Here is a 144,179-nt window from a genome sequence, read left to right on the forward strand (position 1 = left end):
CGCCGTGGCTCTGAATACAAATGCCTCCACCTGAGCTAATTGACCGCTAGCCCTCGCTTGAAGGGCAGCATGAATCTGACTGGCCTTTAGGATGTAATTACCCGGCATTGTGTCATAAAACAAGCTCCTAATTGCCTCTTTTATTAATGATTCACTCCGAGAGACGACAAGCGGCTCGGCCCCCGAAAACAAGGGCAGACCTGACCTTCTTTTCTGATTAAATTCAGAGCCGCGAGTCCACCTTAACAGCCTCCGCTCTCCCGAACACAAACACGCTCAGAGACAGGCGCGTTTCTGCCGTCTTTATTATGTCAAGGCTAAATCAGGTGGTGAAATCAAAAAGAGAACAAGGTTTGCATCAAACCTACACATTTTTCGTGTGTGTGTGTGTGTGTGTGTGTGTGTGTGATTACAGTTATATCTTTATATATATCGTATAGCTATATAAAGTATATCAGAATGTTTAATTCAGTTTTAATGAGAGTGTTTTTTTACAAATGGCATCACAAAGTAGTCATTCTGAGTGTGTTCTGAGCCACAAGGGGGCACCATGGAGTGAGAGAAAAAATCCTTGAGAGGAACCAAAGCTGCGTTTTAATTCTGAATTTTGCTTGCTCTCGCCCACTTTCACTGACCATTCAGAAGTGCGTAGCCCCTACACCTCACAAGACCAGCTTATAAGCAAAGAGCAGCTCATAAAAAGAGAGCACCTTATAAAAAGAGAGCACCTTATAAACAGAGAGCAGTTTATAAACAAAGAGCACCTTATAAACAGAGAGCAGCTTATAAACAAAGAGCAGCTTATAGAGAGAGCAGCTTATAAACAAAGAGCAGTTTATAAACAGAGAGCAGCTTATAAAAAAGAGCAGCTTATAAACAGAGAGCAGCTTATAAACAGAGCAGCTTATTAACAAAGAGCAGCTTATTAACAAAGAGCAGCTTATAAACAAAGAGCAGCTTATAAACAGAGAGCAGCTTATAAACAGAGAGCAGCTTATAGAAAGAGCAGCTTATAAACAAAGAGCAGTTTATAAACAGAGAGCAGCTTATAAAAAAAGAGCAGCTTATAGAGAGAGCAGCTTATAAACAGTGTTTTAATAAAGAGCAGTGTATAAAGAAAGATCATTAAATAAAGAACAGTATATTCACAAAGAGCATTAAATAAAGAGCAGTGTATAAACAAAGAGCAGTAAATAAAGAGCGGTGTATAAATAAAGAGCAGTACATAAACAAAGAGCAATAAATAAAGAGCAGTATATAAACAAAGAGCAGTAAATAAAGAGCGGTGTATAAATAAAGAGCAGTACATAAACAAAGAGCAATAAATAAAGAGCAGTATATAAACAAAGAGCAGTAAATAAAGAGCGGTGTATAAATAAAGAGCAGTACATAAACAAAGAGCAATAAATAAAGAGCAGTATATAAACAAAGAGCAGTAAATAAAGAGCAGTGTATAAACAAAGAGCAGTAAATAAAGAGTGGTGTATAAATAAAGAGCAGTACATAAACAAAGAGCAATAAATAAAGAGCAGTATATAAACAAAGAGCAGTAAATAACGAGCGGTGTATAAACAAAGAGCAGTAAATAAAGTGTAACCGGTGCAGTGTGCTCTACCTGCTGAACAGTGGTGCATCTTAAAGTAACAGTCAGCTACATTGTCTCAGGACTTTTCTCACTGGTCACCTGTTACCTGTTTGTGGGCGGAGTCTGGTTCTCTCTCTGCTATTGGTCCAGTTGGTAATAACGTCCTGTTTTTCCTCCAGTCGGAGCTGGTCACCCTGCTGCGTCTCCATACGGTCCTGTCCCCCATCACAGCGGCTTCCTGCCCCCCTCGCATTTGGCAGGTATGCGTAAGTAAAAATTTCCATTTGTTTTTATTTCTCTTTGTGCAGACTCCCGCCACAGGGGACACTCTGGGACTGGCTGTGTACTGCAGTGTTTAGAAGCGTCAGTCTGTACACGTCCAGCAAACAAACAAACAAAACCATTACAGCCTGATTACATAGTCACTCCAAATAAATGAATCAATGAATGAATGAGACAGTCACAGCCTACACAGCACAGGCCCACAGTCTGATTACACAGCGAACACCAGACGAACCAACCAACGAATAAATGAGCAACAATTGCACGCTGAACACTTAAAGAAACACTACGTCATATTTTTACCTTAAAATCACAGCTTCAAAATCACTGTGATGATCCACTGAGCTGTAACAGGGAGAATACAGCCTCTGTCGTTGCTACTCCAGGCTCAGCACCGCAGAAACTACACTATGTAATTTGTGGAGGCGGGTAGGAAACCACCCCTCGCGCTCCCTCTCCATTGATTTCATTAGAGTGCTGTAAAAATAAATTACACTGGAGTCTTAGTGTTCCTTTATGTATGTGTTCCTGTGTGTTCTGACGTTCTCGTGTTCTTGCTTTATGTCGTTTTCCACGGTTGGAGTTCTGTTTCAGTTCTGAAGAACAGTTAAAGTACCCCAATGTGGTTCTCGCGCCGACCTTCTGTTAATGAAAGTCCTATCATTCACAGCAGTATCATGACCCTGTTCCGGCGAGGAGACTTCTCACGAATGTTTTCCTAGAGAACTCAGGTCCATTCTGTGTCAGTCCATCATAGGTTAATTATCTAGAACACAGCAAATGAACAAACCATCACAGACTGACAGCGTCACACGTGCCAAAGGACCAGACAAAGGAATGGATGAACGAGTGAAACTGTCCTAGTCGAACTTCAGGAAACAAACGAACGAGACCGTCATAGTGCGACTAAACCACAGAACAAACAAACACCATTAAAGTCCAACTACACAGCACACGTCCATCAAATTAACGAGCGAATACAGGAGCGGTGGATGTTTGAAACTGTGGGGGTTACAGCAGGGGGCGCTAGACCTCATTGATGTGGACTCAGCATAGCGCTGTGCGCCGCGACATAGAGCTCTACCCTTTGGACCGTTCTCAATCTGTGGTCGGGCTGAATCCGCAGATGTGGAACAGCTGGATTTCAGGGGCTGGCTGATTAGGGAAAATGTAAAATAAAAGTCTCCTTTATTGTACACACACTGTCAACTCTGTAGTTCTTTGGTTGCTCTGCATACTTTAGTGCCCCCCCCCCCCCACTTCCCCTCTGTGGGTGGTGGATCATTCTCTGTGCTGCAGTGACACTGACGTGGTGGTGGTGTGTTAGTGTGTGTTGTGCTGGTGTAGAGTGGATCAGACACAGCAGTGCTGCTGGAGTTTTTAAACCCTTCAGCTTATAAAATGAACGGTGAGTGTAGTGAAGTCAGAGTCCTGTGTTTTCTGAACTGCGGCTCATTTTCCTTTGAAGGTTGTTTCAGGAGAGAGAAGGAAGCAGGATCTGACTCGAGCGGTGGGTTCTGATTATTTCCCAGGGACCGAGAGCCTCTGAGAAAGTCAGAACATATGAAAAGAATAAATATAAATATATATCTCTTTCTGAAAAGCCTGACTCCGGGGAAATACTGGGCTTTTTGCTGTTATTTTCCGAGACCCTGGAGGTCTCTGGAGCGCTGTGAATGCCCCTGACCCGCTGAATAGGGCCCTTTATTTTTACCTTGAATTCCCCGTCGTGTTTTATCTCTCTCTCCAGCTTCCGGTGCTCCTTTTCACCCGGCAGTTTTTCAGCCATTTTTCACTTTTTCAGAAAATGATTAAAGGCCATTGTGACCCCCCCCCCACCACCACCACCACCACCACACACACACACACACACACACACACACACACACACACACACACCCACCCCACCCCCCAACAGCGAGCTTTTGTTTGGCTCCAGCACCTGGAGCTGATTTCACACACCACTCGATCCAATCTGAGTTTATAAACAGCTGACGCTCTGGGGAAATAAAAAGGAATTGATGAAAAACTCCTCAAGGATTCGGCCCAAATAAATGATAGAAAATAAATAAACACACACCTGAGGAATTCAAAAAAGCTTCAGAAAGATTAGAAAAGATGCTGTGTGTTTCTACTTCATAAAGAAAGCAGTAGCTTTATTTAAAAATAATAATAATAATTCATTATATTTTAAAGTAATTATTAGTAAAAACAATTGAATAATTAAACTCAGCCGAAATGAACAGTGAAGGAAAAGTTTTAGCTCTTGGCCTAGCAGTCCTGATTAGCCAAAGCTAACGAGCTAGAGTTAGCCCTTGGCTAAAAGCTAATACCCATGCGTGAGTTCATTCATTCCAATCATCATTTGATTAGCCTGGTAACAGTACTGCAGCTAGTACCTGCTAATGCTAATGCTAACCCTGACGGGATGTTATTAAAGGCCACAACTCCTTATATCACCATCCAGCCACACCCACCACTCCTTATGTGGACATCCAGCCACACCCACCACTCCTTATGTGGACATCCAGCCACACCCACCACTCCTTATGTGGACATCCAGCCACACCCACCACTCCTTATATGGACATCTAGCCACACCCACCACTCCGTATGTCGACATCCAGCCACACCCACCACTCCTTATGTGGACATCCAGCCACACCCACAACTCCTTATATGGACATGATGCTTAATTTAATTGATCTGTATTCAAGGTAACTCTGATGTTAAAGAACAGAGAGATTGAGAATTATTTTTCTGATTTAACTCTGAGTTTAAAGCTGAGAGCGAAGCTGAGAGAGTGAGGGAGAGAGAGAGTGAAGGCTAGAAATAGAGTAAGAGAGAGAGAGAAGGATAGAAATAGTGTAAAATAGAGAAGGATAGAAATAGAGTGAAAGAGAGAGAGAAAAGCAGACTTCTCTAATCCCTGTTTGGCATTTTGCAGATGCTTTTACTCGCCCCGGTTCCTTCGGTGGTCTCAGCAACCTTTCGGCCAGTGCCTTCGGAGGATTAGCCAACCCCTCGCTCGGTAAGGCCTGAGAAAGAGAGAGAGAGAGAGAGAAGGAATTAGCAAGAGAGAGAGAGAGATAGAGAGGGGGAGAAAGAGAGAGGGAAAGACAATGCCAACTCTCAGCTGAGGGTGAAAGGCCTGGTTTAATTTTACACTCACAGTTAAACTCCCTAATACTGTTTAATACATCCATTACAGACCTCCCTCCCTCTGCATCCTTCCCTCTGTATCCCTCTCTCTCTCTCTCTACTCCTCCCTCTCTACATCCCTCTCTCTCTACTCCTCCCTCTCTATATCCCTCTCTCTACTCCTTCCTCTCTATATCCCTCTCTCTACTCCTCCCTCTTCATCCCTCTCTCTCTACTCCTCCCTCTCTACATCCCTCTCTCTACTCCTCCCTCTCTACATCCTTCTCTCTCTACTCCTCCCTCTCTTCATCTCTCTCTCTCTACTCCTCCCTCTCTACATCCTTCTCTCTCTACTCCTCCCTCTCTTCATCTCTCTCTCTCTACTCCTCCCTCTCTACATCCCTCTCTCTCTACTCCTCCCTCTCTACATCTCTCTCTCTACTCCTCCCTCTCTACATCCCTCTCTCTCTACTCCTCCCTCTCTACATCCCTCTCTCTACTCCTCCCTCTCTACATCCTTCTTTCTCTACTCCTCCCTCTCTTCATCTCTCTCTCTCTACTCCTCCCTCTCTACATCCCTCTCTCTCTACTCCTCCCTCTCTACATCTCTCTCTCTACTCCTCCCTCTCTACATCCCTCTCTCTCTACTCCTCCCTCCCTCTGCATTCCTCCCTCTCTGTCCCTCTCTCTCTCTCTCTCTCTCTCTCTCTCTCTCTCTCTCTCTGTTGTTTTTCTCTGGTGAAGGTGATTGCAGTGAAATAGAGACTTTACAGAGACACAGTGCTCCCTGTAGTGAGCAAGTGAGAGAGACAGAGAAAAACAGAGAGAGAAAAAGTGAGAAACTGAGGAGAGAATTGTCCATATTTCCCAGAATCTTATTCATGAATTCTCTAAATGTGGCCCAAGTCTCGGAGACGAGCCCCAACCCACAGCAACTGACACAGGGCTGTCGCCATGAGCCTCTCCTCCTCTGTCCTCAGCCCTTTACCCATCAGTGCACCTCCGCCAGGTGACCCTCACTGACAGGTGTCCAGGGCCGGAAATAAGCGAGGACAGTCCTGGGCCACAGCCACGCTTCAGTCCCTGGGACTCAGGGTTTTGGGGCACATTCAGCAACACACTCTCAGAAATAAAGTTCATTAATGTCACTGAAGCTACAAACAGTGTAGTGTATCTTTAAAGGTACATCAGTGGTGTTAGAGTCTAGGGACTCTGTAATCTTTCATTATACAACTGTGGAGAATAAAAGAACACAATAAAAGTCCTGGAGATGAAACGGGGCGAATGACATCAACACAACTTTAAAATCCACAGTTAATAAAGACTAAGGTACAGTTCTGTTCCTAATTAAAGGTGCAGTATACATTTCCTTAAGGGCACTACCACAGTGAGGTTTCTTTCTGAGAGTGTCATTGAACCCCCTCCATCCTGCCTCCGGAAGCTTGGGCAACACTGTGATGTTTTACAGGAAAAAATATCACGCCTAAATTTTATGCCAGTTTTCGAGAAACTAAATCCAATGCCACACCCACGTCTGCCCTTGTTGTGATGTCACTGGAACCTTTAAAGCAGCGATTCTCAGCTGGTGGGGACACGTTCTGGGCGGGTCATGGACGGCTTGTAAAAAATGAATACATTTTTTAAAAAATAATAAAAATTAGGAATAATTCATGCTGATTTTGTACACGTTATTTATCGTGAAAATGGTAACCACCATTCGTTTGCCAGTTACCCTTCTCTTTAAAGTTGTGATGATGTTCAGAGGCAAGACGGTGAAACATAAATATAACCCGGAGTATTTAAATGTGAGTTTTTGTTTGTTAAACACAAACACGGACAGAAACCCCAGTGTGTATCTAATGCAGAGAAGTCAAACATCTAATTTTGTGGCCTTATTTATTCTGTGCAGTTTTGATATTTAACTTTATTTCGTAAATTTTATAGAAGCAGTCGTCATGTTCCTCCTCAGTTTCTTTAAAATATGTGCCCTTGAATTGGCTGTGCACGCAAACGTATGTTTAAATGTGTCTTTGAAGGCTATTTTCCAAAAGTAAATTTGCTTGGTTTGTGTTCTATAAAAGTGAGTCGCGACGTAAAGACCATGAGACAATGTGAGTCCCGGGCTGAGACCAGTTGAGAAACTACTGCTCTAAAGTGTTTTCACCAGCTATGCTTCTAACTGTGGAAGCTAACACTGACGGAGTGGAGCTGAATAAAACTGAAGACTCTAAACAAACTTGGTCAAAACGGATTAAACAATGTGACAATTTGAGAGAGAAAAACATTGTACAGTTTTTTGTCTATGTGTTTGTGAGCGCTCAGACTGTAGCTCTCTGTGATTTATCTCGTGGTTCTCACACAAACCTCTTCCTTGGCCACTTTTTCAGGGCTGCGTCAACAAATCAACTTGTATAAAAAATCTGATCTGACAATTTAGGAATGCAAACCCAACGAGGTGTTTAGCACTGCTCCATTACAAAAATCATTTGTTTACGAGTTATACATTTTACAGTTTAGACCTTTGTAATTTCTCTCCCAAATTCCTACTTTTTTAAATATTTTTTGTGATTTTTGTCACAAATCCGATTCTATAAAAACTGGCTTATTTAGAAATCTAAACCTGACCAGTAAAGGTGAGAAAATCATAGCTGGATGGCCACCAGAGGGCGCACTACTCCAGCTACTGTAGCGCTAACCCTAGCTGTATTCAGTGTGGAGGGAGGGGCCGGCAGTACTCAGTGCTCCGGGTGGATTTTAAGCTGAAACAGGTGAAGATGTCGTGTCCTGTGTTTGTTTTTATTCCAGGTGCTAACAGTGTGTTTGGACCTAAAGAGGGTCCAGCTCTTCCTGGGTTCAGCCCCCATCACGACGCCTGGAACCGGCTCCACCGGACCCCACCGTCCTTCCCCACACCCCCAGCATGGCCCAAACCCAGCGAGCCCGAGAGGAGCAGCTCAGCCAACAGCCACGAGAGGGAGAGGGAGAAGGAGAGAGAGAGGGAGAGAGAGAAGCGAGACTCCTCCCTGAGCAAAGACGAGAAAGACAAAGACAGGTCAGTGCAGCTCAGAGAGACTGAGGATCCAATCCCAGCGGTGGACAGTGACGGTGTAAATGTAACTTGTTACTGTACTTTAATAGTTTATTGTGTATCTGTACTTTACTGGAGGACTTTTATTTTGGGGACTCACTCCATTTCAAAGTCAAATATTTCACTCTTTACTCCATAAGCAAAGAGAGCGTAATGCACCAATCAGGTTCCAGCGCTGTGTTAGAGACGCTGGGCCCAGACAGAGCTCCTCTCCAGGTCAGTGTCAGTGCAGCAGCATCCAGCACCAGCAGGAGAGCGAGTGACACAAGGACGGAGGAGAATCTGAACCTGGCCTCGTCACACATCTTCTCTGTCCCTCTTTTGGAGTTTGTTTACGGACAAAGGCCTGAAATGATTACGTTTTATTTTTAAAATTAAACTGTAACCAAGTTGCTGATGAATGTTAAACTAAAACAGCTGGTTTGCAAACTGTCATTCCACAGCATCTGGGTTCTTCCTGATGGACACAGTCTGCCTCAGTGTTTTATTAATGAGGCTCATCGAAGCCAAATTACTGTTCTTTGAAATCTTTTTATTATTATTCTCTTTGCGGTTTTGTCAATGATACTACTCCTAGGGATTTCATGCTACGGTCATGAAACTTCACACAATCATAGATCCTACACCAACTTGGGCTGTTTGTGCTTTTTCGAATGATTCGACTTACGGATTTTGGAATACGAGCTTCCAAACTGGGAATTTTTCCCATAGGAATGCATTGGCCAAAATTTCAACCTGCTCCAACTCTGTCAATTTTGAAGCTACGGCCACGGGATTTCAGACGGTTGGACCCGGGCACACCGAGACTCAGCATGTCATTTTTCAGACCTCTCGCCCACATCCGTCCCGTTTTATCCCTCCTTCAACATCACTCCATTTACTTGAATCCATCACTCCATTTACTTGTCATCACACTCTAGCTCCTCTGCCCGGAAAGTTTTTTTCACTTTTCAGCCGAACATTTCCCCTTAACTTCTTTATACTTTCACCTAGAGACTTCATTTAAATTTTAAATGGTAGAGATATTACCCCTTTCTAGCTACTGCAAACTTGGGATCGTTTGACGTTACAGTTTTTGAGTTACGAAACATTTAATTTTTGTTCAGCGCTAGGGAGGTTTTGGCTCCCATAGAGTTCAATGTATTTCAGAGTGACTCAGCAAGCAGTTTTTCAATAATTTGTTCTGTGATTAACTCGTCATAACACGATCAATTATTGCTCAAACTGCTAAATTTTTACAACAAATCGATCTCCAGAGTGTCCTTGTCGCTACGGTACATTTGGCTAAAACATTTTCAGGAAAATTTTCCGAACTACACAAGTTTGTTTGGAGGGTGGACCCCTGTAGAAATTCATTGAATTCTGGATTCAGCTGTGTGTGTGTGTGTGTGTGTGTGAGAGAGAGAGAGAGAGAGTGAGGGGGAGGGGTGTGAGGGACACATATATACAGACAGTCTCTAAGATTTTAAAGGTCATCTTTAAGGTGGAAATCCAAATAACGTTATTTTTAATGTGGACATCTTAATAAAATTGTGGGTTTCTTAAGGTGGAATTTTTTAAAAGGTGTCAGTCAAAATGCAATGGTGGTCTTTTTAAGGTTTTAAGGGTTATTTGATGTGGTCATTTTTTTAAGGTGGAAGTCTAATTTAAATGACCATTTTTTAATGTGGAATTTTTTATATGTGGTGTTTAAATTGTATTGGCAGTGTTTTATGGTTTTAAGGTTTATTTGAAGTGGTCATTTATTTGAGATAAAATTCTAAATCAAATGGGTGGTCAAATTTTAAGGTGGAATTTTTAGTAAAGTGTCAATCAAAGCAGTCTTTTTAAGCTGGTGGTATTTTAAAGGTAGTATTGGATAGATCTATAAATTTAACGTTAGCTATTAAGCAGCATATAAGCTAATGTTGCAATGATGCTAGCAACACATGACAAGCCAAGTTCACGAACTTTCACCCTCTAGTTCTTTATGATACTTTTAATAGAGATCAGTGTCAGAATCCTTAATGACACTGTAGTGAAATGTTGCTGAAATGAAGAGTAGCTCTGAAGTGTTTTTATCTGAAATGAGTCGATTAATCCAGAGTCTCATTACAGAAATGATAACAGGACATTAGAGCCGTAATAAATCATGATACTTTTATTGTCGATACTTCAGTCAATAGGAAGGAAAATGCTTTTGCATTTTACTCGAATGAAAATCTAAACAGGAACTTTTTACTGGAATCATATTTTCCTTTCTGTACTTTAACTCAGTACGTGATGTTTATACTTCGTCCACCACTGCTCCATAGAGTGGGTCCTCTGAATGGAAGTGACCATTTTTTTAAATATAGTACAGAATCTCTGACTCATCCTGGCCACAAGGTATCAGATTAGTGAAAAATCATTGGAGAAAATGCTTCTTGAAAATGTGAATATTAACATTTTCTCTTTTGCAGGGATTCTGTGGATCGCAATCGCCATAGCAACCACTCGTCTCCCGCCTCCGCTCCTATCAGCTACCAGATAAGCAACCTGATTCGCTCCAGCAGCCTTGGCTCCGCCCCTCGAGGCGACTCTGAGAAAGACGGAGCGTTAATGGCAGACGTTAAAGTGAAAGAAAGCCGATCTCCTGGGAAAGACTCCATGGAGCGCAGCGCTTCCTCAGCGGATTCCTGCAAGCCGTTCCGGCGCACCCCCTCGCCGTATTCCAAGAACATCTTGAACGAAACGGGTGTCAAGATGGGCGTTCTGATGAAGGAGGGCGACAGAGAAAGGGAGAGGGAGAGGAAGGAGAGTTTGTCATTGGTCAAGAACGACATGAAAATTAAGGAGGAGCGCAAAGAGGACCAAGATGTGGTGGTGGTGGGGTCGGAACCTGGGCATCAAGCCCCTCAGGCTCCACCCCTTTTACATACTCACACTCACACTCATCCTCATGCTCTGAATCTCCCTCACCTTCATCACCATCCTCATCCTCATTTAAATACAGCACCACCAAATACGTCCCACCCAGCGATATCCTTATCCCAGCCTTCGATAGCGCCACCTCCCTCTCCTCAGAGGAACGACCTTCCGAATGCAGCCTCTCTGCACGGTGTTCCCATGCCTCATTCCCTACCATTCCCCATGAGTGCCATGCACCAGATGGGCAGCTTAAATGTTCTGGATCGGGCACGGATGGCACCATTCATGAACGTGAACCCGCTGGCGGCCGGTCGGGAACGCCTACCTCATCCGTTTACCTCTTGGGACCCTCTTAGGGAAGCCTACAGGAACCTAGACTTTCAAAGGAGAATGGACTTTCCTGGGCATCGTTTTCCTAGCGTTTATGACCCGGAGCGGGCTTATAGAGACAGGGAATCTCACGATTACTCCCACCAGGATCATCTTCTTGAAATCCGGAGAGAGCAGGAACGTCTAAGGCAGCAGGCGGAGGAGAGGGAGCGCCTTCACTTGAGGGAGGAACTGGACCGAGCCAGGATCCACCAGCTCCACCAGTCTCCCATCGAAGGAAACCTGCCTCATATCCCGCCGTTCATCTCCCACATTGGAGGAATTCCGTATCCACGGCTGAGCCCCTCCGCGGCACTAGCCAGGACCCCACCCACGGCAGCATTAAGTGCCCCCCCACCCCTAGTCCCTGCAGGTCCTAGCATCCCCAGGACCTCCTCCCCGAGACGGACTACACCCCTCAGCGCCCAGGAACCCAGAGAGTACTCGCCTTCTCGGAACCCCAAAGAGGTGGAAGCACGGTAACGCCACAAGAGCAGGTCTAAAGACTGGAGACTGTTGACTCTGCCCCCTCGGTCCGACGTGTACAAGCCGTTTTGTGAAAGCTTTGGTGCCCCCTGGGGAAACTGTGTGGCCTGGTTACTAAGTGAGAATGAGTTAACGCATGCTCTGTGGAGAGATCACATGCACAAACAGTGAAGTGTAAACATAAACTTGAAATGGGGGAAATGGGTTTTTTTGAGGAAAACAACTGGTGCGCACCAGATACTCTGTATGGTGAGAGTCAGAGACACGAGATAATATTTGGTTCACGTTAAAGTATTCCGTACACCACAGATACACATGGTCCCTGCTCTACTGGACTCGACCCGCCTTTTCTGCTCCTCCACCCGGTGAATCAGGTCCTGGTTCTGGAAGCGGGTTCTTGTTTAGTGGCTGTTCTCTCGTGGTTCAGAGCGTGTAAACCTTGCAGAGCGCTGATTGTCCAGAGAGAGTCATCACTCTACGCCACGCAACGCAGACGACCAGCACCAACTCTCCATCTGTAAAATCTCCAGCTGCAGCAGAGATCACGTTTGTTTTTATCCGACAGCAGCTCGTAAAATTACGCCGTGGTCTTTTGAAGAGGTTCAAACGCTCCTTGGATCGGTGGCCGACGAATGAATCCTGCGAGAGCTGGACGCTGCAACAAGGAAGGAACAAACTCTACTGATCTGTCTGAACTGATGACGGAGCTGTGTTCAGTCCCAAACAACACCACAACAACAACAATCCAGTAGAGTAGGGACTAAGCAGTGGAAAAGCACCACGTTGGATTTGGTGTTGACTGCATAGCGTTCAGAATTCACTTGATGATATTTAGAGTTCACTGCCTGGGTTCTGGTGCTCACCAGCTGTTTTCCTACAAAAGCTCTCCTCCCTGCAGCAGGTAAATGGGGGAATTCTGTTAGAAGCAGATGTGTTTATTTATTTTTCTTTAGAAATTAAACAGGCGCCAAAGTCTTAGCACGTCTGTCCCAGCGCAAGCCCTTCCCCTCGAGACAGCAGTAAACCACACACACAACTGTAAAATTTGTACAAAAAATAATTCTAATGATTTGTAAAAGCACATTGGTGGAGCTTTTGTTTTGTAATGGAGCGAGGAAGCTAACGTCAGCTTCGAAACGGAGTGCGAATCGCTCGCCAAATGCGTGAATAAATTTGATATTGATATTAATATTAATATATTAATCAGTGCATTTTCCTTTTCTGTGTGAAAAGTGAGATTCTGAGTGAGTTTGTACTTTTCCGACTGCCTTTTCGTGTACAGACATTATTTTTATGAATTTATGTTGAATTTGACATCATGCCAGAGCCACTCGCCCTCCTTTTCCTCCGTATTTATCCCAGTTTTCCGCTCAGACACGTCACTGACCCTGGCGGACTCGACTAGATCAATGTTGCTGTAACTGAAGGTACCCGGAGACAGTGCTGACAAAGTGTACGATGTTACATTACCGAGTTTTCTCTTATTTTGCTTGTTTTTTGGGGTTTTGGCCTTTGAGATATGCAGATGAAGATGTATTCCGATATTCCGGTTTGCGTTCTGTAAAATCCACTGTAAATATCTTGTTGATATTCCTTGGAAACAAAAATGACATTGTAAATTTATTAGACTTTTTAAATGTTTCTAGAAAAAAGCGCCAGAGCAAAACCATGGAAACCCATCTGTCCAATCAGAGGACACGTTTTTACAAAACAAAGGGGTGGGGGGGGCGTGGCCATCATCTGCCATCTATGCAAAGTGGACATAAGGAACAGGTTCTGATTGGACGGTTGCGGATGTTCTCTCCGACAAAGAGCCGATGAAACAAACTCTAAAAGAGAAGGGAGCGCCCCCCGAGGGCCGGCGCGAGTGGACGCTGGTGGACTGTCTCTGTCGACATTGTGGTGTTGTGCAGTTGTTTTCTTAGACTCTTGTATACAAACAAACTAGTAGAGTTTAGGCGTGAAAAAAAAATGAAATGAACATTCATGGTTTAAAAATGTACGGAATAAAGGTTGGACATTATATCTGCACCTCGCCTCACTCTGTCATTCTGTGTGTGAGTGAGTGACAGGGTGAGTGTGTGAGTGACTAGGTGAGTGTGTGAGTGACTGGGTGAGTGTGTGAGTGACTGGGTGAGTGTGTGAGTGACTGGGTGGGTGTGTGAGTGACAGGGTGTGTGAGTGAGTGCCAGGGTGAGTGTGTGAGTGACTGGGTGAGTGTGTGAGTGACTGGGTGGGTGTGTGAGTGACATGGTGGGTGAGTGAGTGCCAGGGTGAGTGTGTGAGTGACTGGGTGAGTGTGTGAGTGACTGGGTGGGTGTGTGAGTGACTGGGTGAGTGTGTGAGTGACTGGGTGAGTGTGTGAGTGACTGGGTGGCTGTGTGAGTGACAGGGTGGCTGTGTGAGTGACAGGGTGGCTGTGTGAGTGACTGGGAGCGTGTGTGAGTGACTGGGAGAGTGTGTGAGTGACTGGGTGAGAGTGTGAGTGACTGGGTGGGTGTGTGAGTGACTGGGTGGGTGTGTGAGTGACTGGGTGAGTGTGTGAGTGACTGTGTGAGTGTGTGAGTGACTGGGTGAGTGTGTGAGTAACTGTGTGAGTGACTGTGTGAGTGTGTGACTGGGTGGGTGTGTGAGTGACTGGGTGAGTGTGTGAGTGGCTGGGTGAGTGTGTGAATAACTGGGTGAGTGTGTGAGTGACTGTGTGTGTGTGTGACGGTGAGTGTGTGAGTGACTGGGTGTCTGTGTGAGTGACTGGGTGAGTGTGTGAGTGACTGGGCGAGTGTGTGTGTGACTGGGCGAGTGTGTGAGTGACTGGGCGAGTGTGTGAATGACGGTGAGTGTGTGAGTGACTGGGTGGGTGTGTGAGTGACTGGGTGAGTGTGTGAGTGACTAGGTGGGTGTGTGAGTGACTGGGTGGGTGTGTGAGTGACAGGGTGGGTGTGTGAGTGACAGGGTGGGTGTGTGAGTGCCAGGGTGAGTGTGTGAGTGACTGGGTGAGTGTGTGAGTGACTGGGTGGGTGTGTGAGTGACAGGGTGGGTGAGTGAGTGCCAGGGTGAGTGTGTGAGTGACTGGGTGAGTGTGTGAGTGACTGGGTGGGTGTGTGAGTGACTGGGTGAGTGTGTGAGTGACTGGGTGAGTGTGTGAGTGACTAGGTGAGTGTGTGAGTGACTGGGTGGCTGTGTGAGTGACAGGGTGGCTGGGTGAGTGACTGGGAGAGTGTGTGAGTGACTGGGAGAGTGTGTGAGTGACTGGGTGAGTGTGAGTGACTGGGTGAGTGTGAGTGACTGGGTGAGAGTGTGAGTGACTGGGTGAGAGTGTGAGTGCCAGGGTGAGTGTGTGAGTGACTGGGTGGGTGTGTGAGTGACAGGGTGGGTGAGTGAGTGCCAGGGTGAGTGTGTGAGTGACTGGGTGAGTGTGTGAGTGACTGGGTGGGTGTGTGAGTGACTGGGTGAGTGTGTGAGTGACTAGGTGAGTGTGTGAGTGACTGGGTGAGTGTGTGAGTGACTGGGAGAGTGTGTGAGTGACTGGGAGAGTGTGTGAGTGACTGGGTGGGTGTGTGAGTGACTGGGTGAGTGTGTGAGTGACTGGGAGAGTGTGTGAGTGACTGGGAGAGTGTGTGAGTGACTGTGTGAGTGTGTGAGTGACTGTGTGAGTGTGTGAGTGACTGGGTGAGTGTGTGAGTAACTGTGTGAGTGACTGTGTGAGTGTGTGACTGGGTGGGTGTGTGAGTGACTGGGTGAGTGTGTGAGTGGCTGGGTGAGTGTGTGAATAACTGGGTGAGTGTGTGAGTGACTGTGTGTGTGTGTGACGGTGAGTGTGTGAGTGACTGGGTGTGTGAGTGACTGGGTGAGTGTGTGAGTGACTAGGTGTGTGAGTGACTGGGCGAGTGTGTGTGTGACTGGGCGAGTGTGTGAGTGACTGGGCGAGTGTGTGAATGACGGTGAGTGTGTGAGTGACTGGGTGGGTGTGTGAGTGACTGGGTGAGTGTGTGAGTGACTAGGTGGGTGTGTGAGTGACTGGGTGGGTGTGTGAGTGACTGGGTGGGTGTGTGTGTGACTGAGTGAGTGACTGGGTGAGTGTGTGAGTGACTGGGTGACTGGGTGTGTGTGTGACTGAGTGAGTGACTGGGTGAGTGTGTGAGTGACTGGGTGAGTGTGTGACTGAGTGAGTGTGACTGAGTGAGTGACTGGGTGAGTGTGTGACTGAGTGAGTGACTGGGTGAGTGTGTGAGTGACTGGGTGAGTGTGTGAGTGACTGGAGGTGTGTGTGACTGAGTGAGTGACTGGGTGAGTTTGTGAGTGACTGGGTGAGTGTGTGACTAAGTGAGTGACTGAGTGAGTGAGTGAGACTGTGTGAAAGTGTCAACTGGGGGTGGGGGATAATGGAGAGTTTAAAATCCAGAACACGGTGTTCCTCATTAAATCTGTAACGGTGTGAGGTGAGGTCTCTGATGGCAGTGATTAGTGATGTGGGGTTCTTAGTGTGTTCTGTGATCGGGGGGTGGGTGCCTGGGGGGGGGTGGTGTAGGTGAGTGTTGATGGTGGAGAGGGAGAGGGGGTGGGGCGGGGAGTCACTAATACACCATCGATTTCAGCTCAAGAGGATTCAGAGCATTTGTGTCGAAGGTAAACGTTATCGACCAGCGCTCTCCTCTCATTACAGGAAACAGAGAGAGGGAGGGAGGGAGAGAGTGTGAGAGAGAGACAGACAGGGGGAGAGAGAGAGAGACTGAGACAGAAAGAGAGAGAGGGAGACAGAGGGATGAAAGAGACTCTCCACTCTTCCGCTCGGATAACGACCCCAGAAGACCTCTCACAGCACGACCAGGAGTTAACCCCTCTGACCCAGTATTGACCCAATCTCTCTCGCCCCTCTCTCTCTCTCTCTCCTCTGCTGCTCTCTTTGTTTCTCTGTTCTTCCCCTCTGTCTGTTTCTCTTTCATTTTTTCCTTTTTCATTTTTTCTACATCTTCCTTTTATTTCTTCCTTAATCCTTCGTTTTAGTTTCTGTTTCTTCTTCTCCCTGTCTGTTTCTCTGCTCTTTCTCTTTTTTGCCCCTCTTCCATCTCTCTCCCTCCTCTCTCTCTCTCTCTCTCTCTCTCTCACTGGCCTCAGCTGTGTGGTGATTAGTTACTGAGAATCAATGATTTATCAGAAAGAGAGAGAGAGAAAAGGAAAACAAGAAGGGAGAGAGAAATAGAGGCAGAAAAATAATGATGTATCAATGGATGGAGGTAGAGAGATGTGAGGAGGAAAGAACAGAGAAGGAGCAAAATGGAGAGAGAGTTGAGTAAGAAAGGATTAGGTCCTGAGAGAAACTGGGGGAGATGGGAGCAGAGAGAGAGAGATAGAGATGGAGGAGTTCAGAGAGAGAGAGATGGGAGCAGAGAGAGAGAGAGAAAGAGATGGGAGCAAAGAGAGAGAGACAGAGAGAGATGGGAGCAGAGAGTGAGAGAGAGAAATAGAGATGGAGCAGTTCAGAGAGAGAGAGAGAGAAATGGGAGCAGAGTGAGAGAGAGAGAGATAGAGGTGGAGCAGTTCAGCGAGAGAGAGAGAGACATTGGCTGGCTGTCAGGTTTATTGGGAGAATTAAATGAGAATTGGTTTCAGTTTGACCGGTGTGTAATGGAGAGGTTTTATTCCACACACATCTGCGTCTCCTGCGGCGAATGCTAATCACCTGCTGTCTGTTTATATCCGCAGCCGGAGAGAGACGGAGACACGCACTTAAAGGTGCAATCAGTCGTTCTCACCACTGAGAAATAACCAACAGTATCCATCACAGTAATTCCGTATGATTCCTACACTGTGTTCTACAAGGTGCAGCTCATCTGAGAAGAAGAGGAGAGAGGAGACAGATACAAACCTGCCCCAGGGGAGCTCTGGCTCTCAGAACCGGTTCCGTTCAGGATTCTTAGAACCTTGGCCTCTCCAGGAATATCCACCCAAAGGCCTCTTTTCCACTGCAGGGTTAAAAAGGGGGTCTAACAGAACATCATTGGCGCGGAGAGGTACAGCACAGCCTTAGTAACCAGCCCTGCTGGAACAGGCCTATCATACGTCACCAGCGGGGGGCGCTGTGTGGCTGTGTCTGAATCAGCTCCAGAGCCAGAGATAAAGGGACAGAGTGAGGACAGAGTCATGGTTAATCCACTGTTTACAGCGCGGTCAGATCACAGTGAGATATGATACACATGTGGAAATGATGCAGAGTTCTGTCTGTTACAGTCCCAGTGTTTCACTCTGTGGCTCCAGAGCTGTCTGCTGAGAGAGAGAGAGAGAGAGTGAGAGAGAAAGAGAGAGAGTGAGAGAGAGAGAAAACCTGGAACCAGGAATAAAGAAAGCATATTCCCCTCGTCTCCACAGAGGAACACAGTTCTGTTTCTTAATGAAACGTCTGTGACCTGCTTTGGTCCAAACCCCACGAGCCCCACAGCAGTGTTCTCCCCCTGTGTAAACAGCCCTGTTCAGAACGCCCGCTTTCAGCACCTGTTCCTTTAAATGATAATGAGCCGCTCGCTGTTCACCCCGACCCCGAGCGCACAGCAGTGAGGAGCGAGGAGCAGAAGCTCTGGTTTTTAACCGTTTTCACTCTGTTCTCTTTCTTCTCCGTTTTTACTCAGTGCTCTTATTTCTCCGCGCTCGTTGTGTCTGTTTCGCTGAGTTTAACCTCGTCTTTGCGCTCTCACATAAACACAGGTCCAGCGCTGTGATTGGACAGACTCAGACGAGGGGGCGGGGCCATTCTAAAGTCTCTGCACTTGACGTCAGAAGCGGAGCAGAATCAGAACGGCTCGTTTTATCCTGTGTTTCTGACACAGGCAGCGCACAGAAAACTGACTGGGGTCTTGTTTCACAGTGTGTGGGTTGGTGGGCTCCAGATTCACACTTTAACCCTTTTAACACTTTTGTCCTCATTAAAAAACAAAATAGATTTTTTTTTCTGTGCGTTTTGCATATTGTTTGATAAAATGTTAAAATTAACCAGTCAGGGTCTACTTTTTTTTTAGACCCCACAGTGAAATACAAACTTTGTGATGATGCTTTGTAAAAAAAAATCACAAAACAAAGCACAAACATTAAATGTGAATCACTCACACTTCTCCACACACCCTTTGGACAGAGGTTGCACCTTCTCCGCCTGAGACTGTGCAGTGAAATGGGCTCCACTTTAGAATAAGACAACACTCAAAAAGGTTATAAACACAGAGAGGGAAGGGCAAGTGTGACCTGGTGTTTGCCAAATAGTGAACCCATATCCATCTACAGTTAAACCTCAGATCTTGCCGAATACTGGTGTAAACCAGTATAAACACTATAGTGGTTGGTGTGGTCCAGTGGTAACCATTGTCAAGTGAGGGGCCTGGGTTCGATTCCTGGTCCGGGCAACCAGTCTGTGCTACACCAATAAGATTCCTTGGGCAAGACTCCTAACACTGCGTTGGCCTAGCTGTAATACCAGTAACCTTGTGTGTCGCTCTGGATAAGAACGTCTGCCAAATGTCTTAAATGTTAATGTAGTGATGTATATTCAAATGATGTATAATTTAATGCCCAAATATGCGTATGTTATTAAGTGTGTGCAGTACATGGAATGACCCAATGTTCTTAAATCTGTGCCTATATAGGGGTTTTGTCTCTGTGAGAATGGAATGTTGGGTAAGCTTTCCTGGAGGTGGCAGGACAGGAAGTCCTTTAGAGTTATCTCTCTTTACCAGGACAGTAAATGAAGTATACAAAAGCCGTAGTATTCACCATATGTTGACACTGACCAAGATATAAAAGCTGAACAGTGAGGTTAACATGTCATGAGGCTACACTCCTCAGAAAGCGGTCCATTGGAGTTTGTTAAGATGCTGTTCTTTTCATTTTATTAAATCTGATTATTTTACAACGGAAGAATGTTGTCGGCGTAGAAGCCTCTTTCAGCATCTTCTTCACAATCTTGAAAATAAACAACAGTAATTATCACACCAGTCCACTAGGGGGCTATTGTACTGCTTAAGAAGTGGTGTCAAAACACCACGACGTATGAGACAGACACACAGGTTTAATCCCAAATCCCTCCATCCTCCCTCTGTAGTGCACTACACACGTCCTGAAACGACTGAATCTAGATGTTAACAATGCAGTATATATTTCTAACACACATCATTTCTATTTATTCATCTGTGTGAATCTGAACTCTAGTGCTGTCTGTGTGTGTACAGTGTAGTTCGTGACTGATGTAGTTCACTGTAGAGGGAGCGAGGAGCTGTGTGTGTACAGTGTAGTTTGTGACTGATGTAGTTCACTGTAGAGGGAGAGAGGAGCTGTGTGTGTACAGTGTAGTTTATGACTGATGTAGTTCACTGTAGAGGGAGAGAGGAGCTGTGTGTGTACAGTGTAGTTTGTGACTGATGTAGTTCACTGTAGAGGGAGAGAGGAGCTGTGTGTGTACAGTGTAGTTTATGACTGATGTAGTTCACTGTAGAGGGAGTGAGGAGCTGTGTGTGTACAGTGTAGTTTGTGACTGATGTAGTTCACTGTAGAGGGAGAGAGGAGCTGTGTGTGTACAGTGTAGTTTGTGACTGATGTAGTTCACTGTAGAGGGAGAGAGGAACTGTGTGTGTACAGTGTAGTTTGTGACTGATGTAGTTCACTGTAGAGGGAGAGAGGAGCTGTGTGTGTACAGTGTAGTTTTGACTGATGTAGTTCACTGTAGAGGGAGAGAGGAGCTGTGTGTGTACAGTGTAGTTTTGACTGATGTAGTTCACTGTAGAGGGAGTGAGGAGCTGTGTGTGTACAGTGTAGTTTGTGACTGATGTAGTTCACTGTAGAGGGAGAGAGGAGCTGTGTGTGTACAGTGTAGTTTGTGACTGATGTAGTTCACTGTAGAGGGAGAGAGGAGCTGTGTGTGTACAGTATAGTTTGTGACTGATGTAGTTCACTGTAGAGGGAGCGAGGAGCTGTGTGTGTACAGTGTAGTTTGTGACAGATGTAGTTCACTGTAGAGGGAGCGAGGAGCTGTGTGTGTACAGTGTAGTTTGTGACTGATGTAGTTCACTGTAGAGGGAGCGAGGAGCTGTGTGTGTACAGTGTAGTTTGTGACTGATGTAGTTCACTGTAGAGGGAGAGAGGAGCTGTGTGTGTACAGTGTAGTTTGTGACTGATGTAGTTCACTGTAGAGGGAGAGAGGAGCTGTGTGTGTACAGTGTAGTTTATGACTGATGTAGTTCACTGTAGAGGGAGTGAGGAGCTGTGTGTGTACAGTGTAGTTTATGACTGATGTAGTTCACTGTAGAGGGAGTGAGGAGCTGTGTGTGTACAGTGTAGTTTATGACTGATGTAGTTCACTGTAGAGGGAGAGAGGAGCTGTGTGTACAGTGTAGTTTGTGACTGATGTAGTTCACTGTAGAGGGAGAGAGGAACTGTGTGTGTACAGTGTAGTTTGTGACTGATGTAGTTCACTGTAGAGGGAGAGAGGAGCTGTGTGTGTACAGTGTAGTTTTGACTGATGTAGTTCACTGTAGAGGGAGAGAGGAGCTGTGTGTGTACAGTGTAGTTTTGACTGATGTAGTTCACTGTAGAGGGAGTGAGGAGCTGTGTGTGTACAGTGTAGTTTGTGACTGATGTAGTTCACTGTAGAGGGAGAGAGGAGCTGTGTGTGTACAGTGTAGTTTGTGACTGATGTAGTTCACTGTAGAGGGAGAGAGGAGCTGTGTGTGTACAGTGTAGTTTGTGACTGATGTAGTTCACTGTAGAGGGAGCGAGGAGCTGTGTGTGTACAGTGTAGTTTGTGACAGATGTAGTTCACTGTAGAGGGAGCGAGGAGCTGTGTGTGTACAGTGTAGTTTGTGACTGATGAAGTTCACTGTAGAGGGAGCGAGGAGCTGTGTGTGTACAGTGTAGTTTGTGACTGATGTAGTTCACTGTAGAGGGAGAGAGGAGCTGTGTGTGTACAGTGTAGTTTGTGACTGATGTAGTTCACTGTAGAGGGAGAGAGGAGCTGTGTGTGTACAGTGTAGTTTATGACTGATGTAGTTCACTGTAGAGGGAGTGAGGAGCTGTGTGTGTACAGTGTAGTTTATGACTGATGTAGTTCACTGTAGAGGGAGTGAGGAGCTGTGTGTGTACAGTGTAGTTTGTGACTGATGTAGTTCACTGTAGAGGGAGAGAGGAGCTGTGTGTACAGTGTAGTTTATGACTGATGTAGTTCACTGTAGAGGGAGTGAGGAGCTGTGTGTGTACAGTGTAGTTTGTGACTGATGTAGTTCACTGTAGAGGGAGAGAGGAGCTGTGTGTGTTTCAGACAGAGACAGACACACTGTGGGATGTTTTCCTTCAGTTGTTCTCAGTCTCTCTGGAGTGGGACACACAGGTGGTGGATCTTTATAAACGGAAATGTGCACTCCATCACCATACGGTCGCTGACCAAAGAAAAACATGTATCTCTCAAAGAGTAACTTTACAGAAGGAGAAATCTTTACTCTCACTGGAAGTCAATGTAAAAAGATTGAAATCTCATTCATAATGAGATTTACACACAGTGTGAAGGACAGCTGTTGTGTTCAACACACACACACACACACACACACAGAGAGAGATACAGGGTTTTCACTGGCCAGTTATGATATTCTCATTGTAGGCCTTGGGTGAATCCCAGTTTTCTCGTACTCCTCATATTTGAGTGTCCTCTATGAAACAGAGAGACTCTTCCAGACCCTGATACGTTGTCCGATAAAAAGCAGCACCTCAGCGATATATATATATATATATACATATACATATATATATATATATATATATATATATATATATATATATATATATATATATATATATATATATATATAATTACCCCCTTTTCACTCCCCATGAAATGAGTCTGAATTAAGCAGAAATCTCCTTTTGTCTTTGTACATTTTCTGTTTCCTCTTCAGTTCGTTTTATTTAATGAACTTAGTCTCATCCCTTTCATCATCAGTCACATTTTGTTGTAGTGTGTTGTAGTCCGTCTCTCTAGTATTTAAAGATGACACTCACCATTTAATCTAAAACCCTGTGTATAAATCTCTGAGTGTGTCTCCTCTCCGTGTGCTGCTCTGCAGTCGGTTTGCTCTGGAAACCGCTCTAATGTGTTTACGAAGCCCCAGTGTCTGTAAATGGCGTCCTGTGTGTAGTGTCTTTTTTTATAGATCTACAATTACAGACTGCTGTCCATCTGTGGCTCTGCATACTTTATTAACCCCCTTCCCCCCTGTTCCTCAGCGCTCAGGACCCCCACAGAGCAGGTGTGATGTGGTGGTGGATCATTCTCAGTGCTGCAGTGACACTGACGTGGTGGTGGTGGTGTGTTAGTGTGTGTTGTGCTGGTGTAGAGTGGATTAGACACAGCAGTGCTGCTGGAGTTTTTAAACCCCTCAGTGTCTGGACTGAGAACAGTCCACTGACCGGAAACATCCAGCCGACAGCGTCCTGTGTCACTGATGAAGGACTAGAGGACGACCGACACACACTGTGCAGCGACAGATGAGCTACTGTCTCTGACTTTCCATCTACAAGGTGGACCAACGAGGGAGGAGTGTCTCACAGAGTGGACAGAGAGTGGACACAGGGTTTAAAAACTCCAGCAGCACTGCTGTGTCTGATCCACTCTACACCAGCACAACACACACTAACACACCACCACCACGTCAGTGTCACTGCAGCGCTGAGAGAGAGAGAGAGAATAGACAGTGACAGAAACAAGGTGATTGTAATCTATTGGCTGATCTGTGCAAAGCTCGTCAAGTGGAATAAATGAGCGTGACTTTAAATGCAGTCCATTTAAAAAGCCGTTTAAAATGCCTTTGTGACTCCACATTTCCACCCAATCAGAGCGAGCCCCGGGTTCAGGTCAAGGCTGTGGCGCTGTTTGGGTAAATTCCTGATTAAGCCTTTGATGTGAGATGTTTTTCTTCAAGAAAATGAAAGCACAGAAGGTTTTTGTCTGTCTTTGTTCTTTTGTTCAGCCACAAATTTATCATCCACAGTTTGTCTCGACTCTAACAACAACCCACCCCCGCCCCCCTTCCCCCGCCCCCTCCCCCGCAAAAAACTTCCGCCGATTTTACACAATTCAGCCCCAACCTTCTACATCTGCTGATGTCTATCAGCACCGAGGAGGTCACCCTGAGGCCAAGGTGCTGCTGCAAGAACCCAGCGTTCTCCTGCACTGTAGTTTTAATCAGGGCTCTACTCTCCTGGGAAGGCTTTACACTAGATGTGGTGGAACAATGCTGTGAGGGTTTGATGGTATTCAGGTTAAACATAAACAGAACATGTGCCAGTTTTGAATAATTTGTTCTGTATCCCACATAATCCCAATGAATCTGAGACACACAGGAAAGTAAAATAAAAACGGAGATCTCATTAATGTCTCTGTAGTTTCTCCTAGACAACACTGAGATGGAAGAAGAACAGACAAAGGAGACTTTAGCACGTGTCCTTCTGCTCAAAAAAGTCTTCTGATTAATTAAACCCTACTCTCTCTTACTTTGAGTCTCATGTCTCCTTCTCGTCTCCTTTTTCTCCTATGGAAATTTTTGAGAATCACCATTATGTCTCCTGAGCCATTACAGAGTAACCAAATACATTTTTTCTCTGAGTAGGGCCCAGTGCCTCCAAAGAACACAGTTCCACTGCTCCACAGCATGATGCTGATAGGATTTACACCCGTCTGGTGGACGTTGCTCCAGTGTTCTCGTCTCATTTCATAATTTTCTGTGAAAATTAAGAAGTTATCTTTAATATCTCTGTAGTACCCTCTTAATATCTCAGTAGTACCACATTAATATCTCCATAGTACCAAATTAATATCCAGGTAGTTCCACCTTAATATCTCGGTAGTTCCACCTTAATATCTCTGTAGTTCCACCTTAAAATCTCTGTAGTTCCACTTTAATATCTCTGTAGTACCACATTAATATATCCATAGTTCCACCTTAATATCTCTGTAGTACCACATTAATATCTCTGTAGTACCACATTAATATCGCCATAGTACCACATTAATATCTCTGTAGTTCCACCTTAATATATCTGTATTTCCACCTTAATATCTCTGTAGTACCACATTAATATCTCTGTTGTACCACATTAATATCGCCATAGTACCACATTAATATCTCTGTAGTTCCACATTAATATATCTGTATTTCCACATTAATATCACCATAGTACCACATTAATATCTCTGTAGTTCCGCCTTAATATCTCTGTAGTTCCACCTTAATACATCTGTAGTTCCACATTAATATCTCTGTAGTACCACATTAATATCTCTTTAGTTCCACCTTAATATCTCTGTAGTACCACATTAATATCTCAGTAGTTACACATTAATATCTCTGTAGTTCTGTTGCAAAGTCCCTGTAGAGACACTTTAAAATCTCTGTAATGTCTCCATAATGCCTGCAGTGTCTCTTTAATACAGATCTCCTTAATATTTCATTAGTTCCTCCTTAGTGTATTTGTAATATTTTGTTAACATCTCTGTACTGGCTCCTTAATCTCTTTAGTTTCTCTTTATTATCCCTGTAGTTTCTCATGGCAGACACTGAGGTCAGATGAAGAGACAGCAGAGACTGTAGCTTGTGTCTCCTGCTGCTCAGATGTTCCTCCTTAGAGAAAGAGTACATGAAGGTCCCCTGTGTCTCCTTTTGAGTCTGAGTGGAGGTCTCGGTGGCATCTCATGCTGGGCTCAGTCCCGTTTATCTGCAGCTGAACAGAAGACAGAGCTCCATTGTTTCTCACCATTGCTCACAACCCTCTCAGGTTTGATGCTGGACACAATCGTGCCATGTCTCATTTTATCTGAGGACATGAGGCATGAAGGAGACACTTTTGAGCAGTAAGATTGTCCTGTGTGTGGTAGAGAGGCTGGAGTTTACCCAGGTTTGTCCTAAAAATAGTGGGTGGTGTTAATCTGACCTTTCGGCGCGGCTCACACACTGCGTGACGAGACGAATGAGCCGAGCGTGAGATAAGAGGCTGGAGCGCTGAGAGCGTTTGATAACAGAGCTCGTTGTTGTGATGTCGTAAATAGCTGCGTGTCTGCAGCCTCTGGAGCACCACAGAGCTGATGGAGAAGCTGATAGCCAGATGTTTTTGAACTGAGCAGCAGGTCTCACCGGGCCCAGGTCCAGAACCAGAGCCTAGGAAGACCACCAAGGAGCCAAAGTGGGCCACGGATGTGAGGATCCATCAGATATTGATTAGGATCGGCCATTTGTTCACCCAATATCTGTAATTGACTGATATTGGCCAGACAATGTCACATGGGCACTGTGTACCCTCTTAAATATAAAGGTGCCATGTAACTCAAGCTGTTTAGTTTTGTAGCACTTTAGCTCTGTGTTTACTTTCATGCAGTTAGCGCTCTCCTGAATTTAGAGTCAGTTCCACCTTAAGTAATGTAACTGTAACAGCAAAAATAAGCCAGTGTTACCCCCCTATGGAGCAGGAGTAGAGCAACATCCTCATCTCGGTTGGTGCTTTTCAGCGTTTGGAGTCTCTCCGTTGTCTAAAAATCTCCAGATGGCGTTTCTCTGCCGTGAGCAGAGAGAGAGAAAGCCTAGCACCGGACCCAGACACTTTGTTTTTTTACCCATTTACAGACACTGGGGCTTCGTAAACACATTAGAGCGGTTTCCAGAGCAAACCGACTGCAGAGCAGCACACGGAGAGGACACACACTCAGAGCTTTATACACAGGGTTTTAGATTAAAATCATGAAGGTCACCTTTAATGAATTTAAATGAAATACCCCTGCTCTAGAATGAGCACCAGATATAATCAGATGAGCGCTATGTTGTGGTAAACATTGGATACTTTCATGACAGCACCAGATACTATCGGGGGAGCACTATATATGAAGTGGTGAGCACTAGATAATATAGGAGAACCTGATATTGTCACATCAGCACTATGTTGGGAGCACCAGATAATATCAGATGTGCACTATGTTCTATGTAGGAAGTACCAGATATTATTAGTTGTGCACTAAGTAGTACGTACTATGTAGAGAGCACCTTATATTGTCAGATGTGATCAGAGTCGCACTGTACACTATGTTGTGAGCTCTAGATATTGTCAGGTGAGCACTGAGTACTACGTGGTGAGCACCTGAGAGTCTGTGGTTTCAGTACTTGGGGGTCACGTGAGGAATTGGCTAAATATTTTTCAGTGAATTGCACGTACTTATACGACTGTATATAAAAATGAACATGATTTTACAGTTATTAGTTAAACATGAATTTAAACACTTATGTTCTGTTTCTATTTTGAAATACAGTGATAAAATCTTCCTGTGGAGACTAAGAATAAATAAACATTTAGCACGTAGCATGTAGCATTACCACAGCTCCAAAGACTGGTGTTAGCTAATCCCCAGACACTGGGCACATTAGCCGTGCGACACTTCTGAACACGGACAGATAAGATAAGAGCATTGTTATCATTCCGATAGCTGATAAACACGTTTATCTTTCCCTCTTTAAAAGCTCTCGGCGGCTGCTGAACCGTTCAGCGCCGCTCAGGGCTAAAGCCTTTAAGACGGAGGAGGAATGCAGAGTGTTTGTGTTGAAACGAGTGCTTAAACCCCGGCATCTGTGATCACTTAGCCTCCATTTGTCCCACATCCGACACTGGGGCCTTGTCCCAGTCCTTACCCTAAACCCTGAGCACACTTTAACTGTGTGAGCCAGCGTCATTAAAGGTGAAGTCATTTCTACCACAAAAAAAAAAAAAAGAATGCAGCAAATAATGTCATTAATCTGTTTATTATTTTTACTTTTACAAAGTGCAGCTCACATCACAGGAAAAATCAAACTCGATGGAGTCCCTCACATAGCAACCGTCACATATTAAATAGGTCTTATCATTCTCAAATCAGAGGGTTCTTTAAGGGTTCTTTAGTAAAGGTGAAGGTTATATCTAGAACCACAGGTTCTATATAGAACCAGCTGCATGGTGAAAGCACACATTAGAATAATAGACATTAAACAATAGAACATTAGAATGTGCGGTCTGTGTAGGTTCTGTTTAGCACCAGAAATCATTCCACTGTTGTTACAAAGTCCAGCTGGATGCAACAGAAATAAAGAACCTTTTTCAAAACTGGTGCCACAAAGAACCATAATAACACAGTCTCTGTCAAACTTTAAAGCAGTGATCGCCAACCAGTCGAGCTCCAATGTCCCTTTCACACCTGTGCGGTAATCCAGGAATGTTCCGGAGTTTTCCCCGAGGAGCTGTGTGTATGAACATTAGTCCTGAACGTTACCCGGACTTTATCCTCCTCGTTCCCTGGTAAAGACTCCGGGTGAAGTCAGAGTCAGTGCATGTGAGAAAGGAGCAGGAAGTTAAACCTAAGGCATGTGTTTCATTTCCTGCTGCGAGAGCATGTCTCACGCAGAAAATCTCCCGCTGTGTGCTCCGTGTGTGAACGAACGCTCCGGGACATCTCCAGACCAGACACTCTGGAGTTTCTCTAGAGATTCTCCTGAATTCAATTGTGAAAGAGGAACAAGACTATGCTATCGATCGAGGTATTTCATGACTGCTTCAGTTATGGCATTTAAGTTACCGTAGCTGTGTCATTCTGTGTCAGTGGTTCGCTGACTAGTTAAACCAGAACATAACCCTGAGGTCACACAGGCGTCCGCAAACTCACGTCTCTGACTAATAGTGCTGCCCTGTCTGAGCCGACACAGACGCGCTGACGGTTTCAGTTTCCAGACAGAAGACATTACACAAATATTAAGTGTGAATTACAAATAACCACACAGCGGCGGTCACTCTGTACCCCAGTGTTCTGTCGAAATGTGCGAGCATAGTGTCCTTTTATAAATAGAAGAGTGGGTAGGATTTTGGGACAGGATAGAAGAAGAAAATGCACCCAACAGAAGTACAAGCAGGAGATATGCAGAGTCTAAACCCCATACGAGGGGAAAGAGGAGGTAATTAAAGGTAACTACAGCTGAGGTGATTGCTCTAAGACTGCAAGGGTAGCTCAGCTTCCCCTAAAATGTCAAAAAATAAGTGATCAAATATATACTGTTGTGTGTACATGTCATTGAATAAGTATGCACTACAACGCGCTCAACTTTTGTTCAGAATCAGCTTCTTATCACTGGTAAAGACACGGCTTTCCTCTCAATCATTCCCGCAGCTACACAGTGTTTTAAACAGTGAAGGTGCTGAGCGTCCACAGAGTTCAATAGCGAAGCAGCGAAGTGCAGCGAAACGAGACGAGTGATTGGATAAATGCTGGGCTTTGTCCCGCCCATTGGACGCTCAGCGTCTCTGGGGGTCTATGGGGCAGTGGGTTGGCCTCGGCTGGCCCGGACGCTCAGCTTCTGCATGATGATTGGATGATCTGTCTGAGGCTGAATCCCTTTTTGATTGACAGCGAAATGAGCGAATCAGCGAACCTTTGGTGTAAAGATCCGTGGGAGCATTACATTTTCATTCTGTTCTGAGTTGAACCGGAGAATTTCTTAAACCTCTTAGCGGCATTTTCTTTGTTAAAAACGACTAGCGACAAATCGAGCTCCTATTTCTGGTGGGTTTTTTGTAGCTGCTTGTGTTTGGAGACTGACTTCTATCACTCTTTCTGACTTCTATCGCAGTTTCTGTCCAGCGGGTGCTGCTGAGCCCCTCCACCGTCACAAAGCACTCACAGGCGGATACACTTCACATGGGCCAAGGCCGTTTAAGCAGCCTAGCTCTGCAGGCCATTGAGAGGACACTAGTCAAGTCCCTGGAAAAGACGCCTTGTTGGTACGACAGGGTCACAGATCATTTTCTTAAAAAGGAACGGAGGGTAGAATTTACGTATAAATAAACCGACACATTTTATGATGTAGGCCGAAATTGAGCTTCCCCTCCTTGAAAGACCAGCATCCGCCACTGAACTACAGTGATGATAAACTGTTTATAAATGTGTAATGCTTTAGCACGTCTGATTCACTGTGTACAGTTGTGGAAAACTGAAGGAAATAACAGTGAGCTCTGATTGTGTAATGCACTGGGGGACAACAGATTAATCATGAAAAACACAGGAAAACATTCAGAACGGTGGGTCTGAGCCTGCGCAGAGCTGCTGTGGGACGGGTATCGACAGGTAACTCTTCGTCAGAGCCCCTGTGTAACTCTTACACACAGTGTACAGCCTCAGAGTCCCACCACTGCCCACACTCAGCTGTACATCAATGACATAAATAAACAGTGTAACAGTGTGTTGTTGGAGGCGATGAGGACATACACAGCTTTGTTATTTGTAAGTAGCCTGAGCCTGGTGTTGACGCTGGTAGATCTTTCATTTGTTCTGATTTCAAAAGGTGATCTTCTTCGTAAAAAGTTAGTGACCACTGCTTTAGAGCCGTTTCATCAGGAAATGAACCATATGAGCTTTCAGCTGTTTTTATTGAACTCAGGTCCTAACTAGAGCCATCGCCTTTACTAAGAACTCTTTATTTAAAGAGTGTAGTACACAATCTCAGTCACCTCCAGGCCACTAGGTGTCAATATTTTGTCTTTTTCACAAAGAAAATAAAAGGAAATACTGCCCGCACCTTCAAAGCAACACTAGCTGATATCAAATTCACCGTGATGTTCCACTGAACTGTAATAGGGCTCAGCACTACAGAAACTGTTCTATGTAACTTTAGGAGGAGGGTAAGAAAACCACGCCCCCCACCCACACCTTTGATTTCAGGAATGTATAATGATGCTTTTCCACGGCATGGTACCTACTCGACTCGGCTCGACCCTTTTGCTTCTCCACCGGCCAAATCTGGTCTTAGAACCGGGTTCTTCTCCAGTCCCTGTTCTCTTATGGTTTGAACAGAGCCGAGTAGGGACGAAATGTGAGGCGTAAACCCTACAGAGCTCTGATTGACCAGAGACCTGTCAATCACCAGGAAACTTAGAGCTCCAGCACAAACTCACCGCTTGTAAAATCTCTGAAGTTACAGCAGCATTCACATTAGTTTTTATCCGACTCTCAGCAGCAGCTCGTAACATTCCCCCGAGGGGTTTCTGAAGAGGGGCAGACGCTCCTTGGGTCGGTGGCTGAAGAAAATCTCCAGCGAAAGACAAACGTGTGACAAGGAAAACTAAACATGGAGCCAGGTTCAGTCCAAACAACAACACGCCACACACCGAGTAAACAGCGCCTGACTTTACCTCCGCACTGTTGTGGTTTTCAAAGCCCAGACTCCTGTTAGAGATGGGGGTTTGTGACGTCACCGGCTCTGTTTCACGGAGGAGAAGTGGGAGTGGAAGACAGACCAGGTTTAAGCGAGCAGAGCAGAGCCGAGTCGAGTAGAAGAGTGATTCACAACATACAAGATCTTACCTACTGTTGTTTAAACAGATAATTCCTCAAGGGTTTTTTTTAATAAAAGCATGTTTCTATTTAGAAGCAGCTGCATGGTGAAGGCATGCTTCAGATTCATGGAGAATGTGTTGTATCTGGGTCTGTGGAGCACAGGAAAGGGTTATTCTGTTGGAACAATCCGCACTTTGTGACGATATTAGAACCATTTCTGGTTCTAGACAGAACATTTTTAAAGAACTATAATAACACCGTATCTGTCAGTCTGAAGAACCATTTCAGCATGCAGCAGTCTTTTATTGTACCTATGTGTTATATAATATACCTTTAATTGTAACTAAATATGAAATGATTCGATTCCCGCTCCGGTTGACTGTCTGTGAGGAGTGTGGTGTGTTCTCCCTGTGTCTGTGTGGGTTTCCTCCGGGTGACTGTCTGTGAGGAGTGTGGTGTGTTCTCTCTGTGTCTTTGTGGGTTTCCTCCGGGTGACTGTCTGTGAGGAGTGTGGTGTGTTCTCCCTGTGTCTGCGTGGGTTTCCTCTGGGTGACTGTCTGTGAGGAGTATGGAGTACGGAGGAGTCTAGTTACTGTGCCTTTAACGCTGAAACAGTAAACACGAATGTGTGCCGCAGATGAGGGCCATATGTACTCAGTGTGTCTGACTGATATTAGAGCAGAAAACACACACACATCTGACTACAAACACTTCAAAAGAGCCGATACACACAAGAACAGCTCTGACCCGACACAACTCAGCTTATCAGCTTCTCCTCAATATCATCAGCTCTGTTTTCCCAGCGTCCCCTCGCTCAGCGTCAATAATGTTTGATCTTTCAGAAAAACCATTTCCTGGAAACCAGTCTGATAGTGGATTCCATTATTTAAAGAGAGATAAACGTTATCAGAGATTTTCTGCACTTCACAGGGAAGCAGATTCGCTCTGAACCACGAGAGAACAGCCACTAAACAAGAACCCGCTTCCAGAACCAGGACCAGGACTAGATTTACCTGGTGGAGGAGGAGAACAGACAAGTAGAGGACCCTGCAGTGGAAAAGTTTGTTTATCTGAAGCTGTGTATTGTCTGTAAAGTGTATAAATTGTATAGTGTGTGTATAACGTTGTGTATACATTGTATGTATAATGAAGTATTATTTATATATTGTATACCCCAGCGACTAACGAGGGAAGGGGCCTAGATCATGGCCTCCGTCTTTAAAAGCAGCCATACTGGATCTAGGGCGAGTTTTTCCAATGGGATGGTGGTCATCAAAGAATATCAGAGAAGACCAGAATTGTCTCAGAAATCGATTGCCTCAATCAGAATTGCAATATCTCTTGTAGTTCAAAAGTTACCTGCACAGAAATTTCAAACATTTTTTTGACATGACAATGCTACAGAAAACAGTGTTCCCAGCAGCATTGTCATGTAGCACTTTGCATTTAGGGTCTGGTTGAGTCTGTAACAAGCTTTTGAAAGTAGCACTACTCATAATTTTCTAGAATAAAAGTCTCTGTTCATTTAAAATTGGTTTGAGGAGATTAAAAACTAGTAATAACTTGTAGCAGACACTAACCTGAGCGCTCCGATGGTGGACCAGCAGTGGCCTACAGTTAGTGGGGTACAGATCTTTTAAAGTCAGTGGATGGATATGCTCTCACTGCCTGGGTTAGATTCAGTGCTAGCCTCAACTTTACTATTTCTACATTCATCATTTTAATTTTTGCGGAATTCCGATTTTCCTAATTTGTTTATTGGCTATTTTCTGGATATTATTTTTAATTAATTATATTTTTTAATTAAATTTGTTTTAAACAATTTGTTATTGTTGTACAGTACTGTGTAGAAGTCTTATGCACCTAAGATAATGATATATATTTAAACTAATGCATCTCGGTGAGCGTGGTGCTTTTACAAAGTTATATATAATCGCAGTAAATACAAACAAATAAAAATATAAAACAAATAAGAAACATACGATTATTTTTTTCTATAAAGTAGTAGGTTTAGAGTTTGAAGAACAATGTTTTGTTCAGATTCTCCATGATTTGCATGAATTTGTTAAATCCAGAGCACACATTATTTAAAATCATTATTTATTCACCACTAAATCTAGGTACTGGATGATCACCTCAAATAATACAGACTCCATGAGGAGAGAGATTTGGACAAAGTTAAACCAACACATTCAGACACAGATTATCGCACTGGAATAATGCTATTGGGTTTATGCTAATGTGGGTGTTATTTGTTGTTTGTTTAATTTTTTAGCAAATAAACACTTACTGCTCAGATAAATAGCTTATTAAACCTCATAATCTCTGCTGCCGAAAGCCTTTGTACAGTACTGTATATCTGCTGGGGGGCTGGTGCCACCTCTGGGTGTGTGTTCCTGCCTTGCACCTGCTGGTTCTGGGTGGGCTCTGGGCCCAACGCAGACCTGAACTGGATGGGCAGTTACAGATAATAAATGAATGAATGAATGAATAAATAACAGCTATTGCTCCTAAATATGCTATATAAATGAATTCAATTTAACAGAAATTAGTTATAATATCCTCTTTCTCATATATTAAATCTCTGCTGTAACATCCATACAACAGCATGTGCTACTGCTTGTTATTAAGGGAAACATAATTAGTAATATTAATGTTTAAGTATCTTTAGCTAATTGATGCATCAGTACAAAAGGCAGGGGTTTCTTTTTTTGCCTGATGTTTGGAACATAGCAGCATTATCTGGCATCAGATTCAGACAGCTAAGAAAGAGGGTAGGGATTTACATGTTTTTTTCCTAGATTTAGCGAATGCATTTGGCTCAGTGCCACATAAACTTATGTGGACAGCAGTTAAGGTGCCAGATAAGGTTACTAGGCTGGATAAAGCGTACTTTGAGGATAGTCAGTTTTGCTTTAGTACAGGGGAATTTGTTACATCGTGGCAGCGATTAGATATAGGTATAATGGCTGGATGTATAATTTCACCATTAGCATTTATGATGGCAATAGAAGTAGTAATTCGGGCCCGTAAGAGTTGTCATAGACGTGGAGAGTTTGCATGACGGTACTCCTCCCAATTAGGGCATACAGGGATGACACAATGACCCTGACGACAACTGTGCCTTGCACACAGCAGTTGCTGGGGAAGTTAAATGAAAAGTCTAGAAGTCTGTCGATTGTCAAAGGAAACTTGTGCAAACAATTTTTTTGATGGAAGGAGAAATAATCCCTACAGTACTCGAGAGACCAGTGAGGAGTTCAGATGCATGGTATAGTGCAGCGCTAAAAGATAGTGAGCAAGTTGTGGGAATAAAACTGAACTGATGAAGGCTGTTAATAGCATTGATAATTGTGTTTGCTATGGAAGTTGAAATTGTGGTGTATTCAGTTGCCATTGACAGATTGACATTTCAATCACAAAAGTAGAGGGGATGGAAAGGGTTATGAACAAGGCCATAAGGAAGTGGCTAGGGGTATCGTAATGTTTAAGTAGTGTGGCATAGTATCAGAGAGAGGTACTGGGGTTACCGCTTACAAGTTTAATTGAGTAATTTAAATGTGCAAAGGTGAGTCACAAGATGATTGTGTCAGGATCAAAAGATGCAATGGTTAAAGCAGCAGTGCCAGTCACAAGAGCATGAAAGAAGTGGAATCCGAAAGTGGGCGTGCAGGTAGCCAAGAGTTTATTAGAGCTAAGGGATGTGATTGGCCAAGTACAATGCGGAAGAGCAGGCCTTGGGTCAGGTGATTCGTGGAAAACTTTAAGTAAGGCCACATCACCAGGAAGGCAAATGATGACTAGTTTTATTCGCGAGCAGGAAGAGGAGGCACAGTGTGCAACAGCTGTTGCACAACACAGGCAAAACAAGGCCAGTGGCTTTGATGGGAGAATCAAGACAAGTGGAAGATTTCCTGGCAAGAGCTGTGGGCGATGATGGCAAGTCATATAAAATTTTTGCTGGGACCAACTTATAACAGTTATCAGAAACAGCTGAAAGGTTTAGTCAGTGGTTGTGGATAAGAAGAACACAGACTAGTTGGGGAAATGCACTATAGAGGTGGTGTTGTGGTGGTTGGTGATGTGGCACGTAAAGTTTACATGGAACTGGTGGCACTGAGCATGCATTAACGGTGCCAGTGGGGCTAGGTACAGCCCTAGTCACCAGGGAGGCCAGTGTGGATTTACGGTTGTTGATGGTTAAGGGTATGGAATGACTGTAAAGCTGGCTTGGAGAGGGGTGGGTCTGGGATGCCAGACTTCACTGTTGAGCCTTCTGGAGGTGTCACCGGCTAAATTCAGTCAAACACATTAGATTAGATTAGATTAGATTAGATTAGATTAGATTAGATTAGATTAGATTCAACTTTATTGTCATTGTGCAGAGTAAAAGTACAGGGCCAATGAAATGTAGTTAGCATCTTACCAGAAGTGCAATATATAACATTATTTACATAATTTACATAAAGTGCTGTTGTGATTATTTACATAAAGTGCAGTTATGATATAACATTGTGATTATGGAAGTTGTAACCATATATACATATTGAAATATAAAACATGTAAACAAAGTAACATTGTGTAGATGATGCATTATGTACTGAAGGACGAAGGAGTACAACTTTACAGAAGGTGCAGTGAAATGATTGTGCAATGTTTATTTAAAGTGTCTGAATAGTGTTCATCAGGATAACAGCCTCAGGAAAAAGACTTTTACGAAGCCTGTTAGTGTGGGAACGGAGGCTCCTGTAATGTCTGCCAGATGGTAAAAAGCTGAAAAGTCCATGATTTGGGTGGGTGACGTCCTTGATGATGTTTCTTGCCCTGCCCAGGCAGCGTTTGTGGTAGATGTCCTCGATGGTAAGTAATTCGGTGCCTATAATGCGCTGTGCTGTTTTTACCACCCGTTGGAGAGCTTTGCGGTCTGCAACACAGCAACTGCTGTACCATACAGAGATGCAGTTGGTAAGTAGGCTCTCGATGGTACAGCAGTAAAAGTTCACCAGTATCCTGGGAGACAAGTGAGCTTTCTTCAGGCTCTGAAGAAAATAGAGGCCCTGCTGCGCCTTTTTGATGAAGACGGAGTTGAAGGACCAGGTGAGATCACTGGAAATGTGGAGATCAAAGAACTTGAACCTGAACACCTGATCCACTGCAGTTCCGTTGATGTAGATGGGGGTGTGAGCTTGGTTCCGAGTCCGTCTGAAGTCCATGATGATCTCCTTTGTCTTGAGCGTGTTTAGTGCCAGGTTATTGTTGTGGCACCATAAAGACAGATGTTGTACTTCATCCCAGTAGGCCGTTCAAGAGGAGGTGCCTACCTGATGACCCCTGTGAAGAGCTAGTGATGCAGTGGGTGGTTTGGGTGCTCATGGGCTGAGCTCAGTGAGTAACCGTAGTTGTTAAGTATAGCTGGTTGTTGATTAGATCATAAGTGGCCACAGCAACATTAGTGTTGAGGTGTAGGAACAGTTTTGTGGCTGCAGGTAGGAAGAGAGTGTGGTGGGCCTTATGTGAAGCTCTAATGGATTGGTACAGGAAATTTTATAACCTATCTTGTGTATAATTTTTATTAGATTCCTGTAACCGTGTTTAACCAAAATCAAAAAGTCAAGCTAAAACCAGTTAGCTTCATAAATCAGATTTACATTTCTCTTTTTTGTTTTTCTGTAATATTCACTTACAAAATACAAGAACAGATTTTATTCTACAAATTCCCATGTTTTGCAAACAAATCACCTTATATTCTTATCTCTGGTGCTAGTGCTTCTGAAGAGGCAGCTTCTATTCTCTTTATTAGACATATATTTATTTATCCAGCTACTTTAACTTCTTTACTACTACTTTAATGTAAACCTAACTGGCAGAATTTCACTTTCAGCCCACCCCTCCCTACTCACCAGTGTTTTTAGTGCTATTTTGGTTTTATTTAACCACTAACCGCTAACACCCAGACGGCTAGTCTCAGTGATGTTTCTGATGTGTCTCTAATTAACGGTGCTTTTTTGTCGTCCTGTTTCTGTGGTCGTTTCATTCCCCTCATTATTTTCTTTCCTGGTGAAAAAGGTTTAATTCAAATTGTGTGCAATCTCTGACATAATGAGTCTTTTATTTTGTTGCCACAGAGCGTTTTTCTCATGAAATGTATAAGAATGGCATTTAATTACGAATCTGAGGGAATTACAGACGCTAACACATACAATGAAAGTAATTTTATTTGCTTTAATCTCCCTTCACCCGGACTAATGGCTGCTTTCAGAAAGGGGCAGAAAGGCGGAGAATACTGAAGAGGTATAAAATGGAACTAGGCAGGGTTATCCCCTCTCCCCTCTACTGTTTTCTCTCTCTCTCTCTCTCTTTCTCTCTCTCTCTCTCTCTCTCCCTTTAGTTTTCTGTTCTTCTGTCAGCAAGATAGAGGTATTTGTTTGGGCTGCTCATGTTGGTCCTTTTGGCAAGAAACCAAAAGTGTGGATATAGAAGGTTAAAAAATTGTCTAACCCCAAAGTAGGAAAACAGAAACATACTGTTTCAGTTACGGCCAATTTATACTTCTGTGTTGACTCAAAATTTCCAAACGTTTTGGATGGAAAGCCAGCTAATGCCTGCATAACTCCAGAGTCTTTCTGTAATATTCCCTGCGCTCCAGAGTCTTTCTGTAATATTCTCTGTGCTCCAGAGTCTCTCTGTAATATTCTCTGTGCTCAGAGTCTTTCTGTAATATTCCCTGCGCTCCAGAGTCTCTCTGTAATATACTCTGTGCTCAGAGTCTTTCTGTAATATTCCCTGCGCTCCAGTCTTTCTGTAATATTCTCTGTGCTACAGATTCTCTCTGTAATATTCTCTGCGCTCCAGAGTCTTTTTGTAATATTCTCTGTGCTCCAGAGTCTCTCTGTAATATTCCCTGCTCTCCAGAGTCTCTCTGTAATATTCCCTGCTCTCCAGAGTCTCTCTGTAATATTCCCTGCGCTCCAGAGTCTTTCTGTAATATTCTCTGCGCTCCAGAGTCTCTCTGTAATATTCCCTGCGCTCCAGAGTCTTTCTGTAATATTTTCTGTGCTCCAGAGTCTCTCTGTAATATTCCCTGCTCTCCAGAGTCTCTCTGTAATTTTCCCTGCGCTCCAGAGTCTTTCTGTAATATTCTCTGCGCTCCAGAGTCTCTCTGTAATATTCTCTGCGCTCCAGAGTCTCTCTGTAATATTCTCTGCGCTCCAGAGTCTCTCTGTAATATTCTCTGCTCTCCAGAGTCTCTCTGTAATATTCTCTGCGCTCCAGAGTCTCTCTGTAATATTCTCTGCGCTCCAGGGTCTCTCTGTAATATTCTCTGTGCTCCAGAGTCTCTCTGTAATATACTCTGTGCTCAGAGTCTTTCTATAATATTCCCTGTGCTCCAGTCTTTCTGTAATATTCTCTGTGCTACAGATTCTCTCTGTAATATTCCCTGCGCTCCAGAGTCTTTCTGTAATATTCTCTGGGCTCCAGAGTCTCTCTGTAATATTCCGTGTGATCCAGAGTCTTTCTGTAATATTCTCCGTGCTCAGAGTCTCTCTGTAATATTCTCTGTGCTCCAGAGTCTCTCTGTAATATTCTCTGCGCTCCAGAGTCTCTATGTAATATTCTCTGTGCTCAGAGTCTTTCTGTAATATTCCCTGTGCTCCAGTCTTTCTGTAATATTCTCTGTGCTACAGAGTCTCTCTGTAATATTCCCTGCGTTCCAGAGTTTCTCTGTAATATTCTGTGTGATCCAGAGTCTCTCTGTAATATTCTGTGTGCTCAGAGTCTCTCTGTGATATTCTCTGTGCTCCATAGTCTCTCTGTAATATTCTCTGTGCTCCAGAGTCTCTCTGTGATATTCTCTGTGCTCCAGAGTCTCACTGTGATATTATCTGTGCTCCAGAGTCTCTCTGTGATATTCTCTGTGCTCAGAGTCTCTCTGTGATATTCTCTGTGCTCCAGAGTCTCACTGTGATATTCTCTGTGCTCAGAGTCTCTCTGTGATATTCTCTGTGCTCCAGAGTCTCTCTGTGATATTATCTGTGCTCCAGAGTCTCTCTGTGACATTCTCTGTGCTCCAGAGTCTCTCTGTAATATTCCCTGCTCTCCAGAGTCTCTCTGTAATATTCCCTGCTCTCCAGAGTCTCTCTGTAATATTCCCTGCGCTCCAGAGTCTTTCTGTAATATTCTCTGCGCTCCAGAGTCTCTCTGTAATATTCCCTGCGCTCCAGAGTCTTTCTGTAATATTATCTGCGCTCCAGAGTCTCTCTGTAATATTCCCTGCTCTCCAGAGTCTCTCTGTAATATTCCCTGCGCTCCAGAGTCTTACTGTAATATTCTCTGCGCTCCAGAGTCTCTCTGTAATATTCTCTGCGCTCCAGAGTCTCTCTGTAATATTCTCTGCGCTCCAGAGTCTCTCTGTAATATTCTCTGCGCTCCAGAGTCTCTCTGTAATATTCTCTGCTCTCCAGAGTCTCTCTGTAATATTCTCTGCGCTCCAGAGTCTCTCTGTAATATTCTCTGTGCTCCAGAGTCTCTCTGTAATATTCTCTGTGCTCCAGAGTCTCTCTGTAATATACTCTGTGCACAGAGTCTTTCTGTAATATTCCCTGTGCTCCAGTCTTTCTGTAATATTCTCTGTGCTACAGATTCGCTCTGTAATATTCCCTGCGCTCCAGAGTCTTTCTGTAATATTCTCTGTGCTCCAGAGTCTCTCTGTAATATTCCGTGTGATCCAGAGTCTCTCTTTAATATTCTCTGTGCTCAGAGTCTCTCTGTAATATTCTCTGTGCTCCAGAGTCTCTCTGTAATATTCTCTGTGCTCCAGAGTCTTTCTGTAATATTCTCTGTGCTCAGAGTCTCTCTGTAATATTCCCTGCTCTCCAGAGTCTCTCTGTAATTTTCCCTGCGCTCCAGAGTCTTTCTGTAATATTCTCTGCGCTCCAGAGTCTCTCTGTAATATTCTCTGCGCTCCAGAGTCTCTCTGTAATATTCTCTGCGCTCCAGAGTCTCTCTGTAATATTCTCTGCTCTCCAGAGTCTCTCTGTAATATTCTCTGCGCTCCAGAGTCTCTCTGTAATATTCTCTGCGCTCCAGGGTCTCTCTGTAATATTCTCTGTGCTCCAGAGTCTCTCTGTAATATACTCTGTGCTCAGAGTCTTTCTATAATATTCCCTGTGCTCCAGTCTTTCTGTAATATTCTCTGTGCTACAGATTCTCTCTGTAATATTCCCTGCGCTCCAGAGTCTTTCTGTAATATTCTCTGGGCTCCAGAGTCTCTCTGTAATATTCCGTGTGATCCAGAGTCTTTCTGTAATATTCTCCGTGCTCAGAGTCTCTCTGTAATATTCTCTGTGCTCCAGAGTCTCTCTGTAATATTCTCTGCGCTCCAGAGTCTCTATGTAATATTCTCTGTGCTCAGAGTCTTTCTGTAATATTCCCTGTGCTCCAGTCTTTCTGTAATATTCTCTGTGCTACAGAGTCTCTCTGTAATATTCCCTGCGTTCCAGAGTTTCTCTGTAATATTCTGTGTGATCCAGAGTCTCTCTGTAATATTCTGTGTGCTCAGAGTCTCTCTGTGATATTCTCTGTGCTCCATAGTCTCTCTGTAATATTCTCTGTGCTCCAGAGTCTCTCTGTGATATTCTCTGTGCTCCAGAGTCTCACTGTGATATTATCTGTGCTCCAGAGTCTCTCTGTGATATTCTCTGTGCTCAGAGTCTCTCTGTGATATTCTCTGTGCTCCAGAGTCTCACTGTGATATTCTCTGTGCTCAGAGTCTCTCTGTGATATTCTCTGTGCTCCAGAGTCTCTCTGTGATATTATCTGTGCTCCAGAGTCTCTCTGTGCTCCAGAGTCTCTCTGTAATATTCCCTGCTCTCCAGAGTCTCTCTGTAATATTCCCTGCTCTCCAGAGTCTCTCTGTAATATTCCCTGCGCTCCAGAGTCTTTCTGTAATATTCTCTGCGCTCCAGAGTCTCTCTGTAATATTCCCTGCGCTCCAGAGTCTTTCTGTAATATTATCTGCGCTCCAGAGTCTCTCTGTAATATTCCCTGCTCTCCAGAGTCTCTCTGTAATATTCCCTGCGCTCCAGAGTCTTTCTGTAATATTCTCTGCGCTCCAGAGTCTCTCTGTAATATTCTCTGCGCTCCAGAGTCTCTCTGTAATATTCTCTGCGCTCCAGAGTCTCTCTGTAATATTCTCTGCTCTCCAGAGTCTCTCTGTAATATTCTCTGCGCTCCAGAGTCTCTCTGTAATATTCTCTGCGCTCCAGAGTCTCTCTGTAATATTCTCTGTGCTCCAGAGTCTCTCTGTAATATACTCTGTGCACAGAGTCTTTCTGTAATATTCCCTGTGCTCCAGTCTTTCTGTAATATTCTCTGTGCTACAGATTCGCTCTGTAATATTCCCTGCGCTCCAGAGTCTTTCTGTAATATTCTCTGTGCTCCAGAGTCTCTCTGTAATATTCCGTGTGATCCAGAGTCTCTCTGTAATATTCTCTGTGCTCAGAGTCTCTCTGTAATATTCTCTGTGCTCCAGTGTCTCTCTGTAATATTCTCTGTGCTCCAGAGTCTTTCTGTAATATTCTCTGTGCTCAGAGTCTCTCTGTAATATTCTCCGCGCTCCAGAGTCTCTCTGTAATATACTCTGCACTCAGAGTCTCTCTGTAATATTCTCTGTGCTCAGAGTCTTTCTGTAATATTCTCTGTGCTCCAGAGTCTCTCTGTAATATTCTATGTGCTCCAGAGTCTCTCTGTAATATTCTCTGTGCTCCAGAGTCTCTCTGTAATATTCTCTGTGCTCAGAGTCTCTCTGTAATATTCTCTTTGCTCCAGAGTCTCACTGTAATATTCTCTGTGCTCTAGACATTCTCTGTAATATTCTCTGTGCTCAGAGTCTCTCTGTGATATTCTCTGTGCTCCAGAGTCTCTCTGTGATATTATCTGTGCTCCAGAGTCTCTCTGTGACATTCTCTGTGCTCCAGAGTCTCTCTGTAATATTCCCTGCTCTCCAGAGTCTCTCTGTAATATTCCCTGCTCTCCAGAGTCTCTCTGTAATATTCCCTGCGCTCCAGAGTCTTTCTGTAATATTCTCTGCGCTCCAGAGTCTCTCTGTAATATTCCCTGCGCTCCAGAGTCTTTCTGTAATATTATCTGCGCTCCAGAGTCTCTCTGTAATATTCCCTGCTCTCCAGAGTCTCTCTGTAATATTCCCTGCGCTCCAGAGTCTTACTGTAATATTCTCTGCGCTCCAGAGTCTCTCTGTAATATTCTCTGCGCTCCAGAGTCTCTCTGTAATATTCTCTGCGCTCCAGAGTCTCTCTGTAATATTCTCTGCTCTCCAGAGTCTCTCTGTAATATTCTCTGCGCTCCAGAGTCTCTCTGTAATATTCTCTGTGCTCCAGAGTCTCTCTGTAATATTCTCTGTGCTCCAGAGTCTCTCTGTAATATACTCTGTGCACAGAGTCTTTCTGTAATATTCCCTGTGCTCCAGTCTTTCTGTAATATTCTCTGTGCTACAGATTCGCCCTGTAATATTCCCTGCGCTCCAGAGTCTTTCTGTAATATTCTCTGTGCTCCAGAGTCTCTCTGTAATATTCCGTGTGATCCAGAGTCTCTCTGTAATATTCTCTGTGCTCAGAGTCTCTCTGTAATATTCTCTGTGCTCCAGAGTCTCTCTGTAATATTCTCTGTGCTCCAGAGTCTTTCTGTAATATTCTCTGTGCTCAGAGTCTCTCTGTAATATTCCCTGCTCTCCAGAGTCTCTCTGTAATTTTCCCTGCGCTCCAGAGTCTTTCTGTAATATTCTCTGCGCTCCAGAGTCTCTCTGTAATATTCTCTGCGCTCCAGAGTCTCTCTGTAATATTCTCTGCGCTCCAGAGTCTCTCTGTAATATTCTCTGCTCTCCAGAGTCTCTCTGTAATATTCTCTGCGCTCCAGAGTCTCTCTGTAATATTCTCTGCGCTCCAGGGTCTCTCTGTAATATTCTCTGTGCTCCAGAGTCTCTCTGTAATATACTCTGTGCTCAGAGTCTTTCTGTAATATTCTCTGTGCTCAGAGTCTCTCTGTAATATTCCCTGCTCTCCAGAGTCTCTCTGTAATTTTCCCTGCGCTCCAGAGTCTTTCTGTAATATTCTCTGCGCTCCAGAGTCTCTCTGTAATATTCTCTGCGCTCCAGAGTCTCTCTGTAATATTCTCTGCGCTCCAGAGTCTCTCTGTATAATTCTCTGCTCTCCAGAGTCTCTCTGTAATATTCTCTGCGCTCCAGAGTCTCTCTGTAATATTCTCTGCGCTCCAGGGTCTCTCTGTAATATTCTCTGTGCTCCAGAGTCTCTCTGTAATATACTCTGTGCTCAGAGTCTTTCTATAATATTCCCTGTGCTCCAGTCTTTCTGTAATATTCTCTGTGCTACAGATTCTCTCTGTAATATTCCCTGCGCTCCAGAGTCTTTCTGTAATATTCTCTGGGCTCCAGAGTCTCTCTGTAATATTCCGTGTGATCCAGAGTCTTTCTGTAATATTCTCCGTGCTCAGAGTCTCTCTGTAATATTCTCTGTGCTCCAGAGTCTCTCTGTAATATTCTCTGCGCTCCAGAGTCTCTATGTAATATTCTCTGTGCTCAGAGTCTTTCTGTAATATTCCCTGTGCTCCAGTCTTTCTGTAATATTCTCTGTGCTACAGAGTCTCTCTGTAATATTCCATGCGTTCCAGAGTTTCTCTGTAATATTCTGTGTGATCCAGAGTCTCTCTGTAATATTCTGTGTGCTCAGAGTCTCTCTGTGATATTCTCTGTGCTCCATAGTCTCTCTGTAATATTCTCTGTGCTCCAGAGTCTCTCTGTGATATTCTCTGTGCTCCAGAGTCTCACTGTGATATTATCTGTGCTCCAGAGTCTCTCTGTGATATTCTCTGTGCTCAGAGTCTCTCTGTGATATTCTCTGTGCTCCAGAGTCTCACTGTGATATTCTCTGTGCTCAGAGTCTCTCTGTGATATTCTCTGTGCTCCAGAGTCTCTCTGTGATATTATCTGTGCTCCAGAGTCTCTCTGTGACATTCTCTGTGCTCCAGAGTCTCTCTGTAATATTCCCTGCTCTCCAGAGTCTCTCTGTAATATTCCCTGCTCTCCAGAGTCTCTCTGTAATATTCCCTGCGCTCCAGAGTCTTTCTGTAATATTCTCTGCGCTCCAGAGTCTCTCTGTAATATTCCCTGCGCTCCAGAGTCTTTCTGTAATATTATCTGCGCTCCAGAGTCTCTCTGTAATATTCCCTGCTCTCCAGAGTCTCTCTGTAATATTCCCTGCGCTCCAGAGTCTTACTGTAATATTCTCTGCGCTCCAGAGTCTCTCTGTAATATTCTCTGCGCTCCAGAGTCTCTCTGTAATATTCTCTGCGCTCCAGAGTCTCTCTGTAATATTCTCTGCGCTCCAGAGTCTCTCTGTAATATTCTCTGCTCTCCAGAGTCTCTCTGTAATATTCTCTGCGCTCCAGAGTCTCTCTGTAATATTCTCTGTGCTCCAGAGTCTCACTGTGATATTATCTGTGCTCCAGAGTCTCTCTGTGATATTCTCTGTGCTCAGAGTCTCTCTGTGATATTCTCTGTGCTCCAGAGTCTCACTGTGATATTCTCTGTGCTCAGAGTCTCTCTGTGATATTCTCTGTGCTCCAGAGTCTCTCTGTGATATTATCTGTGCTCCAGAGTCTCTCTGTGACATTCTCTGTGCTCCAGAGTCTCTCTGTAATATTCCCTGCTCTCCAGAGTCTCTCTGTAATATTCCCTGCTCTCCAGAGTCTCTCTGTAATATTCCCTGCGCTCCAGAGTCTTTCTGTAATATTCTCTGCGCTCCAGAGTCTCTCTGTAATATTCCCTGCGCTCCAGAGTCTTTCTGTAATATTATCTGCGCTCCAGAGTCTCTCTGTAATATTCCCTGCTCTCCAGAGTCTCTCTGTAATATTCCCTGCGCTCCAGAGTCTTTCTGTAATATTCTCTGCGCTCCAGAGTCTCTCTGTAATATTCTCTGTGCTCCAGAGTCTCTCTGTAATATTCTCTGCTCTCCAGAGTCTCTCTGTAATATTCTCTGCGCTCCAGAGTCTCTCTGTAATATTCTCTGTGCTCCAGAGTCTCTCTGTAATATTCTCTGTGCTCCAGAGTCTCTCTGTAATATACTCTGTGCACAGAGTCTTTCTGTAATATTCCCTGTGCTCCAGTCTTTCTGTAATATTCTCTGTGCTACAGATTCGCTCTGTAATATTCCCTGTGCTCCAGAGTCTTTCTGTAATATTCTCTGTGCTCCAGAGTCTCTCTGTAATATTCCGTGTGATCCAGAGTCTCTCTGTAATATTCTCTGTGCTCAGAGTCTCTCTGTAATATTCTCTGTGCTCCAGAGTCTCTCTGTAATATTCTCTGTGCTCCAGAGTCTTTCTGTAATATTCTCTGTGCTCAGAGTCTCTCTGTAATATTCTCTGCGCTCCAGAGTCTCTCTGTAATATACTCTGCACTCAGAGTCTCTCTGTAATATTCTCTGTGCTCAGAGTCTTTCTGTAATATTCTCTGTGCTCCAGAGTCTCTCTGTAATATTCTATGTGCTCCAGAGTCTCTCTGTAATATTCTCTGTGCTCCAGAGTCTCTCTGTAATATTCTCTGTGCTCAGAGTCTCTCTGTAATATTCTCTTTGCTCCAGAGTCTCACTGTAATATTCTCTGTGCTCTAGACATTCTCTGTAATATTCTCTGTGCTCAGAGTCTCTCTGTAATATTGTATTCTTTCTGTAATATTGTATTTAATATTTTTACTAATACATTTTTAGCTTTTGTGCAGAGGAGAGGATGTGTTTTGAGCTGTAAATGAAGTCAATGAAATGGTGCAGTGCTGCTCCCTCTCCCTTAGTCTCTGTTCTCTCTCCTTTTCTCTCTCTCTCTCTCTCTCTCTCTCTCTCTCTCTCTCACCCCCACCCCCCTTTCTGTCTGAGGCCTGGGGGATTTGTTCGTCTCTGATCACAGAATCTCTGACAAACGAGTGAAATTTGGCAGAAAACGGTAGAGAGACTTGAACCCAATCAAATGAACCTGGAGTCAAAAGAACGCCCACACAGAGACACACACACACACACACACAGAGAGAGAGAGAGAGAGAGAGAGAGAGAGAGAGAGAGAGAGAAATAGAAAATAGTGCACAGACAATGAGGCGTGCAAATGCTGGAATGTTCTATGAAAATTAAATTTCTGTTTTTCTTTCTTATTTGACAGAAAAATAGACTCTACGTACTCTGTCATTATTATTATTAATTGTAGTAATAGTATCATAATTAAAAAAACAGCTACAACAATTTAACTCCCACTTCATGCTGGAACATAGCTGTGTGAATCTGATGGAGTTCAGCCTCATCATCATTAGTGAGTGTCAGCGGCTGGTGTTGGGGATTAGTTCTGGATCGAACTCACCACTCCAACTCACCCCAGAGGAACTCCATCACTCCAGAGAACACAGTTCCACTGTTCCACACACCAGAGGAACCCCATCACTCCAGAGAACACAGTTCCACTGTTCCACACACCAGAGGAACACCATCGCTCTAGAGAACACAGTTCCACTGTTCCACACACCAGAGGAACCCCATCACTCCAGAGAACACAGTTCCACTGTTCCACACACCAGAGGAACCCCATCACTCTAGAGAACACAGTTCCACTGTTCCACACACCAGAGGAACTCCATCACTCCAGAGAACACAGTTCCACTGTTCCACACACCAGAGGAACTCCATCACTCCAGAGAACACAGTTCCACTGTTCCACACACCAGAGGAACTCCATCACTCCAGAGAACACAGTTCCACTGTTCCACACATCAGAGGAACCCCATCACTCCAGAGAACACAGTTCCACTGTTCCACACACCAGAGGAACTCCATCACTCCAGAGAACACAGTTCCACTGTTCCACACACCAGAGGAACCCCATCACCCCAGAGAACACAGTTCCACTGTTCCACACACCAGAGGAACCCCATCACTCCAGAGAACACAGTTCCACATTAAGCTCATGTGCAGCTGCTCCAGAGCGGTCAATGCTGTTAGAAGTGTGTCTAGATACTTTTGGACTCTTTGGTCTGATCAGATTTTTCCTTCCTGCAAATAGTGTTAATGTGGGTTTATTTGCTGTAAAGAACCAGAGCTACCCCTAGCGGTGAGGATGGGAAAGTGCAGCTCACCTGTATTATATACTTTCTGAGAATTATGAAATATTATCTCACTATGACGTAATACTAAACCTAAACGTTTTATTATGTGTTCTTTGCTAAACACTGGGGTTCTGTAGAGAGCCACAAATCATCGTTCTATGGTTGTGTTTTTCCTGAGTTGGTTAAATATGTTTTTAAATAATTGTTAGGCACCAAGTAGGGGTTCCACTCTTTATTACGAGTGATTTAACACTCTTTTGTACTAGAACCCAATATTAGAACATTTTGGGAAAGCAGAGATTTAGAAACAGGTGTCATACACAGGCCATTAGACTTGTGAAGGACCACCAATGACACAAGAACTATCTGTTCAACTGTGGGATTAGCTCCAATACACACACATACACACACACACACACATACAGATCCCCCCCCCCTCCCCCCCCACACACACACAGACAGAAACACACTAAATAAACATTCATTCAGTCATTGTCTGTAACCTTTACCTAATTCAGAGTGGCAGTGGGTCAGGAGCCTACCCGGAATCACTGCACACAACCTGGAGGGGGCGCCAGTCCTTCACAGGGCGACACACACTCACACATTCACTCACACACACACACACCTATGGACACATTTGAGTCTTCAATCCACCTACCAACGTGCATTTTTGGAGTGTGGGAGGAAACCGGAGCACCCGAAGGAAACCCACACATGCACGGAGAACACACCACACTCCTCACAGACAGTCACCCAGAGGAAACCCACACAGACACAGGGAGAACACACCACACTCCTCACAGACAGTCCCCCGGAGTGGGACCCGAACCCACAACCTCCAGGACCCTGGAGCTGACACAGAGACACTCACTGCTGCTCCAGCGTGCCGCCCCAAATAAACATATAAATTAATCAATAATAAATCATTCATTCATTCATTATCTGTAACCGCTTATCCAATTCAGGGTCGCGGTGGGTCCAGAGCCTACCTGGAATCATCGGGCGCAAGGCGCGAATACACCCTGGAGGAGGCGCCAGTCATTCACAGGGCAACACACACACACACATTCACTCACACACTCACACCTACGGACACTTTTGAATCGCCAATCCACCTGCAACGTGTGTTTTTGGACTGTGGGAGGAAACCGGAGCACTCGGAGGAAACCCACACAGACACAGGGAGAACACACCACACTCCTCTCAGACAGTCACCCGGAGGAAACCCACGCAGACACAGAGAGAACACACCACACTCCTCACAGACAGTCACCTGGAGCGGGAATCGAACCGACCACCTCCAGGCCCTTGGAGCTGTGTGACTGCGACACTACCTGCTGCGCCACCATCCCGCAATAATACATAATAATATATAATATTAATAAAAACTGTGGGCTGAAAGTTGCACACTCTGCACATGACACTAATCTTACCATCTCCCATCTCTCATCATCTTTTCCACTTAATCCATTTCAGAGGCACAGTGGCAACAGAAACACTCTGTCCCCCACACCCTGCACCAGCTCCTCCTTGTGGTTCCCCAGGAGTTCCCAGTCCGGCCGGGAGATATAATCCCTCCAGCGTGTCCGGGGTCTACCACGAGGCCTCCTCCTAGTCGGACATGTCTGGTGTAACTCCAGTCAGAAGCGTCCGGGAGGATCCTTATCAGACAGGAACAGATGTACAGGTACGTTTGGAATAAATCAGACCAGACATAGCATCTCAGGTTCAACATGTCTACATAAACAAAACAAAGTGTCTGGGTCCGGTACGCTAGGCTTTCTCACGGCAGAGAAATGCCATCTGGAGGTTTTTAGACAACGGGGAGACTCCAGGGGGGTAACACTGAATTATTTTTGCTGTATCAGATCACTTAAGGTGGAAATGTCTCCAAACCCAGGAGACAGCTAACTGCATTAGCGACTGTGCTACAAAACTAAACAACTCAAGTCAGAAATGAGTTTCTGTGGGAATTCAAACTAAATTCAAAATTTACAGAAAACCCAGTAAACAAGGAATGTCCCTGGACGTTCAAAATAGGTCTAAATGTAGTCTGTCCGTCAAGGACATATTTTAAACGTCAACGGACGTCCAAAATCCATCTTAATAAGTTAGTTAAGTGGTAACCAATCGATAACATCAATGGACGTCCAAAATACGTCTAATAGTCGTCTTTTCAATGTCTGTGTTTGGACGTCTTTTCAACTTTCATTTTCAACCTTAAGAGAACGTTGATTAGACGGCAGTCATTACTTTATTTCAACGTTGAATCAATGGCTAAATGTTTAATGGGAAGGTACACTTCAGATACGTACAACACACCATTCCACCTTAAATGATGCAGAGCTTCTGAATGTATACAAACCTGAGAGAACAGCTGTTTCCCAAGAATCTTAGACATTGGTTTTAAGCGAGGGAACAAGGGGATGTCTTTTCCTGTGAAGTCTATGATTAAAGACAGGTTTGTCAAAAAGTGGACAGAGTAGACACTGTTTAAAATCTCCAGCAGCACTGCTGTGTCTGATTCACTTTTACCAGCGCAACACACACTAACTGCTCTCTGCGAGGGGATGACTTGCCCATTGGCTTTTCCTTGTAACCCCCTTTCACTACATCCCTTCTGCTGAATTATCTACTATTATAAACTATTATCTTTTATGCTAAATGTAAATGTGAAATATCAGTAATGTAAACAAAGTAAAAATGTAATAACATATTCTAACATATTTATAGAATAAATATCTAATAATCTATGTATGTAGAGCCACAGCGTGTGTGTGTGTGTGTTTGTGCGTGCGTGCGCGTGCGTGCGTGTGTGTGTGAGAGAGAGAGAGAGAGAGAGAGAGAGAGGAAAGGCGGCTCTACCTCTGTTTGGCAGTCAGGTCTGAAGGAATGAACGGAGAGAGCAGATTGGAGAAGCGTTGAACTGAACGGTAAAATAAAATGAGTAATATCAAGTTAATACTTTGTTTTTTATTGTAAATTCACTTTTAAGACTTGTTTTACTCACTTGTCCTCGATATTTTAAATTGTAAATGGTTTATTCTGTTTTAAACATAGTCCTTTAAACGCGAATCTGAAGTTGTCTGTCTGTTCGCCTGCATCTTATTGGAATAGTCCGTTCCACCTTAAATGTGCAGCAGTTACATTCTGAAGCTTGAGGCGCCTGTATGACTCATTCCCAATTTAAGGTGGAATAGAGAGTTCCAAACAGAAGCTGGCGAATAAGGAAACTAACTTAAACATCGTAATTTAAATACAGTTTATATTCACTATATTCTCTTATTTCTTCATGTTGACTTCATATAATCTTCCCAACTCAGCGCAGGCAACCGTATGGTGTATTTATATCTTCTTTATTGCTTTATTTCTCGAAAGAATCTGGTTAGCAAGATGGCTATCAGAGCTACTGCTATTTTTGTTTGGAAAACAAACTTTTTTTTTAACAAATTTGAAACGTTTTTGTTCTAAATTCTCAGAGTTACGGCGCTGACTAATAACAGATATTAAATATTAAGGGCGTGTAAATGTTTGTTTTCTTTAAAATATTTGGATTTATTGCGTGTTAGTTGTGATTACGTCTTATAATTTCCCCTTTATTTGAGCAAGGTATAAACATCATTTTTATAAAAATTTTACTTTAAGAATCAGTAGTTTTCAATATTCCAGCATTCTTGATTTTAAATTATTTGTTTTTATTGTTTTTACAAATATTTAAAAACCATCCACAATGCAGTCTGTGTTTTAAACAGTGCTCTGTTATTGTTTACAAACTTTAGTTTTAATCCATTGTTTTAGTTCAAATAGTGGATTGTGTTTTTTTAATAAATTAATAAATGTACTTAATTATTGTATTATTTTTCCAAGAATAAAGCAAGTTAATGCCGTTCCAGGACAAAGACATCTTTATATTATTTAAATTCACTGCACTCTTTAAAAGTAACATATGGAATGTTTTAAGGAGAAATCATTAAATGAATGAATGTAAAGAGAAAGATGAAAGGCTCTGTGATTGTTTTTCTGATATGCACCAAAAATCTAAATCTACAAGAATTAATGTAAAGAGCTGAAAGTGGGTTGTTTAGTTTGATTTTTCTCTTCTGTTTCACTCTTAGAGCTAGGCTTTAGCATGTAGTTTGAGTAAATGAAGCCGGATAATTCTATTTTTAATGCAACGTAAGCTCAAGGAGAGTTGTGTTAATGTACTTTCAGGACCTGGAAGTGTAGATCATTTAACACAAAGTGTGTAAATGTTTTAAACACAGTGTCAGGACACACGTGAAAGAGCATTAACACCTTCATAGTGTATTAATGACATTAAAAGAAGAGTGAAATACAGTGTTGTTGTGTCAAAATATTAAAAAGTAAATAGTTTTCTGCTGTTTATTCAAGACAGGGATGTTCTGCTCTGTTTAGATGCGCTTCCCCTAAACTCTGAGGAGGAGAAGATGGATTCGGAGAGTAGAGGACGGCCGTGGGGGAAACTGGTTCGGGTTGGAGCTTCGTCTCAGTCTGAACTCACTCTGCTCCTCACCAACAGAGAGTGCACTGTTGGCAGGAGGAAAGGTGGGTTTCATCTTGAGTTTTGTAAAGTTTTAATGCATTACCCGGAGGAGGAAGGGTCAGCTACACACAGTTACACTGATTCACACTTCACTGTCGACAGGAATCTCTCTGGAACGATGAGTGGGTTATGAGTTTTGAACTTTGTCTGCGCTCGCTGACGCAGTTTAACTCTGTTACTTTGCGCTGTGGACGGGAGGAGAGAGGATACACTGATTTACACTGCGTTAGCGTCAGAGAGACAGGGGGATGCCTTCGTGAACTGAATTACACTCTTAAAAACAAAGAACACCTTTGGGTTCCATAAAGAACCGTATTGTTAAAGAGGTGTGTGAGAGTGTAAAGTACCTTCGCTTCATGTAAATTATTAGCAAAAATGGTCCTTTGTGGAACCAAAAGGGCTTCTTTAACAGACAAAAGTGTGAAGGATGGGTCCAGTTTTGCTAAAAGTAAAAGGAGCCGTGTTTAATGCACCTCCAGTGTAAATACAGTGGGTTTGAAGAAGTTACAGTGGAATATTTTAAGGTTTAAAAAGATGTGTTTCAATGCTATTTCAGATCAAGAAAGAGTAGGACGTGCACAGTTTAAATGTGTCATAAACACCACGTGGGTGAAGGTAGAAATAAAGGATGAGTGATTTACGTAAAAGTGAATGTTATCATTTTCTACAAAAAAAAACCTTTAAAAGCCTTAGAGCCATGTTCCTTTGATTTTAACAGAAGGAAAGTTGACATTTTAAAGCAGTTTTGAGAAAAAGAAAGCAGCGTTAAAATATTTTAATGCAATATTTACACAACTATCAATAAAATTAACCCTTTAGGAGTTCAGAAACGCGGGGGGGTCCTATTTTAAAGCATTAAAGAGATAAATGTGGGTTGTATCTGGACGATTTAAAATGCTGCTGAGACAAAGCTGTTTATTTTGTTGTTTCTCGAGGGAGAGTTGGTTTGTTGTTTTAATTACAGTTGTAGCACACAGTTTTATTGTTTAATGAAATATCAAATCTACAGAACAGTGTTAGAATGTAGTAAAGTTGTACAAAATGTAATGTGTTGTATTTTTAGAAGAATGCTAAAGTTTTCCATGAGATTTCAGCATCCTTTTAAAGTTTGGCTCCTTTTTCCCCCTCCCTTTGTCGGGGCGAATTCTCTGGGCGACGTTCTAGTGTCTGGACTTTATTCAGTGAGTTCGTGCCTCACACAATACCCCTCTTTAGTTTGGGAAAACTAAAGGACCCCCCCCCCCCACGAACCCCCAGTAATAACAAAGGGCTCTATTGAAGACGATTGGGAAGAATATTAAGCAGCTTTTTGTGTGGGACGTCTGCGTCTCGTTCCCAAACACTTTCATGTCTCTTTCCCACCTTAAAAACCATGACTTGTAAATCTGTGTGTCTGGATTGGCTGTGATTTCAGACGTCAGGGCTTTATTTGTGTGTTTCTGATGATTATTTTTGATTAATTAATTTCTGCAGAGACTAAAATACCTCGTTTTAAATGGAGACAACAGAGTAGTGTTTTTTTTAAAAAAGAGATTTAATAATAATAATATTCATATGTAAGTTTTGTTGTTTTAAATGTAAGGTTTTTTTGGCTTCTTTAAACAAGACGTACCCCCCTCGTCTCCACAGAGGAACATAGTGGGGTCCAAACCCCACGAGCCCCACAGCAGTGTTCTCCCTCTGTGTAAACAGCCCTGTTCAGAACGCCCGCTTTCAGCCCCTGTTCCTTTAAATGATAATGAGCCACTCTCTGTTCACCCCGACCCCGAGCACACAGCAGTGAGGAGCGAGGAGCAGAAGCTCTGGTTTTTAGCCGTTTTCACTCTGTTCTCTTTCTTCTCCGTTTTTACTCAGTGCTCTTATTTCTCCGCGCTCGTTGTGTCTGTTTTGCTGAGTTTAACCTCGTCTTTGCACTCTCACATAAACACGGGTCCAGCGCTGTGATTGGACAGACTCAGACGAGGGGGCGGGGCCATTCTAAAGTCTCTGCACTTGACGTCAGGTGCGGCTCGTTTTATGCCGTGTTTTCTCACTTGGGCGCACAGAAAACTGACTGCGGGGGTCTTGTTTCACAGTGTGTGGGTTGGTGGGCTCCAGATTCTTACATAAATGTGAACATGAACGAAGGGGGGTATAATATGTAATATGCTTTTTCAAACACTTAATCTCTGGAAAAACACACTTTTCCTCCCACAGTTTGACGCCGTGTGTCTGGCGCCTCTCAGAGTCTCGTAGCTCGGGTCTCGCGGTGTGAGAGAGACAGTGATGGTTGTACACAGTCGTTCAGAAGTAAACGTTTAGTGATTTGTGTGTGTTTCCCAGGGTGTGATCTGTCGTTTCCTGCTAATAAACTGGTCTCAGGAGATCACTGCAAAATCACACAGGATCAGACCTCGGGGCAGGTGTGGCTGGAGGACATGAGGTAAGGCTCTGGAAACCCAGAAAATCCAAATACATTTTATTTATGTAAGTGTTAAACCTAAATTTAAACTTCGTGATGTTTTCCACTTTTGATACGTTTCAGTAACAGCTCCGGTCGTCTGTCCTTGTCGTGACTTGTTCCCACCCCCAAACGCAACTGGTGTTTACTTCCCTCGGCAGCTAGCGTCGCCTCAGAGTCAGCGCTATGGATTTCCCTTTTCCCTGTTTTTATTGCTATTTAAATTATCCTTGCTTCGGGAGAAAAAAGAAATCTCGTGTGTGTGTCCCCATAACGAGACAAATACACGTCACACCTCACTGTTAGTGACTTTCTGACGAGTGAATAACATCTGAACGGCTTTGTGTTCATCTTTACACTAAAACGGGGGAATCTCCGGATCATTAAAGAGCACCAGAGCGAGGCGTTCCTCAGAATAAAGGAGTCTGTGGATTAGTTACAGCACTTTATCACTCAGACTCTTATAGAAATGTAAATCAGTGATAAATACATAGTTCCCAGCGAGGCCCTGTTCCTTTATCGACTGTAGATACGCTGATAAAATGTTATGGTGCTTGGTTTGAGAAATGTTCAAAAACTTAAATGTTGTTGTTTTCTGGTGAAAGAGTTGCTTTAAAGTCGTCTGAACACCGTGCTTCAGTTTTGTAGCTTTGTGTGAACAGAAAAGAACAGACTTTCACTGATCTCTCACACACTGTCAGCAACTGAGAAGATGAACTGCTTTTATAGTTAGTTATAGTTAGTTATTATTGTAAACAAAGACATTGATGTAAGCACCAAAGCTTCTCCAGACCTCCCAGTGAAGAGGGGATGTATATTTGGGCTTTTCCTGTTTTTATAACGCCACACACTCCTCTGTGACAGCGGCTCTGTGGCTAATGGAGCTCCAGCTAAACCAGGCTTCTCCAGGTTCTCTCTGCTCTTGTTTTTATGAAACTGACAGATCCTTACATTTGACCAGGGCTTCTTCAGTTTGTGGCACAGGTTTCAGTTCAGTTCCAGTCCTTTAACAGTATTGTGTTCTGTTTGTTTGTTTGTTTGTTGACTCCAGCACTAATGGTACAGTAATAAACATGTCCAAACTGGTGAAGAAACAGAGCCATCTGCTGCAGAACGGAGACGTCATCTACTTTGTTTACAGGAAGAGTGAACCAGAACAGAGTGAGCCCCGGGTTTATTTTCTTTGTGGTGAATTATTATTATTATTATTTTAAATATGTATCTGACAAAATATAAATCATCAAAGCCTCACACAAACAGAGGCAGTAAAATACAGTTAAAGGATAAAAGCACAGACACATCGGTCCTCACAGTGATTCAGAAGAAGGTCCAAACAGGGTGTGTGTGTGTGTGTGTTAAACAGGGTGTGTGTGTGTGCGCGCTGACGGATTCTAACAGACACCTGTGTGTGTGTGTTATTGTTTTGTAGATATTGCGTACGTGTATCAGGCCATTAGTCCCCGACACAGTGGCTCTCCGGACACTGAGGGTCAGTCCCTTTTGGGTGTCACTTTTTTTTGTTTGGTGATTAGTTGCTAAGATATAATTTAATTGATTACTGATGTAAACGGTATTGATAGCAGTAGTGTGTATTTATTTATTTTAATTTTACATTTGTTACCATTTGTTTCTCTGTAAATCTTTCCTTCTCTCCGTATCTGTGCCTTACTCTCTCTGTGTGTGTGTCTTTGTCTGTCTCTCGAATCGTGTGTGTGTGTGTGTGTTTCTAGACTCTGTGAGAAGGAGCTGTTCTTCTGAAATGGATCGTATTGACACTGAAGTGGATCCGGATCCAGTGGAGCCCGTCACACTTCCGTGTTCTCCTCTGGAAAAACCGCATCGATACGAGGATCAGCCGAGTACCTCCAGCTCCCACCTTTACCCCCCCCTCTACACACACCCCACACACACCAGTAAGAGTTTACCACCTTTAACACACACACACACAACTCTAAAGACAGTTTTAGGCCCAATTTATACCTCTGCTTCGAACCTACACAGGAGCCCTACGCTGTTTATACGTCTGCGTTCGTGTCTGTGTCGCCCTGCAGTTACACCGCCGCACCACTAGAGGAATCTCAAACACATTCCTCTACACTCTGCAGTACATAGTGCAGTAGAATTATGTTTATAAATCTTTAAATTGCACTCTGTAGGGAGGAGGGCACGGTTTGGGACGGAGCGTGTTTTTCCCGCATGGTATCGCTTTTCCTTGATTTAATTTTCCACAGAGACATCCGTATTTCTCCTTTGTTCAACATTTTGATTGGTCCTTGACGTCCACCCCATGTCTGAGGAGGTCTCTGTCTGTGAATGTGCTGCTGTGTGTGTCTCTGTCTGTGTGTCTCTGTGTCACTGTGTGTGTCTCTGTGTGTGGAGGAGGAGAGGAGCTCATGTTCCTGTACCTCTTCAGTTCAACTTCAACAATGTCCCTCCCACTACTGACCAATCACAGCCTGCCGTCTGCGCCACGCGGAGTTACATTTCTGGAGAGGGGCACGTCAGGTGACGGTGTAGGTTGCACGTCGACACGTTGCCTACGATATAGTCCCCCCCCCCCCCTTCCACCACACACACACACACACACACACACACACACACCAGTGGTTTATAGTTTACTGTGTACTTTTACTCCTGAACTGGAGGTGGTGCTGTAGTGTTTCTGGAAGCTGTTCTTGCCAGGAAAGTGGAAATAAGGAACAAAGGAAAGCCCCAGTCTAAACACACACACACCATTTTCACTGTAAATAGAGTAAAAACATCTCTATCAAAACCATTAGTAAATCAAGAGCTGGTAAAATGTGATGAATGTTTATCTGCGCTCATAAAACTAACATGTCTTCAGTAACGATGTCTCTGCGCACAGTGTCAAAGAACTTTGTATCATCTGCTGATTTGTGCCACGGAGAGACAGGTGTTTCGAGGCGTCTAACATAAGTGCCTCTATTAGTGCAGTTTATGACGTCTTCTCAATTTTTTATCTCAAAATATCCATGAAAACTGAAGACGTCCGAGGGACGACCCACTTCCTGCCTCCTGGAACACGTTCTCTGGCCAGTGAGTGAACGAGGAGCGTTTGAGTTCATTTTTCCCATGGTTGTTCTGTGCAGGTTACGGTGATCTGACTCTAATGGAGCCATCGGGGGTTCGTCAGAAAGTTCCAGAGTCCAGCGCTGGAGTCTCCAACCTGACATCCCTCAAACAGACGAGAGAAACGGACGAGGGCGTGGGGCCGGAGAGAAAGAGACAGAAAATAGGTGGGTGGTTGTTCTTCATCAGCTCTGAAGGGTGACTCTTGCTGCTGAGAAAGTGGATGGACAGATAGAGGGACAGACAGATGTTACTGTTTCATGACGTCGCAGCATGTTCTCTCGTGGTTCAGAGCGAGTCGAGTAGGGACTAAACCGTGGCGTGTAAACCTTGCAGAGCGCTGATTGTCCAGAGAGAGTCGTTACTCTACGCCACGCAACGCAGACGACCAGCACCAACTCTCCATCTGTAAAATCTCTAGTTGCAGCAGAGATCACGTTTGCTCGTAAAATGACGCCGTGGTCTTTTGAAGAGGTTCAAACGCTCTTTGGATCGGTGGCTGACGAAAGAATCCAGCGAGAGCTGGACGCTGCAACAAGGAAGGAACAAACTCTACTGATCTGTCTGAACTGATGACGGAGCTGTGTTCAGTCCCAAACAACAACAACACGCCAATACACCATGAGTAAACACCGCTTAACGTTACTACCGCCGTTGTTGTGGTTTCCAAAGACCACTGTTCCCCTTAGAGACGGGGTTAGAGACGACACTGATACATTTGGGGGGGGGGGGAGGGTGGGTGCTGTGGGAGTGGAAAACCAACCAGAGAGTAGAATCTGCATTATGCAGTAGAAATGATGTGTGTGTGTATATGTGTGTGTTAGCTATAATTTTCTGGTTCTAATGTTTTGTTTTTCTCTCAGACACGTTCGGCTCTGTCAGTGACTCTGCTGCTAAACCAGAGAAAGAAAGTGGAGAAGGAGCAAAAACTGATAAAATGGAGGAGTCTCTCACCTGCATCATCTGCCAGGACCTGCTCCATGACTGCGTCAGGTACAGTGAGTGAATGCGTGAGTGTGTGACATTGTCCACAGGTGTGTGTGTGTGTGTCCTGTGATGGAGTAGCGCTGTGGTCCTGCCTTGCACCTAGGTATCCAACCCACGATGACCAATGTGATGAAGCCCATATAGAAGATGGATGGATGGATGGATGGATGGATGGATGAATGAATGAATGAGTAAAGGGAGGAAAGAGGTTAATTTATTACATACGTTTTTACATACGAGGCTGAAGTCCATGATCTTGGTTTAGTGACAGAAATCAGCGATAAATAACAAGGCATGTTCTCAGTCTTCAGCCCTGTATGCACACGTTTTGTGCGGCGTGTTATTCCGGGTGGATGGAGCGGTCCTCTCTGTGTCCCACCTGTCGATGTCCTGTGGAGAGAATCCGTAAAAACCACATCCTCAACAACCTGGTGGAGGCGTACCTGCTGCAGCACCCAGGTAAAGAACCCACAGCTGTCCGCTCCAGTTAAAGGTGCAGTCAGTCATTTTTTAACACCAGAACGTAGCAAACACATTCCAGGAAAGAATTTGTATGAAGTTGCTCTGTGGTCCCTTAATAAACCAGTTTATGCTCCATAGAGCGGGTCCCGTATATGAAGTGGGGGGGCGGGGTTCTCATCTCCAAAAGGGGGCATGGCAATAAAAGTTTAGGAGCCACTGGTGTAGAGGCAGGAGATTCAGCCCCTAGTGGTGTGGAGGTGTAACAGCAGAGTGACACAGACACAAACAAAAAGTATAATCCTCACAACAGTGTAGGCTCTGCGTCAGGTCAACGCTGAAGTGTAAACGGGCTTTAAATGGCGGGGGCAGGGACCCCCTCTGTGGCGCTTAAACATTTTCATTCTCTCTCTCTCTCTCTCTGATAGAGAAGTGCCGTAGTGAGGCGGACGTGAGGAGCATGGACGCTCGTAATAAAATCACTCAGGACATGCTGCAGCCGAAGGTGGAGAGGTCTTTCTCTGATGAAGAAGGGAGCTCTGATTATCTTTTCGAACTCTCAGACAACGACAGTGATACGTCGGACCTGAGGTTAGACACCGTATAAACTGTCTCTCTCACACAGCTGACCACTCACTTTCATCAGAACATAGACGAAGTCCAGTCTCTACAATTTGAGCAAGCAAACACACTCCTGTGAGTGAACAGAAAGCACTCTCATACACACACACTTTCCCTGCTCACGTTCAGATTGGTGCTGTGTGCTCACAAGTCGAAATCAGCAAAACCAACACGAGATCACCCTTGGATGACCTTTATATTCCCTCCCTTTGGGTTAGGTCTGGTGAAAAACCTTGTGTCCTTTATGAGGCAGGGCACATGAAATGTTGCATGAACTGCCCTTTTGGAAACAGGATGTTACCCACTCCTTTTACACAGATTACCCCCCCAAGACTCTTGACTGGAGACAGTTACTTAGAACTTCATTCATTCGTTCATTCATTGTCTGTAACCACTGTCCAGTTCAGGGTCACAGTCACTGGGCACAAGGCAGGATCACACCCTGGACAAGGCTGTAGTCTTTCACAGGACACCACACACACACTCGTCCAGTCACTCGCACATGGACATTGGGAGTAGCCACGTTTTATTGAAAAAGAGATAAACATAAATGTTGATATGTTTTCTGCAGCCAACCGTACATGATGTGTAGGCAGTGCCCAGGATACAGAAGGGATTTTAGCTCCGCCCCCTGGATCTGTAGCTCCACCCAGGAAGAGGGAGCAGTGAAAGCACCAGGAGATGGCCCATCCACCTCCACTGATACCTGCACAGGTAACACACACACACACATGTCCAATCTGAAATGAAGTGTGTTAATCAGGATTTTGTCCGAAACTCTTCTGGGAAAAAAGACTTTAGACCGCGGAACACCGCTGTTGAGAACTGATGGTCTCTCTCTCTCTCTCTCGTCTTTCTATAGTTCCTCAGGAATTTAAATGTCCTCCTCATGGTGGTCATCTGATTTGTTCGTGTTGTTTGCAGCCGATGCCGGACCGCCGCTCAGAACACATCAGCAATTCACCTCAGCACTGTGAGCCCCCTCCCATACACACACACACACACACATATGCTCATACACACTCTGAACACATTCATTCATTGTCTGTAACCCTTATCCAGTTCAGGGTCACGGTGGGTCCAGAGCCTACCTGGAATCACTGGGCGCAAGGCAGGAACACACCCTGGAGGGGGTGCCAGTCCTTCACAGGGCGACACAAACACTCACACATTCACACCTACGGACACTTTTGAGTCTCCAATCCACCTACCAACGTGTACCAGAGAGAGAACAGCCTAGAAACACACACTGAGGTCATTTCCCGTTCTCCACTTCCCCAATTCAGAAAGAGAACCTCCACAGACACGTGTGGTTCTCTGGGCTTTACCCAGAATCCCATGGAGGACGATATAACACTCTGTAAGTGATCAGTGTTATTTTGTTTTGTCTTCCTCTTTCATGTTTTTCCTGTTTTTCCCTCTCTCTCTCAGGTATGGTGTGTCAGAGGCCTTTCTGTCACCTGTACTGGGGCTGCCAGCGAATCGGATGTCAGGGTTGCCTGGCACACTTTAGTGGTGAGTTCTGATTGTTCTGGGTCTTTGTGGCTATAAAAGTTCACAAAGAAGTGGGAGTGGATAATAACACAGAGCAGTGAATATGATCCACTGTGACTTTAACTGTGACAGTCTTTAACTTAAAAAAGGCTATGTGTGACCTCCTAATCTTCATTGTGTTTATCACAAACCTAACCTCAGTCTGAAATCACTGCCTGCTGCATGTTCCTGAAAAATATGGGATGGAGTAGTTTAAGGGCGGAGACAGTTACGGGACGTATATAATAACCTTAACCATGCCAGAGAACAAGCGTTTTCCCCAGTGATGATAAAGGTGTCTGGATGCAGGAAGTCCGTCACTTAACAAACGACGATAGCGCTTCATTCCCAGCGTCCTCTGGGGCACTCCTCGTATCGCTAACTCTGATTGGCTCTGTGATACACCTGACATGCCCGGGCACTAGAAATCCAACCGAGGAAAACAATTAAGAAATGCCTCAAAAGATCAAATCTGCTCATTACAATCACCTCCAGAGAGATTAGTTTTAATGATAATATTAATAACAGTAGTGTGTTTTATTTAGAAGCGGACACTTTACAGTTAGAGGGAAGACATAGCAGCGATAATAAAATAACATTAAAAAGTGATGAATACAGTAAGAAAATAAAGGACAGCTACAGTTTTGATGAAACAGCGCAGTGAGGAAGTTTTAAATGCTTCTTAAAGGTGGAGGGTGATGGACAGAGATGAAGATGCAGTGGGTTAGAGCTCCAGGACTGTGGGCCTGCGGTGTTAAACGCTCTGTCTGCGTAGTTTGACAGGAGGAACACGGAGTGAGTGAGCGTCAGCGGAAAGAGGAGGATGTAAAGGAGTGTGTACCTTTAGGATGGAGTTGAGTCGTCTGTTTATTGTCTCCACAGATCTGAACCTCACCGCTAAATGCATGGACGGAGTCCTCAATAATAACAACTACGAGTCTGAAATCCTGCAGGTAGAAAACTCTAAACTCTCCACATTTTGCTTGATACCTGTTAAGTTTTTGGAATGATTTCATTCAGATTTTTAACGCTTCAATCACCGAGGAATGAGAAACTCTCACCGCTTTTCCTCTGCATTGTACCTTTTACTCTACTGGACTCTACTCTCTGATTGGTTCCTGGTCGGTTTTCCACTCCCACAGCTCCACTCCAAAATGTATCGAGTGTCGTCTCTAACCCCGTCTCTAAGGGGAACAATGGTCTTTGGAAACCACAACAACGGCGGTGGTAACGTTAAGCGGTGTTTACTCATGGTGTATTGGCATGTAGTTGTTGTTGTTGTTGTTGTTTGGGACTGAACACAGCTCCGTCATCAGTTCAGACAGATCAGTAGAGTTTGTTCCTTCCTTGTTGCAGAGTCCAGCTCTCGCTGGATTCTTTCGTCGGCCACCGATCCAAGGAGCGTTTGAACCTCTTTAAAAGACCACGGCGTAATTTTACGAGCTGCCGTCGTGAGTCGGATAAAAACAAACGTGATCTCTGCTGCAGCTGGAGATTTTACAGATGGAGAGTTGGTGCTGGTCGTCTGCGTTGCGTGGCGTAGAGTGACGACTCTCTCTGGACAATCAGCGCTCTGCAAGGTTTACACGCCATGGTTTAGTCCCTACTCGACTCGCTCTGAACCACGAGAGAACAGCCACTAAACAAGAACCGCTTCCAGAACCAGGACCTGATTCACCTGGTGGCGGGTCGAGTCCGGTAGAGTCAGGACCATGCAGAGGAAAAGAACCATAACGTTACCAGCCCCAAGTCTGAGTCTGTCATGGTGTTAAACCCCAGCTTTGGGCTCTGTTCTGTACTTTTTGGGATGATCATCTCAATAATGTTTTCCTGGAGTTGGAGACGTTCTGATGCTTTTCGTGTGAATCATAAACTGTTTTTCCTTTGTGTCAGAATTATTTGAGCTCCAGAGGAAAGACCTGGAGAGACCTGCTGCTGGAAGCACTTCAGGCCACACAGCAGGGGCTCTACCACCTCACAGGTACACAGCACGGCAGGCGCCTCTAAAGACACCTGAGAAATGAACACAGTCATAAATAGTTAAGCTCTCAGTTGTTGGAAATGAGCTGAAATGGAATTAAAGAAGCGTCAGGAATAAAGTTGTTGTTGAAGGTGTTTTGTGTGTTTTCTCAGATTATCGAATCAGTCCCAGCTCCCTGCTCTGTTACTGCTGCGGGCTTCGTTACTTCAAAGAACTGGCGTACAAATACAGAGAAAACATTCCTGCTGCTGAACTACCAGGTAACTCTCACACACACACACACACTCAAATGTGTTTAAAACTAAAAAGAAACAGTTTCTAACAATACATTTAAGATTAGAACTCATTTCTGAGGGGGTTTTCACACCTGTGCTGTTTACTCCACTTAAATCAGAATCTGGATTGTTTTCCCCTTGGTTCAGTTTGTTTGGTCAGGTGTGAACGCAGTAAATCGCTTGGGATCTGGATCAAAACCGTACAAGACCCTCGTAAGTAATGGGTCTCGGTCCGGTCCCAAACAAACTCTGGAGCAGTTGGTTTCTGGTGAGAACGTGATCTGACCTGAATCCGCCCTAACACTCAGGTGTACACAGCGGGTCTGAGCTGAACGCTCCTGTAGCCAGGGGGCGCAGTGTATCAGACGCAGTGGAGCAGGGAAACAGACCTGGGGAGAGTTTATTTCTTAATCAGAGAAACAGAACAGAAACCTGCACTCGTCCCGAACCAAGCACCTTCCTCCTGTGTTTACTGCCCCAATCAGAGGAGAGAACACTTTCCTTGTCCAGTCAGCTCTGACCAATCAGAGGAGAGAACACTTTCCCGCTCCAGTCAGCTCTGACCAATCAGAGTAGAGAACACTTTCCCGCTCCAGTGAGCTCTGACCAATCAGAGGAGAGAGCACTTTCCTGCTCCAGTCAGCTCTGACCAATCAGAGGAGGGGGAATATTGTTCCTTGAATGTTTCTCTCTGTGAAAACAACTCAAACCAAAGGGTAAACGCTCCAAAACGACACATTTCTCACTGATTCAGACCCGAGCAAACGCTCTAGAGTGGAAATGCCTTTCGATGCTGAGTACAGACTGAATGACTTTAAGCTTTCAGTGAGATATTTCTCTGACCTCTCTCTCTGTGTGTGTGTGTGTGTGTGTGTGTTTTAGCTGCTGTAACCTCCAGGCCGGACTGTTATTGGGGACGGAACTGCCGCACTCAGATTAAAGCTCATCATGCCACGTAAGAGTCACTCAGAGTTTTACCACAAAAATACACTTTACAGCAAGGTTGCTTTAATTAACGAAATGTACTGAAGTAATGAACGTTACTAAATGGTTAAATAATGTCTTAACTAATTATTAATTGACACTAGTGAAGATGTTATTAATCATTAATAATTAACAGCACTTACAACAATCGCAAGTGTTATAAAATTGTAAAGTGTTACTAAATATTCTTAAAATTATTGAAGAATGGAAAGAAACAGAATTTGAGTGAAATAAAGGAAAAACAGAGTGAGGGAAGAAGAAAAGAATCACATCAAAGATAGGAACTAAATATAAATCCAGAACAGAACAAACATCAACAGCTTAAAGAATCAAGTGCAAAACTAAAATATTTGGGTTTGAGGCACGAAGGAAAGAAAATGTCAACAAACGATTGGAATAAGAACAAGAAAAAAGATTGTGAAAAAATACAGTTAAATAGAAAATGGAAGACAGTTTAAAGATAAAATGGAGGGACGTTCTTGTGTCTGCGCTGTGTAGATTTTTACTGAAAGACAGAGACACACTGATTTTGGTTTTACTTTAATTTAATGTTTAATATTCAAAGCATGAAAGAAAGGGAAGGAAATACAAAAAGAGAAAAAAACACAGATGATGGAAGGATGGAAAAAGGAAGAAAAAGAGTGGGAGGTGGAACAGAAACGCATTGAAAAACTAAGTTGCCTGTAGTTCATTCTTCTGCCAGGAGAGGGAGCCTTTGCCTTTTGTTTCTTCATTCTCTTTTTTCTCAAGCACCAGGAGATGAATCTAATCTAATGTTTTACAGATAAAATCACTTTAATGTTCCTTTTTTCTCTCTGTTTTTCAGGAAATTCAACCACATTTGTGAACAGACTCGGTTTAAAAACTGAGAGTGGATCCTGTTCGACACGAGCTCCTTATTTTTAATAATGAACAAGTCTTGTTCTTTCCTCTTCTCTTTGACTGATCAGTAAACGCCAGATGTCTTCAGACGCAGAATCAATCACGGGGGGGTGTTGTTGGCTCAGGTCCGAGCAGACGGACAGACGTCAGTGATGTATAGGTTTGTTCTCTGAAGCTGCACTTTCCTCGTTCATTTGCTCGTGAGAAAATCAGACACGACGTGCGATGAAGAACAGACTTCTATAACTGTGAATAACGCAGCCTGTGCTTCGAGGTTAGAGCGCGCTGAAGTTGTTTCCTTCTGTCGTTGAGGTCGTGCCCGTATGAGGAAGTCTGATCGAGGCTGGATTTCTCTGTGAGGAAATGATTGGGAAAATGTGATTAAACCGGACCAGTCACTGCTGAGTTACAGTGGATTAAAAATGTAGCTAAGCGCTAACACACACACACACACACACTCAGTGCCATTCTGGATAGTGTTGTGCTCCAATTCTACGAGCAGCTCTTGGATTTTTGTGGGGCGTGTGTGTGTTTTTATATTTGGGCGCACACACTGTGTGATGTCATTTCAGTGCACACAAGTGTTACCTGTAGCTTTTAGCATTATTGATACTTCCTGCAGAGAGTGGCGTGCCGTGGGGAAATGAACACAGAACCAAAGTGGATCTGCAGTTTGAAGTCTGTTCTTTACAGCAGAAGAAGAATCACTGTCAATAATCCCCTTGCGTCTCTGATTTTGATGGTGGTGTTCACTACTTTAAAGTAAAAAAAAAAAAAATCCTGTGTATAAAGCTCTGAGTGTGTGTCCTCTCCATGTGCTGCTCTGCAGTCGGTTTGCTCTGGAAACCGCTCTAATGTGTTTACGAAGCCCCAGTGTCTGTAAATGGGTAAAAAAAACAAAGTGTCTGGGTCCGGTGCTAAGCTTTCTCTCTCTCTGCTCACGGCAGAGAAACGCCATCTGGAGGTTTTTAGACAACGGAGAGACTCCAAACGCTGAAAAGCACCAACCGAGATGAGGATGTTGCTCTATTACTGCTCCATAGGGGGGTAACACTGACTTATTTTTGCTGTTACAGTTACATTACTTAAGGTGGAACTGACTTAAGAGCGAAAGTGCTACAAAACTAAACAGCTCGAGTCACACATGAGTTTCTGTGGGAATTCAAACACTGAATAAACACTTACAGACAATTTACACTTCAGACACCAAGTTGTAGTCATCGTGCGCCCGTACACACACACACGTGTCTCGCTCGAGGATGAATGTCCTAGGAGTTGAACCCGCGCTCCTCTGGTCTCAAGCCGTCTTCTCGAACCTTAAGACCACGGCTGCTCCCAGGACACGATAACAGGCTTTAAACTTTATTTCTTTCAGAGAGAAATCCAGCTCAGACCCGCACTCCTTTGTACGGGTGGTGTAGGGTCGAGCACGTGCACATTAAACTCTGCTAAACTTTGTGCCTAATAATAATCAGAAAATGTTGTTTATTGCTTAGCATTTGTTTAATCTCAGGCTGGTGCTTCCACACGCAGCGTAAACCTTTCCCTTCGTCCTGTGGCTCGACCCGAGAGGAGGCTCCGCACAGATGTTTATCCTGCGCCAAACACTTTGGACTCACCTGGTCTTTATTCATTATAAAAATGTGACACTTTTCTACACAATCACTGTTTATTTGCTGAATTTAAACTGGAGTGGAGTAATTAAACATGGCACGTACAAATGTCATTGTTTTTATGCTGAGTTTCCTCACTGCGTCAAACAAAGCAAATAAACAACAATTGTGGACTATGACAAGTAGAAAAATTAAGTTTTTTCCCCCTCTCCATATGTTTATTAATCACTTATGAGCACAGTTATAAACCTGTAATAAAGAGGAGGAGGTCAGAGCGGTGACCAGGTGTGTCCCAGAGACGCTGCAGTGTGTGTCTCTCCTGTGCAGAGTAAAGAATATAAATACGACGCTAATAAGCCATGACAATGCACTAAATCTGAACAAACTACTGCACATTTCTGATGCTCAGCTGCTGCTTTCACTTTTTTACACTGCTCTGCTGAAGTTCTTTCTTTTCTCTATCTTTTTCACTTTTAAGAAAAGGGGGGGGCATTGTGCATAAAAACAGTGTAAAAGTGTTTATCATATGAAACAGGACAGAAACAGATAATCAGCTAAAAACAATAAACAGAGGAATATTAGGCACTTCATTATGATACTGTGGGAATATTTAGGTGTTATTTTTACGTTTGTATCTCGCTTCAAATACATTGTTTTGTTTGTTTGTTGTTTTAGAGTAAAAATGATAAAAAGAACAACTCAGTGCTCAGAGAAACCCCCAAAAAATTACGATTTCCAAATAAGGCTTGCATGTAATATTTTTATACGGAACTGGGTCAAAAATGAATAAAACTGTGGTTTACACTTTGGTGGTTACACTTTCTTTATTCTATGATTGGGTTTTGTTACAGTTCCTCGTCACCTTCTGTAGAGCGTTGGACGTTGTGTGGAGCGCGAGTGAGAAATGCAATAAAATTCTGTTAAATATTTCAGTGTCTTTAAAAAAAACACTTTTACAATAATGTGTTAATGTTTTACATAAAAACGTACTACACTTTCAGTTTCCTCACGTGCTGTAACTCTTTAAAATCAGGAATTTATTACATTTTTGACCCAGTAACAAAGTGTAGAAAGTGATTACATTTGTGAAATGTAGTAAACCAAGTCTTTTAATAAATTGGGCAATGTTTACGACACAATATTAATGTGCTGTAATATTTCACTGATCTGATACGGTACGGTAATGTTACTGCGAATTAATTACGTTTTAAAGTTGACTGTCATACGATTTATTAAAATAGTGGTTATTTTTGTGTGGGGACAGACGTGTTGTTGAATTACGAAAAGGAAAAATAAACTACAGAGAAAAACTTGAAATATTATACACCTTTAGTTACTTTTTCCTTTAACTTTTTACAATAAAAATGTAACCTTCTTAAAGTCATTTAAGATGTTGTTAGAACCAATAAACTCCTAGAAACTCTTAAAAATCTGAATTAAAATTGAAAATGTAAAACATTTCAAAATAAAACACATCTGAAAATAAACCACTAAAATCAACAAACGGAGAAATGCCAAATGTGAGTTAACGTTTCTAATGAATGTCTTTTTGTTGAATTTAACATTTTAAAAAAAATGTAAAACGTAGTGAAACATGCGGCTTTTATATTCCATAGAAATTAATGCGAAAGAAGCTTTTTTTTTTTTTTAAACCAATGACAGAAGCATGTAGTTTGACCAGAGGGTGTTTAACTTCAGAGGGTTCAGTTTGCCACACCCTCATTGGGCCCTGAATCCCACTTAGAATTCCTTAGGTTTATTTTTAAAGTCTTTTTAAGTCGTGGCAGTAGTTTAATGGCCTTACGCAGCTCTTCTGAAGATTTAACTGAGTTTGTGTTCTTCACTCTGGGGGACAGCAGGGATTTTCTTCTGTTTATTGTTTGGTTTTTTTTTGCTTAAAATACCTCTATAACCTCGTGAATTCAGAATGTTATTGTTATTATTGTTATTATTGTTATTGTTATTGTAACACAATCGAACCTCTCCAATGTGTGCAAAACAAATACTTTAAGGCATAATTCTTCTGTGAAAAACATGCAATTCTTAAAAAGAACAAATCAATTTAACTCGATTTAGTCAGTATTAGAGACGTCTGAGGCCTTGTGCATTTGAAAACAGAATAAAAATAGTTTATAGCTTTAGTTTGTTGTTTAAAACGTGGAAGAGTTGTAAACAAATCATTTTCATTTGTATTTTACACATCTATAATATCCTTTTACCTTCAGACGGGTTCAGGACGTAAAATACGCAACTTAAACATGACGTAAAACACCAGCTTCCAAAATTAAATACGTAAGGATGAAATACGATTTAAGAAAAAGAGTAAATTCAAGATCAATCAGCTTTTAATAAGTTTTGTTAATATTTAGTGCAATTTCTAATGTCTTTTATTTGCGGAGCTTAACATTTAAAACTCAAATACACACCGAGAAAAAAAACACGGACTTTTTTACTAAAACCTTACTAATAAACATCTATCTACAGGATCCTGTTTAGATTTTTTTATTTTGTTTTAAATAATTGTGTTAATTTTATTCTACAATTTACTTTTGTTGTGAACTCTACCCATTGTTTTATTATTTCTGTTACATCCAGCAAATAAAAGTCTGCTTTAAAAAAATGAACAAATGTGTGTTCACTCATTTTCACTGCAATCAATCAATCAATCAATCAGATGTCATTTATAACACGCTTTTCACAACAAAGTCGTCACAAAGCATCTTTACAGAGATCTGAGTCCCAGCCTCCTCTTGAGTGAGTCAGGGGCAACAGAGGCAAGGAAACCCCCCTCAGACCAAGACTCACACGGGGAACCCATCCTCCTCGAGTCGACACCAGAGACACAACAGAGAACAGGAGAGAAGTGAACTGACGGAGACTGAGTTTGTGAAGACTGAAGTGAAGGTGAAACAGTGATGTAAGAGTCAGAGGAAGGAGGAGGTGGCAGGGACTCTGTCGAAGGGTAAAAGCAGGTGCAGAGTTAATTTGAGATAAAACTGCACCCTTCTGAAGTGTATTATATGATATGAAGCGCAGCACTAGGAAATGTTTACTCTCCTGAGTCACTGCATGAGGACGGAGTATTTGGAGTAAACTTACTTTTCTTTAAGTAAAAGAGCAGGACGCTGTAATTCTCTCTCCTCAGTCCCAGAGCAGGAGATAACGTAAACAAGACGCTAAACCATTACCTTAAATAGATACAGAACAGTGACCTGGGGGTGAAGTTAGAAGGGCACTGGCTGAAAATTCTCAAAAAGCTGTCCACTGGCGCTTGGTTGATGCTGTTAATAAACCTTTTATTTAAACGCAAGAACGGTGTCGGCGTAGAAGTCTTCATCACCTTCACAGCACTGAACTTAAACAACAGTTGCACGGCCAGGCGAGATACTGTAGGTGAGACAAGGCTAAGATCTTGTACAGGACTCGCTGGATCAGGGCATCACCGGGAGGAGCAGGACGTCTCAAGGCACGAGAGACACAGGAGAAAGAAAACCAGACAAGGGGGATAATAAAGACGTAAAGACTGGGAGTGTGTCTGAGCCCCAAACAGTAACCGGACGCTATTCCAGAGCTGAGTAGCTTTGTGAGAAAAGGCTCTTCCTCCTGCAGTGTTTTTCTTAATGTGAGGAACTGAGAGTAGATGAGCATCCTGTGAACGATGTGAAGGTGACGGGAGACGGGGGTGAGTTCAGTAAGAGACTGTGGGTCTCTTAGTTAGACATTCTGTTATTTTACGTAGACAAGCAACATCATTAGGTTTGGCTGATATTGAATCCCATGCTTACGGATTAGTCGACCCAGTGGCAGCATGTAGAGTGTGTACAATACAGGGCCAAGCACTGACCCTTGTGGAACACCATATTTAACTAAAGTATGATTAGAGGATTTATTATTCAGATAAACAAATTGATAACGGTCAGATAAATAGGATCTGAACCAAGAGAGGGCAGATCCTTTTATTCCTACCAGATTTTCCAGCCTATCAAAGCATCACATGATCTATGGCACGTGTCAAACTCGTGGCCCGCCGTGTCATTTGATGTGGCCCGCAAGAGCTTAAAAGATCTGATTGACTGCAATCTAGTGGCTTAATGCCGCCGCTTCACGGGTAACAATCAGCATGAACAACTGTGGGAAATGGAGTTTATGGTCAATGCATGCTTTTACACTTTAATTATTAATTATTCTGCCACTAATTCTAAAGCGTGCATTGACCTTAAACTACATTTCCCACAATTCATGCTGATTAAGTTGCCCGCCAAGTGACGGCATTCCACCACTAGATCACAGCGTATCCTCTTCAATGTGATTTTTTTTAACAAGTGCAATTAAGAAACACCTACAAATATTGATCCCAAAATGTCCTGGAAACGAAAGATTGATGCCGATGGAAGAGAGATGTGAAGGCGATACATGTTTGTGTTTCAAGGAGAAAACCGGTGTGTCTTTTGTGTTATGAGGCAGTGGCAGGTGTCAAAGAGTACAATTTACGTCGGCACTTTGACACTAAACACGGAGCTCAGTTTTCCAAAGTTAGACTTCAAGAAAAGCAACAAACTGTACAAGAATTAAAAGGCAAACTGCGATCGCAGCAGGATATGTTCACAAGAATTACGGCCCAAAACCACGCAGCTGTGAAAGCTAGCTTTACTGTAGCTGAAGAAACCACTCGCGTGTCTAAGTCATTTTCAGGGGGTGAATTTTTGAAGCAGTGTTTACTGAAGGTCATCACTTGTGTTTGATGATATTTTTCTTTATTCACTTGGATAGTTTGGTCATTGATTGATGGAGTAATGAGTTTCTTAACCTCACAAATGAACAGGATTTATGTTGTTAACAGAGCAACAAGCAAACATTTATATATCTATCCAAATAAGTTGAATAAGTAATAAATTCAGAGTTATTTAACATTAAGGAGTAGTTACATTTACACTGTCTTACAGTTACATCTGGCCCTTTGAGGGCAACCATTACGCCGATGTGGCCCTCTGTGAGAATGAGTTTGACGTCCCTGGTCTATGGTATCAGCACCAGAACAGAGATACAGCTCTTATCAAGTGAAAGGAGAAGGTCATTAGTGACTCTTGTTAGAGCCGTTTCTGTGCTGTGATTGGGTCTAAATCCAGACTGAAAAATGTCATGAATGTCATTGTTTTGTAGGTAAGAGCACAACTGCTGTGACACAACCTTTTCTAGAATCTTAGCAATAAAAGGGAGGTTTGATATTGGCCTGTAGTTTGCGAGCACAAAAGGGTCATGACTGGGTTTTTTAATCATTGGTTTGATTAGAGGTTTAGGAACATATCCAAAGTTGAGGGATGAGTTTATTATTGTGAGCAATGGTCTAATGACTAATTGTGTAGGTGCAGGATCTGAGTAAACGACCCCTACCTGTTCGTCTGGACACTGATGGATGACTGTCGAGCTCCTCCTCCACTCTTCAGAGCAGCTGCCCACGCTCCAGCCACCACCACTGGCCTCAGAGCTGCCCCTACACTGAAGTTCTCACGGACTCCTAACTGTTACCAGTAGATTCACCAGAGGAGGGTAGGTCCCCTGTGTGAGCCCTGGTTCCTCCCAAGGGTTCTTCCTCAGCTCTGAGGGAGTCTCTCTGTGCCACTGTCGCCCCTGGCCTCGCTCTCCTGGGGGGTTTTACATTCTTTACATTTCATGTTAAAACTTTGTGTTTACTGGAAATCTGTGAAGCTGCTTTGTGACATCATCATTTGTAATCAACAGGAGCCAAAGTGACTTTGGACTGATTTTGAATTTTACGTCAAATGCAATCACCTGTGTGTGTTTAGTGTCTAAATGTTAGCTACTCATTCAGAAATGTTAGGGTTGAGTTGTAGGGGTCTCTTTGATGAACCTATACAAAATTGCTACATAGCTGTGAGGATCTGATGGACTACAGTCTCATCATCATCACTCCAGAGAACACAGTTCCACTGTTCCACACACCAGAGGAACCCCATCACTCCAGAGAACACAGTTCCACTGTTCCACACACCAGAGGAACCCCATCACTCAGGAGAACACTGTTCCACTGTTCCACACACCAGAGGAACCCCATCACTCCAGAGAACACAGTTCCACTGTTCCACACACCAGAGGAACCCCATCACTCCAGAGAACACAGTTCCACTGTTACACACCAGAGGAACTCCATCACTCCAGAGAACACAGTTCCACTCACCAGAGGAACCCCATCACTCCAGAGAACACAGTTCCACTGTTCCACACACCAGAGGAACCCCATCACTCCAGAGAACACAGTTCCACAGTTCCACACACCAGAGGAACCCCATCACTCCAGAGAACACAGTTCCACACACCAGAGGAACCCCATCACTCCAGAGAACACAGTTCCACTGTTCCACACACCAGAGGAACCCCATCACTCCAGAGAACACTGTTCCACACACCAGAGGAACCCCATCACTCCAGAGAACACAGTTCCACTGTTCCACACACCAGAGGAACCCCATCACTCCAGAGAACACAGTTCCACTGTTCCACACACAAGAGGAACCCCATCACTCCAGAGAACACAGTTCCACACACCAGAGGAACACCATCACTCCAGAGAAAACTGTTCCACACACCAGAGGAACCCCATCACTCCAGAGAACACAGTTCCACTGTTCCACACACCAGAGGAACCCCATCACTCCAGAGAACACAGTTCCACTGTTTCACACACCAGAGGAACCCCATCACTCCAGAGAACACAGTTCCACTGTTTCACACACCAGAGGAACCCCATCACTCCAGAGAACACAGTTCCACTGTTCCACACATCAGAGGAACCCCATCACTCCAGAGAACACAGTTCCACTGTTCCACACACCAGAGGGACCCCATCACTCCAGAGAACACAGTTCCACTGTTTCACACACCAGAGGAACCCCATCACTCCAGAGAACACAGTTCCACTGTTCCACACATCAGAGGAACCCTATCACTCCAGAGAACACAGTTCCACTGTTCCACACACCAGAGGAACTCCATCACTCCAGAGAACACAGTTCCACAGTTCCACACACCAGAGGAACCCCATCACTCCAGAGAACACAATTCCACTGTTCCACACACCAGAGGAACCCCATCACTCCAGAGAACACAGTTCCACTGTTCCACACACCAGAGGAACTCCATCACTCCAGAGAACACAATTCCACTGTTCCACACACCAGAGGAACCCCATCACTCCAGAGAACACAGTTCCACTGTTCCACACACCAGAGGAACTCCATCACTCCAGAGAACACAGTTCCACAGTTCCACACACCAGAGGAACCCCATCACTCCAGAGAACACAGTTCCACACACCAGTGGAACCCCATCACTCCAGAGAACACAGTTCCACAGTTCCACACACCAGAGGAACCCCATCACTCCAGAGAACACAGTTCCACACACCAGAAGAACCCCATCACTCCAGAGAACACAGTTCCACACACCAGAGGAACCCCATCACTCCAGCGAACACAGTTCCACACACCAGAGGAACCTCATCACTCCAGAGAACACAGTTCCACTGTTCCACACACCAGAGGAACCTCATCACTCCAGAGAACACAGTTCCACTGTTCCACACACCAGAGGAACCTCATCACTCCAGAGAACACAGTTCCACTGTTCCACACACCAGAGGAACCCCATCACTCCACAGAACACAGTTCCACTGTTCCACACACAAGAGGAACTCCATCACTCCAGAGAACACAGTTCCACTGTTCCACACACCAGTGGAACCCCATCGCTCCAGAGAACACAGTTCCACTGTTTCACACATCAGAGGAACCCCATCACTCCAGAGAACACAGTTCCACTGTTTCACACATCAGAGGAACCCCATCGCTCCAGAGAACACAGTTCCACTGTTCCACACATCAGAGGAACCCCATCACTCCAGAGAACACTGTTCCACACACCAGAGGAACCCCATCACTCCAGAGAACACAGTTCCACTGTTCCACACACCAGAGGAACCCCTTCACTCCAGAGAACACAGTTCCACTGTTCCACACACCAGAGAAACCCCATCACTCCAGAGAACACAGTTCCACTGTTCCACACACCAGAGGAACCTCATCACTCCAGAGAACACAGTTCCACTGTTCCACACACCAGAGGAACCCCATCACTCCAGAGAACACAGTTCCACTGTTCCACACACCAGAGGAACCCCATCGCTCCAGAGAACACAGTTCCACTGTTCCACACACCAGAGGAACCCCATCGCTCCAGAGAACACAGTTCCACTGTTCCACACACCAGAGGAACCCCATCACTCCAGAGAACACAGTTCCAATGTTCCACACACCAGAGGAACCCCATCACTCCAGAGAACACAGTTCCAATGTTCCACACACCAGAGGAACCCCATCACTCCAGAGAACACAGTTCCACTGTTCCACACATCAGAGGAACCCCATCACTCCAGAGAACACTGTTCCACACACCAGAGAAACCCCATCACTCGAGAGAACACAGTTTCACTGATCCACACACCAGAGGAACTCCATCACTCCAGAGAACACAATTCCACTGTTCCACACACCAGCGGAACCCCATCACTCCAGAGAACACAGTTCCACTGTTCCACACACCAGAGGAACCCCATCACTCCAGAGAACACAGTTCCACAAACCAGAGGAACCCCATCACTCCAGAGAACACAGTTCCACACACCAGAGGAACCCCATCACTCCAGAGAACACAGTTCCACACACCAGAGGAACTCCATCACTCCAGAGAACACAGTTCCACTGTTCCACACACCAGCGGAACCCCATCGCTCCAGAGAACACAGTTCCACTGTTTCACACATCAAAGGAACCCCATCGCTCCAGAGAACACAGTTCCACTGTTCCACACATCAGAGGAACCCCATCACTCCAGAGAACACTGTTCCACACACCAGAGAAACCCCATCACTCCAGAGAACACAGTTCCACACACCAGAGAAACCCCATCACTCCAGAGAACACAGTTCCACTGTTCCACACACCAGAGAAACCCCATCACTCCAGAGAACACAGTTCCACTGTTCCACACACCAGAGGAACCTCATCACTCCAGAGAACACAGTTCCACTGTTCCACACACCAGAGGAACCCCATCGCTCCAGAGAACACAGTTCCACTGTTCCACACACCAGAGGAACCCCATCGCTCCAGAGAATCCATTCACCTGTCCTTACTCAAAGAAAATTTGGAAAATGGGTGGAATTCCACTTTGTGTTTAATTGCTGTGATTATTGTTTTGCTGACACTGCACTGATGCTAAATTATTTGGACAAACACTGTTTGTGTAGTTAGTTGTCCACACTGCTGCATTCCACTGAGGCAGAGATCAGGCTCCAATCCAATACCCCCCCCCCCCTCGACTCTGTGGTTACCCGGTTTGTGCGACCTGACTGATTTACACCTTCTCATATGGAGTTTCTAGCAGCAGAGTGTGTGTTTCCCAAAGCAGAGGGAGCTCTGTCTTGAAGACTGAGTAACTCTACACACACACACACACACACACAAAATAAACCCTGAAAGTTAAAGTTTATATCTTGACATTGAACTACAATTTATCCAAAATGAAAAGAAGCATAGGGTGATTTTATTTTTCAGTTTAAGTAAAATTTTGATCCAATTCTGGATTTAGTTTTTTATCAAATAATATACAATTATTTTATTTTCCTATATTTTTGATGTTTGAAGTCAGAGATATTTTATATTTTTAGTTTAAGGCTTATTCTTGTGTGGGAGGCGGGGCATCAGCGGAGAGGGGAGTGGCCTAATGACTGACCTTCCTCACTGTTGACGATGAGAAATATCACTGTCAATGTTTTACACTGAGTACTGCGTATAACGTCAAAGTCCTTTATAGCGACGACATTCGACACTAATCTCAGTAAAAGAGGGATAAACTCTGTCAGACTCTAGTTCCACAGCCACACTTCAGTTTCCCAGCAGCATTTTTCTGATGATGGCGTTCACCTCATCGTAGTTTTCATCTCAATATTAGAACGTTCAGTTTCAGGGATTTTTTGTCCCTAAAATAGCTCCGTACTCCAGCACCATCAGAGTGTGTTTATTTACAGCTGAGGATGTCTGTGGCAGCAACCCCCTCTCTCTTCTGTCCATCACTCATACTTTTCTCTCTTTCTGCCCGGAATCACTGGGTGCAGGGCAGGAACACACCCTGGAGGGGGCGCCAGTCCTTCACAGAGCCACAGAATGATTTTTATTACAGAAATGTTGACCTACGGAAAAATATGTACAGTATTTGCACTCAATACTTGGTTGGGCTCCTTTTGCATTAATTACTGCATCAGTGCGGCGTGGTGTGGAGGCGATCAGTCTGTGGCACTGCGGAGGTGTTATAGAAGCCCAGGTTGCATTGTTGGGTCTGGTCATCTTCCTCTTGACAATATCCTGTAGATTATCTATGGGGCTGAGGTGGGGAGTTCACTGGCCAATCACGCGCAGTGATACTGTGGTCATTAAACCAGGTAGTGGTGCTTTTGGGTGTGTGGACAGGTGACTAGTCCTGCTGGAAAGTGAAATCCACATCTCCATAAAACTTGGAGTGTGTGAAGTTCTGGTAGATGACTGCGCTGACTTTGGATGTGGTATAACACAGTGGACCAACACCAGCCGACGACACAGCTCCCCACACCATCACTGACTGTGGAATCTTCACACTAGACTCCAGCAGCTTGGACTGTGTCTCTCTCCACTCTTCCTCCAGACTCTGGGCCTTGATTTACAAATGAAATACAAAATTTACTTTCATGTGAAAACAAGAATTTGGACGCTGAGCAACAGCCCAGTCCTTTTTTTCTTGACTCAACTGGGTCAGGAGCGGCTCGACACAAGGAATGCGACAGCTGTGGCCTGTGCCCTGGACACGTCTGTGTGTGGTGTCTCTTGAAGCACCGACTCCTTGTGAATCTCCCCCAAATTTTTGAATGGCCTTTTCTTGACAATCTTTTTAGGGCTGAAGTTATCCATGTTGCTTGTGCATTTTTTTTTCTAACACACTTTTTAGCTGTAACTGGACCTTATTCTATATTAACTGTGGATGTTAAAGTTGTGTTGATGTCATTCGCCCCGTTTCATCTCCAGGACTTTTGTGTTCTTTTATTCTCCACAGTTGTATAATGAAAGATTACAGAGATCCCCCTCTCCTTCTGGAGAAGAGAATGTAATGAACCTTTAGGGAACACAACTCTGTTTACAGTGGAGCATAATGAGGAGAAAATAGTTATCCCCTGTTAGCCATATTACCTTTAGATTCAATGGTGAAAATGTAAACTTATTAGCCTCAGACTCTAATCCGTCTCTGCTCTTCTGTCTGAATCTGAGTGAGTTATTCACACACAGATCACACACAGGCTTCAGTCGTCATCTTATTTCAGTGCTGTGTTGTTGTAGTGTGTAAGAGATGACAGACACAAGTCTCAGTCTTTTCCCCCTGTTTACAGGTAAATAATCAGACCCCGCTGTCCCTGCGCTCTGAGAGTGAACAGACTCCTGGAGGATAATGTTTTATCGCGACTGTCGCCTAAAGAATTCCTCTGGTTTGGATTAATGTTTAATAAAGTAGTTCTCCTCGTCTGAAAGTTGGAGTGATCAATCAGAGATGTCCGGATCAATACCGAAATATCGATACCTCTCATGCCAGAACTTTATGCTCTAAAATGGATTCTCAAATCAAAATATCGATACGTTTCTTTTACTTCAGTCATTTGAGGGTATGGTGTACCATTAACAGGAACACAGTGGAAAATAACTAAACTACTGAGATCTTATCTAAATGATGCACGGTTGGTGGGAATTACTTTCTCTTCCCCCGGTCGAAAATGATTATTAATGAGCTGTAAGTGTCATGTTTTCCTGTTGAATTAGTGTCTAATTAAGGTCTGTGTTATTAGATGTATTTTCTGTGATGTGCACTATGTAGGGAGTTTTATGTGATGTTCCCTATGTAGGGAGTATGTAGGGAGTTTTATGTGATGTGCACTATGTAGAGAGTATGGCACTAGTTTGGGACGCGGCCCGATATCTTCTCCTGACCGACACATAAACAGAGCCGTGTTTATAAACGTGACTTGGATAAATCGGTCAGGGATCAATACTTATATTTCTTTAATTTTAATGTTTAAACGAGGACAGACAGAATCAGTTTAACAATTTAAATATCACAGTTTTTATTTGTGTTTTGTGTTTGAGTAATAAGAAGGTCCCCAATATGGCGACTACCCTACACTAGGACAGCTGCAGACCATGGACACAACACTAAAGTAAACATATTTGGTGCTAAAACCAGCTGCGTATTTTGCAGACTGTGAATGAATATGAACTCAAATGAAAGTGTGAGTTAAGAACGCTGAGGAACACCTATGGTCTGAAGTGTTTGGAGAACATTGGGGATTTAAGGCTGGGTGTGAGGTGCTGAATTGGGACGTCAGTGGGAATTAATGTGGCTACAGCTAATCTTTTTAGCTTCATGCTAACATACCGTCAGACTGTGTTTAATGGTGTGTGACACGTCAGAAACAATAAAACCTGTTAATTAGAAAGTACTTTTATTACTACTAAAGATTAGGGATGTTTGATGATTTAGTCATGTTAGCACCATGCTAACTCGGATTAGCTTCTTTTTTAGCTCTTTAGCTTCGATGCTAACACCAACGAACTAAGATACTGGAATGTTTTTGGGGAAAAGGGCAAACCTGTATATTTTTTGTGGCTTGTTATTAACCCAAGGACAGTGGGATCAGAAAGTGTGCTCAAATGTAATAATATGGAAAGGTGTGAAAGGTTTCAAAATATCTCGTTTTCTAAATTCATACACACACAAACCACACACTCATGAACAAATGACAGTGAGGTTAATGATGTGCCCTTGTTATGTTTTATCGAACAGAAATAAGTATCAAAACACGTTACAAATTGAAGACAAAGAATAACTGAACTTTAAATGACGGGTGCAAACAGAGGTTTGCTTGTGAACATAAAAGAACCTGTGTAACTTTTTTTTTTTCATTTTTTTTTTTTTTAAACAGTAAGAGATACACATTTCATAAAATCAGAGTTCCACCACAAGTGTCTCTCCTGGGCCACACATCATTTCCAGAAATTACAAAGAAAAGATTAGTAAACTTTACAGCCAAATACAGAAGTCGTTGATTTTCTAAATTAAACTGAAATTAGGGCATTTCTTTCACATTCATTCATTCATTCATTCATTCATTCATCTATCTTGTGGGAGGGCAGTAATGGGTTCAGAGCCGAAAAGTAATCACTGGGCACACAGGAACACACCCTCAACAGAGTATCCTTCACTCACACACACACACACACACACACACACACCCCTGTGGACAGTTTTAGACATTCACCATGTCACACACACACACATACACACACACACACACACACACACACACACACCTGTGGACAGTTTTAGTCATTCACTATGTCTCTCACACACACACACACACTTGGAGTGTTTCACACACTCACCCATGCACAAACAGTGAGTGTGTGATAAAAGGTGCCTCAGTGTGTTCTTGTGGAGCACGAGTCACTTATTTTCCCCCAGAAAAATCAACACCAACAGAACTGTCCACTGTGTGTTTCTCTGATTCCTAAAGAAAACGATTACACATTAAATATCTATTAAATATTAAAAGTGCAGTGTGTGAGACTGAGGGGGCTCTATGAGCAGAAATGGAGTTCATTAGCGTAGGATCCGTGGTAAAAACAGACGGTTGTGTTTCTGAGTAGAACCCACCCTTTAAATCCACACAGAGCGGGTTCTCTTCCACAAGGACGCCATGTTTCCACGGGAACCAGAACAGAGTGGGTCCTAAGCCTTTTATAGTGTGAGGGAGGGGCACTCAACTTCAAACTCACCACTACATCCCCCTGGATCTTCCACTCTGCACTCGAGGGTCCACCTTAAATCTAACTCATATTTAAGATGTAAAGGTTTAAGAAGATTAGAGGTGTTTAATCTATTCATTACGTGTTTTTATCTAATCAGACATACTCTTATATTTATTCTTTAATTATGTGCCAATTACTACAGTTAACAACAAAAAACTATTCAGAAATAACTCACCAAACGTTAAACATCTCAGAAGTGTAGTGAGAACCTGTGTGAAACGCAGTTCTGTTGATTTTTCTAAAGGGAAACTCTTACATGTGACAATGTTTATCGTTTAGAATCAAAATAAAACACGAACCATGGTCTGCACCGATTCTTTTTTCACATAAATTTTTCAAAAATGTGCAAAAGTACCTCACTGAAGTGTGTCATTTGACCGCAGGTGTTCACTGAGGTGTGGACACGGGTACAGACTGATCAGCCAAAACATAAAAAACACATCGCTCTGTACTTCTACTGTTACAGACTGTAGTCCATCTGTGGCTCTGCATACTTCATTACCCCCCTCTCCCCCTGTTCCTCAGCACTCAGGACCCCCACAGAGCAGGTGTGATGTGGTGGTGGATCATTCTCAGCGCTGCAGTGACACTGACGTGGTGGTGGTATGTTAGTGTGTGTTGTGCTGGTGTAGAGTGGATCAGACACAGCAGTGCTGCTGGAGTTTTTAAACCCTGTGTCCACTCTCTGTGACACTCCTCCCTCTGGAAGACTCCTGAGCGTTGTAGAATAGGGGGAAAGCGGGATAACAGAGCAGGAGATGGACGACCGGTGTGGACAGTGGAGCTGAGAGAACGGACGGAGAGCGGAGAAAAACGAGGTGGCTGTAATGTTTTGGCTGATCTGTGTATATTCACTGCATTTAATTTAAAGTGAAATAAGCAACACACATCGTCTACAGAGAACACACTTCTGCACCTTTACACTCACTGTTTATTCACGGAACAAACAACAACAAAGGAACGGCGTCCAGTGCAAAGTTTACGGCACATTTTATACATATTTTCTATTTAGTTTCTATTTATTATCCCCTTAAAATGTAACTCTCAGTGGAAATAAAGACAGTGCACATATGTGGATCATAGTTACAAGTGCCGTCAGTCATTTTTCACAGTATTTTCTATTATTTATTTATTTATTTATTTTGTTTCTGTTGTTTTCTGTAAATTGCCGCTCTCGCAAGATGAAGAATCAGACTGCTCTGTTGTTCCTGACTGAATACGTTTATGCTCCATAGTGTGGGTCCCCTACATGGGGGTGAACATTTTTTTTTAACCAACTGTGGTACAGAGAGTCACTGACATTTTCAGGCCAGTAGGTGTCAGTATAACGGTATAATATCATTAAGGGTTCTTTATGTAACACATGTTCAACGAAACAGAGAAGAGTCAGTGGAGGAAATGTTGGATCTAAGTTCTTTAAGACGGAGGGCTTCATCAGTTTTCATTTAGAAAACCAACAACGCTGCGGGCGCTTTCAGTCACGTTTGAAACACGTCGCTTTATTAACAAACACCTACTTCTTCAGTGACGTTGTTATGAAGTGTTATAGTCACCCTCGCCGTCACATGTCCTTCCCCATTAAGCTGCAGTGGACGCTGGCCTGGCTGAGAGACGGAAGCTGGATTTTGTTGTTCTTCAAAACCGAATCCTCCCTCATCGTCGTGGCCGAGTGGGTGGGGCTCAGAGGCCTCTTCGGGCCCTCGTAGCTCCGCCCATTCGCCGTCAGCGGCCGCGCTATGTCCTCGGATAGCACCAGTGGCTGGCGGTCGTCCTCCTCGGAGATGGCGAACACAGGCACGGACACGTGAGTGTCCTCATGAGAGAGACTCCTCACGCGGTTTTCTACAAAGACAAACATCATGTTAGAGCTGCTACTGGCCCTGTAACACCGGAACTGACCCTGTAACAAAGGCACTGACCCTATAACACCTGCACTGATCCTGAAACACCTGCACTGACCCTGTAACGCCGGCACTGACCCTGTAACACCTGCACTGATCCTGAAACACCTGCACTGACCCTATAACACCGGCACTGACCCTATAACACCTGCGCTGACCCTATAACCCCGGCACTGACCCTATAACCCCGGCACTGACCCTATAACCCCGGCACTGACCCTATAACGGCGGCACTGACCCTATAACGCCGGCACTGACCCTATAACGCCGGCACTGACCCTGTAACAAAGGCACTGACCCTATAACACCTGCACTGATCCTGAAACACCTGTACTGACCCTATAACACCTGCACTGACCCTATAACACCTGCACTGACCCTGTAACCCCGGCACTGACCCTGTAACCCCGGCACTGACCCTATAACACCGGCACTGACCCTATAACACCGGCACTGACCCTATAACACCTGCACTGACCCTGTAACCCCGGCACTGACCCTGTAACCCCGGCACTGACCCTGTAACCCCGGCACTGACCCTATAACACCGGCACTGACCCTGTAACCCCGGCACTGACCCTGTAACCCCGGCACTGACCCTGTAACACTGGCACTGACCCTGAAACGCCTGCACTGACCCTGAAACGCCTGCACTGACCCTGTAACGCCTGCACTGACCCTGTAACACCGGCACTGACCCTGTAACACCGGCACTGACCCTGTAACACCGGCACTGACCCTGAAACGCCTGCACTGACCCTGAAACACCTGCACTGACCCTGTAACGCCTGCACTGACCCTGTAACGCCTGCACTGACCCTGTAACGCCGGCACTGACCCTGAAACACCTGCACTGACCCTGTAACACCTGCACTGACCCTGTAACATCTGCACTGACCCTGAAACAAAGGCACTGACCCTGAAACACCTGCACTGACCCTGAAACACCAGCACTGACCCTGTAACACCAGCACTGACCCTGTAACACTCACCTCCCACTGCTGCTTCTCCTGGTTTCTGCTGTTGCTGCTGTTGTCCAGAGGGGGTGCTGCTGGGATCTGGGAGCTGGTGAGCAGCAGCAGTGCTGTTGTTGACGCCCCCTGGTGGTGTGGATGACTGCAGGCTGAAGCAGGGCCCATTAAAACGGGATCTCCGCAGGTTGCTGGTGGAGTTAAGGCGGCGCTGTCTCTGAGCTGAGTGAGATAACGGATACGAGGCCGTGCTCTCAGATGATTCCGCCTTAAAACCATTCCCACGCTTCTGCAGCTGACCGTCAGACAACACCTTTACCCTCACGTCATCAGCAGCGTCGGCCACAGAGCTCGGAGGACCCTGGAGGACACGGAGACTCCGGTTAGGCTTTGATTACGTCCAGTCCTGGACTAGTGGATTTAAAGCATCCAGTGTTCAGACTCTTCTGAAGTTCTCCAGCCATTGGTTCTGTTTAAAGTAACACTACGTAATATTTTACCTTAAAATAACAGCTTCAAATTCCTCATGATGCTCCACTGAGCTGTAACAGGGAGAACAGAGCCTCTGTCTTTGCTACCCCAGGCTCAACACTGCAGAAACTGCACTCTGTAACTTTTGGAGGAGGGTGGGAAACTCTTACTGTCCTCCCAATGTCCCTCATTGTCCTTCATTTTCTCTCAGTGTTTTTCATTTTCCCCTCATTATCCTTCACTAACCTTCACTGTCTCTAACTGTCCTTTATTGTCCCTGAATGTCCTTCAATTTCCCCTCACTATCCCTCATTGTCTCCCACAGTCCCTCATTGTCTCCTACTGCCTTTCATTGTCTCCCACTTTCCCTAATTGTCTCCCACTGTCTCTCATTGTCTCCTACTGCCTTTCATTGTCTCCCACTTTCCCTAATTGTCTCCCACTGTCTCTCATTGTCTCCTACTGCCTTTCATTGTCTCCCACTGCCCCTCATTGTCTCCTACTGCCCCTCATTGTCTCCCACTGTCCCTCATTGTCTCCTACTGCCCCTCATTGTCTCCCACAGTCCCTCATTGTCTCCCACAGTCCCTCATTGTCTCCTAGTGCCTTTCATTGTCTCCCACTGTCTCTCATTGTCTCCCACTGTCCCTAATTGTCTCCTACTGCCTTTCATTGTCTCCCACTGTCCCTCATTGTCTCCTACTGCCCCTCATTGTCTCCTACTGCCTTTCATTGTCTCCCACTGTCTCTCATTGTCTCCTACTGCCCCTCATTGTCTCCTAGTGCCTTTCATTGTCTCCCACAGTCCCTCATTGTCTCCTAGTGCCTTTCATTGTCTCCCACTGTCTCTAATTGTCTCCTACTGCCTTTCATTGTCTCCTACTGAATTTCATTTTCTCCCACTGTCCCTTACTGTCTCCTACAGTCTTCATTGTCCCTCACAGTGTCCTGAACAGCAGATTCCCACACTGTCTTACACCAGTGACATGACAAAGTGGTGCAGCATGTCACAGTAAATCTACACCACAGTCTGTGCATTGGAACATAAATCAACTACTGACCAACAGGGGAGGAACGACTCACAGATTTCACAATACAATTCATACTGCAGTTTTTGCTCCACGATACGATACCTTTTTAATACAGAGAAAGAACATGATTTTAATTTCCCTTTTATTTTTTGATGTAGAGGTCAAAGAGGTCAATACAATCACAACAGTATATTCAGAAAGGAAAGGATGAACACAACACACTCCTCACAGACATTCACCCGGAGGAAACCCACACAGACACAGGGAGAACACACCACACTCCTCACAGACAGTCACCCGGAGGAAACCCACACAGACACAGGGAGAACACACCACTCTCCTCACAGACAGTCACCCGGAGGAAACCCACGCAGACACAGGGAGAACACACCACACTCCTCACAGACAGTCACCTGGAGGAAATCCACGCAGACACAGGGAGAACACACCACACTCCTCGCAGACAGTCACCCGGAGGAAATCCACGCAGACACAGGGAGAACACACCACACTCCTCACAGACAGTCACCCGGAGGAAACCCATGCAGACACAGAGAGAACACACCACTCTCCTCACAGACAGTCACCCGGAGGAAACCCACGCAGACACAGAGAGAACACACCACACTCCTCACAGACAGTCACCCGGAGGAAACCCACGCAGACACAGAGAGAACACACCACACTCCTCACAGACAGTCACCCGGAGGAAACCCATGCAGACACAGAGAGAACACACCACACTCCTCACAGACTACTAGATGTCGCATGAAACTACAGCACGCCTCAGAACTATGTTCTGCTCTGATGGCTGTAACTCATTACTGCGGGTCGACAAACGGCTCCGAATGATTTTTAAAATACAATCAGATGTATTCGATTCACAGCTCGTGTTGTAAAAAAATTAATATTACTATGTGCAATGTGACGGCCCTACTGACCAATCAGAACACAGCTGGGGGAGTGTCTCAGGTACACTGTCTATCAAAGAGGCAAATGGGCACCATGAGTTAGAAACAGATACGAGGCGTCACAGGAGCTCACGGTGCTTGGAGGAGGACACGTTACTTAAAGGACAGCCGTGGAGGTGAGCACTCCAGCGACATCACACAGATCAAACCCACAGTCTCCCGCAGACTGGACCCCACGGAGGGGCCAAGCTGAGGGAGAGGCTCAGTTCAGAACGAGAGTGAACACAGGAGCTCTTCCTGTTTACCTGCTGATTTATCTGTTTATCTGAGGCACTCACACTGTCCACCAGTTTGGTGAAGGGGCTGGTGGAGTTCCAGCTGCACCATCTCCTGTGGAGCTGAGGGAGTGGGGGCAGGAAGTCGTGAAATGTTCGGACGCTCCAGGCTCGCGGACGGCTGCTCAATCCGGATCCCGCCGGGCCGACTCCAGTTGGCCAATCAGAGGGCTGCACCGGCCCCGTGTCACTGTGGCGCAAAAAACGCTCTCGCTGCTGAGGGAGAGAAAAATAAAGTCAGGCAATCACAGAATAATAATGACCACAGTCAGGACATTACAGCCACTCACTGTCCGCTCCGGTCACTCCTGTACTTCTACACTTACAGACTGTAGTCCATCTGTTGCTCTGCATACTTTATCAACCCCCTCTTTTCCCTGTTCCTCAGCGCTCAGGACCCCCACAGAGCAAGTGTGATGTGGTGGTGGATCATTCTCAGCGCTGCAGTGACACTGACGTGGTGGTGGTGTGTTAGTGTGTGTTGTGCTGGTGTAGAGTGGATCAGACACAGCAGTGCTGCTGGAGTTTTTAAACCCCTCAGTGTCTGGACTGAGAACAGTCCACCGACCAAAAACATCCAGCCGACAGCGTCCTGTGTCACTGATGAAGGACTAGAGGACGAGCGACACACACTGTGCAGCGACAGATGAGCTACTGTCTCTGACTCTACATCTACAAGGTGGACCAACGAGAGAGGAGTGTCTCACAGAGTGGACAGAGAGTGGACACAGGGTTTAAAAACAGCAGTTTGTTCAGTCTGAGGTTTCTCCACAAGGGGGCGTTGTTAGCACAGACTGCTTGTGAATGTGTCACGTGCAGTGGGGAAACAGCAATGAGATCTCAGCAGGGTTTCAGTAGTGCATAGAGTCGAAAAGCAACAAGTGACCACTCAAAACGCTGCATTTTTATTGGCCATAATGTGATGTGAGGTGCTGTGGATTTGCTTTGTGTCACATGTAATCTTGCCAGTCAAGAACCCCACCAGCAGGACTCCCTCCCCACCTGCCCCCGCCCCCGCCCCCAGACCCCTGACACGACTAATACACAGTCCACCTCCAAATCACAGCAGACCAGCAGCTCCCCACACCTTTTATTCATTAAAATACATTCATTAATATACAACTCACACACACTTCTAGGCTTCAGAAATAAAAGTATTTCTTGTGGAAGTGTGTCTGGCCGTGTCCCAGTGGAACCTGAGAAATGTGCGTAAAGAGATTATCGCGTACAATTTTTATGGATTAGCGGGACGCCGTCCAGCTCGCGCACTAATACCACTTCTTACATTCTCAGTCAATAATCACACACTGGACTCATTCATAAACACACACACACACATTTAGAATCACATAAATACACACAATACACACACATGCATACATACCATACACACACACACACACACATTTAGAAACACATATACACACACATGCATACATACCATACACACACACACACACACATTTAGAAACACATACATACATACCACACACACACACACACACATTTAGAAACACATATACACACACACACATTTAGAAACACATATACACACACACACACATTTAGAATATACAGTATACATCTTAGTCCCTATATTCAATACAGTGTGTTTGTTTATATATAATATATATTTATACACACACACACACTTCTCATCAACCTGCTACCTGTGTTTAATACCGAGTCCTGGAGGTGGTATTCAGGAGTGTGTGGAGGGGTTTTCTCATCAGTGAGAGTCTGATAATCCTCCTCTCAGGCCCCCGTCTAGACGCGTCTTAAGCAGATTTAACCCTGAATAAAGGCTTCATAAACCTCCAGAGACAATAACTGATTGTTTGACAGGAGGGAAATCCTTGGAAAGTGAAGAACATTCTCCAGCAATCAGCAAGAAACAAAGAAAGAATAAAAGAAAGAAAAGAATGAGACACATTTCCTGGAGTTTCACTAAACCTTTGGCTGAACACAAACTTCATCACACATCAACACATTCTACAGCCAGGACTCTCTCTCACACACTCACACACACACACACACACACACACACACACACACACACCTCACACACACCTCACACACACCCACACCTCACACACACACACCTCACCTTTACCAAAAGTAACGTTGGACGTTTATAATTTTTTTAAAATAAATAAAAATCCAACCACTAACTGATCAGAGCCCCGCCCACTGACCAAACAGCCCCACCCACTAAAGTCCCATAGATCCAAGCATAAGGGCTTAAAGATCCACCCCCTTACTATACAAAGCCCCGCCCTCGAAACACCCACTATACCAAGCATAACGGCTCCCCTAAATGCAAACTACCCCACCCCAATTTTACATAGCTCCACCTCCTGATTGCACATAGCACCAAAAACTGCACACAGCCCCACCCCTGATTATGCACAGCCCCACCCACTATTTACCTCTAGACACTAATTTAACAACTGCTCCTGTGTCCCTGTGTGTGTGTGTGTGTGTGTGTGTGTGTGTGGGAGAGAGAGAGTGAGTGAGAGTGTGTATCGTACTGTGTGAGAAGAGAAGGGTGGTCCGGCTGAGTTCGGTGCAGAGGAAATCACAAAAACTTCATCTGTTCCCAATTCCAACTCCGTCAGTCCTTCAGAACACAGCTCGGCATTCTGGGAAACATCACACCCACCACTCACAGAGCCTGGGGAGAGAGGTAGAGAGACAGACACACATAGAGAGTGAGTGACATTGTCCCCAACACTGACCCTGGCATTGTCCTCTGCCCTTTCCTCAACACACTGACACTGTTTTGATTTACTCTAAAGCTTTCCCACGCTGTTCCAAACACTGACCACAACATCAGCTCTAATCCTGTTGACCCCTACACTGACCCCTAAGCTGACCCCTACGCTGAGCCCAGCCCTGCCCTCTGGTGGACTAAAGGAGCCGTAAGCCTAACTGGAGCGCGAGGTGAAGCTGGTGTTCAGGAGGAGTTTAGACCGACTTTAGACTTTAAAAATGAATACCTCCAGAGCCTCCACCTCCTCCGCACACAGAAAACACCACAATAAAACAAACACAGGCATAATACATAAACATAAACATAAATAATACACACAGACACAACACACAAACACTTACTATATACACACACAACACAAACATAATATAATCCCCAAAGACATGTCCGACCAATCATCATCCCTCACTAAATCCCCCGACCAATCATCATCCCTCACTAAACCCCGCCGACCAATCATCATCCCTCACTAAACCCCCCCGACCAATCATCATCCCTCACTAACCCCCCCCCCCGACCAATCATCATCCCTCACTAAACCCCTCCGACCAATCATCATCCCTCACTAAACCCCTCCGAACAATCATCATCCCTCACTAAACCCCTCCGAACAATCATCATCCCTCACTAAACCCCTCCGAACAATCATCATCCCTCACTAAACCCCTCCGAACAATCATCATCCCTCACTAAACCCCTCCGACCAATCATCATCACTCACTAACCCCCCCCAACCTCACTAACTCCCCCGACCAATCATCCCTCACTAAACACCTCCGAACAATCATCATCCCTCACTTAACCCCTCCGACCAATCATCATCCGTCACTAAACCCCTCCGACCAATCATCATCCGTCACTAAACCCCTCCGACCAATCATCATCCGTCACTAAACCCCTCCGACCAATCATCATCACTCACTAACTCCCCCCCCCCGACCTCACTAACTCCCCCGACCAATCATCATCCCTCACTAAACCCCTCCGAACAATCATCATCCCTCACTAAACCCCTCCGAAAAATCATCATCCCTCACTAAACCCCTCCGAACAATCATCATCCCTCACTAAACCCCTCCGAACAATCATCATCCCTCACTAAACCCCTCCGAACAATCATCATCCCTCACTAATCCCCTCCGAACAATCATCATCCCTCACTAATCCCCTCCGACCAATCATCATCACTCACTAACGCCCCCAACCTCACTAACTCCCCTGACCAATCATCATCCCTCACTAAACACCTCCAAACAATCATCATCCCTCACTTAACCCCTCCGAACAATCATCATCCTTCACTAAACCCCTCCGACCAATCATCATCACTAACTCCCCCCACCCCCGACCTCACTAACTCCCCCGACCAATCATCATCCCTCACTAAACACCTACGAACAATCATCATCCCTCACTAAACCCCACCGACCAATCATCATCCCTCACTAAACCTCCTAACCAATCATCAACATCCCTCACTAAACCCCACCGACCAATCATCATCCCTCACTAAACCTCCTAACCAATCATCAACATCCCTCACTAAACCCCTCTGACCAATCATCATCTCTCACTAAACCCACTGTCTGCACTCCTTTCTCCAGCAGGGGGCAACAGAACTCACAGTGGAACTAAACTGTAGGGGGCACACCCTTGGATGTTATGGGCAGAGTCAGTGGGCGGGTCCTAAATCCGGAGCTAGTGTCTGATTGGCTGTAACTGGTTGTTATGGGAGGAGTCAGTGGGCGGGTCGTAAATCAGGAGCTAGTGTCTGATTGGCTGTAACTGGATGTTATGGGAGGAGTCAATCAGACACTAGCTCCGGGTTTAGGACCCACCCACTGACTCCTCCCATAACATCCAGTTACAGCCAGTGGGCGGGTCCTAAATCCGGAGCTAGTGTCTGATTGGCTGTAACTGGAGGTTATGGGAGGAGTCAGTGGGCGGGTCCTAAATCAGGAGCTAGTGTCTGATTTTCGAGACAAAGCTACAGAGTTTCCCCTTTATAGCGTCTTAAGAAAGTGGAGGGACTGCTCTTTGTCCATCAGTGAGGTCTGATTATGTCCAGGCTGTGATAGAGATCCTGTGTTGTAGTTTAGTCCACAACCACGTGGGCAACTGTGTGTGTGTGTGTGTGTGTGTGTGTGTGTGTGTGTGTGTGTGTGTGTAAAAAAGTGAGAGAAGGCCAGCTATAAACATAGGAATGAGAGGAGGTGGATTGTTGAGGGCAGAACATAAGGTTTTTATTTAGAAAGATTACATAAGAGTCAGGCCAAGTGTCTCAAGCAGTTTATCAATAATCACCAAAATCACGCTTCCTGCTGCAGCCGGAATAACTCCGGAAAACAAACAAACAAAATCCAGCTCGGTTTAGAAAGAGAGGGAGAAACCCAGAAAACACAGTCTTTATCTGTAAAAGATTACTCCATAATTCCTCAGAAAACACAGCTTCTGTTTTAGTCGGCAACAACTCCTCTGACACCACACCTTCAGCTCCAGAAGAAGAAGATCAATCACTTCATTGATCCCCCCTCGGGGAAACTGCTTCTCTGCATTTAACCCCTCCATGGCAGTGAACGACACTAGTGAGCTATTCTTCACACACACACGGAGCAGAGGGCTGCAATCAGCTTGACGCCCTGGGGGCAGTTCGGGGGTCAGGTGCTTTGCTCAAGGGCACTTGAATTTCATTTTTTTGTACTACCGGTTCTGGGATTTGAAACCTCCAGCCTCAAACTCGGTTCCTAACTCTAACTCTAACGCTGTGGCTGCCCCCAGAGAGAGAGAGAGAGAGAGAGAGGTAGAGAGACAGAGAGAGTGGGAGGGAGAGAAAGATGGAGGTATTGAGAAATAGAGAGAGTGACAGAGAGTGAGGGAAAGAGAGAGAAAGAGAGAGAGAGAAAGATGGAGGTATTGAGAAATAGAGAGAGTGACAGAGAGTGAGGGAAAGAGACAGAGAGAGAGAGGGGGAGAGAGAAAGATGGAGGTATTGAGAAATAGAGTGACAGAGTGAGGGAAAGAGACACAGAGAGAGAGAGAGAGAGAGAGAGGGGAGAGAAAGATGGAGGTATTGAGAAATAGAGAGAGTGACAGAGTGAGGGAAAGAGAGAGAGAGAGAGAGAGAGAGAGAGGGAGAGAAAGATGGAGGTATTGAGAAATAGAGAGAGTGACAGAGTGAGGGAAAGAGAGAGAGTGGGGGGCGGGGTTTTGCCATGTGATGATTTGTCAGGGGCCTGTGTTCAGATCTGTCTGCTGTGGTCGTCATGAAGCACCAAACTCACCTCCGTCAGAAACTTTGGGAATCTGTTCTTTGAGAATTTGTTGTAAAATAAAGCTTCAGGAGAAAGAACAGCACAGAGTCGTGATTTCACTGCCGTTTACAGAATGGTAGTAAAACTGTCACCTGTGTGAGACTTGCTGGTGGTGGTGTCATTTTCTGGTGCTGGTTGCTCTGTGTGATTAGAGGCCACTAGCTGCAGTTCACTGCCATCCGCTGCTGAGTGTGGCTCCCCCTCTGGGACCTGGAAAACATTACAATAGGATATTGTCATCAGGTTGAATCTTTTCTCTTTCCCTCAAATTTAGTCACCTTTTCAGTTCAGCACTAGAGCTACACACTAATGTCGCTTCCACTCAATCAATAACTTCATCAAACACCAAGAGGACGACCGACAGAGAGAGACAGACAGACAGACAGAATGAAGGAGAGAATCAGATTAGATCTAGATAAGAGAGACTGCTTAAATGCTGTGTGTGACATGTGCCAGAGTTAATTCATGTGCATTTAAGAGAGCCACAGGGAGGGGGCGCTGTGGGAGCTCACTGACTGCTGATGTCACACTCTGTAAACGGGTGGGGGATAAAACACAAGCCCAGTCTCCCCCCGCAGTGAGAGTTTAGAGCTGAGTTTGGGTTAAAACAGAGAGGAATGAAGCTGAAAACAGACACAACACTCAGAAGAGCCTTCACTCGACTCTGTGCTCACAGCTGTGAGGCTTTATCTCTAAATGTGTGTGATTTGAGCCTCAGTTTCACTGGAGAATCATCTGCTGTGGTGTGTGTTAAACCACAAGTGTCTGTTAGCGCCAGCTGTGCTTCTAAACAGAGTAGAACCATCTTATTTCACTTATTTTAGAACTCCTCTGTTCCTCCAGCAGCAGACGCTGACACCTGCTCTCTCTCAGAAACGGGTTTTTATCGTCAGCACGTGTTGGAGAGCTGAACTGCACAGAGCCGAAAACCCTTCACAGATATGAGGCTCACGCAGCCCGACAGTGCCCCCACCCACCCCCCACGGTAATAACGTATACCTGATATCTGAGATGGTATGATGGTATGAATCATGTGGATGCTGTCCATCCCTGTTCCAGTTGTGTGTGATGTAACATAGATCGTGGATTAATTTACAGATGTAATATAAGGTTTAAACGCAGGTGATGGTTTACCTCAGAGTTGATGGATGCGGTGGTGTTGGATCCTTTAGCGCAGAGTTTGTTTCTGAGGAGAAAATAAGAACACAACAGGCCACATTAGAACCGCTCTGTCGTCCCTGAATGAACCCGTTTGTGCTCCATAGAGCGGGTCTCACGTCCGGGACACTTTATACATATAATTCCCTTAACTGTTAACAACTGAACAACAGAAACAACTGCCCTTCGATCCGAGTGTGTTATCAGTGTTGATTTAGAATGTATTTCCTCAACACACTCCCCCAAGGCCACACAAAGCTGTGAGCTCAGTCTTGTGTTTATCTGCCTTCAAAAGAACATCATCTTAGTTTTGAATATGTGCCTTTATTGACACTGGCCCTCTGTCCAGAACATTTAATGACGTCCAACACCTCCGGGACCTCATAAACAGCTCGGTTTAACACAATAATAATAGGGATTTTGTCAACGTCAACAATAACCTACACAAACCGGAGCCCAAACCAGAAAACCACACACATCTGGACCATGCAGTCAAAGCTTTACACTCCACGGGGAGCTGAGTCTAACCCAGTTTTAATGTCCAAACTCTTCCCGGTAACTGGGCTTCCTGCAAAAAGTCTGCTTCAGATTGAAACCCAGTGAAAAAGTAAACAGCAGTGAAACTCTCTCTGGCAGCGTCTCAGGAAATAGATGTTCCTCAGAAAAACAGAGGCACATCTGAGCAGAACATTCTGCTGTGGTTGGAGATTCACAAGACTATTATCTACTAATAACTGTCAGGACCGGGCGGGCGGACGCACGCTGTAACACAGTGACTTTCATTGACAAAAGATAACAAAACAGAGACAGACTTGGACGACTGGACAGACATGGACAGAGAGAGAGAGAAAGACTAAACCTAGACAGAGGGAACTAAAGAGACGAAAGAGAACCATGTGCTAGACACATGACAGGACCAAGGAGTGACAATAACACTGGTCAGAAATGGCTGAATAACCACCAATAAAAATATACAGCAGTGCTCCAAAGTCTGACTGAAAATCCAATCAAAATAGCCTCGAATCTGAAGATATTCATTTTCAAAGCGATCCAAAGCTGCCACTCAACTCATCTTTCCTCCTCCTCCACCAGGTGAATCAGGTCCTGGTTCTGGAAGCGGGTTCTTGTTTAGTGGCTGTTCTCTCGTGGTTCAGAGCGAGTCGAGTAGGGACTAAACCGTGGCGTGTAAACCTTGCAGAGCGCTGATTGTCCAGTGTCGTCACTCTACGCCACGCAACGCAGACGACCAGCACCAACTCTCCATCTGTAAAATCTCCAGCTGCAGCAGAGATCACGTTTGTTTTTATCCGACTCACGATGGCAGCTCGTAAAATGACGCTGTGGTCTTTTGAAGAGGTTCAAACGCTCCTTGGATCGGTGGCCGACGAAAGAATCCAGCGAGAGCTGGACGCTGCAACAAGGAAGGAATAAACTCTACTGACCTGTCTGAACTGATGACGGAGCTGTGTTCAGTCCCAAACAACAACAACACGCCAATACACCATGAGTAAACACCGCTTAACGTTACTACCGCCGTTGTTGTGGTTTCCAAAGACCACTGTTCCCCTTAGAGATGGGGGTTAGAGACAACACTGATACATTTCTGGGGTGGAGCTATGGGAGTGGAAAACCGACCAGGGAAAAGCCAGTTGAGGCGAGAGGAGCCGATGCCACGGGGTGGAATATCTCCGGTGGTGAATGTGCTGCTGTCTGCGTCGTGTGGAGAGAAGAATTTCCTCCGTTATTCTCTCCTCAGTTTGATTCATGTTCATTTGACTGTGGACTGGTCTGTGTTGCACTTCTGGGGAGCTGTGTGTGGGACTACAGTGTAGGATATTCACCTACGCATAGAGAATAGATTCATAAGCAAAAATCAGCTTTAAAACAATGCTAGGTAATATTTTATACTTTAAAATTACAGCATCAAAATCATGTGAGCTGTAACGGAGAACAGAGCTACTGCAGTTGCTTCTTCCAGCTCAGCACTACAGAAATTGCACTATGTAACTTCTGCAGGAGGGTATGAAACTGCCACACCCCTCCCCTTTGATTCCAGGACAGTGCTGTAAAAGTGAATTGTGCTCTTCAGCTGTAGGGGGAGTCCAGGAGCCAAAATACCAAATCTTACTTAGAGTTGCTTTAAAGAGGCACTAAACCTATCCTTTTCTGACTCAGACTACAACCTGGGTTTGGGTTAGATTCACGTCAACGGTGCATAATCCAGGCATTTCAGAAATGAGGCGCTGTGTAAATAAGACATTCAAGGCCACGTCCACACAGATCCCTTTATTTTTAAAAACGGAGATTTTCCTCTCTGTTTTTGAAAATATCCCTATACTGGCAAATATGAAAATGACTGCATTTTCACGCCAGTCCAGTAGGGGGCCACTCTTACAGAGGCATTAAAACACCACGACGCATGAGAGAAACACAGAGGTTTAATCCCAAATCACTTCATCCTCCCTCTGTAGTGCACTACACACGTCCTGAAATGACTGAATCTAGATGTTAACAGTGCATTATATATTTCTAACACACATCATTTCTATTTATTTATCTGTGTGAATCTGAACTCTAGTGCTGTCTGTGTGTGTACAGTGTAGTTTATGACTGATGTAGTTCACTGTAGAGAGAGCGAGGAGCTGTGTGTGTACAGTGTAGTTAATGACTGATGTAGTTCACTGTAGAGGGAGCGAGGAGCTGTGTGTGTACAGTGTAGTTAATGACTGATGTAGTTCACTGTAGAGGGAGCGAGGAGCTGTGTGTGTACAGTGTAGTTTATGACTGATGTAGTTCACTGTAGAGGGAGAGAGAAGCTGTGTGTGTACAGTGTAGTTTATGACTGATGTAGTTCACTGTAGAGGGAGCGAGGAGCTGTGTGTGTACAGTGTAGTTTATGACTGATGTAGTTCACTGTAGAGGGAGCGAGGAGCTGTGTGTGTACAGTGTAGTTTATGACTGATGTAGTTCACTGTAGAGGGAGAGAGGAGCTGTGTGTGTACAGTGTAGTTTATGACTGATGTAGTTCACTGTAGAGGGAGCGAGGAGCTGTGTGTGTACAGTGTAGTTTATGACTGATGTAGTTCACTGTAGAGAGAGCGAGGAGCTGTGTGTGTACAGTGTAGTTAATGACTGATGTAGTTCACTGTAGAGGGAGCGAGGAGCTGTGTGTGTACAGTGTAGTTAATGACTGATGTAGTTCACTGTAGAGGGAGCGAGGAGCTGTGTGTGTACAGTGTAGTTTATGACTGATGTAGTTCACTGTAGAGGGAGAGAGAAGCTGTGTGTGTACAGTGTAGTTTATGACTGATGTAGTTCACTGTAGAGGGAGCGAGGAGCTGTGTGTGTACAGTGTAGTTTATGACTGATGTAGTTCACTGTAGAGGGAGCGAGGAGCTGTGTGTGTACAGTGTAGTTTATGACTGATGTAGTTCACTGTAGAGGGAGAGAGGAGCTGTGTGTGTACAGTGTAGTTTATGACTGATGTAGTTCACTGTAGAGGGAGCGAGGAGCTGTGTGTGTACAGTGTAGTTTATGACTGATGTAGTTCACTGTAGAGGGAGTGAGGAGTGTGTGATGTCAGTGTTTCAGAAAAGATCAGTTTTCTTCGTCCACACAGAACTGAGATCACAGCGTCTCCACAGAGCTCCACCTGGGAGAGCATTTAGAAAATCCTCAGTTTTCAGTCAGTGACTCTCCAAGGGACGGGAGACAAAACACAGACCTCAGTTTTAAAAAATAAATAGATCCTTCAGGACGAGACCTAAAACAACAACAAATCAAAGCTGGTTAAAAGCAGGAGTGACTGAGTTAAACATGAAAACTGTAAGCACCTGAGGAGTGGGCTTGTTTATAGAGAGGGAGAGCTGGAGTCCAGCGTGTGCTGTATGTCACACGTGCCTCGTTTCTGATTCAGACGGCAGCAGAAAAGGCACAGCAGCTGACTTCACATTTATCATTAATTACATTAGAAACTCAACTCTCACTGTAACGACGTGTTTAACACAGAGATTTCCTGCAGCTTAGTCTTTACCTCACCTCAAACACATATCCGGGGCATATGAGGACACGTGTGTGTGTGTGTGTGGCTTGTTGCGCATTAATCCCAGAACACCCAATCCCTCTGGCTCAAGGCTTGAACTGGCCACAGATCTGTGGTTGTGATCATGATTGAAATTACAGGGGAGAACTGACAGGGTCTGACTCTCGTAATCAGGACTTGGACCCCCACAATGATAGGTTAAAACGACTGTTTTCGAAGTGGGAGGGGGGTCAAACCCATGTATATCCTCCTTTATGATGTATCTCCAAAATACTAACCTCACACGAGAAAGAAAAACCTTCTTGATGTTTTCTTCAGTGGAAGTGAATGTAGAAAGATGTTAGGGAGAACAGCGCCTATGACGTTGCACAGTAGAAACTAGACTGAAGAATCCTCTCACGAGGACTGTGTAAAGCATCAGAGCACAAGCCATATACACTAGCAACTGTGGAGGAACCGAGAGCACGACTGAGTGAGAAACCAGTCAATTGTGACCTGATTTTAAGACTGTGCTGGAAAAGTGAATAACATTCTGAAATTCTAGGGGGAGCCCATGAGCAAAAATCTTACATCGTGTAGCTTTAATTTTTTCCATCCAGATATTATTTTTTTGTATTAATTCTGTTAATACGACACCACTGTGTGTCCATGTACTGTCCCTTTAAACTCAGACTACCGCGCTGTAGTCACATGACTCTGCCTCGTCCAATCAGCCACACGGAGGAGAACCTAAACACGGAGGCGGACCGAGAGACTGGAGCGGCTCGTACCAAGACAAAAAGACGACACCGAACATAAAGAAGTCAAATGTAAACACTGAGAAAAACCAGTTTCAGACCAAAGTGAATCCCCCAGTCTGTTTCACACTGAACACAATCACACACCGAAAACGAACAGAGCACGGCTCAGACGCAGAGACGGAGCTCCAGCCGCATCAGAGACACACACCCCACCTTTAACACTGGAGTGTGTTTACAGCACGAGCCTCGACAGGGAACTGAGACACAAACAAGCTACAACTAAATGATCGTAATCGAGGTTAAATGTTAATCATGATATTGATTTGTGCTGATATCACCCAGCGCTAATGCTACCATCAGCTGGTTCACTGTAAGACCACACGCCTGCACTGATCTGCCTTTCTGCCCTGGAGGAAAAGTTGACCTCAGACTCTCACTGTATAATCCACTCTGTGGTTGTGATGTCACATACACACTTTGAACTTTAAAAACCAATCTATTTTACTGTGTTGAAATGGTTTAAAGAAATAAACCCTTTCTGAGAGAGAGCTCTGGGTTCGGACGTGAAAGCGATTCGCACAGAGGTAACATCCAAAGTGTTGTGAAACAGGTTGTGGACAAAAGAACGGAAACCGATCTGTTTTATCTGGGGCTTAACGGCATGCAACGGAGATCGGATTTCAGTCTGATTCCAGTGTCTACAGGCCCCTCTACAGAGAGACAAAGAGAAACCTGTTGAATGAAGAGCTCTGCGTTGTTTACGCGTTTGATCCATAACCACAGTTCATCCACAAGCCCCCTCCTCTTCCTCCCTGGGTTCCTTCTTTATTCTCCAGCTTTGCGTCTCTGTCATGCGTTTGTTTTGTCCTCTGTTGTTGGCCTGGATTTGTAAGCTCAGGTACGAAGCGTGAGTTTTCACATCAAAGTCGAGCTGCAGAGGGGGAAGAAAGATGATCTGATTTGTCGGAGCAAAGTGTCCAGCTGAACAAACAGAAAACTGACGAGATTACCACAGCTCCGCTCATGGTCTAGTGGTTATATCTCCTCGTATTCTCTACAAAGACAAGATATTACTGACGGGGAATGCTCAGGCTCTTCCAAGTCTTCAGAGAAGCACAGGATAAAATAATACATATCTGTACCTTTTACTTATTGTTTTTAACAGAATCATTAGGTCAAAGTAAAAGAGAAAGTTATGCTAAGTTTCGGTTGGACACAAGGGGTAAATTCTTGAAAAATCCCAATGAAATATTGTCCAAACTCTATAATCTCTATAAGTGTCCGTGGGTGAGTGGAGATAACGAAGCTCCAGAAAGAGCTCAGAGCCTAAAATAAAGCGTTATGGTGCAGTGGAGCTGGACGTTTACAGAGTGTTAATATCATCCTCCATAGGGTTCTGGGTAAAGATCAGAGAACCAGACGCCTCTGTGGAGGTTCTCCTTCTGAAACAAGGAAGTGGAGACCGGGAAACGCCCTGTATCTGATTTCTGATTTAGAAAGAATATCACAAGGAAAATGCTGCGTGTGTTTGTTTTTGGGCTGGGATCAGTTTGACTCAAGGCTCTGGCAATTTTAGTTCTCCACTGTTCTGTATATTCTCCAATGTTCTCTCTGTTCTCTCTCTCAGCAGACGGCTCTGGAGCCAAAGCGTGAGACACTGGCACTTTAACAGACAGAACTCTGCATTTCCTCTTTTAAAGTGTTTCATTCACTATCTGTAACCCTTCTCCAGTTCAGGGCGGCGTTGGGTCCGGAGCCTACCCAGAATCACTGGTCGCAAGGTATGAACACACCCTGGAGGGGGCGCCAGTCACCCGGAGGAAACCCACGCAGACACAGAGAGAACACACCACACTCCTCACAGACAGTCACCCGGAGGAAACCCATGCAGACACAGGGAGAACACACCACACTCCTCACAGACAGTCACCCGGAGGAAACCCACGCAGACACAGGGAGAACACACCACACTCCTCACAGACAGTAACCCGGAGGAAACCCACGCAGACACAGAGAGAACACACCACACTCCTCACAGACATTCACCGGGAGGAAACCCATGCAGACACAGGGAGAACACACCACACTCCTCACAGACAGTCACCCGGAGGAAACCCACGCAGACACAGGGAGAACACACCACACTCCTCACAGACAGTCACCCGGAGGAAACCCACGCAGACACAGAGAGAACACACCACACTCCTCACAGACAGTCACCCGGAGTGGGAATCGAACGCACAACCTCCAGGACCCCAGAGCTGTGACAGAGACACTACCTGCTGCTCCAATATGCCGCGCAAAGTGTTTAATTAACTTTAACTCTACGGACCACATTAATTAAATTCTATTCATCTTATTAACTTATAAGTAAAACTGAACTTGGAGCCAAATCACTTTACACTTTCAAGTACATTTCAATATACAACAAGATTTATTAATAATTATAAATAACAAAAATACTCTAAATAAAATGTCATTTAATTGTTTCAAGTAAAATCTACAAATAAAACAATGATTTGGTTAAAAACGCATTTTAAATAAAGTCCCTAATGACTTTTGTAGTTGCAGTTGACTTTACTGCTTTTCCATTAGCAGCGATCTGATTGGCTCTTACTGCTGGAGGGCGGGACTTTATCCGTAAACAGAATCCATGTTCAGATTTATGAGAATTTCAGCCCGTAATCGTTCCTTTATTATTAAAGTCTCTGGTTTTAACTCGCACCGCACCGTCGTCCCAAAAGTTTCCTAAAGAGCTTTGATCTCGTCCCTCGGGCTGTTTTTACTGGCCCCAGGACAGCGGCGTCTGGACCCCGCCCTGTGTGTGTCACTCAGTGGAGTCACAGCGCTCGTCATAATGCACAGATCTGATTGGCTGAGGAGCCTCACGTGTGATCTGCAGAAACACATGTGATTGGTCGGTGAGTTTCCTGGAGCGCTGAACCTGCACCGTAACGACTAGAAGAGTCACACCACTTCAGACACACACTCTGTTCACAACTAAACAGCTCTTAGTGGTTTATCAGCTACAGGTCCGGATCGGAGAGAGTCTGGGTCTGAACCGGGACCGCGCTCCGCCTGTTCCTGACCCCTGGTGTATATTGTTCATCTACCCTGGCATATACATTTCTTACCTTAGTATCACACAGAGGATGCTGGCAAGAACCATGGTGAAGAATGCAGCTCCGCAAACAGCAGCTAGTAGCACATCCATGCCTCCACTGGGGGACGCAACTGCCCTGTGGCCCCCGGCTGTGGTCGGTTGGGTGTGGTTGTGATAACGGAAGAGCAGCGCGAACCCTCTGCCCCAGTGTGTGGTGGTGATCAGCTCCATTATGACTTCCACCATCTCAGCATCGGAGCCGAAGGTCAGCTGCTCACTGGACGGACGCTTTGAGCCGCAGAAGCGCGAGGAGAAGGATATGAGGTCGGAGATGTAGAGGACATCGTGGGGACACGTGTCTGTCACTGGCTGCTGCGTCTCAGGACTCAGGGCTTCGTTCTTGCCGATCATTGCCGGAGTTGTCGGAAGCATTGCGGCGAATTTGCCTCGGGGTCCACTGTCGGATCTTGAGACCTGGGGAGATATAGCATTCTGCGCTTTGTCTCCAGGCGTCTGAGGACCAGAGAAGAGTTGAGAAGGTGGAGGATCTGGAGGCATCGGGGAAGACCTCTCGTAATAGCGTTTGCCGGAGTTGGAGATCTTCGCCGCCCCCCTTTGATTGGAATCCTCTTGGACGACCATTTGCTTGGCCTCGTCGTTAGATCTCTGAGGCTCCTTCACCATGTCATGGCCAGCTTTGGGGAGCAGGGCATCCACAGAGGAGCCATGCTTCTTTCCGTCGTCATCCATAACGCCCTCCGAGGCTGGGTTCCTCTCGAAGACGTCAAACTCAAACATCTCCATTGTCAGCTGGTGGCCCACGGGAACGAAGAACTGCCAGACGCAGTGGGTCCCGGAGGAGTAGTTATACGGGAAACCAGGGGATAAAACAAGACCCTGAACATCCACGACGTCCACCCTCGCTCCACATTCAAAATACACCTATAACAGCAGAGGAAACAGTAGGTTAGACTCAGACGATCTCATACGCTGTAACACATCTACATCAGTCACATTGTGCCGTGCTGGTACGAGTGGATCCGAGTGGATCAGACACAGCAGTGCCTGCTAGAGTTTAAATTCCTCAGTGTCTCTGCTTCACTGAGACTTGTTCACCGAACAAAACCATCCAAACATTGTCCTGTAAATCAGTCACACACTCACCCTGTCACTCCCACCCTCACCCTGTGGACATTTCACACACTCACCCAGTCACTCCCACCCTCACCCCTGTGGACATTTCACACACTCACCCAGTCACTCCCACACTCACCCCTGTGGACATTTCACAGACTCACCCAGTCACTCCAACATTCACCCAGTCACTCCCACACTCACCCCTGTGGACATTTCACACACTCACCCAGTCACTCCCACATTCACCCAGTCACTCCCACACTCACCCCTGTGGACATTTCACACACTCACCCAGTCACTCCCACCCTCACCCCTGTGGACATTTCACACACTCACCCAGTCACTCCCACCCTCACCCCTGTGGACATTTCACACACTCACCCAGTCACTCCCACCCTCACCCCTGTGGACATTTCACACACTCAGCCAGTCACTCCCACACTCACACCTGTGGACATTTCACACACTCACCCAGTCACTCCCACACTCACCCCTGTGGACATTTCACACACTCACCCAGTCACTCCCACACTCACCCCTGTGGGCATTTCAGACACTCACCCAGTCACTCCCACACTCACCCCTGTGGGCATTTCAGACACTCACCCAGTCACTCCCACACTCACCCCTGTGGACATTTCACACACTCACCCAGTCACTCCCACACTCACCCCTGTGGACATTTCACACACTCGCCCAGTCACTCCCACACTCACCCAGTCCCTCCCACAATCACACCTGTGGACATTTCACACACACACACCCAGTCACTCCCACACTCACCCAGTCACTCCCACCCTCACCCCTGTGGACATTTCACACACTCACCCAGTCACTCCCACCCTCACCCCTGTGGACATTTCACACACTCACCCAGTCACTCCCACCCTCACCCCTGTGGACATTTCACACACTCACCCCTGTGGACATTTCACACACTCACCCCTGTGGACATTTCACAGACTCACCCAGTCACTCCCACATTCACCCAGTCACTCCCACACTCACCCCTGTGGACATTTCACACACTCACCCAGTCACTCCCACCCTCACCCCTGTGGACATTTCACACACTCACCCAGTCACTCCCACCCTCACCCCTGTGGACATTTCACACACTCACCCAGTCACTCCCACCCTCACCCCTGTGGACATTTCACACACTCACCCAGTCACTCCCACCCTCACCCCTGTGGACATTTCACACACTCACCCAGTCACTCCCACCCTCACCCCTGTGGACATTTCACACACTCACCCAGTCACTCCCACCCTCACCCCTGTGGATAATTTACACATTTACTTACACAGTCACTCTCTAAAAGACAGACAGTTTTTCTCTCTCTCTTACACACACAGTCACACCCATGGACAGGTTCTCACACACACACACACACACACACACACACCTTGACATTCTGATGATAATTGTCTGTGTGTTTACTGATATGATACTTTTATATTTATTTTTTCCCTAATGTTTTGAGAGACTTATAGTAGAGTCATTGTGGACACAGTGTGACACTCAGGAGCAGCTGCACATGAGCCTTAGCTCTCCACGCTCAATGCCAAATGTCAGCGAGGGGGGTTTAAAGGCTCTCAGTAAAGGAGTGACGGAGCACCACTGAGTGATGTTCGTGATCCAGAATTTCACTGATGTTTATGTGAAGGCTGAATGCCATCAGATCCTCACAGCTATGTTCTGACACCAGGGTAAAGTCTGCCCCGAGAGTTTCTGTGGTGAGGAGGAACACACTCCTGGAGGATTACCTTCAGCCGAGCTGCTCTCGGACCTGAACTATTCAACCCTTCTGCTCCAGAACACATAAACCCTCCTCTCCGCCGCCGGACGACCGCGGGGAGGCTCTTCTTCAAACGCACGGACGGACGGAGGGATGGTAATATTTCCCAGGTGTGCAGGATGGAGGGATGGAGGAATAATTGGAGGCAGATGGGAATTGGGAGGAAAGCTTCGAATCAGACCTTCGCTGGGGCCTGGCTTGTTTATTGGGTTTCCTTTCGGCCCTGGATTTGGAGTTTAACAATAAAATAAACAGAGGTTCTGGACCCACACGCAGCAGACAGGTTACAGACTCGCCTCCAGCCGCGGCCGGGAATGAAGTGATAAAGCTGCTGAGGCCAGAGAGAGAGAGAGACCCAAAAAAAACCCTGCTCTCCTCCATCTGCTTTCCATCATCAAAGACATTCCACAGACAATGGATTTTAAAGCGGCAAAAACCACGTCGTTTTCCCTTTTATTCTGAGACGAATTAAATGCAGGAGACAGAACACCATCTCCCAAAAAGAGAGAGAGAATGAGAGAAGACAAGAGAGAGAGGGGGGAGAAAAGAGAGAGAAATGTAGAGAAGGGGACAGAGGGATAGAGAGTATACAAAAGAAAGAATGTGAGAAAAGAGGTGAGACAGAGAATAGAGAGAAATGGTGAGAAGGGGAAAGAAAGAATACACAAAAGAGAAAGAGTTAGAGAGAAAGAAGACTTGAGAGAGCGAGAAAAATGTAGAGAAGGGGAGGGTTAGGGATAAATCACACAAAAGAAAAAGTGAAAGAGAGAGAGAGCGACAGAAGGACGGAGAGATCAGAGAAAGACAGGGGGAGAGTATCCTATTATTCGGTGCCTTTCTACAGTGAAGAATGAAGAACAGGTCGTCACCGGCTGCACCTCGAAGAAACAAATACTCAGCCTCCAACCTTTCAGAAAAGTACTCACCCCCCTCTTCCCCACAGAGGAATACAGTTCTGTTTCTTAACAAAACGTCTGTGACCTGCTTTGGTCCAAACCCCACGAGCCCCACAGCAGTGTTCTCCCCCTGTGTAAACAGCCCTGTTCAGAACGCCCGCTTTCAGCACCTGTTCCTTTAAATGATAATGAGCCGCTCGCTGTTCACCCCGACCCCGAGCGCACAGCAGTGAGGAGCGAGGAGCAGAAGCTCTGGTTTTTAGCCGTTTACTCAGTGCTCTTATTTTTCCGCGCTCGTTGTGTCCGTTTTGCTGAGTTTAACCTCGTCTTTGCGCTCTCACATAAACACGGGTCCAGCGCTGTGATTGGACAGACTCAGACGAGGGGGCGGGGCCATTCTAAAGTCTCTGCACTTGACGTCAGAAGCGGAGCAGAATCAGAACGACTCGTTTTATCCTGTGTTTCTGACTCAGGCAGCGCACAGAAAACTGACTGGGGTCTTGTTTCACAGTGTGTGGGTTGGTGGGCTCCAGATTCACACTTTCTGTCAAAACAAGATCACTAATCTAGTCACACCATAAAATCAGATTCGGCGACATACGATGGGTCTTTGATCTCTAAAGGCAGTCCCTATAAAGAGCACAGACCCCGGCTCTAAAGGAAGAGAAGTGGGTCAGTTTGTAGCGCTGCCATAGTTGCGGACGCAGAGGTTGGCACCGTGTAAATGTTCACGCTCAAATTCACATGAAAGAGAGAAAGAGGAGGAAATGGGGGCATTCTCACCACAGCGAAAATATCCCAGCGTTACATCACACAGCAAACCAGTAAAGACCCCCCCCACCCCTCTCCGGGACAAAGACGGGCTGGAATAGCGCTTTAATGAAGAGCTGAGCCAGCGAGATTATATAAGACCCTGTGGGAGATGGCGATTCTGTGCGGTCCGAGTGGTCGGACGATACAGTAATCATCTAAATATCATGATACTTTTTCACAATATTTTATTACGATTTTGGTGCTGATGCTGGAGTTTTTAAACCCCTCAGTGTCTGGACTGAGAACAGTCCACCGACCAAAAACATCCAGCCGACAGCGTCTTGTGTCACTGATGAAGGACTAGAGGACGAGCGACACACACTGTGCAGCGACAGATGAGCTACTGTCTCCGACTCTACATCTACAAGGTGGACCAATGAGGGAGGAGTGTCTCACAGAGTGGACAGAGAGTGGACACAGGGTTTAAAAACTCCAGCAGCACTGCTGTGTCTGATCCACTCCACACCAGCACAACACACACTAACACACCACCACCACGTCAGTGTCACTGCAGCGCTGAGAATGATCCAGCACCACATCACACCTGCTCTGTGCGGGTCCTTAGCGCTGAGGAACAGGGGGGGAGGGGGGAATTAAGTGAGTGGAGTGGACAGTGGAGAAACATGGAGGTGGTTTTAATGTTATGGCTGATCAGTGTGTGTATATAGGACATATCCACTATCCCAGACACTGTATAAAAACAAGCGAGGGAGGGTGAACAAACTGCTCAGGGACGTTTAAAATGACAATTCCTGGCAACCCGGATTAAATGAGAAAACAGGTTAGGAACGTTTCCCTGTGGATTCAGTGTCTCTCTCTTTTTCTCTCTTAATTCCTTTTCCCTCCCCTTTCTCTCTCCTATTCCTCTTCTCCATCTTCTTCTCACCCCTTGTTTATCTCTCTCTCTCTCTCCCTCTCTCTCTCTCTCTCTGCAGGTGGAGGGATGTTATATGAGCTGATGACACCAGTTTGGAGACAGAGTTCCAGAGTTCCTGTGTTCCAGATTTCCAGGCGGGGAGGCGTTCCTCGTTCTCCTGTAAACAGGCCGTGGGGCTCAGGAAGGGGGCATTGGCGAGGGGCTGTTTGTTAGAGAGAGTGACGCAGGCCTGTGTGAGGAAGAGTGGACACACAGCAGAGCACTGCCCAGCACCACCCAGCGTGTCCATCTGACCACACGACTACACTGCAGTCACTGACCGGGCCATGCCTCCGACTTAGAAAACATCAGGGAGCTTCCAGCCACAAGATTAAAACCACAGTCAGGTGACGAGGTTAAAGGCCGATTTCTGCTTCTGCGTTGAATCAGTGCAGACCCTACGCTGCTGTGAGTGTTTACACACTCTCAGAATTAAAGCTACAGTACAGGAACATCACTGTCACTGAAGGTACACACAGTGGAGTGTATCTTTAAAAGGTACAGCAGTGGTGTTAGAGTCCAGTTGTGTTCCCTAAAGGTGCATTACATTCTCTTCTCCAGAAGGAGAGGGGGATCTCTGTAATCTTTCATTATACAACTGTGGAGAATAAAAGAACACAATAAAAGTCCTGGAGATGAAACGGGGCGAGTCACATCAACACAACTTTAACATCCACAGTTAATACAGAGTAGGGTACAGTTCTGATAGTTTTCTGGCAGTGTGTCTGCGGTACGTAGCATCCCTTAAAATATGGAATCATCATGGACTCTAAAAGCAGTGTTGAGACGCGTTTGTTTTGTGTTTCTGAGGTGACACTGTTTAGACAATGATTTGTTTTGAGACGGAAACGCCGCTGCTCTCAGATTCTCCACAGCTCCTATACAGAGAACACGCTTCTCATTGGTCGTCATCTTTATTTAGCCAATCAGCAGCCAGCGTCATCTGTCCATCATTCAGTGCTGCAGCAAATGGAGACAGTGCCTCTTACAGGGGGCTGTTTCGCCGAGAGCTGATACAACTGAACAGATGTAACTAATGTTGGCGTTGTGTTTAAGAGAAACTAAATTTTATTTCTCCCTCAACACAGAAATAACACATTAGCCTGGTTCATAAACACAAGATAAAACAGTAAAACAATGGCAGCCTACGTGTTTTAACACACTTCCATTGCCACAGGTGAATAAAACCAAGCACCCTGGCAGGGTGCTTCTACAAACGTTTGTGAAAGAATGGGTCGCGATCAGCAGCTCAGTAAACTCCAGCGTGGTATAAGTCCAGTCGGGAAATTTCCTCGCTACTAAATACACCACAGTCAACTGTCAGTAGTATTATAACAAAGTGGAAGAGACTGGAAACCACAGCAACTCAGCCACAAAGTGGTTGGCACCGTAAATTGCAAATCCGACAGAGCAGGCTCAGTGGATGCTGAGGGGCATAGTGCACAGAGGTCGCCAACTTTCTGCAGTATCAATTTCTACAGACCTCCAAACTTTGTGACCTTCATGTCATCAAGAATCAGAACTGTGTTCCACTGTGGAGAAGAGGGAGGATGTGTGTGGAACAGTGGAACTGTGTTCTCTGGAGCGACGGGGTTCCTCTGGTGTGTGGAACAGTGGAACTGTGTTCTCTGGAGCGACAGGGTTCCTCTGGTGTGTGGAACAGTGGAACTGTGTTCTCTGGAGCGACGTGGTTCCTCTGGTGTGTGGAACAGTGTTCTCTGGAGCGACGGGGTTCCTCTGGTGTGTGGAACAGTGTTCTCTGGAGCGATGGGGTTCCTCTGGTGTGTGGAACTGTGTTCTCTGGAGCGATGGGGTTCCTCTGGTGTGTGGAACTGTGTTCTCTGGAGCGATGGGGTTCCTCTGGTGTGTGGAACAGTGGAACTGTGTTCTCTGGAGCGATGGGGTTCCTCTGGTGTGTGGAACAGTGGAACTGTGTTCTCTGGAGCGATGGGGTTCCTCTGGTGTGTGGAACAGTGGAACTGTGTTCTCTGGAGCGATGGGGTTCCTCTGGTGTGTGGAACAGTGGAACTGTGTTCTCTGGAGCGATGGGGTTCCTCTGGTGTGTGGAACAGTGGAACTGTGTTCTCTGGAGCGATGGGGTTCCTCTGGTGTGTGGAACAGTGGAACTGTGTTCTCTGGAGCGATGGGGTTCCTCACTGATGATGATGAGGCTGAACTCCATCAGATCCTCACACTGCACCTATCTCACTCTGCCCTCTCTGTCTCAGAATGGGTCTGAGGTCAAGTGCACCACATGGGCATAAATAAATCCAGCAAGTACTGGTCTGTGGAACAGGGGAACTGTGTTCTCATGAGGGTTGGAGCTCCCTCAAATTCCTCATTATTGTCAGAGAAAGCCACTGTTATTAAAAATAACAGCCAAAGTTTCCCACCAGTTGCTCGCTCCAGACCCCCAGGCTGTTAAACACGCGTCAGTTCTGTGTGTTTGGAGCGTGTGATGGTGAAAATGTGTTGTGAATAATTATATTCCCCCAAAACACACTCAGAAATGTGCTTTCGCAGCCAGTTGAGGTTTGTGGTCCCCTTTGGTGGTTTTGCACCAATTTACATAGTTCAGAGAACAGTTTCCCCAAAGTCCTGCTGTGTCTGTACATACAGGTTTTGCTTGTCGAATGAGGACCTCAGAATGGGACATTGTAAAAATGGGGACCTGTGTCTCCTCGTATGGAAACGGCCGATGGATGTTCACCAAGGCTAAGGTCAGTGTTTAGGTTTAAAAGGGACATATTATCATAAACTCTCTTGTTCAGATCATGTTCACATTAAAGTGTGAATCTGGAGTCCACCAACCCACACACTGTGAAACAAGACCCCAGTCAGTTTTCTGTGCGCTGCCTGAGTCAGAAACACAGGATAAAACGAGTCGCTCTGATTCTGCTCCGCTTCTGACGTCAAATGCAGAGACTTTAGAATGGCCCCGCCCCCTCGTCTGAGTCTGTCCAATCACAGCGCTGGACCCGTGTTTATGTGAGAGTGCAAAGACGAGGTTAAACTCAGCAAAACAGACACAACGAGCGCGGAGAAATAAGAGCACTGAGTAAAAATGGAGAAGAAAGAGAACAGAGTGAAAACGGCTAAAAACCAGAGCTTCTGCTCCTCGCTCCTCACTGCTGTGTGCTCGGGGTCGGGGTGAACAGCGAGCGGCTCATTATCATTTAAAGGAACAGGTGCTGAAAGCGGGCGTTCTGAACAGGGCTGTTTACACAGGGGGAGAACACTGCTGTGGGGCTCGTGGGGTTTGGACCAAAGCAGGTCACAGACGCTTCATTAAGAAACAGAACTGTGTTCCTCTGTGGAGGAGTCTGAGTGCAGTAACACTAATGTAAGAGGAGTGCAGTGTCCTAAACCCATCTCCCAGTAAAAGTACCTAGAGTCTCAGTCCAACTCCTTTCCTTCTAGACTTCTGAGGAACAGAGGAGTGCAGGAGCTAGTGCCATTAGCTCAAGAGTCTAACGGTTACAGAATAGGGAAAGATTAGTGTCAAAATACAGTTTTTTTATTTATTTATGTATGGTCACACTTATATAGCGCCTTTCTAGATTCTCAAGGATGCTTTACAAACAACACTGCACAGAACGCCATTCCATTCAACACTCAATGCACACACTCACACTCTCTGGCGAGAAGCGGCAGCCAAACGCACACAGCGTACTCCCAACCAGGAACGACTGCATCGGGCACTAGGGATTCACCCAGGACAGAGCGCCGATCCATATCTGGGCTCACACACATTCACTCACACACACTCATTCACTCACACACACACACACACCAGGGCAGTTATTAGAAATAAGCCAATTCACTTGACCTCCATGTGCTTGGACTGTGGGAGGAAACCGAAGAACACACCACACTCCTCACAGACAGTCACCCAGAGGAAACCCACACAGACACAGAGAGAACACACCACACTCCTCACAGACAGTCACCCGGAGGAAACCCACGCAGACACAGGGAGAACACACCACACTCCTCACAGACAGTCACCTGGAGGAAACCCACGCAGACACAGGGAGAACACACCACACTCCTCACAGACAGTCACCCGGAGGAAACCCACGCAGACACAGGGAGAACACACCACACTCCTCACAGACAGTCACCTGGAGGAAACGCAGACACAGGGAGAACATGGAAACTCCACCCAGATTGGACTTGAACCCAAGATCCCAGCGCTGGGAGGAAAACCTGCTCATCCCCAAATTGTGTAACTCTATTCCAGCAATTAGAAAAAAATCCCACACAACACATCATCTGGGTTTTCAAGGATTTATCATCATTTTTACGTCTCATATTTTAAACGTATTTATAAAAGTGTTGAATCTGCGTTTGTGGATCAAGTCACTCGACTATTTTCCGTGACGTATTTTTGTTCATTTCCTCTCAAGGGTTTTTGGATTTTGAGACTTTCATTTCACATTTTGCAGCTTTTTATTTTTCCCCAGTTCCAAAAATACAAACAGGACAAAGACAGCATTTAGCATGCTTCTCCACACACACACACACACACACACACACACACACACACACACACACACACACACACACACACACACACACACACACGTTTAGCACAGGCTCTTTGTTACTGGAATCCCATTCATTATTGGACGACAACAACCTGAAAAATGTGTCTGTGTTTCCAGACAATGGTGTGTTACACAGCTCACTTCTCAGAACTCAAATGATCACCATGCTAACATCAGGTATTAGCTTCTATTGCTATAGCCACATTAGCATCACAGCTTCAGTGCAGAACTAAAGCTAAACTAAACTTCAGGCAACAAGTGTATCTGCGAAAGCTAAGAGAGAAACTGGATAAATCTGATTAATATTTTCAAACACAGTGTGTAAGATATGTTTATATGAATGTGATAACTGACATGCTACTAGCTAACACTGCTCAGAAAAAGCAGTTCATTAAGGAGCTCTGTATCAATAACATGCTACAAGCTAAAGCCTGGGTTTACTGGACTTTGGTGTATGTGTGGAAGTCTCCAGTTTACTGATATCAGACATGGTACCCACTACAGAATGATACACACATTCAGAGACATAATTCACCAGCTACTTCACACTGTCTGACTACAAGACACCTGTATCTGTGAACGGAAGCAGATGTCCTCCTCTAAAAGCCCCTCACAGAAAGTGAGGACAGTAGACGGTGGAGGACAGGGGACAGTGGAGTTGAATGGAAGCAGACGTCCTCCTCTAAAAGCCCCTCACAGAGAGTGAGGACAGTGGACGGTGGAGGGCATGGGACAGTGGAGGTGAATGGAAGCAGACGTCCTCCTCTAAAAGCCCCTCAGAAAGTGAGGACAGTGGACGGTGGGGGACAGTGGACAGTGGAGGTGAATGGAAGCAGACGTCCTCCTCTAAAAGCCCCTCACAGAGAGTGAGGACAGTGGACGGTGGAGGGCATGGGACAGTGGAGGTGAATGGAAGCAGACGTCCTCCTCTAAAAGCCCCTCACAGAAAGTGAGGACAGTGGACGGTGGAGGACAGGGGACAGTGGAGGTGAATGGAAGCAGACGTCCTCCTCTAAAAGCCCCTCACAGAAAGTGAGGACAGTGGACGGTGGAGGACAGGGGACAGTGGAGTTGAATGGAAGCAGACGTCCTCCTCTAAAAGCCCCTCACAGAAAGTGAGGACAGTGGACGGTGGAGGACAGGGGACAGTGGAGTTGAATGGAAGCAGACGTCCTCCTCTAAAAGCCCCTCACAGAAAGTGAGGACAGTGGACGGTGGAGGACAGGGGACAGTGGAGTTGAATGGAAGCAGACGTCCTCCTCTAAAAGCCCCTCAGAAAGTGAGGACAGTAGACGGTGGGGGACAGTGGACACACACAGTCAGGTCCACACACACACAGTCAGAATCACACACACACACAGTCAGAATCACACACACACACAGTCAGAATCACACACACACACACACACACACACACAGTCAGAATCACACACACACACACACACACAGTCAGAATCACACACACACACAGTCAGAATCACACACACACACACACACACACACACAGTCAGAATCTCACACACACACACAGTCAGAATCACACACACACACACAGTCAGAATCACACACACACACACACACACAGTCAGAATCACACACACACACAGTCAGAATCACACACACACACAGTCAGAATCACACACACACACACACAGTCTGAACCACAAACATACACACAGATACATAAACACACACACTTATAAACAATAACACACACACACTTACAATAAATACAACAGAAGAGTGGAGCACAAATATAAACACAGAGAAATGTATAAACACAGACACAGGAACATCCACATGACAAAAACAAGCTAAAGCCACACACACACACACACACACACACACACACACACACACACACACACAGTAATAGTAACCTAAAGTCTCAGTGAGTTTATGGAATGAATCCTGAAAACAGTCCCCACTTTTACACAGCCTCGTGTTGTCGCGGTGCTGGGGACCTCTGGGGGATATTTCTCAGTTAGCGAGATAACTTAAGCCCAAGGTCCAGCCTGTCCAATAGGAACAGACTTAAGGCTTAAGTTAACTGGCTAAGTGGGAAATCCAAGTTTGTGGAATACACCACAGGTCCTCATACATTTATCAAAACAAATAAACACACATATATACACACACACACACACAAACAACCCCCCCCCCCTCCGACGGGATTTCCTGGATAAACAAACCCAATCAAATCCGAGCAGAACTGATATTGATATATGTGTGCGTGTGTTTTAGTTACTCACTCGTTTAGCGCCGCACGCGCTGATCAACAGCAGAAAACAAACAGCAGCGAACTTCACCTTCATCATCCTCCTGCAGCCACCACACACTCACACACACACACATTTACTCATAAACATACACACACACACACTCACAAACGCAAACTCTGTCTCTCTTACACATACATATTTTCTCTCTCTCTCTCTCTCTCTCTCTCTCTCTCTCTCTCTGGTACACATGCGCGCGCGCACCTGAGGCAGCAGGAGCGCGCACGCGCTCTGCACACTATACACGCGCGTAATGTTTTCCTGCGGAGGTCTCTGTTGTATGTGTGTGTGTGTGTGTGTGTGTGTGTGTGTGTTTGTGTGTGAGTGTGTGTGTGTCAGGGGCGTTCCTCCACTGCTTGTACTGGGGCAGACCGTGAATCCAGTTAAAAGTGATCTAACACTAAATGGACGTTGCTCAGACATTTGTGAGAAATGTAGAATAAATTAACACTAATTCTTGTTTATTTTAATTGCATTAATTAGGTTTATGAGTGACACACGTCGGACAGGTGTGGGGTGTAGCGCCACACTGTGGGCCCTGGACACAGTCGTTTTCCCAGCGCTCCGCCCCGGAAGTGGACTCAGAAGTGTCTGTAGGACTGTGTGTGTGAGTGAATGTGTGAGTGTGTGTCGCCCTGTGAAGGACTGGCGCCCGCTTTTTTTTATTTAATTTAAAAAAAAAAGCAAAAAAAAAAAACAAAAAAACAATGGCGTCTTGTGTTTGATGAGACAAACTGACATTAGGTAAAATAGAGCCGGTCCAGACTTCCCTGGGGCTCTAAGCAAAATGTTGATAAGGACCACTCCGCCCTGAACTCTTTGACTTTTGCACCTGACTCTCCACTAGACCTCTCCGTCTGGGTTTGACTCCAGAATAAACAGCTACAAATGAGCAAAAAGAGGTGTAAACAAACCATGTTTATTCAAAAAACCATGAGTAAATAAACAGTTTGAACATAATTAAGTTTGTGATCAGCCCTTCAGCGTCTGAGTCAGCATTAGACCTTTAAAGTGGAACTCAACTTAGCACTTAGAAAGTAACTACATCATTTTTAAGGTGGAATGGGATACAGAGGAACTTTTAGACTGTAGTGGTGTGTTTGGAGAAGTTTAAACGAGCACTAGACCATATAAACACATCAGTGTATGTTCACTATTCACTGTTCTGCTTCAAAGTTTGGTTCATGACACTGTGGCACTGCAAGGCTTTTAAGGTTGTGGAGAGCAACTGCGCAGTGCACGCCTCCTCTAAATATATTCTACGTTCATTTATCAACAGTCCGACCTGGAGAGGCACAGTCGCAGGTTTACCTCACTGCTGTCCACAGCTCCATATCCAGGAGTCTATTTTCCTCTTTTCATTTCCTGAAGGATTGTTTCTCTTCATCTTCTGATGATACACAAACTCTTCCTAACAATGCGAGAGGGAGACAAAGGGGCCATCGTTAAGAGCATATAGGGCAGTCCAGCTCTGGGTGTGGGGTCGTACAGTTGGAGTTTATCACGGTAAACAAGACAGTCACCTCATTGCAGATTCAGCACACTGTCTTCAGTATTCAGTCTTCTTGAAGGTAGTCTTCTTGAAGGCCATCCATGGCCTAATGGTTAGAGCAGAGGGTTGAGGACTGAAAGGTTGTTGGTTTGATTCCCACGAGCAGCAGGAAAACTGGGGGCAGTGGGAGTGAAGGAACAGCACTGTCCTCCTCCTCAATCCATGGCTGAGGGGCCCTTGAGCATGGCACCAAACCCACAACTGGGGGCCTGATCTGGGTGTGTATTCAGAGCCCCTAGTGCATTAGTGTGTGTGTGTGTTCAGAGCCCCTAGTGCACTAGTGTGTGTGTGTGTGTGTGTGAGAGTGTGTGTGTTCAGAGCCTCTAGTGCACTAGTGTGTGTGTGTGTTTAGGGCCCCTAGTGCACTAGTGTGTGTGTGTGTTCAGAGCCCCTAGTGCACTAGTGTGTGTGTGTGTGTTCAGAGCCCCTAGTGCACTAGTCTGTGAGTGTGTGTGTTCAGAGCCCCTAGTGCACTAGTGTGTGTGTGTGTGTGTTCAGAGCCCCTAGTGCACTAGTGTGTGTGTGTGTTCAGAGCCCTTAGTGCACTAGTGTGTGTGTGTTCAGAGCCCCTACTGCACTAATGTGTGTGTGTGTGTGTTCAGAGCCCCTAGTGTACTAGTGTGTGTGTGTTCAGAGCCCCTAGTGCACTAGTGTGTGTGTTCAGAGCCCCTAGTGCACTAGTGTGTGTGTATGTTTAGAGCCCCTATTGCACTAGTTTGTGTGTGTGTGTTTAGAGCCCCTAGTGCACTAGTGTGTGTGTGTTCAGAGCCCCTAGTGCACTAGTGTGTGTGTGTTTTTAGAGCCCCTATTGCACTAGTGTGTGTGTGTTTAGAGCCCCAAGTGCACTAGTGTGTGTGTGTGTTAACTGCCACAGATGGGTCACATGTGGAAAACACATTCTGTTGAACATTGTTCAATGACAAATAACTGCAGTGTGTGGAGTTCTGGAGAGGGCTCCAGCTTGGTTTTACTGAGGGAATGCAGTGCTCATGTTGGGAATGATTGGGAAACCTGGAGAGGAGGAACAGGGGGCATGGAATCTGAATGTGGAGGCAGCTGCATATAGCTGTGGTGAAAATAGTGTTGGTGTCTGTTATGATGGTAACCCAAGAACCCCGGGGGACACCAGGGGTGAGGGAAGCCATCAGGATGGAGGAGGAGGCTTTCCGAGTTGTCTCAAGGAACTCTGATACCGTGTCTGTGTCGGTCAGTAGAGGAGGTCGGGCCGTGTCCCAAAGTAGCGCCTTACACCCTACAATGTGCACATCAGAGGAAAAACTAAAGATACTGCACCCAGACAGTAATTAGACACAGGGAAAACTGTAGTGATATTTACAGCACGCTAAAAATTATAACGTTTATTTATATCCAACACTGTGCCCTACGGAGCGTGTAAGGGGACATTTAGGACTCAGCCTTAGCTATGGAGTGGAAACTTCTCTCACTGCTCTCTTCCTCTTTCAAACGAGGAGAACTACTTTATTAAACTTTAATCCAAACCAGAGGAATTCCTGTTTAAAACATTATCCTCCAGGAGTCTGTTCACTCTCAGAGCGCAGGGACAGCAGGGTCAGATTATTAACCTGTAAACAGTGGGAAAAGACTGAGACGGAGGAGTACGGGGCTTGTGTCTGCCGTCTCTTACACACTACAACAACACAGCAGTGAAATAAGACGATGACTGAAGCCTGTGTGTGATCTGTGTGTGAATAACTCACTCAGATTCAGACAGAAGAACAGAGACGGATTAGAGTCTGATGCTAATAGTTTTACATTAGATCCTATGGTGAAAATGCTAATGTGGATAACAGAGGATAACTGTCTTTTTCATTACGCTCCACTGTGGGATCCTCAATGCCCTGAATGCAAAGAGGAGGTGGGTGCTGTGCTTCTGAGTGCTGTGAGACTCTCTCCAGTGCAGGGAGAGGAACTGTGCATGAGACACATTTATCCATGTTTCCTTCCGTTTACATTAGCACTGAGCTCAAAATGGCAACCAATGGATACTACACAAGGTCCCATGGTAATTCTTGTTTGTTTCCATGGTTACACGTGAATAAGCTGTACTAAAATGGAACCTCATTCACAGAACTCAAGGAACCACAGCGTCGCTTTCAAGCTTTATTTATTCAGATTTTTTTTTTCTCAGATGAACCAAAAAATAATAGCTGTACCATAATATCAAACTATAATATTTCCTTTTTTTTTTCCAGAACACAATTCTTTATTTTAACAAAGAAAAAATAAGTCCCATATTTACTTTTCTATAATTGTACACACTTTTCCTTTAGTGTTTAATGTTTTCCTCCAGAATGGCGAGCTGTTCCAGACAGCGGCGGAGGAAAGGCTGGCTTTACTGTTTATTACCTTTAATCTTCAGAACGGGCGAAAAAAAATATCCAATACGACACGATGACGTGAAACGGACTACAGTTCAGTCACAGATTCTGGAGTCATTGTAAAGTCACATACAGATCAGCCACAAGTTTAAAACCACTGGTGGATCTCAGCGCCGTCCCTGGTTTTAATCTTGTGGCTAATAGGTGTGTGTTTATATGACAGTATGTTTAAAGAAAAGTAATACAAGATCAAGTATGACCAAAGCCCCCTGGTGGTCTCTGTCAGTAACTACAGTAAAGCACAGTAAATTTATCTGTTACAAAATAAAAAATAGATTTGCACCAAAATGCATTTAGCAATAAACAAAAATACATCTATAAAAAATAAAAAATTCAGATGAGCTCCAGTCGGTGGCAGATTAATTCCTCGGAACAAATCCAGCATTAAACACAAAGAACAAGGCAGTTTTCATCCCCTACAACAGCCAGTCCACCAGACTTCCAAAATTCCCCCATAGTCCCCTGCGCCAGCCCTGTCTCCACGACTCCATCACACTCCCAGTGTTTTATTCCCTCTCCTCCTCCAGCAGCACCTCCACCGTCTACAGAGTCTCTGTGGAGAATACAGTGGACATCACGACTAATCCCAGCGTCCTGCACATCCCTCTCCACCAGGACTGGGTTTAAACACCACCCCCTTCTCCAACTACAGTCAGACACCAGCCCTGTGTCCCCCACCTTTTAGAGGAGGACGTCTGGTTCCATTCACCTCCACTGCCCACTGTCCCCCACCGTCCACTGTCCTCACTTTCTGTGAGGGGCTTTTAGAGGAGGACGTCTGCTTCCATTCACCTCCACTGCCCACTGTCCCCCACCGTCCACTGTCCTCACTTTCTGTGAGGGGCTTTTAGAGGAGGGCGTCCACTGCTCTGACTCCGGCTGAACACTCGCCCTCACTGTGTTTACAGCCCAGGATTATAGAGGAATTTTGGAAAATGGGTGGCATTCCCCTTTAAAAGCAAGGCAAATCACAAAAAAAAGTTGATATTTCCCCCACATTCTGTTGCTTTGCTGAAATAAACCACACTCTTTTATATTCTGAAAAAAAGCAAAAAAGCAACAAAAATGGCAAGAAATACTAGTTAATTTTTACATATAAATTATTATTTATGACAAAATCCACTCAGAAAATAATAGTCATCCACTCCAGAAACAAAGAAGCTGTATAAAAAACAAAATGTATCAAATAACTCAGATACTGGGTACAAAAGAAGTCAAAAATAACTTTTATATTAAAGAATAATGCTAATAAAGGGTTAAACGGGGTGTAGCTGTGAACGGGCCTCAGGTTCGGAGCCCGAGGTGAGAGTGATACAGTAGAGGTGTCATAAATATTCAAAAAATATAAATATAAACCTGTGTTTTACAGAATGTCACTGACGTAAAAACACTTCCTCGAGATCCACCTCAAACTCCGGCTCAGTTTGTTTTCGCTGATTTTCTGAGTGAAACTGTAAATTGAAAATATAAATTTTCTCGTGTGTGTGTGTGTGTGTGTGTGAGTGAATGTGTGAGTGTGAGTGTGTGTGTATGTGTGTGTGTGTGTGTGTGTGTATGTGTGAGTGTGTGTGTGTCGCCCTGTGAAGGACTGGCGTCCCCTCCAGGGTGTATTCCCGCCTTGCGCCCAATGATTCCAGGTAGGCTCTGGACCCCCCGCGACCCTAAATTGGATAAGGGTTACAGATAATGAATGAATGAATGAATTAATTAATTTTCTCTAAAATGTCATATTTTTGTGAGAATTTTAATGCACCATTTTTATTTGTTTGCTGTGTTTCACTAAAAAAAGAGAATGTGTTAATTAATTTTACACAAGCAACATTTTACGTTGTATTTATTTATGGAAAAATATACTGAATTCTTTAAATAAACACACTATTCTTGTTAATGTTGAATGGCATTTCTGACCCCATTTCATTAACTTTTATTACAATTTGTCTTCCGTCATTTATTTATTTATTTAATACGTGGAACACTTTGTGTCTGAAAATCGAAATATAAATAAAGTTAAATTTGTTTTTTTTTTAGTTTAGAAAATCAGCAAAACATCCCAGCAAACACACAACTTCCACACAACGTTGTATTTTAGGTGTGGTTATGTTGGTGGCCACGTTACTTAACAGGCACTCTCTTACTATGTTGTTAATATGTTGCACTAAGGTTGGTGGCAATAAAACCCTGCATCTACTTTCTATCAACCTATTGATAAAGGTTGCAGTTATGAACTATGTGGGTTGGTGCCAACATAACCAATGAAGTACGTTATGACAACTGCGCGAATCAGATTCTACTGGTCCCGCTGCAACCTTGTGTCCACCTTTCTGCAACCTGCTCCTAGAGGGCACGAGAGAAATTCAATTTTTTGTCAGTTGGCGAAGAACCGTTGCTGCGTTGAAGTCTCACAGGATTTCAGGTGAGTGATTTATAAATTATGACTATAAAATATAAATTTTAGAACATTTTCGAATGTATATGTTGTATACTATATACGTACTACCATAGTCCCCATTTACAGACAATTCTGGGTAGATAGCTCAGTATTCTTGCTTAGTTTATCAGCATTATTTGTACAATTGATGTTAGCTAGTTAGCTAATGTTACGGAACAGAACGTATAACTAATAAGTTATACTAATATACTAATATTTAAAACTATAATTTTAAAGAGCATTCGAGTCCCACACCTCTTCCAATAGTCGCCTGCCTTTTTCGTTGGTCCTGAAGTTATTTTGACGTTTTAAACGAGTATTAGTGTGGCAAAAGGGTGTTGTGAGTCGACTCTTCTGATTCTAAAACCCCTATGACTACAATAGACAAAATACTTTTGTCTTTTTGCCATCGTGCTGTATAGCTACAACTGAGGGAAATGTTGATAGAGGTGTGTGTCTGAACAAAAGAGAGTTTGAGTGACTGCGAGTGCCATGAATGGGTTAATTGGCAAATGCTAACGCATCTCACTGAAAGTTCAGTCAGACGCATTTCACATAAATGTCTTGGTATGTCTACCTTTTAACTGCCCAAACAATAAATTGTAGGCAATTTCACTTGCTGTTGTGTTATGTGGATACTATGAGGTAGCTGGACTTAATGTGTGCATTTCTTTTTTCCGTTTTCCTGTCGTCCACATGTTGAAATACATTTATCATCTCGTAATTAATAATTGCGTATAGGTCTAACCTACCATTTAGAAGTTTAGAATAATAATACAAAAGTTTTTAATCCATATTCTCAATAATGTAAAACCCATTTACTTTAGTTAAAATGTTTAAAACGTTTCTATTCTACACTTAAATACTACTAATGTGCAAATTTACAGGTCTCGGGTAATTAGGACACTATCAAGGATGCTCTAAACAAAAATGAATTATTCAGAATAATGAACTCATGCATTAACTCATTATACATCAATGTATATTTATTTATCAATTTATTGTTCAAAGAATTTTTAAAATATGTAATCAAATATGTAAAAATACTGTAAATGAATAGTTTGTAATATTTATTTTCCCAATGCGATATTTATTAATGTACAGTGACATGCCAAATGTCATGGAGTAGCGTTATGTAAATTGATTATCAAGTGTTACCTCAGAGGATGACTTGGCAATGCCCGTACCTGTATACATTGTGAGGTGTTATCCTGTGAGTGAGGTTGAACATTGGCCAGCATGCTAATGTCAAGGCGACATATATTATCAGAGTTTGGAAAAGGCAAGAGAGCATGTGTCAGACAGATGGCATGTTCCACTTCCAAAGTTGAGTGGGCATTTAACATTCCTCTATCTACAGTATAACATGTGCAAGGAATACATAATCGAAGACTTTACCAAGACAAGCGATCACAGGTCAGTGCAATGTTCTTTAGCTTCAGCAGGATATGGGAGCACAAGGTCCACCAGTCCATGTCTTCATGGGGTCTGGGTCACATACACACTGTACAATCAGTCCAAAACAACCGATTCATTGGACCAAGCCACATGTTGCCAGTCTTCTAGCGTCCTTTTAGCAACCTTCTGAGCCCATGTAATGTGGTGTTTGGTTTCATGGTTTGAACAGAGGCACTCTGGTAGGTCTTCTTGTGGGTGGACACTGTGCTATAAACTGTGGGTGGTAATGCCTTCTATGATGTATTCCCTGTACAATGGATTGAGTAATATTAAATGGCCACAAAACTTTGAAAATGTTATGTCCCATCTGTCTGGCACCCACTATCACGTCGTTCAAACAGTCTTTTAAGGTAACATCACTTAATAATCAATTCACAAACTGCTATTCTACGACATTTGGCATGTCAGAGTAAATTATATTTTAAATTATTTAATGACCCAGTCACTCCTACACTCTTATTTTACAGCAATATAATAATGGATTTGTGATAACAGTTGATGAGTTTCTGACTTTAAATTGGACCTCTTAATATTTAAGGATGGTTAAAAGAGGATGGAGCAGGAAAGACTACCTCAAAAGATGGAGATCAGCCAGGAGAATTCTTGGAGGATTAGGGGTCTCAGAAAACAAAACAGAAAAAAATATGATAACAATTTCTTCTCTCATATCTGAGGCAAGCAGCCAGGAGCCTATTGTAGGGACAATTTGCAGTCCTTACTTGTCTGAGGAATACAGCCAGGAAGACAATGAGACTGACTGCAATTATTCCTTATTTGAGGCAAACAGCGAAGATGCCACTGTTGAGATTGGCTGCAGTGTTGCATGTAACACATGTACATATAATGCAACAACTCCCTCTCAGTCAAGTCTGAGGAAAAAGGAGCTGAAACAAGATATACAGAAACAGCTTGCATGCTGGGTGAATGATAACAGTGTTTCACATAGGGCTGTTGATGATCTTTTGAAAATCCTTAGCTCTGTTGGTTTAACAGTACCTTTAACCACCCGCACACTTCTGAAGACAGCTAGATCTGTAGAAACAACAATTAAATCTGGAATGCAGTATGTACATTTTCAATTAAGACACCAACTGTCAAGACTAATGGAACGCTATTCACAGGACAAAATAGCATCATTAGAGTATTTGGAGCTTTCCCTAAATATTGATGGGCTGCCACTATTTAAGAGCTCAGCAACTTGCTTGTGGCCAGTGCTATGCGCAGTGCATTTAGATCCATTATTTGTCTTCCCTCTCACTCTAACCTCAGGAAACCATAGACCAACAGACTTGTCCTTTCTTGAAGATGCCATTTCTGATCTAAAAGATGTACTACAAAATGGTTTTGACATAGGAGGAAAGAATATCAAAATCAAAATAAAATGTGTTGTCTGTGATGCACCTGCACGTGCAATGGTTAAAAACACCAAGCAATACTCTGCTTACTATGGGTGTGATAGATGTCACCAGAGAGGCACCTGGCAGAATACTGTGACATACCAACAAATAGATCACTTATTTCTCAGAACAGATAGGACATTCCGTACACAGAGCCAAGCTGAACACCATCATGGTGGTACACCATTTTGTGAACTACCAATTGACATGGTAAAAGCTTTTCCAATTGATTATATGCACCAGACTTGTCTTGGTGTCATGAAAAAATTACTACTCATCTGGACAAGAGGAGAAAGAGGACGAAGCAGGGAGACAATGATGTCTGCAGGACAGGTTGAAATTGTTAGTACTAGGCTCATAGATCTCCAGAAAAACATTCCCACATGTTTTGCCCGAAGACCCAGGAGTCTGAAACACCTAGACAGATGGAAGGCAACTGAACTTAGACAGTTTATGCTATATACAGGTAAAGTTGTTTTGCCTGGTGTACTTAGACAAGACCTATATGAGCATTTTCTTTGTTTCAGTGTTGCACTGTGCATTTTGTTAAGTCCTGACCACGTGAAACAATATGGGATGTATGCACAAAGTCTTTTGGAGTACTTTGTAGCTGAAGGCAGGGACCTATATGGATCTCAGTTTTTAATATACAATGTGCATTCTTTGCTACATATAGCAACTGATGGAATCATTCATGATTCTCTGGATAACTGTTCTGGATTTCCTTTTGAGAACTACATGCAGACACTGAAGAAAATGGTTAGATCCCCTAAAAACCCACTAGTGCAGATTGCAAAAAGAATTTGGGAGAGTGAGACAGGAATGGCATTACAAACCAAAAAAAGAGGAGAAACATTCACTTGTCACACACCAGATAATGCTTTTCTGTCAGTGGATGGACAGTGTTGTGAAATTGTTGATGACACAAAGAATGGATGTTTGTGCCGCATTTATAGCCAACCAATGCCAATGTTTGTGGAGCCATGTGATTCAACATTCATTGGAGCATATACATTTCACTGTGGAGACATGACCATAAGGATGGTGCCAAAAAATAAAATCATGAAAAGGGCAATCAAAATTCACAGAGGAAATCATATTTTGTACCTTACCCTTCTTCATAAGGAGTGAATGAATGAACTGCATTCAGTAACTAGCCGTCCCAGCAATAGCAAGAACTATGTATATATGTAAATGAACAAACAAGGAATAAATAATGAATTCAATAATTGTAAAATGGAATTGTGAAATTTCGTGGCCAAGAAAAAAGTCAGGTACCTCATATTTACATTTGCTTGTCATTCAGCATCAATAATACAGCACAGGTCTTCGACTCCAAATCCTGAATCAGTTTACTGCTCCTGAATTCTAAAATGACTAGACTAAACACTGGTAGGCAGCGCAAAACATAAATAATTATTTAAAATTCAGGACTAGAAACTGGATTCAAGGTTAAGTTGATGACGTGTAATAGAATATCAGATAACCAACTTATATATGTTTTTTTATATGTTAACAGTATGTATTCAGTTCTTGAATTTGTACAAGAGCGAAGTGTGGCTGTTGTCCCGGATTCCTGGGTGGAGAGAACATGTGAAGTAAGATTTTTATTTTAATGTAATGCATGTAATTCCTATACCATTATTATGTGATTGGTACACAGTTTTTTGTAGTTTTTATAACAAAACCTATGACAATTGACCTATCCATACTGGTTTGTACACAGGTATGAACTTTACAGTATGCTGACAAAACCTCATTTCAGTTAAAATACTGTTAGAGTTTAGAGCTTACAGTTTAAAACACTAAGGTAGTTAACAATTTATACACTGAATTAGGAAAACCTACCTTGTGTCTATACTCATCATCCAGTTTATCAGCTCCACTGAAAACACCAGAACACTTTGTAGTTCTACATTTAGACTGCAGTCATCTGTTTCTCTGCGTACTTTCTTATCCTGATTTCACCCTGTTTTTCATTGGTCAGAACCACTACAGGATGCACAGAGCAGGCATGAATTGGGTGGTGGATCATTCTCAGCGCTGCAGTGACACTGACGTGTTGGTGATGTGTTAGTGTGTGTTGTGCTGGCACAAGAGGTCAGACACAGCTGCTGAATTTTTAAAGCCCTCAGGGTCACTGCTGTACTCAGAATAGTCCATCAACCAAACATTTCCAGCCAACAGTGTCCTGTGTGCTGCATCCTGTGTCCACTGATGGACTAGAGGAAAACCTATACAAACTCTGCAGCACCAGATCAGCTACTGTCTTTGACTTTACATCTACATGGTGGACTAACAAGTTAGGAGTGTCTATTAGAGTGGACAGTGAGTGTGCATAGGTTTTAAAAGCTCTGATGTGTGAAGCACTGATGTGTCGGATCCACTCATACCAGCACAACACACACTAACACACCACCACAATGTCAGTGTCACTGCAGCACTGAGAATGATCCAACACCCAAATCATACCCTCTGTGGGGGTCCTGTATGGGTCCTGTCCATTGAATAACAGGGGGAACTACAAAGTGCTCCTGTATGGTCAGTGGAGCTAATAAAAGAACAGTGAATGTAGATTTAAGGTAGGTAGTCCCTGATCCCAGGATCATTCAATATATAACACTAATATGAAATTAACAATACTCCTTACATTTTTAGACATGTGTATTGCAATTTACTATTTTGTTAAATTGGATTTTTGTCACCAGTCTGTAAAGCTTGTCCAGTGTTTCAAGAGTAGTATTGAAAGTATGTAACATGATCTTACTTGCTAGTAAACTTGAAATGCTAGTAAATTTTATGGCTTCCTGTTCTGGCTTTAGAGTAGCCCTTACATGCACATTTTGATGTTTTCCTTAAACACACTCACTTGAATGACGTAGAAAATCGCTGCTTAATTAAATCTAGAAAGCAGCAAATATGAGAGTTTGCAAAACAAAGGTTGAGGCCCATCAAAGTAATTCAACTTCACTTATATGTTTAGGGACACTTTTGCTACTGGCCACCTAAAAATAAACAAAAATTGATTCAACGTGGATCTTTGCCCGACAAAGCGTTGTGGAAAAAACTTGAAGTCAGAGTTTTTAAATCATCAGGTGTGTATCAATTTCTGAAGGCTCATTTTAATCATTATTGTTAATTGTTTAGAAGCAAATATTTTAACTCTTGGGCACCAATTCTTTGCAAAGTTGATTATAAAACAGCTCATCAGCTAATGAGGAAGGCAGAGAACACTTCTTGTTTAGAGGAGTCAGATGGGAGTGGGAAGAAGCTAAGGGAAAAGAGGCCACCATCTCGCTATTTGTGTTATACCTCTGCCAGTGAGGATGGTAAATATTTAATATGATGCATGTATTTTAAAGGGCAATGTGTCTTAATATATTAAGAATTTGGTGTTCAATATATCAGTAAATATTACTTAACTGTGTGCTGCAGATAGTTTCCAACCTACCAAGGGTCCTAAAGTTCAAGCTAGATCTCCACCTAGATTGTCTGACTTTCTTGCACAAACAAGATGTGCTCTCTACCAAGGTAAGGCATTATTTATTTGATCAATATTAAAATTGTTGTATGTCTGAATGCATTCATGTATATGTAATGTTTATATTGCCTGTGTTAGATATGGAAAGAGGGTTGGATATGGCAAGAGAACCAGCAAGTTTGCCGAATTGTGAGTTATTTTCTTTTTATAAGAAACAGCCACATGCACATATACATACAAACAATAATAGAAGGGAAAAAAATCTGGCATGTTTAAATAAATGAAATGATGTAGACATTATTATGTTACTTATAGGGTCCGAGATTCCTGTGGTTGTGGGTAGAGAACTGGAAATGGCCCAAAGTGAGTTACAGAGAATACATTTTGTTTTATTTTCTGTGATGCAGGTTTGGTATTGGTTTTCATGTATGGAAAATGTACATTGTTATTTATTTATTTATTTTATTATTATTATTGTTTCGTGTACCCTTTCTAGTTTACTTGACTAGTTTTAAGGCTTTATTGTGACTTTTATATTTGTCAGTGAAGAATCTTAATATAATATTGGAAGCCAAAATGCTGATTTGATTGAAGCATTACATCTTACTACTTCTTACATGCTTTATGATTGTACAAAAGTACAACAAAGTTTGACCACTGCATTTAACTCATTCATGGCAGTGAACACACTCTCATACTAGGGATTAGGGGCAGTAAACACACATACATACACACACAGAGCAGCATTAGTTAGAATAATTAAGAGTGGGCATTGATTGGAATGATTTAGAACATGCATGAATGACAAGAAATGCAGGCTGCTGATATCTGAAAAACAAAAAAATTGTTTGTTTGTACTTTTAAACATTATAGCAAATACTGTGGAAATGGCTCTGTTGCATTTCAACAGTTGCTGAATTGTGACTATGAGAAGCATTAGCCCTCAGACAGTGATGTTTGTTTATATGGGAAACAACCAGTAAAATAATAATTTACTACACAGCCTTTGCCTGTTGGAATTTTAACAGAATATTAAGAATATAAATGTTTTCTGCAATTATTTTAGGACCACCCATTCAACCAGAGCGCCCTCCTCAAAGAGACAGTAAGTTTCTTTGTAAGTGTTCATTAATGTTATTGATAATGTTTGGAAATTATATTGACAAAATTCTGTTTCATAGATTTTCAAATGCATGTCCTCATGAAACTTGACCAGCTACTACAGAAGCAGGAGGAACAAAGCCTTCTCCTTAAACAGCTGATTAATGCTAGAAGTGAGGTGCCAATGGATATGGAGTTTGTCACTGTGGATGATATGGAGGGTTTTAATAAGATTGAAATTAAGCTGAAAGATGAAGAAGAAGAAAGAAAAATGGTGACAAGCTCAATTAATCCAATGATATAAAATAAATTCATAATTACAAATCCAATTTAAATGCAGCATAGACAACTACACAGTTAAAATTGATGGTTTTATAAGGATTCTTTATTAAGGGAAATGGTGTGAACCCTGAACACTCGAAGAACCTTTTGCATGATTAAATGGTTCTTTGCATCATGAAGGAGTTCTTCAGACTGATGGAGAATGTGCTATAGATGGTTCTTTTCAGAAAAGTAATCTTCTATTGTTATGATGTTAAGCTTGTAACAATAGAACCATTTTTGGTGCCATACAGAACTCTTCTCTTAAAGGCACTATACAGAAACCGTCTATAGCACATTTTCAATCAATCTGAAGAAACCCTTCATGATGCAAAGAACCATTTAATTGTTAATCTGTAAAAGGTTTTTTTTTTTGACTTATCAATGTAAATATAAAACCATTTTCATTACTAAATAACCATTTCAAACTTACCTCTAACACACGCTGTCAATCCTCTCATACACACCATCAAACCCTTTTATACACACCATTGAACTTCTCACACACACCATCAAACGCTCTCACACTCACCATTAAACTTTCTCTCACACACACCATCAAACCCTCTCATACGCACCATCAATCCATTGTTTATAAGTTGAAATATTTCCAATAAATAGGAAAATTAAAACTGTAAACTATACAATTCTCTTCATAGGTCAGGTACCTTGCCACCTTAGGGGGGCATTCCCTTGGAGATTCAGTAAGACGTACAATGCGCACAATTGCATCCTCAAGAATATGGGCTTCATTTAGTCTGAAAGGAAGGAAAGGGAAAATCTCACTTCAGAATCTAACCATTTACAGAGTAATAATGAGTGAGTGTATTTCTCTGTACTTGCGAGCTTAGATGTTTATGGAAAAAAATCAATGTTGGTTGGGTTTAAAAATGTATGCTTCATCTATGCAGAAGCAGTGATGAGAAGCCAACCAGGATCAAACGCAGCAGACATTGAGGCTCACATAGCTGAAACTCTGAAGCATGCACCAGGGATTGCACGACGAAAAGGGAATGTAAGTAAAAATCTAGTGAAACATGCAGTGTGTAAGATTTAGGGGAGTAATTAGCAGAAATGCAATATAAAACCATATGCTTATTAGAGTATAATCACCTGTAACTACAAATCTGTGTGCTAGAAGCATTATGAGAAGCATCATTAGGTATTAGAAGTAGGGATGCACCGATTTTTATTTTTTCAACATTTGTTTGACAGTAAAACATACTTTAAGGAGGCAAAAACACTGCACAGCTTGCATGAGGTCATTGTACCAGTCAGATGTCAGTCACTTCTACTGTTAACCTTTCATACTTCCAGTCCCATATACTCAAATCCTCACCTAGGATCGTTTCTGGAATTGGTTGGGCAAGAAGCTCATAGTTGGTTTACTTTCACATACAAAAACTCCATCTGAACCTTGGATTGATTTCGTAATTTCATACATCACTTTTCTGTAGGTTTGCAAATTGACAGGAAGCTTCATGCTGATTTCCATTATTTTTTGTTGGATATAAACACTCAGGGGCTTTTGGGATGCATGGCATTTCACAGTGCATGACCACGTGCAAACAAGGAGCCGCTCTCCAAAGCAATAAAAAATTAGATAAAAGTTTTTTAGATGGTTATGTTCAAGAGTCACAGAACATGAATTCAGTGATCATTTTCATAGATGATGATGTTTGGCCATGCAGGTGCTGCAGCTCGAGACATGCGTTTTCTGCCTTGCTCTCAGTACATGCACCAAACTTATATCTTATATCTGTGCAGTAGAAAAAAAAAACGAAAGAATGAGCCCCACTAAAAACTTGGATAGGTGCAGAGAAGATGGGGATGCACCAGAAGGGAGGGATTTTCCAATTCACTGCTACATGTCACTAAATCTTACACAGTGCTCCTTATATGGCAATTGTAGCACAATTATAGGGATACAAGCAATGTTCATCACTTGTGAATTGTCTCATTTCCTCCCCTCCACAGCCTTTGGCGAACTCAGACCCAGTGGAATCTGAATCACCATCTTATAATTTCTTTACTTCTACATGAACATTTTCCAACCTCACTGTTCCTTAGAATTCATCAGACTGTTTTTGTTGTGTGAATAAATGAACTTTGTTCTGACTGACTCCTGTTTATTGTGCTCTGTGTTTAAAATTTGTTCTTAACTTCAATGTGAGTGGATGGAGCTTAACTGTTGTAAAGAGTGTATGTTTGTGTTTGTGTGTAATGTGTATAAACGTGCATACTCTTTTTGTAAAATTATTTTTGATTAAACTGCATTCTGAATTTTATTGTGATTGTCTGATATTTATTATGTTTGTGTAATGCTTGTAGTTATGTTTTGCATCATTGCAATTTTGGAAACAAAACTATGACAAGTACATTATCATGTAATTATGCTGAAATATGAAAACAAAATGGATGACATAATTTAATCTATATCTCGTTTTTTAAGTATCTCTGTTCTGGCCACAGTAATGTCCGTATTTTGTAACAGACTAAAAATGATTGATGATGTGGATCAGGAAAAATGCACTGACAATGTTACTATGAGAAATATAGAACAGTATTTGCATAATGTGATGTAACTTTATGTCTACTTTGCGACTATAAATGAGTAATTACATTTTAGGTTGTCAGAATGTTGCAGAATACAGGAAAGGGGCCTTCTGGAATGTTGCAAATCTGTTGCTGAATGGTAGTGTAATGTTGCACAAAAACGTTGTGACAACCCTATAAAGTGTTTCATTTTGACTTTCTGACAATATTTACACAACGTTCCAAATGACTAATATAGTGGTTTTTACCACGTTGTGAATACGTAGCTGTGTTTGCTGGGATGGTCTGACTGGAGCCTGCAAATTTCTGAAGTTTTAAAATATACTTTCACCTTCAAATCAGTCGAATAATAACAATAATAATAACAATAATAATAATAATAATAATGATAATGATGATCTTGATCATAGTGATGTAAAAAAATATATTCAGAATATAAATATTATGTCACATTTATTTTCATTGAGTTTATAATAATAATAATAATAATAGTTGTATAAATGTTGATATATCCACATATTTATTAAGATCTCTTATCATAACGATAGTAATTACTCAATAGTTAATGTCTGTGGCCGAGAATAACGTCAATGATTATTAATAATAGAACTATTAACGTATAGTAATATAGTATCTATTCTGATCTAAAATAATAAATTAAATTCCAACTCTTTGAAGGTGTGAGTCATTTTCCGAGGCCTCGCTGATTACAGCAGCGCCACCTAGAGGCTGAGAAATGAAGCGGACAGAAGAAGGCTGTTAATAAGCGGTGACCTGGCGGGGGCCTTACACATTCACCACCGCAGAGAGGTCAGCACCTTTCCACGGGGTCAGAGACAGGAATAAACGGCTCGGAGAGTCTTCAGCCCTTTCCCGAGAGAGACGCGAGGTCAGTGGGTGGCCTCGGGATGTTTTCATAAAGGGAAAATAAGGCAGTCCTCTTCTGAACAACGCTTAAAGGAACAGTCCAGTGTTTTTAAGTGAATCTCTGTTCGCTGCGTCTGTGGCCTGTGGGCAGTTAACCACAAATAAACATTTTAATACGTTCATCTGAAGAGAGAAAGAGAACCCACAGCCTCAGAACTCGCTTAGAACCGAAGTCAGCAAGCAGAAGCTGGACTGTGTTTGTAAAGGTTTATGTACAGTATTTATTTCAGTGGTGTGTGAGACGGTCTCAGACGACAGCGTACTTTAACGTGAACCTGTGCACTAGGGGGCAGACTCACCTCAGTTTTAAAGAAGGGAGATGAGATTAACTTCAAAAACACTGGAGTTTACCTTAAAGAAAAAATCCTGATCATAAACCTCACACACACACACACACACACACACACACACACAAAATACGCTTCCACCCATCCCTTTAGTCACAAAAAGGACAGAGACAGGCACAGTGAAATAACCCTCTCTGATTGGACAGCAGTCCCATGGGAGAAAGGCTGTGATTGGTCAGTTACAGTGTTCTTCGCTCTGTTCCACATTGAAAGGAAAAGAAGGAGTTTTCACAGGCGCCGGGCTGTAGTTACTGTTCCTCCTGTTGTTTTGTTGTTGTCAAAGTTCTTGATGTTGTTGTCATTGTCTTTGTTGATGATGTAAAATGTGAGGCTTTTGTTTTGATAAAGCTGTTGTTGTTGTCGATGTAGCTGTTTTTTGGTTGGAGGTGTTGTTGTCACTGTTGATGATGACACTGTTGATGTCATTTTTTGTTGTCATTCTTGCAGTTGTTGTTTTTTTGTTGTTGATGCAGTTGTTGTTGTCAGTGTTTATGTTGTAGTTAATGCTGTTGTTGTGATCATTATTGTTGTTGTTGGTGATGTTGCTGTTGTCTTTGCTGTTTTTAATGTTGCTGTTGTTGATGTCTTTATTGTTGTTAATGCTGCTGTGGTTGATGTTGTTTTATTGTTGTTGTTTATGCTGCTGTTTCTGTTATTATTGTTGTTGTTTATGCTGCTGTTGTTGATGTTGTCGTTGTCTTTGTTGTGTTTAATGCTGTTGCTGTGGTTGATGTTGTTTTTATTGTTGTTGTTTATGCTGCTGTTGTTGATGTTGTTGTTGTTTATGCTGCTGCTGTCTTTATTGTTGTTTATGCTGCTGTTGTTGATGTCATCTTTCTTGTTGTTTATGCTGCTGTTGATGTTGTTGTTGTCTTTGTTGTTGTTAATGCTGCTGTGGTTGATGTTGTTTTTATTGTTGTTGTTAATGCTGTTGTTGTTGTTGTCTTTGTTGTTGTTAATGCTGCTGTTGTTGTCTTTGTTGTTGTTAATGCTGCTGTGGTTGATGTTGTTTTTATTGTTGTTGTTTATGCTGCTGTTGTTGATGTTGTTGTTGTTTATGCTGCTGCTGTCTTTGTTGTGTTTAATGCTGTTGCTGTGGTTGATGTTGTTTTTATTGTTGTTGTTTATGCTGCTGTTGTCTTTATTGTTGTTTATGCTGCTGTTGTTGATGTCATCTTTCTTGTTGTTTATGCTGCTGTTGATGTTGTTGTTGTCTTTGTTGTTGTTAATGCTGCTGTGGTTGATGTTGTTTTTATTGTTGTTGTTAATGCTGCTGTTGTTGTTGTCTTTGTTGTTGCTAATGCTACTGTGGTTGATGTTGTTTTTATTGTAGTTGTTTATGCTGCTGTTGTTGATGTTGTTGTTGTTTATGCTGCTGCTGTCTTTATTGTTGTTTATGCTGCTGTTGTTGATGTCATCTTTCTTGTTGTTTATGCTGCTGTTGATGTTGTTGTTGTCTTTGTTGTTGTTAATGCTGCTGTGGTTGATGTTGTTTTTATTGTTGTTGTTAATGCTGCTGTTGTTAATGTTGTCATTGTCTTTGTCTTTGTTTATGCTGCTGTTGTTGATGTTGTTGTCATCTTTGTTGTGTTTAATGCTGTTGCTGTGGTTGATATTGTTGTGGTCGTTGTTTTTGTAGTCGTTGTCGGTCGCCATGGCAGTGTCAGCTCTTCACACAGGGATGGACGGCTGTAATTGTGTTAAACCGAGATTTCGTACGTAGTCCCGCCCACTCCCGTCACCTTCTTGACGTTGTTGTGTCGGCTGGGGCTCAACGCGGTGCCTGACTGGACCTTGGGCTGACCATTCATTTTACCCTGAGCCAGTTCCTCTCTGTGAGATGGGGTGAGAGACAAAGGAGAAATGTGAGAAAGAATGAGACAAATCTGTTTCAGAATTTCACTTAACTGTCCGCTTTAAATCCTGAATCTGCTTTAAAAATGCGCACCACACCTCACTCACTCACATCTGTGGACAGTTTCACACACTCACCCAGTCACTAACACACTCACCCAGTCACTCACACACACACACACACCTGTGGACAGTTTCATATACTCACCCAGTCACTCACACTCACCCAGTCACTCAAACACTCACTCAGTCACACACACACACACACACACACACACACACACACACACACACACACACCTGTGGACAGTTTCATATACTCACCCAGTCACTCACACTCACCCAGTCACTCACACACACACCCAGTCACTCACACACACACCTAGTCACACACCCTCACCCAGTCACACACACACTCACCCAGTCACACACACACACACACACACACACACACACCCAGTCACTCAAACACTCACTCAGTCACTCACACACACACACCAAGTCACTCACACACACACCCAGTCACTCACACACAAACCTAGTCACTCACACACACACACCAAGTCACTCACACACACACCCAGTCACTCACACACACACCTAGTCACTCACACACACACACCTAGTCACTCACACACACACACCTAGTCACTCACACACTCACCTAGTCACTCACACACTCACCCAGTCACACACACACACCCTCACCCAGTCACACACACACACCCTCACCCAGTCACTCAAACACTCACCCAGTCACACAAACACTCACCCAGTCACACAAACACTCACCCAGTCACACACACACTCACACACCCACCCAGTCACTCACACACACACACCTGTGGACAGTTTCATATACTCACCCAGTCACTCACACTCACCCAGTCACTCACACTCACCCAGTCACTCACACATACACCCAGTCACTCACACACTCACCTAGTCACACACACCCTCACCCAGTCACACACACACTCACCCAGTCACTCAAACACTCACCCAGTCACTCACACACACACACCTGTGGACAGTTTCATATACTCACCCAGTCACTCACACACACACCAAGTCACTCACACACACACACCCAGTCACTCACACACACACACAGTCACTCACACACACACCTAGTCACTCACACACTCACCTAGTCACTCACACACTCACCCTCACCCAGTCACTCAAACACTCACCCAGTCACTCAAACACTCACCCAGTCACACACACACTCACCCAGTCAAACACACACTCACCCAGTCACACACACACACACACTCACCCAGTCATTCACACACTCACACAGTCACTCACACACCCACCCAGTCACTCACACACACAAACTCACCCAGTCATTCACACACTCACCCAGTCACACACACACACACACTCACCCAGTCACACACACACACAGTAATTCACACACTCACACAGTCACTCACACACTCACACCTATGGACAGTTTCACACACTCACCCTGTCACTCACACACACCTGTAGACAGTTTCACACACACTCACCTAGTCACTCACAAACTCACCCAGTCACTCACACTTGTGGACAATGTCAGGACTTGTGGCCGTGTGACAGTGACACCACCTGCAACACCACTTTGCCGCTCCCAAGTGGCCAGAATGTGTAACTACAAAACCAAGCAGTGTGGCAGAATAAAGTGAGCTGTGTCTGAGAGCGACGAATGTAGTCTGTACCTGGTTCCCAAGTGCGGAGACTCGGCCCGGTCCCTGGCACTGATGTAGGAGAGTTTCTGGTGGGAGTAGGACGGGGATTTGGGGACGGGAGATGGGGAGTGGTGGCTCTGGTGGGCTGGAGATCGATACTGAAGCTCCGTATGGAGGGAGGTAGAGGATGTTCTCTGGGCTCGGGCTAAAGAAGACGCTGAGGACCGAAGAACGGGGGTCCGAGGGGCATATCCCACAAATCCTGCGCCTATCAGGTTGTCACGGGACCCGTACGGTCTTGATATTGACCCTCTTTGACCGTCCGTGTAACACTGACCTGGTGGGATTCTGTTACAGACTCCGGAATCGAAGACCCCGGAATCGTTGGCGTAGTTCACTCGGTTTTGGAGCTTCTCCCTCTCCTCCATTTCTTTCCTCTCCTGGATTGAGGCCATGATAGTTTTAGAAAGGTTGTCATAGCGAACAGGGGACGGATCCCGCTCTCTTTCCTGCTCCCTCTCCTGTTCCCTCAGATGAGGAGAGTGTCGGCCGTAAATGATCCCGGTACGAACCGGACTGTACGGAGACTGCCTTTGGATTTCAGGCCCACGAACGTGGCACATCTTCGTGGGTAAAAAAGGCGAGTGGAAGCCCATCGTGGGGACGCCTGGATGTGAAGGGTGTGCGATGCACTCTCCACTAGGGGGCGCCACACCAGGACTCAGCAGACTGTCGTAAGACAAGCTCCCGTTCCGACTGGACCGCGTTCCTGGAGAAAACACTCCCCTCTGAGGAGTGGAAATGACCGGGTCGTGTTTGGCGCCCCCTAGCGGCGAGACCTCAGCTCTCCGGCTCTGTTTGAGGCTGAGAGATCGGGGAGAGCTCCCGATCGAGTCGAGCTGAAACGGAGACGACTGGAAAGTCCGGTGAAGAGGAGCAGAGCTGTAATCTGGGAGATCCAGGTTCGGCTCGGAACGATAGTCGTGACCTCGCTCCTCCAGGATTGCTGAGGACTTCTGAGAGGCTGCTGACATCACCATGATCTGAGAGAAACGAGAGGAAAGATTTAGAATATAATTCAACACTAAAGAAGAACAGAGAGAGAGAGAGTGAGAGAGAGAGAGAGAGAGAAGGGGACAGAGAGAGAGAGAGGGAGAGAGGGGGACAGAGAGAGAGAGGGGGAGAGAGGGGGACAGACAGAGAGAGAGAGAGAGAGAGGGAGAGGGGGACAGAGAGAGAGAGGGGGAGAGAGGGGGACAGACAGAGAGAGAGAGAGAGAGAGAGAGGGAGAGGGGGACAGAGAGAGAGAGAGGGAGAGAGGGGGACAGAGAGAGAGAGAGAGGGTGAGAGAGGGAGCGAGAGAGAGAAAGAGAGGGAGAGAGAGAGAGAGAGAGAGAGAGAGAGAGAGAGAGAGAGAGAGAGAGAGAGAGAGAGGGACAGAGATAGAGAGGGAGAAAGTAAGATGTGTGTTAAACAGAAAAAGGTAGAGTGAAAGACATAGTGCAAGGGAATGTTGAAAAGACAATAGCGACAGAGTTTAAAACAAAGGAGAGAAGAGAAGAAAAGAGCAGAAAAGAGGAGATTAAAGAACAGAAAAGAAAAGAAAGACGAGAAGAGAAGGTGTAAACAGAACAGAATATAGTTAGAGAGAAGAAAATGAGACAGAAGACGATAAAATATACAGTTCCCTAAAACACAACAGCGATCAGACACAACAGGGCGCTGTCGGCTGGATGTGACACTGAGGGGTTTAAAAACTCCAGCAGCGCTGCTGTGTCTGATCCACTCTACACCAGCACAACACACACTACCACCACGTCAGTGTCACTGCAGCGCTGAGAATGATCCACCACCACATCACACCTGCTCTGTGGGGGTCCTGAGCGCTGAGGAACAGGGGGGGAAGTGGTGTAATGAAGTATGCAGAGTCACAGACGGACTACTGATTCTTCATTAATATGTTTAGATGATGATGATGTTGAAGAACAGCTGGTGAAGAGCTGTATGTGTTAAAGTGGAACCCTCTAAAAAAAGGGTGGTCTTTTTTTAACTGTGTGAAACAGGATCTGTGCGGAGGTTTAATTAAAGCTCACCTTCTCTCCCGTGGTCTGGTAGTGCAGTTTGGGGATGGTGCCGAAGGAGGGTCTATGTCTGAACATGGCCGGCGTGGCGGGGCTGGTGGGCTTACTGGACACAGAGCTCTCTGTGGAGAAGAAGAAGGAGAAATAAATGTGGTTTAAAATGCATAAAAAGCCAGGTTTAATCAGGTGAATATCTGCCGTACCACATTGCACCACCAGGCGGCGCCAAAAGAACACCGTTAAAATAGGGAGCAGCAAAATGACTCAGAATTCTGCAGTGTTCTCTGGAGTGATGGAGCTCCATCCAGTTCCTCTGAGGGGAGTCGGAGTGGGGCCTGTGATCGAGGATTAATCCTCAAACATCAGCACCTGACCTAGATAATGTTAACGTGGCTGAATGCCATCAAATCCATCAAAACACAGAAATGTTCCCAGAAATACTGACACTGCAAAAAGGGGGAACAAACTCTCCATTAAATCCTTCATTTCAGAGGAAACGCTGGATGCTGCCCACAGACACCTGGCCATATGCTGCACTGATGGTTGTAGTGTAACCATGGATACGGATTTAGAGTTACTATGGAAATGGAGGTAGCATAACGAAGCAAATAGGTGAACATTAAGTATAGAGTAGGTGTGGTGTAACCATGGAAACAGATAAAGTGCAAATACAGAGTGGGTGTAACTTAACTATGGAAGCTAATGTAGCAGAATCATGGAAATATATGAAGAGTAACTATACAGTCAGATTAGCGTAACCATGGACACGTAAGAAGAGTAATTATATAGTGTGTGTAGTGTAGCCATGGAAACAGATAAAGGTGTAAATACAGAGTGTGTTGTGTAAAAATGGAAACACATGTAGCTGGAACCATGGAAACAGGTGAAGCGTATATACAAAGTGTGATGTGATGACAGGATGAGTGAGCATGTGATGTGATGACAGGGTGTGTGACTGTGTGATGTGATGACAGGCTGAGTGAGAGTGTGATTTGATGACATGGTGTGTGATGTGATGACAGGGTGAGTGACTGTGTGATGTGATGACAGACTGAGTAAGTGTGTGATGTGATGACAGGATGAGTGAGCATGTGATGTGTTGATGTTGAGTCAGTGATGTGATGACAGAGTGTGTGAGTGTGTGATGTGATGACAGGGTGTGTGAGTTTGTGATGTGATGACAGGGTGTGTGAGTGTGTGATGTGATGACAGGATGAGTGAATGTGTGATGTGATGACAGGATGAGTGAGTGTGTGATGACAGGATGAATGAGCATGTGATGTGATGACAGGGTGGGTGAATGTGTGATGTGATGACAGGATGAGTGAGTATGTGATGTGTTGATGGTGAGTCAGTGATGTGATGACAAGCTGAGTGAGTGTGATGTGATGACAGGGTGTGTGAGTGTGTGATGGGATGACAGGGTGAGTGAGTGTGTGATGTGTTGACAGGATGAGTGAGTGTGTGATGTGATGACAGGATGAGTGAGTGTGTGATGACAGGACGAATGAGCATGTGATGTGATGACAGGGTGAGTGAATGTGTGATGTGATGACAGGATGAGTGAGTATGTGATGTGTTGATGGTGAGTCAGTGATGTGATGACAAGCTGAGTGAGTGTGATGTGATGACAGGGTGTGTGATGGGATGACAGGTTGTGTGAGTGTGTGATGGGATGACAGGGTGAGTGAGTGTGATGTGATGACAGGGTGTGTGATGGGTTGACAGGTTGTGTGAGTGTGTGATGGGATGACAGGGTGAGTGACTGTGTGATGTGATGACAGGGTGAGTGAGTGTATGATGTGATGACAGGGTGAGTGAGTGTATGATGTGATGACAGGGTGAGTGAGTGTATGATGTGTTGATGGTGAGTCAGTGATGTGATGACAGAGTGAGTGAATGTGTGATGTGACGACAGGATGAGTGAGCGTGTGATGTGATGACAGGATGAGTGAGTGTGTTATGTGATGACAGACTGAGTGAATGTGTGATGTGATGACAGGATGAGTGAGTGTGTGATGTGATGACAGGATGAGTGAGTGTGTGATGTGATGACAGGGTGAGTGAGTGTGTGATGTGATGACAAGCTGAGTGAGTGTGATGTGATGACAGGGTGTGTGAGTGTGTGATGGGATGACAGGTTGTGTGAGTGTGTGATGTGATGACAGGGTGAATGAACATGTGATGTGATGACAGGGTGTGTGAGTGTATGATGTGATGACAGGGTGAATGAGCATGTGATGTGATGACAGGGTGAGTGAGTGTGTGATGTGATGACAAGCTGAGTGAGTGTGATGTGATGACAGGGTGTGTGTGTGTGTGTGTGTGTGTGTGTGTGTGTGTGTGTGTGTGATGTGATGACAGTGTGTGTGTGTGATGTGACGACAAGGTGAATGAACATGTGATGTGATGTGATGACAGGGTGTGTGAGTGTGTGATGTGATGACAGGGTGAGTGAGTGTGTGATGTGATGACAGGGTGTGTGAGTGTGTGATGTAATGACAGGGTGTGTGAGTGTGTGATGTGATGACAGGATGTGTGAGGGTGTGATGTGATGACAGGGTGAATGTGTCGTCAGTGGACCTTGGTAATGCTTGTGATAATAAAGGAATCCCGGGGGTGTTCACCTTCGCTGGACGTGAGCGGACTCTGACTCTGGAGCTGAGTGAGTGTGATGTGATGACAGGGTGAGTGAGTGTGTGATGTGATGACAGGGTGAGTGAGAGTGTGATGTGATGACAGGGTGAGTGAGCGTGTGATGTGATGACAGGGTGGGTGAGTGTGTGATGTGATGACAGGCTGAGTGATTGTGAGATGTGATGACAGGGTGAGTGAGAGTGTGATGTGATGACAGGGTGAGTGAGAGTGTGATGTGATGACAGGCTGAGTGAGCGTGTGATGTGATGACAGGATGAGTGAGTGCGTGATGTGATGACAGGGTGTGTGAGTATGTGATGTGATGACAGGGTGTGTGAATGTGTGATGTGACGACAAGCTGAGTGAGTGTGATGTGATGAGAAGCTAAGTGAGTGTGATGTGATGTGATGACAGGCTGAGTGACTGTGTGATGTGATGACAGGGTGTGTGAGTGTGTGATGTGATGACAGGGTGGGTGAGTGTGTGATGTGATGACAGGCTGAGTGAGTGTGAGATGTGATGACAGGATGAGTGAGAGTGTGATGTGATGACAGGGTGAGTGAGAGTGTGATGTGATGACAGGGTGAGTGAGTGTGTGATGTGATGACAGGGTGGGTGAGCGTGTGATGTGATGACAGGCTGAGTGAGCGTGTGATGTGATGACAGGATGAGTCAGTGCGTGATGTGATGACAGGGTGTGTGAGTATGTGATGTGATGACAGGGTGTGTGAGTGTGTGATGTGATGAGAAGCTGAGTGAGTGTGATGTGATGTGATGAGAAGCTGAGTGAGTGTGATGTGATGTGATGACAGGCTGAGTGACTGTGTGATGTGATGACAGGGTGTGTGAGTGTGTGATGTGATGACAGGGTGAATGTGTCTTCAGTGGACCTTGGTGATGTTTGTGATAATAAAGGAATCCTGGGGGTGTTCACCTTCGCTGGACGTGAGCGGACTCTGACTCTGGAGCTGAGTGTGACGCTCTGCTTTCGGAGGAAGAGGAGGCTGAGTGTCCAGATTTTTCTCCACAAACCCGTCCAGACTGTTCTTGGACTGAAACACAGGAAACATCCCTGCATTTTATTCACTTAACTAACAAGGATACAGTATCAAGGATGTTTTAATGTCTAATAAAAATCCTAATAATTTATAAGAACTTCTCTGTGATTTAATAGAATATCTCAAATGTATTCTTCAACTAAGCATTGAGTAAAACGTCTTCACTACATGTTTCATACCACATTCCATTCCATATCACATTTAAATCATGACACCATGCTCCATACCACCTTAAAAACACAACATCCTGCACATTACCACCTTAAATGCAGCCATGTTAGTGCAATTACATTCTCATGCAGGGGTGAAAGAATGTATCTGCTCCACGATTTAAGGTGGAATCAAACATTTCAAACATTGAGAAATAAGAAGCTTAGGAATTATATGATGGAAGGATGACTGAGTGATGTAATGAGGGATGACAGAGTGATGTGATGAATAGATAAATGATGTGATAAATGGATGACTGAGTGATGTGATTGAGGGATGACTGAGTGATGTGATTGAGGTATGACTGAGTGAGATGATGGAGGAATTACTGTGATGTAATGAGGGATGACAGTGATGTTATAATGGATGACTGAGTGATGTAATAAGGGATGACTGAGTGATGTGATTGAGGTATGACTGAGTGATGTGATTGAAGAATGACTGAGTGATGTGATAAAGGGATGACTGAGTGTTGTAATGAGGGATGACAGAGTGATGTGATGGATGACTAAATTATGTGATAAAGGGATGACTGAGTGATGTAATAAGGGATGACTGAGTGATGTGATTGAGGTATGACTGAGCAATGTGATAAAGGGATGACTGAATGATGTGATTGAGAGATGACAGTGATGTAATAAGGGATGACTGAGTGATGTGATGAAGGGAAGTCTGAGTGATGTGATGAAGGGATGACTGATTGATGTAATAAGGGATGACTGGGTGATGTCATTGAGGTATGACTGAGTGAAGTGATTGAAGAATGACTGAGTGATGTGATAAAGGGATGACTGAGTGATGTAATGAGGGATGACAGTGATGTAATGAGGGATGACTGAGTGATGTAATAAGGGATGACAGAGTGATGTGATGGGTGACTGAGTGATGTAATAAGGGATGACTGAGTGATGTGATGAAAGGATGAGAGTATAAACTGACCTTTGCTCTGAGGATGGATGCGTGAACTCCGTTGTCGCTGAGTTTGACCGTCACACTGCGGTCACTCAGAGCTGGACGGAGGAACGGAGCTTTAACTGGAACAAACACCTTCTTCCTGGGCTCCACCATATACCTACACACACACACACACATATAAAATGATGATATCCTCCTATCTGCCTTTCCTGATCAACTATATTAGGAATAAATGGACAGGAATCAAGGAAAATGTTTTATAGGTGAACTGTCCCTTAGAACACTACAGAGAGCTTGAAGAGTAAAACCACTTTCTCTCTCCTTCTCTATTGTTCTCTCCACAATTAAAATCCTTCAGCACATATGGTTTTCATCGTAGATGTGTGGGTGTGTGTTCTCAGGACACACACACACAAACACACACAGTCCCTACAGATGTCCATTGTTTTCTAAATCCTCCCATTAGTCGTCTCTACAGACCCAGCCCCGCTCTCCCTCTGCCACTCACACACTTTATGTAGAAACACACACACAGTCTTAAACTGCCTGAAGTTTGGGGACAGTAAGCTACAAACCCAGCTCCAAAACAGCAGTGTTAGCACGAAATACAATACACTAATTGACAGATTCAAATTTATTGTCACTACTCAGTACAAGGCAATGAAAAACGTTAGCATCTACCAGTGCAAATAGTAGCACAGTGCTTATGTTGTGTTTGGTAATGTATTGTAATGTAGTATACTTGAGTTATAATAATGTAGGGTAGCATACAGTACAGCAGCATGAGTTATAATAACGTAGGGTAACGTTGAGTACGGTGGCATGAGTTATAATAACGTAGGGTAACATACAGTACGGCAACATGAATTACAATAACGTAGGGTAATAAAATAATCTAAAGTATTTTTTTCCTTTTCCTTTTTCTCCCTTAGTGGGTGGATCAATACGTGATGGAGGTGTTGTACTGTGCCCTGTGTGTGGTTTAGTATCAATGCTGTGTGTATACAGTTTCTCTCTTCCATACTGAGGGACTACTTTTTCTCACTGTTGTGGGAGGAAGGATACCTGATGAAGGTGTGTAATGCGCCCTCTGTGTATTTTCGTAACAGTGCTTTGTGTATTCAATTTTTTTCTGTAACGTACAGTACGGCAGTATGAGTTACAATAACGTAGGGTAACGTACAGTACGGCGGTATGAGTTACAATAAAGTAGGGTAACGTACAGTACGGCGGTATGAGTTATAATAACGTAGGGTAACGTACAATACGGCAGTATGAGTTATAATAACGTAGGGTAACGTACAATACGGCAGTATGAGTTACAATAAAGTAGGGTAACGTACAGTACGGCGGTATGAGTTATAATAACGTAGGGTAACGTACAGTACGGCGGTATGAGTTATAATAACGTAGGGTAACGTTCAATACGGCAGTATGAGTTATAATAACGTAGGGTAACGTACAGTACGGCGGTATGAGTTACAATAAAGTAGGGTAACGTACAGTACGGCGGTATGAGTTATAATAACGTAGGGTAACGTACAGTACGGCGGTATGAGTTATAATAACGTAGGGTAACGTACAATACGGCAGTATGAGTTATAATAACGTAGGGTAACGTACAGTACGGCAGTATGAGTTACAATAACGTAGGGTAACGTACAGTACGGCGGTATGAGTTATAATAAAGTAGGGTAACGTACAGTACGGCGGTATGAGTTATAATAACGTAGGGTAACGTACAGTACGGCAGTATGAGTTACAATAACGTAGGGTAATGTACAGTACGGCGGTATGAGTTACAATAACGTAGGGTAACGTACAGTACGGCGGCATGAGTTACAATAACGTAGGGTAACACAGTACAGCGGCATGAATTACAA

At 44.3% G+C, this 144,179-nt stretch overlaps 5 protein-coding genes across 20 annotated transcripts in view; 3 read left to right on the top strand and 2 right to left on the bottom strand.

Annotated features, from left to right (window-relative positions):
- The window catches only part of fbrsl1 (fibrosin-like 1), a 608,817-nt gene extending 594,952 nt beyond the window's left edge, over positions 1-13,865 (top strand). For 4 of the 7 annotated variants that reach the window (XM_066656081.1, XM_066656082.1, XM_066656084.1 and 1 more), the window contains exons 16-19: positions 1,765-1,851; positions 4,815-4,898; positions 7,814-8,060; positions 10,538-13,865. In XM_066656081.1, coding sequence (XP_066512178.1) covers positions 1,765-1,851; positions 4,815-4,898; positions 7,814-8,060; positions 10,538-11,837 — 1,718 coding nt within the window. In that variant the 3' untranslated portion in view covers positions 11,838-13,865. The remainder of the gene's footprint in view (positions 1-1,764; positions 1,852-4,814; positions 4,899-7,813; positions 8,061-10,537) is intronic. The other 3 variants (XM_066656083.1, XM_066656086.1, XM_066656087.1) reach the window with 3 other exon arrangements.
- A 36,357-nt stretch (positions 13,866-50,222) lies between these two features.
- LOC136679202 (E3 ubiquitin-protein ligase CHFR-like) lies at positions 50,223-69,387 on the top strand. Of its 5 annotated transcripts, none has more exons than XM_066657592.1 (18): positions 50,223-50,301; positions 51,785-51,934; positions 54,255-54,354; positions 55,424-55,533; positions 55,802-55,861; positions 56,103-56,285; positions 57,483-57,629; positions 58,326-58,455; positions 58,754-58,908; positions 59,337-59,499; positions 60,101-60,243; positions 60,392-60,502; positions 60,961-61,044; positions 61,945-62,015; positions 62,956-63,043; positions 63,196-63,303; positions 64,201-64,273; positions 65,129-69,387. In XM_066657592.1, the coding sequence occupies exons 2-18, from the start codon at positions 51,817-51,819 to the stop codon at positions 65,169-65,171; spliced, it is 1,887 nt and encodes a 628-aa protein (XP_066513689.1). In that variant the 5' UTR covers positions 50,223-50,301; positions 51,785-51,816; the 3' UTR covers positions 65,172-69,387. The 5 variants fall into 5 exon arrangements, with proteins under 5 accessions (XP_066513689.1, XP_066513693.1, XP_066513690.1 ...); XM_066657593.1 differs by having other exon boundaries at positions 50,229-50,301; positions 51,761-51,934; XM_066657594.1 differs by having other exon boundaries at positions 50,249-50,301; positions 51,765-51,934.
- A 10,434-nt stretch (positions 69,388-79,821) lies between these two features.
- Positions 79,822-114,028, bottom strand: LOC136679080 (uncharacterized). Of its 3 annotated transcripts, none has more exons than XM_066657362.1 (8): positions 113,869-114,028; positions 101,534-102,444; positions 93,594-93,645; positions 92,552-92,669; positions 88,907-89,049; positions 86,379-86,588; positions 83,649-83,988; positions 79,822-82,597 (listed from the first exon to the last, which is right to left on the bottom strand). In XM_066657362.1, the coding sequence occupies exons 1-8, from the start codon at positions 113,932-113,934 to the stop codon at positions 82,317-82,319; spliced, it is 2,121 nt and encodes a 706-aa protein (XP_066513459.1). In that variant the 5' UTR covers positions 113,935-114,028; the 3' UTR covers positions 79,822-82,316. The 3 variants fall into 3 exon arrangements, with proteins under 3 accessions (XP_066513459.1, XP_066513458.1, XP_066513460.1); XM_066657361.1 differs by having other exon boundaries at positions 86,379-86,591; XM_066657363.1 differs by lacking the exon at positions 113,869-114,028 and adding an exon at positions 113,545-113,624 and having other exon boundaries at positions 86,379-86,591.
- Positions 114,029-119,917: 5,889 nt separating this feature from the next.
- LOC136679163 (uncharacterized) lies at positions 119,918-130,914 on the top strand. 4 transcript variants are annotated; one of them, XM_066657513.1, is made up of 12 exons: positions 119,918-120,259; positions 124,649-124,727; positions 126,113-126,224; positions 126,318-126,458; positions 126,565-126,660; positions 126,749-126,799; positions 126,926-126,973; positions 127,677-127,715; positions 127,792-127,985; positions 128,692-128,851; positions 128,944-129,047; positions 130,010-130,914. In XM_066657513.1, exons 1-12 carry the CDS (start codon positions 120,099-120,101, stop codon positions 130,073-130,075), a joined length of 1,251 nt encoding a protein of 416 aa, XP_066513610.1. In that variant the 5' UTR covers positions 119,918-120,098; the 3' UTR covers positions 130,076-130,914. The 4 variants fall into 4 exon arrangements, with proteins under 4 accessions (XP_066513610.1, XP_066513611.1, XP_066513612.1 ...); XM_066657514.1 differs by having other exon boundaries at positions 127,792-127,889; XM_066657515.1 differs by lacking the exon at positions 126,318-126,458.
- Positions 130,915-133,344: 2,430 nt separating this feature from the next.
- The window catches only part of LOC136679184 (palmitoyltransferase ZDHHC8B-like), a 58,430-nt gene continuing 47,595 nt past the window's right edge, over positions 133,345-144,179 (bottom strand). The window contains exons 7-11 of the mRNA XM_066657561.1: positions 142,321-142,453; positions 141,048-141,165; positions 137,489-137,598; positions 135,426-136,438; positions 133,345-133,695 (exon numbers count right to left, since the gene is read on the bottom strand). Coding sequence (XP_066513658.1) covers positions 133,563-133,695; positions 135,426-136,438; positions 137,489-137,598; positions 141,048-141,165; positions 142,321-142,453 — 1,507 coding nt within the window. The 3' untranslated portion in view covers positions 133,345-133,562. The remainder of the gene's footprint in view (positions 133,696-135,425; positions 136,439-137,488; positions 137,599-141,047; positions 141,166-142,320; positions 142,454-144,179) is intronic.

The sequence above is a fragment of the Hoplias malabaricus genome, chromosome Y (genome assembly GCF_029633855.1).
Source record: "Hoplias malabaricus isolate fHopMal1 chromosome Y, fHopMal1.hap1, whole genome shotgun sequence".
Lineage (NCBI taxonomy): Eukaryota > Metazoa > Chordata > Actinopteri > Characiformes > Erythrinidae > Hoplias > Hoplias malabaricus.

Bases quoted from the DNA above. Each gene is read 5' to 3' on its own strand.
- LOC136679080 (XM_066657361.1), bottom strand. From the start codon at position 113,934: ATGATGAAGGTGAAGTTCGCTGCTGTTTGTTTTCTGCTGTTGATCAGC. The intron at 89,050-92,551 runs GTGACAGTTTTA...CTCTCTCCCCAG, and splicing joins CACCAGCAAGTCTCACACAG to GCTCTGTGAGTGGTGGGTGT. The intron at 82,598-83,648 runs GTGAGTGTTACA...TTGTCTTTGTAG, and splicing joins AGGAGAAGCAGCAGTGGGAG to AAAACCGCGTGAGGAGTCTC.
- LOC136679202 (XM_066657592.1), top strand. From the start codon at position 51,817: ATGGATTCGGAGAGTAGAGGACGGCCGTGGGGGAAACTGGTTCGGGTT. The intron at 55,862-56,102 runs GTCAGTCCCTTT...GTGTGTTTCTAG, and splicing joins TGGCTCTCCGGACACTGAGG to ACTCTGTGAGAAGGAGCTGT. The intron at 58,456-58,753 runs GTACAGTGAGTG...GCATGTTCTCAG, and splicing joins CTGCTCCATGACTGCGTCAG to TCTTCAGCCCTGTATGCACA.
- LOC136679163 (XM_066657513.1), top strand. From the start codon at position 120,099: ATGAAGTACGTTATGACAACTGCGCGAATCAGATTCTACTGGTCCCGC. The intron at 120,260-124,648 runs GTGAGTGATTTA...ATATGTTAACAG, and splicing joins GAAGTCTCACAGGATTTCAG to TATGTATTCAGTTCTTGAAT. The intron at 127,716-127,791 runs GTAAGTTTCTTT...TCTGTTTCATAG, and splicing joins GCGCCCTCCTCAAAGAGACA to ATTTTCAAATGCATGTCCTC.